The following is a 144,179-nucleotide window of genomic DNA, read 5'->3' as shown; positions in this document are numbered from 1 at the left end:
AATGATTAATAGTGTCCTTTTTCGCGCTTGAAAGTGTTCCAGTATGGGGGAAACTTTGTCCCCCAGTACAGGAAAGGCTCCAACCATACTGGGAAGGAAGACAAGCCCTTGTGAGATCACTATGCAACAGGCACTTTCTTAGCCCTTTGTATTCTCTGTGTAATCTTTGCCCCTGGTTCTGCAAGGTAAGTATCACTAGCGACTTTTATAGATGAAGAAACTGGCTCAGAGAGGTTGGGAGACTTGCCCAAGGCCAAACAGCCAAGTATTGAATCCAGATCCAGGTTTACGTGGCCTCCAAAGTTGGAGTATCCTACCTCATGCTTCCTTCTCAAAATAAATAGATTATATTAAATAAGTATATAAGAGATACTATCACTGCCACGAAGGAGCTCATAATCTATGGGGTTGAAAATATTACAAGACATAACTAAGCAATAAAATAGAGAGGAGATTGAAGGCGGCTCATAAGGCTCAGAGGGAAGCTGATAAAATGATCAAAGTTGGGTGGAGATTATCAGAGCCTCCCTGCAGGAGACAGATTTTGAAGTGCTGGGGCCAGGATCACTGTGTGTGTGTGTCAAGAAAGATGAACAATCTGGGGCGCCTGGGTGGCACAGCGGTTAAGCATCTGCCTTCGGCTCAGGGCGTGATCCCGGCGTTATGGGATCGAGCCCCACATCAGGCTCCTCTGCTATGAGCCTGCTTCTTCCTCTCCCACTCCCCCTGCTTGTGTTCCCTCTCTTGTTGGCTGTCTCTACCTCTGTCGAATAAATAAATAAAATCTTTAAAAAAAAAAGAAAGAAAGAAAGGAAAGGAAAGGAAAGGAAAGGAAAGGAAAGAAAGAAAGAGAAAGAAGGAAGGAAGGAAGGAAGAAAGGAAGAAAGAAAGAAAAGAGAGAGAGAAAGAGAGAGAGAGAGAAAGAGAGAAAGAAAGGAAGGAAGGAAGGAAGAAAGAAAGAAAGAAAGAAAGAAAGAAAGAAAGAAAGAAAGAAAGAAAGATAGATGAACAATCTAAGGGCATCAGACCAGGCACCCAGAGCTAGGCAGGCTGGAATCTCCAGTTGTGAAAAGATCTCTCTAAACCCAAAGTCACTGGCTGTGCCCACTCACCTTTCAGCCTTCCACCTGCCTCAGTGGTTTTCTCTTTCTTACTGAAGCAGAGGCTCCCAGCAGGCAGCCGCACTCATTCCACTCTATACTGAAGGTCTCTGCTGTCGGCATTTGCCACAGACTTCTTGACGTTAACTGGGATGTCAGCTTCTCCCTTCCCCACCCATCTCTGAAGATTTGGTAGATAAAAAATTGTGACTTTTCAAAACCAAAGGGCCTGAGCAAGTATTAGGAACCAACAGGCTCAATGGGAATGGGGAGGCCGAGTCAGGAGAGAAAGATGAGAAAGGAGTACAACCAAGTGGCTTGGTCACTTCGCTAACATCTGCTCCCTTCTGCTCTGTACCAGGCCCAGGGCTGGGCTCTGTGATCTGGGCACACCAGGAATGAGTCCGGGGCCCTTTATGTGAAACACACAGCTGAGCAGCTGGTGTACCCAGTGTGCTTGGTTGAGGAGTCTGAAGCTGAAAGCATACACAATAAACAGCGTGCGCGAAACATTATTCCAGTAGGCTAGGTAGGGGAAAGGAAAAACGTAGGTCAGAAAGGTGTGGCAGAGGCTATGGGAATTTGAGCCAAAGGTGGAACCTATGGGGGTAGAGAGGAAAAGGCGAATAAGAAAAATAAGAAACAGGGGCACCTGGGTGGCTCAGCTGTTAAGCGTCTGCCTTTGGCTCAGGGGGTGATCCCAGCGTTATGGGATCGAGCCCCACATCAGGCTCCTCCGCTGGGAGCCTGCTTCTTCCTCTCTCACTCCCCCTGCTTGTGTTCCCTCTCTAGCTGGCTGTCTCTCTCTCTGTTAAATAAATAAATAAAATCTTTAAAAAAAAAAAAGGAAACAATACGTCTTGTAATAAAAGTAACAAAGGGAGGAATTTGGTAGTTGATCAGGTATACGATGGTGAAGGAGAGAAAATAGTTAAAAATTAACCCACCTTCCTGGCGAGTTTGGGGAATGGGAGAGTCACAGTGGGCAATGAAGAAGAGCTGATGTGAGCAACGTGAGGACGAGTTCAGTCAGTTCCAGGTCATGTGAGGGCAAGTGTCCCTTAGGTGACTGAACTTGGAGATAGGGAAGTCCAGAAGGGCAGTGGGCTGCCTTGTGAGAGTGTCCTTGTCACCGCAGGTATGCAAACAGCTTCAGAAAAATGACTGACCTGGGATATCATGGACAGATTTCATACATCGGGTAGAAGGTTGGAGTTGATGACAGTTGAGCTACCTCCTGGCTGGGAGATTCGGTGAGCGCTGGCTGGGTGAGCACACATATGGGAAAAATGACTATCTGTGTGGGAAGGGGGTCCATGGCCCAGGCCTGCATTGGCATCCATCTCCTCAGAGGATGCCAGAGATGCCATCAGATGGCCCAGGGGCCTGAGGCCCAGGTGAGGCACTTCAGCTGCCCGGGGTCCCACCCCCAGCCCCACCCTCTAAGGCCCTGGAGCCCAGGCCTGTCCTGGCTGCCAGGGCCTTTCCTGGAACTCAGCAGAGGACAGAGCCCCTCCCTGCCAGCCCTGGCACACTCCAGGCACAGCGTGTCCCCTGGGGCACCTAGCAGACACCCCAGGAGGCTAGGGTGTGGGACAGGTCTCCGCCTCCAGGAAGAGTCCTGCCCTGGGCTGCCATCTGAGCTCCCTACCCTGGGCTGTCATCCTCGCAGTGGCCGCACCAGGACAGCTGGCACAGAGGAGGAAGGAGAAGTCTTGTGGCTGGGTGGCAGGATTCATGGGTCTTTGTTGTGGCTTTGGGTGGGAGGGTGGGTAAGGCAGAGAAGCAGGGTCTCAGGCTTCAAAGCACCTCCCCACCTGCTTCTCCCTCCCTCTGAGGAAATCTTCAGGGGCCTAGTGGTTTTGAGGGGAGGGGACAGGAAGAGACTCTAAACTCTGGGTCAGCCAAGGACGGAGGTGGGGAGATCTTGCCCTATATCCCATTTCTCTCAGCATCCTCTTCCTGTGCTCCCCACCACCCTAGAACAAATTTCTACCCCCATCTGCAGCGATGAGTTGCATCCTCCACACCAAGACCTCCAGAGGCCTCCCAGAGTGGTGGGCTTTGGGGGGAAACGGGAAGCAGCAGGCCGGGCCACACCTGCCGGAGGGCAGGAGGAGAGCGCCCCTCCCGGGTGGACCGAGCCTGCTCCGCTGGGCTGGGGGCCGTGCGACTCTGGAAACGCAGGGGCGAGAAGGCAGAAGGAAGCGCAAACGGGCCACGTGGAGGTCCCGCGCGGCAGGCAGGGGCGGGAGCCCAGGAGCCGGCCGGTGNCCGCCCCCCCCCCCCCCCCCCCCCCCCGCTCGAGGGAGCCTCCGAGAGTCGGGTCTTCGCTGACCGCAGGCTGCAAGAGCGGTTGATCTGGTGAGCGAGCACACCCACTTACCCAGCTGCTGAGTCAGGCTGTTCTCGCTCCCCGCTCGCCCGCCCGCTCGGGACATTGTGTTCCAGCCCCGGCGCGCTGGCACCGGGCCCAGGCGCTCACACCAGCCTCCTCGCCCTGTTTGTGCTCGCGGCTTGCGCTCGGCGCGCAGCCTCCCCGCCGCCGCAGCCCTGCGAGTGCGCGCTGGGGCCCGGCCAGGGGCAGCCGGGGGGCCGGTGCGGACCCGGAGACGTGCGCCCGGCCTGGGTGGGGCGGGGGGCCCCGCCGCCCAGCCCGGGCTCCAACCTGACAGCACTCAGACCTCTCCATCCCCCACCTGCACCCCATTGTGGAAGCCCAGGCGTGTGCGGGGCCCGAGTGGCACAGCTGGGGGAGGGGGGCAGGTGTTGGTAGCTTCCCACGGGAGAAGGAGCCGCCAAGGCTGCCGCCCGAGCCCCACTAGCGCTCGGTCCAGTCTGGAGGATAGCTGCGAACGTGCCAGGCCCACACTTGGAAGACCTGGGATGCAGTCACGTGACAACGGAAGCCCGCTGGAGGGGGCCGATGCGAGCGATCCCCCGGAGGAGCCTGCTGGTGCCTCGGACCCCGTTCCCCGACCACTCTTCACACCAGTCTGCAGACTGCAGGGATTCCCAGGGGCTGGCGAACCAAGCCCAGCCCTCTGAGATAGCTTGGGAAACCCCTGGCGGGGCGCCAGGAGTTCGAAGAGCCCGGGAGTGGAAGGCGGGGTGGAGGAGACGACCCCAAACTGGGACCTGACTCCTCCCTTTGTTCCAGCCCCAAACCCGGATTTATTCAGAGCCACGTTTTCTCTTTACCCATCCGTCTACAGAAAGACGTCACTGAGTGCAGTTCCTGAAGGTTCCACCGTCTCCAAACCGAGGAGGGGACAAAGAACTGCTCTCCTGAGCACCTACCATATGGAAGGCTCTTTTGGGTCCTGCTAAGGACGTCATTAGAAAGTTGAAGACCCAGCTCCTATGAGCCCTTTCATCTCCCACCTTCCAGCCTCCACAGTGTGCTGTGCCCGTTTCTCCTGCCCCCAGTGCCCATCCTCCCAGTCCACCCGTCTCTCAAGCTCCAACTCATAAAGCCTGCTTGAGACAGTGCCAGCCAAATCTGATTCCTCTCCCCCGAATGCCCAGCACATTCAGTCTGTACCTTTCTCACGGCCCAGCGTGTGGCCTGTCTCATATTCTAGTGATGTGTTTACTAATCCTGTTCTCCTAACCAGATTAAAAAGTCCTTGAGGCAGAAACAAAGTCGGCCTCTTGGAGGCCTCCCCCCATCACTTGAGCTCATCCCCCACAGGCCAAGCTTGGCACTGGAGTTGATGTCCAGTAAATGTTGGGTGTATTGAAATGATTTCCTGCCCTTGGGCAGATTGCAGACCAGCTGAAGAGACAAACACACAGCTCGTGAGGTTAAATAATAACCCAAGACAGCAGGTGGTGAGTACCAAAAGTTAAGAACTATAGGGACTCAAGAAGGAGGTGGTGATATGGGAGAAAGATCCCAGGAGGTTCTAGGCCTTGAGCTATGTGTGTGGAGGAGGAGAGACGAGGCGTGGAGGTGACTCATCCTGGTTGACATCACCACGAGCCAGCCTCTGTGCTAGCCACTTTCCATGCATTATCTCTAATATTCAGATGGAGGAGGAGGGTAGGTTTGGAAGGAGCGGAGGGCCTGATGCCCAAGCCAGACCTGCCCAGAGCTAACCAGAGCATAGAGGCAGCCTTGGATCTGGGCTCCCCACCCTCTGTTCCCCGGCACTGCCTGTTCCCTGGCCTGCCACGCCTGCACAGTACACCCAAGAGAGCTGCCCAGCGCTGCCCAGCTCTGGAGGCACTCTGGTCCCACCCTGGTGAACTGGCTGTGTGATCTTGGGCAAGGCACTTCCTTCCCCACACCTCACTGCCATCTGGACCTTCCTTGCAGCGCTTACAGGCTGGGACTCTGAGTGAGTGTCCCAGGGGATGCTTGCCACCTCCCTCATGTTACCTGGGCTGCTGTGGCTGCCTACATTCCCCACTCCCCCCCCAGCCCTCTCTCCCTCCCCCACTCACTGCTCCCTCCCAGTCTGGAGCTGCTGAGAGGAACACTGGGTACAGAGTGTGAGCAGGGATAGTAGGTTTCCTGTGGTTGCAAAAGGAACATCGGGACTTTCCCTGTGGTGCCCGAGCTGTGGGAGAAGTGGGGGAGGAGGAGGCAGGGCCAACCTCCAAGGAACCTCTGCTCTCTTCCCTCCCCTCCACAGTGCTCCCAGCTCTCCAAAAGGCTGGTACAGTTTGTTACGCTGGGGCCGGAATGTACCGTGTGTTTCATATGGCCTCTGTCCAGTCCTACACTGGCCGCTTTATATTTATACTTCCTTCTTCAGCTGTGGCATCCTGCTGTCAGTCAGTCACCCCTGCTCCCATCTGCCCACCTCCCACCTGGGCCCTGCACCCCACCATGAGTCAGTCCTTGGGTTCTAAACTCTTGTGGCGAGGATGGTGTGGGGTGCAGAGAACACCGTGGAGGAGAGAAGTTGGGCTCCAAAAGGGTAAAACCCTCAGTCCCCTTTCTCTTTCCCATCACCCAGCCCTGCAACAGCCTCCAAGGTCACGGACCCTCCAATTTGGGTCTAATGGCTCTCTGGGCCCTTGAGGTCGATTCACCACTCCTTGCCACTCTTGTCTCAGCAAGCACTTCAGAAATATTCTTGAGCCCGGCTGGACAAATGAGCTGAAGGCTCTATTTATGCTGCCTCCCCAAAAGCTTGGCAGACCTGTTAATCTGTGATCCTCCCCCATCAGTCACAGAGAACACGGCAGAGGTGGGGTGGGTGGGGGAATCAGATCCCCCCCCTCAGGAATCACACATTCCTAATAGAAGCTGCAAAATGAAATTTGACACTTGGTGACTTAATGATTTTCTGAGTCACGACCAGTTTAACTTCTTCAAAGTGGCTTCAGTGTTCAGAGATTGATCTGCCCTTCCTTCCCTAGGAGCCTGTGATATTATTATTATTCACAATAATAGCGAGTATCGATTGCTACCGTGGACCAAGCGTTGGGCTTAGGGCTTTATATACACAATTCATTTATTCTTTGCAACAACTCCAGGAGGTGGGCGCTACTGTTAGCCTCCTTTGACACTTAAGGAAACTGAGGCTCAGAGAAGTGACTGAGCTGGGATTCACAATTAACTCTACCATCAATACCAGCATTTCTAAATGTTCTGCCAGATGCCTAGTTCGTGTACCTCAAACTGTAAATCCTCCATTTCTCAGGCCTCCGTTTCTCAGAGTCTTATTGCCTCTGTCCTCACATGATTCCAGGAACTCTGCGTTCTTGGAGTACATGCATGACCTGAGGTATAATCTGACAGCCAGAAAACTGTTTTCAGCCCATTGGACAGGCTGAAGTGTAGAGGTCCGGAGGACTTCAGTGGTGGGGCTGGATGGTCAGGTTTGCTGGCCGAGGGGATCTTCAGTTGTCTCTCAGCCAGTTGGCATGCCTGCTGCCACTCACCCCCCACCTGGGAATAAACTTTGCCTTGTTGTATTGATCTGGCATCAAATCCAAAAACCAGAGGCTGGGGCTCTGAACTCGGGTCCATCTGTGGCACTCAGTGACATGGGGGCATGTGAGCTTAGGGTCCTCTCTTAGGGCCCATGCAGAGCAGGACGCTGGGAGTATCAGCACCGTTATGTCCCTGGCATTTATATCAGGCCGTGTACATTTCACTGACAGGTCCTAACTCAGTGTGATCTTAACATTTTTCTAAAGTAAGGAGATCAGTACTCGCTTCCCTGATGGGAAAACTGAGGCAAGAGCAGCTCAGTTGCTCACCCAAGGGCCAGAAGCTAGGTTTGTGACTGTGATATCTTGGGTGCTGTGTTTCATAACACAGGGCCTCTTCTGAGCTAAGAGAGGAAGAGTTTCTCAAGATGTCCCAAAAATCTCGTGACATGTGTCCTTTCACCCAGCCTACCACCCTAGGAAGGGACCACAGCACCACATTGCCCACACCACCCTTATCTACCCCCGGAGGCTGAAGCAAGGGCACCAGACATCCTGTAGTGAGTCGGCCTGTCCCAGTCTCTGGCTTCCTGTCTTCTGTGGCTCTCATGGGCACATTTTGTCCCCTCTGAGCCCAGTTCTTCCTCTTTCATCCTTCTGTCTTTGCTCACTGAGAGCCCTGTTTATATGCCTCCATCCGTGTTTGCTTTTCATTTTTGCTGTTTCCGTGTTCCTTCTCCCAGGAAGTGTCCTAGGGTCCCCTCTGACACCGACTTTCTTCCAAGGAAGCGTCTTCCATTCCTAACCCCACCTGCGCACCTCATCCCTTACCTCCAGCTTCTGCCAGTGTCAGATGGCCGAGGTTCATGCATTCAGTGGGTACTCAATGAGCACCTGCTGTGTGCTCCAGGAATTGTGTTAATTTCTGGGGACCCAAAGTCTAAAAACTGTGCCAGAGCATCTATTAACCACCTACTGTATGCACCAGGCGCTGTGCTTCATCCAGGAGGACACCAAAGCTGGTCATTGCCCTCAGGAGATCTCTGGGCTACTTGGGAACCTGCACAAAAATAGATCATGACAGTACTCTGGGAAGTGGGGGTACTGGGTGTGGCCAGAGGGGTCAGGGAGGACTCCTGGGAGGAGGCTTGTCTTCAAGTCTGACAGGCGCTAGCCAGGCAGAGCCAGGGTGCAGGGCGTTCCAGGTAGAAGGAGCAGTGTCTATAAAGGCACGCCGGCGTGAAGCAGCCTGTGTCCTCCACTGGGCACTTTGAGTTGTTTGGTCTGGCTGGACATGGAGCACAGGTTGGGGAACCCAGGGAGATGAGGCCAGAGACAGACAGGCCCAGATGGTGCGGAACCTCACGTTCCAGCAAAAGGGTTGACCTTTATCCTGGAGCGGCCGGAAGCCCAAGCAGCCTCGTGGCTCCCTGCAGCCTGGAAGCTTTAGGGCTGGGCCTGGGCCAGGCCCAAAGCCCTCTCTCGAGCCCTCATTAACCCACATTTACTGCCCTTTGGCTTAGTGAGGGCTGTGAGAGAGTTAGACACTGGAAAATAATGCTGTTTTTAAAGCACGATCATTCATTCATTCATAAATATTTAGAAAGCTCTGATGTTTGCCAGGTGCTGCTTTGAGCATTGGGAATGGGTCCTTAAACCCTACAGAGATCCCAGCTCTCAAGAAATTTACATCCTTGGCAGTTGGAGAGGGAGGACAGGCCATAAACAAATAAACAAATAAATTAGCAAGATACTTTCAGATTATAAAAACAGAGTGTTGCAGTTGGGGGTAATGGGGTAGTCTGGGTAGTCAGGGAAGGCTGCGCTAAAGAAAGTTACATTTGAGCTGAGACCGAGATGACAAGAACAAACCAGTACATGAACGTCTGGGGCTGAAGATTCCAGACACAGGAAACAGCACGTGCAAAGGCCCTGAGGCAGTAAGGAGCTTGGAGTTTTCCAAGGTTTAGAAAAAATTCTGGATTCGAATTCATTACTCTACAGCAATTCTATGCAAGGATTATTGTACTCATTTTGTAGAGATAGACTGAGGCTCAGAATGGTCAAGTTTCTTGGCCAAAATCATAACTGATAGTAAAAATTTGTCTCTAAAGTCAGTTATTTTTTTCTTTCTATGAAAGTATCAAGTACAGCAACCATGTGTCCTAAATTATTTGGGAAGGTTCAATTTCCAAAAATTTGTCTCATTGTTCTCTGGACATTCATCTTGGACATTCTCTGTTCCAAATCATGACTTTCAGCCCTGTCTCTGCCATGTACTACCAGTGGGATCCTAGGACGAGCACTTTATCACCGTAAGCCTCAATGTCATCATCTGTAAATAGGCAGAGTAACAATTCCAATGACACAGGCTTGCTGAGAGGATTAAATAAGATAATCCATGTAAGACAGTACAATGCCTGGAACACAACACACATTCATTTCATTCCATTCATGTTTTTATTGTTACCTTGGGAAACTGAGGTCACCTGCCGAATGGTCCTGTTGCCATGTGAAGCCTCTGATGCAGGAGACAGCCAGGGGAGCTGTGGGAAGAGAGAGAGCAGGAGAGGGCAGCCAGGGGTGCCTCTTGCCTGTGCTCAGCCGCTTACTCCTTGAGCTGGGATCCCACACTGACACATCTTGTACTTCCCGTTTCCAGGGAAATTCCTTGCCACTGGACCGCACCCGCCCTTGAGGACCTCCCCATCTCTTTGGGCAGAGCAGAAGCCAGAAAGAGTGGGGGGCTGTGAAGTGACAGTCTTCAGCCCTGTGTGTGCCAGGAGCCCCCAAGGGGCAGGCGCCACCCAGCAGGAGGACAGGAGGCCCCAGAGCGGAGAAGGGTGTGGGCTGCTGGGACAGAGCTCTTCTGGGGGGGAGGGCGGAGGGACCCCGTGGAGTACGTGACGCCTGCCCTTCTTCCTACATGCTCCAGTTAGCAGGACAAAGACCCCTCCCCACCCATCTCCAACCTTCCCCAGCTTCCTGCTGTGCTGGGAGGCCCTGTCACCACACATAGACACACACACACATGCACACACACTCATGTTCACACTCATACTCACACCCCCCTCCCAGGCACCCCTGAGAGGACCAGCTGCAGCTGGGAGGTGGGGGTGGGGAGAGTACTGCCAGGGTTCTCAGATCCCCAGCCTCCCTCTCCCACCCCTCCCTTGCCCCCAACTGCTGAGCTGCTTCTAGGTTTAAAGCAAAACATGATTCTGTCCTTCCTGCCGCTCAGTGGCAGCAGCACCGCCTGGGATTATTTTTAGCATGGATGCAGGGAAGGCACATTTCTCCTTGACTTTCACTGGGGACATCCCCCACCCCCCAGCCAACACTTGGCCTGGGGAGGCCAGTACGGAAACCCCCCTCCCAGAAAGGGGAAATGGGTGTGTTTTCTGTTCCTTCAGCTCACCAGAACAGGAGCTGTAGTCAAGCTTGGGGTTGCACTGATGGGAAATTTTAGGTTCCAAAGCCCATGGGTTCCACCCCGTCTCTGTCTGTGTCCCCATACATCTGGGGAGCAGGAAGTGCATGGTGTCTGCAGCCAAGATGCCCAGTCTGTGGGTGTTGCGGCCCAAGGGGAGACACTTGGTTCCAGACAGCACTGTGGACTACATGGGGGAGCCAGGCATTCTGGGTGGTGTTTACACGGGTGCTTGCTTTATTAATTCATTAAACTGAGCATGTCTGTTCTATATATTTCTCTGTACATGTGTCTTTTAATTAAAAAAAAAAAATTTAAGTAGGCTCCACGCCCAACGTGGAGCTTGAACTCACCACCCTGAGATCAAGAGTCCCATGATCCACTAAGCCAGCCAGGCACCTCAAGTACGTATGTCTTTTAGATGCTAGCATTACTTTATTGAGGTATGACCTACATACGTAAGAGCACAGAGCTTAAGTTTACAGACTGATGAATTCTGACATGTGTATAGACCTGTGCAACCGTCGCGTAAATCAAGATTTTGAACATTTTCCGCACCGTTGTATTCCCGAGTACCCCCCCAGCCAGTCCCCACCCCTGGGGGCAACCACTATCTGATTTCTACACCATAGGCTGGCTTTGTACATGTGTGCACATTTGTGTTTTACAAGGTTAAAAGAAATACAGCTGCTATCACAGAAGAGGGAAGTAAGCAATACAATCTTTACCATGAAAAGGGGGCCTCAAAATAGAAGAGGTTATTTCTATTTGAAAAAACTAAGGAATCACTGGCATGGGATTCCAGGGCCAGGCCAACCTCTCAGGATTGGAACAGGAGGTCTGGGGACACTTCTGCAGAGAGGCAGTGAGCAGGGAGAGCAGGAGTGAGGGAGAGGCCTGCCAGGGCTCCTCCTGGGTCCATCCACCCCCTTGTTCTTCGTGAGGTCCTTGCCCCTCCTCCAGCCCCCTCACCACAGCACTTTTCTGCAAGGCCAAGGCTGCAAGGAAGGGCACTCTCAAGGGCATCCCCCCAGACAGAGGGAGAAGTCAGGGCCTCCGTGCAGCTAGATTATTTATTTCTCCTGCCCTCCGTTTCATGGTCTTTTTGATTTGGGGCCTCCTTCACCTTATGTCCTGCCCAGGGAGAGACCGAGGCTCTCAAGGCAGGTGGTACCAGAGTCACAGAGCTCATCATTCCTTCTTTGTTTCATCTAAAAACACATATTTGAGCTTCTGCTCGGCGCTGAAGAAAGGAGGATGACTACTAAGACAAATGTCAGCTCACAAGGAGTGAAAGGTAGGATTCCCAGGTGAGGCAAGGCCTTCCACCCCCTTCACGTTGGAGGTGAAGGGCTCAGAGAGGCAAAGTGAGTTGTGCCAGATCACACAGCAAGCTGCTGACAGAGGGAGGTGAAGAACAGGGACCCTCCACTCAGGCCTCCCTCCTAGGAATGAGAAAGCGAAGGAAGCAAAACCAACAGCCTGACTCCCTGGCTTTCTTCCCCGCAGGCTTTCTGGAGGAGCAGAAAGAGCACTGACCTGGAAGTCAGGAGACCTCATTTCTGCTTCTAGGTCTTAGAAGCACTTCCTCTCTCTGGGCCCTGGGTTTTCTCCCATGTCCAGGAGGAAGGCTTTATATTTCCTTCAGCTCTTGTTTTCTCGCTTTCTCGAATGTACCCTGCATTTCCCCGCCTCGGTGCCTTCAGTCGGGTTGCTCTGCCTCCTGGAATGCCCCTTTCCCTCCCCCTCCCTTCCTCTGATATTCTCCTAGTCATCTCTGACCTAATTCACATGCTGCCCCCTGAGGCCCTCACAGCATTTGGGATCTATGGAGTGGCGTTCCCTATGTCTCTGCTACCAGAACAGACAGAGCCTCCCTCACGCTGCAACCCTCCCGTCCTAGGGCAGGGCCTGCGCCACACCCCTGGAGGAGTCGGGTGAATTCTTGCTCCCCGCAACCCCACTTCCATCTGCCCCTTTCAACTTTCCGAGATGGAGCTCTTCCTTCCTCAGGGCCTCTAAGGGATTGTGCCTTCCTGCTAGGCAGATCAGCCCAACTTGGGGCGCTTCGGGGAAGGGTAGCCACCCTGGAGGTGACCCCAGGAAGAATGAGGACAGCCGGGGCCTCTGCCGGAAGAATGGCTGCCCCACCTCATCTGTCCTGTCCTCCTTCACAAACACCTGGGAAGACATCCTCCCTCACAACAAACCTACGCTCCTGTTCCCACAGCCACACCCAAACCCACTCCTACCTACCTGCCCACAGACAAACGACTTTACAAAGTTGAACCCCTCTGCTCCCTCTGCTCCCAGGCCCCTTCCCTGGGCGGCACGGCGCAGGCGTGTACATTCATGGCGCATGCGCACACGCAGACAGCCCCTCCCACGGGGTGAATACGAGGGTAATATGAGTGAATGCGTGGGCAGGCGGCGCAGGCGTGTACATTCGTTGCGCATGCACACACACGCGCGCACACACACGTCCCCGTGCCTACACATGGGTGTATACATGGGTAATGTGAGTGAACGCGTGGGCAGGCAGTGGTGCCCACATGCGCCTCAGGTGCACACACTCTCCCATGATGTGGGGCTCCGCTCCACCTTCAGCTCTCCGGTGAGCCCGCTCATACTTGCCAGCCGAGGATCCTCCAGGGCAATGTGGGGTGAGGACAGTGCTCCATTGTTGACTTCTGGCTGCCTCTGGATTGATCTCAAACTAGGTTCTTTTGTCTTAATTTCTCTTACTAATGAATGACCCTATGGGTAGCAGAGGTGTGGTGGGTTCGCTCTGGGCAGCACCTTGCTTAGCTGGCTGACAGGAATGGGGGTCGGGGGGTGAGGTTTCCATCACTTCTGTGAACAGATGTCTCCAAGGAGCTGTCGTTTTGCCGGGCCAGTCGATGTGAGGCTGATGTCATTGCTTTCACTGTCAGGCTCTTGCTTCCATTCCACCCATTCTTCCCGTTGCTGCAGGGGCCTTGGGCTCTCTGCCTGCAGAGAGGTAGGCGGGCTTTGAAGAGGGTGCAGTCCCGAGGTTGATGTGGCAGCTCTGGGGCTGACAGCAGGGTCCCAGGCAGGCTGGCCCCCTTCAAGTGTGTGTGTGGGGGGCTTCTCTTGGCCGCCTCCAGGGCAGCACAGCGGTAATCCAGAGAGTGGTGAGGTAGCGTGGTTGCGTTTGACACAATTACCCAATCTAGGGGTTGGGCAGGGAGCAAGCTTGGATTCCGTGAAACCCAATTCAGCTGCAGTCACTGAGCACACAACTTGGGCCTGGCGCCCTGCTGGGGTGGCTGGGTAGGGTGAGGGGGTGGATACAGAAATGAGTAAGACATAGCAACTGTCTTCTAAGAGTGCGTGTGTGCCTGGATCTCGTGGAACCACCACATGGGCAGAGCAACCTGGAGGGTGGAACTGGGGGGGCCGCCCCCGGTCTGTCCTCTCCTACCCCATCCAGTCAGTCACCCGTTCCCTGTTCCCTGGGTGATTCTTGTTCCATCATTCTCATGCATTCTCTCCTTTCAGGGCTCCCAACCACGCCTTCAGCATCTCTTACCACCTCCCTCCCAGCGCCTCTAATTGGGGGAGGAGGTCCCACCTCCAGCCTTATATTATCCTTCACTCTGCTGCCAGAACCAGCTGCCTCAAACACACAGCTGATTTGTAACTGAGAGCCCTTCACTGGCTCACGGTCACTATCAGAATGAAGGTCCAAATGCATGACGTTCGTGCATAGCATGCATGACCTCTGCCTCTCTTAGCCTGCCCTGCTCTACACACTAGGTCCCAGCCTCCCTGTTTCCCTAACTTGCCATGCTGGTGTACACATCTGAGCCTTCGTCTGTGCTGTTCCTGTTGCCTGGAATCCCCATCCCCTCCTTGACCTAGAAAGGACCTCCTTATCTTCCTAGACTGAGGGGGTCTTTCTTGTTCTCTATTAGAACACATTTTAGGGGTGCCTGGGTGGCTCAGTTGGTTAAGTGTCCGACTCTTGATTTCGGCTCAGGTCATGATCTCAAGGTCGTGGGATCAAGCCCTGCATCAGGCTCCCCATTAGGCATGGAGCCTGCTTGAGATTCTCTCTCCCTCTCCCTCTGCCCCTCGCCCCCCTCTCTAAAAAAAAAATAACACATTTTAACATAATGCTGACAATAATGATTTAAAAGCCAACATTTCTACATAGCAGGCACAATTCTGACTACTTTACATATTACATATAAATAGATAATTATATTTATTAATATACATTAGTTCATTTAATCCTCACAACCTTGATAGGTACTGTAATTATCATTACCATCTTATAGGTGGGAAAACTGATACACAGAGAGTTTAAGTGACTTCTTTACCTAAAGTGGCATGCCTGGGTGGCTGTCGGTTAAGTGTGGGCCTTCGGCTCAGGTCATGATCCAGGGGTCTTGGGTTGGAGTCCCAAGTTGGGGTCTCTGCTTATTGTGGAGCCTGCTTCTCCCTCTGCCTCTCTCCCCTCACTTGTGCACATGTGTGCAAAAATAAATAAATAAATAAATTTTAAAAAGATTTTTATTTATTTATTTGACAGAGACAGCAAGAGATGGAACACAAGCAAGGGGAGTGGGAAAGGGAGAAATAGGCTTCCCACCAAGCAGGGAGCCCGATGTGGGGCTCGATCCCAGGATCCTGGGATCATGACCTGAGCCGAAGGCAGATGCTTAATGGCTGAGCCACCCAGGTGCCCCTAAATAAAATCTTTTAAAAATTTTAAAAAAAGCTAAAGTGGCTTGCCTAATAAGTGGTAGAGTGGGATTTACACACAGCCAGTTCAGCCTGAATCCATACAGTTCAGCCCCGCACTGCACTGCCTCACTCACCGTCTTAAATATTTGTCAACTTAGTAGCCTTTGAGCAACCAGATTCAGTTAATGTTTGATGAATGAATGAATGAATGAATGAGTGAATGAACTCATTAAAATTTAATGAAACGAAGTAGGGCTCATCTTCATTCATGTACGATGTCTGCTATGCCAAAGCTATTTTATTTCATAGAACATAGAAAAAATTTTTCAAAATAGATTTTGAAAGTAAAATCCCATACACCCTATTTTCATTTTATCTTCTTGTTTTTTTACATGGAATTTATATGAATCTCCAAGCCTAAGTTTTTTCAAGTCAGTGAGGAGAGAGGTCCTCAAGACCTTCTAGTGACCTGCTTAGCATGACCTCCTGCCCATGACACAGGCAGGTGGCAGCCCCATACTGACGATCTCTGTGCTTCTGCCGCCAGGGAGACAGCTCCCCTGAGAGGTGACCTAATGCCAAGTGAATTATGGCCGATGCTGAAAGAACATCCTATCTCAGCACCCGGGCCAGGGACAGAGTTGTTCCAACCAGGGATGTCTGTGAGGGCTTTCTGGAAGAGGTGAGATTTGGACTGAGTCTTGAAAGATGTTGATAATCGGAGAGAAGGGAGAAGGGCATGGAAGTCCAGAGAATGTTTGGACCCCCAGGTTTGGTGGTAGGAAGAGTCAGGCAGCAAAGTAGGAGGCAAAAGAGGATGTGGTGGGTGGTGAGACCACCAGGCAGGTAGGTAACCTTCACTTCATGGGGTGGCAAGAGGCTGAAATTGCCTTCATGTCCACCCTGGTTGAGTGTACATTTTTGGACAAGTGGTTGATTTTTTTATTTTCATTTTCTGTCCTACGTGTGAATTAAGCATTTAAACCTGGGGGGAAAGCTCAAACGAGAATCCCCAGGGCAGGAGAATGTGCTTATGCTACAATCTAGCACAGTAGGCTCGCCACCCAACCAGCCAACCTCTTCAGTCTCGCGACACTCACTTCTGGAAGGTGGCGGAGCTTAGAGGAAGAGCCACAGCTCTGGCACTTCCTGGCTTGGTGGATATAGAACTTCTCTGTGCTACAATTGCCTTAGGTTGTTTCTGAAGATTAAGTTAGTGAAGACATGTGAAGGATCTAGAACATGGCCCAAGTTCCAATAAGTGCATGGCAGACATTAGCTAATGTGAATACTGTAGCCAAGGTCTTCCTAACAATGCAAATTTCACTGGGTTAGGCCTCTATTAGGCCACAGGATTTGGCCTTCAGTGCCGCCTCTCTCTAGTCCCAGAGTTCTCCCACAGATGTGGTTCCTGCTGACCTAAGCAATACCCTCCTCACCCACAAATGCCCGAGTCAGTCCCCCCCTCTTTTTGCCCCTGCCCACGTAGGCCCACTAGGCTGATACACTGGCTTCTTGGGATACGATTAATTCTGATCTGTGCCCATTAGGCCTGGACAGGAAAGCAAAGCTGCAAAGAAACCTGAGTAAATGCTTTCTGGGAGTTCACAGGGCACAAGGCCAATTTCAGCTTGAGGGTCAGCCAGGTTCCAGGCATCAGAGCTAGGTCCCCAGAGGGTAGGCATTGGTGCCTCTGTATCTCCTCAGGGGCAGCCGGCTCCTAGTCCTGCATGTACCCAGGCTTTGGAAATACCTTTGGCTGTTTGCATGACAGGGTCAGAGCAGCATCCAGCTATGCAGCGACAGCCCGAAGATCTCTGAGAACTAGGTTGGGATAGGATACAAATCTGGCTCTTCCCAGCAAAGGGGCAGGTAGAGAGGGGATTAGCTTATAAAACAGAACCTGGGCCCTTTCCCCATGCCAGGCCCAACTGGTTGCAAACTGAGAGGGCCTTGACAGTTCTCTTTGAACTCTCTGGTTCACCTTCCCCCATATCTTGCCCTTCTCACCCACTTCTGGGACTTTCTGCCAACACCTCCCACCCTGCAAAAGCTTTGTCTTAAATCCCAGGAACCAAGAGTTTCTCTCAATCACTGTGTGTTTGTTTTCTTGGCTTTCGTTTTTTAACAAGTTGTGCTTTGGTGAGATTTCTCGTGTGTTTATCCTGCGTGTGGTGCCTTCATCAAATTTGGAACAGTTTCAGCCATAGCTTATTCTAAATGGTTTCAGTATTTCTTCTGTCCCAGCCACCATTTCTCAAAGATGGTCTGCGCTGGACCACCTGGGGGTTTGCTAACAACGCCCCACCCAAATAAGAATCTCCCAGCAACTCAGGGTCTATGTTTCTAGCAAGCTGCAGGCTGTCTTAGGCCCACTGTACCAAGACCACTCAGCCAGGACTGTGGGTGCTTTAGGGGGTTAGGGCCTGGATGTCACTCACTTCTGTATCCCCAGTCTCCATGGGGCCTGTTTGTTGAATGGAACATTCACTGGGGGCTGAAGCCAGCAAAACTGAGGCCCCCTCCCTTCCCAGGGTCCTAAAGTCCCAATGCCAAAAGGAGGACACTCAGACCATGAATTTCAGGCATCAGCCGGCAGAGGAAAGAAACTCTTTGGGGGCTTTGAGGGACTCCCCCAAATTCACCAAAGAGGCCTTCAGGGAAAGCACTCGTGCTGACTTAACCACACTGGACCTCTGTTCTCTGTAAAATGCAGATGAACATTTCTGTGGTGAGGGCTGAGGTGATGAAGTCAGCCTCAAAAGTTCGAAGTTCTGGGTGTCACACTTCTCTTTGGGGTTAGGGGTAGGGGAAAAACAAGTGAGCAGGCGAGAAATTATTACTTGCAAGCTACTTCCTAGAAAATACAGAGAGAAAGAGACAGATAATGTACCAGGGTAATAAATAAGCACACAGCTTGTGTGTGGGGGCTAGATCAGCTTTACTGAGGTGGAATTTACATACACTACAGTGTAAACATGGAGGTGCATCCTTTGATGACTTTTGACAAATGTGTTTACTTGTGTAACCTCTATCACAATATAGATCCTTTCCATCACTCTAAAAGTTTCCTTCTTCCTTTTTGCAATCGATCTATCCCTACCTGGCTCAAGGTGCCCCTAACCTACCTTCTGCTGCTTTGGATTAGATTGGCATTTCCTAGAATTTCAGATACAAGGAACCACACAGTATGGACTCTTTCCTTCCAGCTTCTTTTCCTCCACGTAATGTTTGTGAGATTTATCTGTGTTTTCACTCCTATTAGTTCTCTGTTCCTTTTCACTGCTGCATTGTGTTCTGTTGTATGACTGCCTCACAATTTGTTCACCCATTCTCCTGTTGACAAAGATTATGGTTGTTTGTAGTTCGGGGCTATTGCAAAAAAGTTGCCATGAATATTCTACAACTCTTATTGTGAGCATGTTTATATTTCTCTTGGGAGCAGAATTGGTGAGTTATATGGTAAGTTTATGTTTATATTTTTGTTTTTCATTTAAGTAGGCCCCACACCCACCCACCATGGAGCCCAACACAGAGCATGAACTCAGAACCCTGAGATCAGGACCTGGGCTGAGATCAAGAGTCGGCCGCTTAACCCACTGAGCCACCCAGGCGCCCCAGTAAGTGTAGGTTTACCTTCAAAAGAAACCGCCAAATTGTGTTTCAGAGTGGAAGTGTATGTTCCTGCCAGCAAAGTGTGAGAATTCCCATTCTTCTGCACCTTTGCCAGCTCTTGGTGTTGTTGGTCTTTTTTAATTTGAGCAATTCTGGTTAGGCATGTAATGGTCTCTCACACATACGCCCACCCCTTGGAGCCCTTCTGGAACCATTCCTCCTGCCCGCACACTTCTCCCCAGCGGCTCCAACCATTTCTCTGTTTCCCCCATGCTCTAGGCCCCTTCTCTGGAACTCTCATCCTCTTGTAATTTTTATAACTGACCCCTTCTCATCATTCAGGTCTCAGCACAAATGTCACCTCCTCAAAGCCTTTCATCCCCCTCTCCCCCTCTCTAACGGTGTCCTCAATACTTTTTATCTCTTTTACCCTGTTTTGTGTTCTTTGTAGCAGTGAGCCCTATCTGAAAGAATCTGATTTGTCTACTTCTTCTCTGCCCCATGAGAACCTTAACTCCATGAACAAAGGTGTCTTGTCTGTTTTATTTACCTAGAACAGTGCCTGATAGATAGCAGATGTTCAATATATGGCTTTGCTGTCCAAAGTATGCATTCAGCATATTGGCCTTTGAGGTCCTGGGAACTAAAGGGTACACACATCAACAAAATACAAATATTTAAATCATAAATTATTTGTATTGTCTGGGGCATATTTTGCATGTAAAAATGCTTAGAAATCTAAATATAGAGAAAAATAGGAAGAAAATTGACCATAGTTTCACCAAATTACTGTGATTTAAAAGTGTAAAATTGGGGCGCCTGGGTAGCGCAGTCGTTAAGTGTCTGCCTTCGGCTCAGGGTGTGATCCTGGCATTCCGGGATCGAGTCCCACGTCAGGCTCCTCTGCTGGGAGCCTGCTTCTTCCTCTCCCACTCCCCTGCTGTGTTCTCTTTCTCACTGGCTGTCTCTCTCTGTCACATAAATAAATAAAATCTTAAAAAAAAATAAAAGTGTAAAACGTTTCATATTATTAACTAGTTTTAGATTTCTTATTTTTTTAAAGTTAGCTTTTGAATAAGCAATATTTGCACATAGAAAAAATTCAAACAGTATATCCTTCCAGAAAAGGCTGCTCATATACAAACATAGATATATCTATTTGCATTTTTCCCCCAAAATAGCACCATACTGCATACCTTGCTCTGCACCTTGCTTTTTTCACTTAGCAATTTATCTTAGGAATCATTCCACATCAATAGGTGTATCATTTAAGACTAGATTTAGCTGTGAGTGACAGAAAATTCCAAATATCAGTGCCTTGTAAGATTAGACATTGTTTTCTCTCTCATTAATAAAATCTAGAAGTAAGTAGCCAGGCAACACTAGGACCCGACAATGATCGGATTCCTTCTGCCCTTTGCTGTGCCATCCTCGGCATGGGGCTTTACTTCATGGTCCAAAATGGCTGTCTGAGCTCCACTCTTTACGGCAGAAAGAGAAAAGGAAAGAGAGGGATATGCTTCCTTCTATTAAGGATACTTCCTATGACATTTCTGCTCAACTCTCATTGGCTGGAACATAGGGACACACCGAGCTCGAAGGGAGGCTGGGAAACATTTTTTTTTTTAAGTTGGCTCCATGCCCAATATGGGGCTTGAACTCATGACCCTGAGATCAAGACTCACATACTCCACCAACTGAGCCAGCCAGGTGCCCCTGGGAAACATTCTTTATTCCATGTAGCCATGTACCCTGTTGAAAATCAGGAGATGAGGGGAATAGATATTTTTTTATAAAGATTTTATTTATTTAAGAGGGAGGGAGAGGGAGAGAGAGCATGAGCTGGGGGAAGGGGCAGAGAGAGGGAGAGGTATAAGCAGACTCCCCACTGAGCAGAGAGCCCGATATGGGGCTCAATCCCAGGACCCTGAGATCACAACCTGAGCCAAAGGCAGATGCTTAACCAACTGAGCCACCCAGGTGCCCTGAGGAGAATGGATATTGGGGTTGTTCAAAAAAATTGAATTTTTTATAGCCAGCTGTCCAACAAAAAGTGGGAGCCCTTCACCAAGCCTCATGTTTTGCACTTCCAAATTGAAGTCTCCCTTGGGTGTGTGATTGGTAGAGTTGGGTCAAATGTCTATGTTCTAGTTGCCAGGGAGGCTGGGCATTTGAGTTCTGACTTCCAGGTTAAGGACAAAACTCATAATAGGGGAATTTTCCCAAATATAGAAAAGCCACTTAGAATATGGACCAATCCTCCTATCAAAGACAACTACATATGCTAGATTTTTAAATATTAAAATATTTTTTAAAAATTTTTTAAAAGATTTTATTTGTCAGATAGAAAGAGAGAGAGAGAGCACAAGCCGGGGGAGGAGCAGGCAGAGGGAGAAGCAGACTCCCCGCTGAGCAGGGAGCCCGATGTGGGACTCGATCCCAGGACCCTGGGATCATGACCTGAGATGAAGGCAGACACTTAACTGACTGAGTGACCCAGGTGTCCCTGGGTGGCACAGTGGTTAAGCGTCTGCCTTCGGCTCAGGGCGTGATCCCGGCGTTATGGGATCGAGCCCCACGTCAGACTCCTCCGCTATGAGCCTGCTTCTTCCTCTCCCACTCCCCCTGCTTGTGTTCCCTCTCTCACTGGCTGTCTCTATCTCTGTCAAATAAATAAATAAAATCTTTAAAAAAAAAAAAAGATACATGAAAAGATAGGAATCCAGAGAGATCAGAGTTGCCAGATAAAATACAGGACTTCCAGTTATATTTGAATTTCAGATAAGCAACAAATATTTTTTTTTAGTGTATGTCCCAGTCAAATTTGAATTTCATATAAACAACAAATTGTTTTTTAGTGTAAGTGTGCCCATGCCATACTTGTGAAATACTCATACTAAAAAGTGGTTTATTGTTTATTTGAAATTCAAATTTAACTGGATGTCCTGTATTTTTATTTATTAAAGCTGGGCAACCCAACCAGAGAAGTGAGTCCAGCCCTTGGGGCTGCTTTTGTCCACGGGTGTTTGCCAATTTGAGTCATCAGGTTGAGCTGTGGTTTTGAAAGCTTATTAGGATTAGGGGTACAAAATTGGAATGCAGGGCCTACGAAGGTTGGAGACTCTGATAAACCACCCCTGTGGTAGACTATTACTTTGATAATCCCCCGTGAACCATGGCGATGGGTGTTCACGCTCCGTGTACTCCCCTTGACCCTGGGCTGGCTCTGTGACCCATTTTACCCAATAGAATGTGATGGAAGCAATGTTGCACCTGGTCCGATTGAAGCCTTAAGAAGGCGTCTTCCATATTTGACTCTGGGGGAAGCCACTTACCATGGAGTAAGTCCAACTACCATAACAAATGGGAGTTAACTAAGGAATTGGTGATGTGTACCCAGCTGGATTTCAGAATTGCTATGGACTTGTGGCTGCTACGGTCTGTCAGTTCCTCCTTTTTGAATAGGAATATATTTTGGGGTTTTCCTTTCTCTGCCTCAGTGTTCCTGTGGGGGGCAGGTAACTTGTCTCTTTAGTTCAAAGGTTGTCAGATCCAGAAGAGGATAACTTGAGAAATCTCAGTCATACCTAGGCTTGATTTAGGTGATGAAATTATGGACCTCAAACCCAATCCTAGTAGAGCAATGGGGTGAGATTTTGGGGGGTCTTAAGAGGTGGTGAGTATATTTTGCATGGGGGAGGAGTGAAACATTAGGGGACAGAGGGAAGACAGATAGATAGATATTTTGGTGGCCCCCAGTAAACCATATATCTGTATTCACATCATTATTAGTTCCCTCCCCTTGAATCTGGACTGGACTCTGACCTGCTTTCACCAAAAGAACATAGTGGAAATGACACTGTTGTTTCCAGATCTAAACCTTAGGAGGCCTGGCGGCTTCCACATTTGCCCTTTAGAGGAAACCATTCACCATGTAAAAGTCCAATTATCTTGAGACAACCATACTGTGACAAACCCAACCTATCCTCGTGGAGAGACCATGTGGAGAATCAAGGACCCTCGCCAACATCCTAGCTGAGGTCCCACTTGCTCTCCATGTGAGTAAGGCCATCTTGGAAGTAGATCATTCAGGACTGGTCAAGCTGCCCCAGCTGATGCCACATAGAGACCAGTTGTCCCTGCTCTAAACTGCAGAATCGTGAGCAACTAAATAGAATAGTTTTTAAATTTTTTTTAATTTTAATTTTATTTTTTAAAAAATATTTATTTTGGGGGGGGAGGGGCAGAGGGAGAGGGAGAAAAAGTCCCAAGTGGACTTCATACTAAGCACAGAGCCTGATGTGGGGCTTAATCTCATGACCCTAAGATCATGACCTGAGCTGGAACCAAGAGTCAGTTGCTTAACTGACTGAGCCACCCAGGTGCCCCTAGAATAATTATTGTTTTAAGTCAGGAGTAAGCAAACTATAGCCCATAGATGACTGCTTTTTGTTTTTCTTTCTTTTTCTTTCTTTCTTTTTTTCTCTCACAGCTTTATTGAAATACAATTAATTCACATACCAATTTACCCATTAAAAAAAGATTTTATTTATTTATTTGAGAGAGAGAGATAGCAAGAGAGAGCACAAGCAGGGGGAGGGACAGAGAGAGAAGGAGAAGCAGACTTCCTGCTGAGCAAAGAGCCCAATGTGAGGCTCGATCCCAGGACCCTGGGATCATGACCTGAGCTGAAGGCAGATGCTCAACTGACTGAGCCACCCAGGCACCCCCAATTTACCCATTTTAAGTATGCAACTCAGTGGTCTTTAGTACATTCACAGATATATGCAACTATCACACAGTCAACCTTAGAATATTTTAATCACCTCAAAAAGAAACCCTGTACACTTTCCCTATGATCTTCATATCCTTCCTTCCCCTACACTTCCCCAGCCCCTAGTAGGCACCAATCTACTTCCAGTCTTCTGTCTTTTCTGTTCTGGACATCTCATATGAATGGAATCATATAATATGTAGTCTTTTGTGATTAGCTTGTTCATCTTAGCATGATGTTTTTGGGCATCATCCATATTGTAGCTTCTATCAGTACTTTGTTTTTTTTAGTATCAAAATAATATTGTATTTTATGGATATACCACATTTTGTTTATCTGTTCATCTGCTGATAGACATTTGGGCTGTTTTGACTATCAGTTGCTAGACCTTTTGGCTGTTATGAATGATGCTAATATATACATTGCTGTACAAGTATCTTTTTGAGTCCCTGTTTTCAGTTCTTTTGGGTATATATCCAGGGATTGAATTGCTGGGTCATATACTAATTAGATGTTTAACATTTTAGGAAGTGCCAAACTACCTTCCATAGAACCTGTGCTATTTTACACTCCCACTGGCAATGCACGAGGCTTCCAATTTCTCCATCTACTCACCAGTGCTTAGTACCCTTGTTGAAAATCGTTGACCACAGATGTGTGGGTTTATTTCTGGACTCTCAACTCTATTTCATTGATCTATATGTCTATCCTTGTACCAGTACCAAGTATTAGTTACTGTTCCTTTGTAATACATTTTGAAATAAGGAAATGTGAGTCCTTTAAATTTGTTTTTCTTTTCTTTTTTTTTTTTTTAAATATTTTATTTATTTACTTGACAGAGATAGAGACAGCCAGAGAGAGAGGGAACACAAGCAGGGAGAGTGGGAGAGGAAGAAGCAGGCTCATAGCAGAGGAGCCTGATGTGGGGCTCGATCCCATAACGCCGGGATTACATCCTGAGCCGAAGGCAGACGCCCAACCGCTGTGCCACCCAGGCGCCCCTAAATTTGTTTTTCTATTTACTTATTTATTCATTTTTTTAAAGATTTTTTAAAAATTTATTTATTTGACAGAGAGAGAGACAGCCAGCGAGAGAGGGAACACAAGCAGGGGGAGTGGGAGAGGAAGAAGCAGGCTCCCAGCAGAGGAGCCTGATGTGGGGCTCTCCCAGAACGCCGGGATCACGCCCTGAGCCGAAGGCAGACACTTAATGACTGGGCCACTCAGGCGCTCTTATTTATTCATTTTTTAAGTAAGCTCCGTACCCAATGTGGGGCTTGAACTCACAACCCCAAGATCAAGAGTCACATGCTCTACTGACTGAACCAGCCAGGTGCCCCTTGTTTTTCTTTTTATTTATTTGTTCATTATATATTTATTTTTAAATATTTAATTTTAAAATAATCTCTATACCCAGCATGGGGCTCAAACTCAAAACCCTGAAATCAAGAGTTGCATGCTCTACTGATTGAGTCAGCCAGGCACCCCTTGTTTTTCTTTTTCTTTTTTAAAAAAATATTTATCTATTTATTTAAGAGAGAGTGAGAGAGAGAGAGAAAGGATGCATGTGGAGGGGTACAGGGAGCAGGAGAGAGAAACAGTCTCCCAGCTGAGTGGGGGAGCCTGACTCAGGGCTTGATCCCACAACCCCGAGATCACAACTGGAACTGAAATCAAGAGTAGGATGCTCAACTGACTGAGCCACCCAGGCGCCCCATTTTTCTTTTTAAATACTATTTTGGCTATTCTGGGTCCCTTGCAATTCTATATGAATTTTAGAATGAACTTGTTGATTTTTTTTTTTTTAAGATTTTATTTATCCATTTGACAGAGAGATCGCCAGTGAGAGGGAACACAGCAGGGGAGTGGGAGGGGAAGAAGCAGGCTCCCAGCGGAGGAGCCCGATGTGGGACTCGATCGCGGAACGCCGGGATCACGCCCTGAGCAGACGCTTAACGACTGCGCTACCCAGGCGCCCCGAACTTGTTGATTTCTATAAAGAGGTCAACTGGAACTCTGATGGGATTGCATTGAATTTGTAGATAATTTGGGAAGTTTTCCCATCTTAACAATGTTAAGTCTTTTGATGCATGGACATAGAATGTTTTTCCAATTATACAGGTCTTCTTTAATTTCTTTCAGTAATGTTTTGTAGTTTTCAGAGTATAAGTTTGGCACTACTTTTGTTAAATTTATTCCTAAGTATTTTATTATTATTATTATTACTTAAGATTTTATTCTTTATTTATTTTAAAGATTTTTAAAAAACTTATCTATTTGAGAGAAAGAGAGAGAGAGAGAGAGCATGAGCAGGGGGAGGGAGAAGCAGACTCCCTGCCAAGTAGGGAGCCCAATGGGACTCAATGCCAGGACTCCAAAATCATGACCTGAGCCAAAGGCAGATTCCAAACTGACTGAGCCACCCAGGCTCCCCAAGATTTTATTTTTAAGTAATCTCTGTACCCAACATGGGGCTCAAACCCACAACCCTGAGATCAAGAGTCTCATGCTACACCAGCTGAATCAGCCAGGTTCCCCTATTATAATTCTTTAAAGTAAGCTCTACTCCCAATGTGGGTCTTGAACTAAAAACCCCAAGATCAAGAGTCTCATGCTCTATTGACTGAGTCAGCCAGGTGCCCCAGTATTTTATTCTTTTTTATGCTATTATAAATGAAATTTTTTCTTTATTTCATTTTTGCATTGTTCACTGGAAATGTATATAAATATAATTGATTTTCATTACTGACCTTGTTTCCTACAAACTTGCTGAATTCACTTATTATTTTTTTAAGTAAGCGCTACACCCAATGTGGGGCTCAAACTCATGACCCCAAGATTGAGAGTCACATATTCTACGGACTGAGCCAGCCAGGTGCCCCTGAATTCACTTATTATTTTTAACAGGTTTTAAGTGGATTCCTTAGTATTTTCCTTTTTTTTAAGTTTTTATTTTTAAAAAAGATTATTTATTTATTTATTTGAGAGAGAGAAAGCACGCACGCGCGAGCCTGAGCCGGGCAGAGGAAGAGGGAGAGAACCTCAAGCTGAATCCGTGCTGAGCCCAGAGCCAGACACAGAGCTAGATCATCCTGAGATCATGACCTGAGCCAAAATCAAGAGTCAGATGCTCAACCAACTGAGTCACCCAGATGCCCCTCCTTAGTATTTCCTTCCTTCCTCCCTTACTCCCTCTCTTCTTTCCTTCTTTCTTTCTTTTTCTTTCTTTTCTTTCTTTCTTTCTTTCTTTCTTTCTTTCTTTCTTTTCTTTCTTTCTCTTTCTTTCTTTCTTTTTCTATCTCTCTCTCTCTCTTCTTTTTCTTTCTCTCTCTTCTTTCTTTCTTCCTTTCTTTCTTCCTTCCTGACTTATTTATTTGAGAGAGAGAGTGAGTGGGGGCAGGGGCAGTGGGAGAGGGAGAGAAGCAGACTCCCCACTGAGCACGGTGCCCAAAACAGGGCTCTATCTCAGGACCTTGAGACCATGACCTGAGCTGAAATCAAGAGTCGGACGCCTAACCAACTGAGCCACCCAGGCACCCCTCTTTAGTATTTTCTATACACAAGATCATGTCATCTGTGAGTAGAGATAGTTTTATTTCTTCCTTTCCAATCTGGATGCCTTTTAATTTCTATTTCTTGCTTAATCATCGGGCTAAAACCTTCAGTGCAATATTCAATAGAAGTGGCAAGAGTGGACATCCTTGTCTTGTTCCTTGTCTTTTTCTTGGAGAAGGTATCTAGTTTTTCACCATTAAGCATGGTATTAGTTGCGGGTTTTTCACCGATGCTTTTTATCTCTTGGGAATGGCTGCCTGGCTTTGTAAATAAAGTTTTATTGGAACACAGCCATTCCATTCATTCATGTATGGTCTATGGCTAATTTGAACTATAATGACAGAGTTGAGTAGTGGTAACAGAGACCATATGGCCTGCAAATCTAAAATATTTACCACACGGCCCTTTAAGAAAAAGTCCACTGACGTCTGGTTTAAACTGCTAAATTTTGGGATAGTTTGCTGTGAAACAATATATAACTAAAACAACTCCCAATCTTTGACTGGAACCTCAAACAACTGCAACACTGGGTAAGGAGGAACCATAAATAAACAAACCCTCGCACAGACTGTTGTCCAGCTTCAAATCATCAGGGAAACTCAGAAAATCAGAAGCTCTGAAATTGAGTTAAGGTGATTCCAGCTTGCTAGTGTCCCCAAATGCCTGCAGAAACCAATGGAAATCCTTTTGGGAGGAAGATATTATTATTGTTGCCTCAAATGATTTTTTATTTATTTTATTTATTTTTTTATTTTTTAAAGATTTTTATTTATTTGACAGAGATAGAGACAGCTAGCGAGAGAGGGAACACAAGCAGGGGGAGTGGGAGAGGAAGAAGCAGGCTCTTTAGTGGAGGAGCCTGATGTGGGGCTCGATCCCATAACGCCGGGATCATGCCCTGAGCCGAAGGCAGACGCCTAACCGCTGTGCCACTCAGGTGCCCCTCAAATNGATCCCATAACGCCGGGATCATGCCCTGAGCCGAAGGCAGACGCCTAACCGCTGTGCCACCCAGGTGCCCCTCAAACGATTTTTTAAATACAATGTCCAAAATATAACCAGGTACTGGGGAGATAAAACAACATAAGGAAGAACCAGTAGTAAAAACTGACAACAGAAGCAGACCCACAGGGACTGTAGATTGAAATTAACAGACACAAGCCATAAAACAACTACACTTTCCCTGTTTAAGGAGAGAAGATTATAACAAGTCACAAAGAGATATAAGAAGTGACATAGCAGATCTGAAAGAGACCCAAATAGAAATTTTGGAACTAAAAAAAAAAAAAAAACCAAACAAACCAAAAAACAAATAAAGAGTTTGATGGACGGGTTTAAAAGGAGAATTTTTTTTTTTTTTAAGTAGACTCCACGCCCAATGTGGGGCTTGAACTCATGACTCTGAGATGAAGAGTTGCATGTCAGATGCCCAAGAGGAGAATTTTTTAAAAAGCTGAAGACAGAATTAGTGAAGTGAAGAATAGTCACAAGAAACTTTTAGAACAAAGCATCAAAAGACAAAAGATAGATGGGGCGCCTGGGTGGCACAGCGGTTAAGCGCCTGCCTTCGGCTCAGGGCGTGATCCTGGCGTTGTGGGATCGAGCCCCACATCAGGCTCCTCCGCTATGAGCCTGCTTCTTCCTCTCCCACTCCCCCTGCTTGTGTTCCCTCTCTCACTGGCTGTCTCTATCTCTGTCGAATAAATAAATAAAATCTTAAAAAAAAAAAAAGACAAAAGATAGAAAAAAATAAAAGAAAGGGATATAGTGAGAAGGTCTAATAGGTATTTCAACTGGGGGCCCAGAAGGAAAGAGGTACAGAAACAGTATTTGAACATACAATGGATGATTTTTTTTCAAAATTAATGAAAAATTATGCAGATGTTATAAGCAGCCATGAAATGACACATATTCACTCCACCATGTGTTCTGACTCTTAAAACAGTGCATCCTCGGGGTGCCTGGCTGGCTCAGTTGGTAGAGCATGCGATTCTTGAACTTGGGGTCGTGAGTTCAAGCCCCATCTGGGGTGTAGAGATTACTTAAAACAAAAACAAAAACAACCCAGTACATCCTTCCTGTACAAATCTGCCTTTGAAAGGATTCTGAAACCAACATAAAGGTAGCTCCATAGCAGATGGAATAGGGCTTGTGTGGGCTGAGTTCAAATACAAGCTTTGCCATTCCCTGCTGCGCTACCTGGAGAAGGTTGCCAAACTTCAGTTTTCTAGGCTAATAAATTGGACTAGTAATACAGGCCTACCCCACATCGCCAGTGTAAGAATCAAGTGATACAGTGCACGTGAATAAACCTAGTCAATGCCAAGTACTTTAAAAATGAGACATGGTTTGAGCAGGATCACAACATTCCCAGGGGCACCAACAGTGACAGGTAGGACTGGCTATGAAATATGCAGGTCCCAGCGCAAAATGAAAATGCAATGCTGAAAATTTATTAAGAATTTCAAGATGGTGACAGCAGAGCATGAAACCAAGCGCAGGTCACACACCCCTGAAGCTAGCCTTGGTAACAGGCCCTGCAAAGAACCACTCTGTGCATTAGGAAAGGGCTGTCCGTCCCACACCCAGGTGTCTGCAGCATAGCCCACGTTATCTTTGAGTTCTGAAGGGCAGCAGTGTTTGGGGAAATTGCAAGCACACGTGTTTCCAAATGCCAAGGAGGGCAAGTGCAGTGACCGGAGTGGTTTTCTGAGAGAGTGGGTGGGGCCAGCCAGGCTGCCATCAGAACTGTGGAACTGACTGTTCCCCACAGACTCTGGCCTAGAAAAAAAAGCCTACAGCTGTATCTACAGGGCCTGTTGTTGTTTGCTGCGGTGTGTTACAACACAGCCTGGCAGCCTCCGGGGCCTTTCTGTCTTCCTCCTGGAAGAGCCTGGTCCTAGAGCATGTGACATGACCACACAGCCCTGTAGATTTGCCCATATTGCTCCTCACTGTTCCCTCAATTACCAGGCTTTTCCAGGTCTGTGTGTTTTTTGCTCACGCTATCCTCCACAGTCCAGGAATCCCCTTCCTTCCTCTTCCGCATCCCTCCATCTGGCAAACACCATCTTCGAAGACTCCATCTTCTAGGACTCAGCTCTAGTGTCACCTCTTCAATGAAGACTTCCCTGCCTTTCCCAGGAAAAGCTAATTGCTCCTTCCTTGGAGCTGTCCACTGTAAGATACGTGGTACTGCCAGGTAATGTGGATGGTACTATCTCTTTAGCTACAGCCTTCAAGGACTGGGATAGTGTCTTCTCACCTGTGTACACTGTGCACACAGCACCTGCTATTAGTAGATTCTTTTTTTTTTAATTAATTAATTTGAGAGAGCGCATGCACATGAGCAGGGAGAGGAGCAGAGGGAGAGGGACAAGCTGACTGGGTGCTGAGCCCAGAGCCCCCAAGAGGGGGCTCGATCTCACAACCCTGAGATCATGACCTGAACTGAAACCAAGAGTCCCACGCTTAACCAACAGAGCCACCCAAGCGCCCCTCTTAGCTTTTAGAACAAATCATTGAAGGATAAAAGGTTGGGTTTGGATTTAATCACCAATGTCTTGTTGAATTAATGCATGAATAAATTGTTTCAGTGGCATCTGGTAAAAAGGGAAACTTCTAGGCATTAGGTCAGGGCCGTTGCCCTTGAGGAGGTTTCATTTGGTTCTAGTTGTTCCTTCTAGAGGCACCACCTCCTGAAGGCCAGATGGTGATTTGTTGGAAGCTCTTCATAAATACCTAAATGACCCACATGACATAACACAGAGAGCAGATTTGGAGCTAAGAGATGTGGCTTCTGATCTGGTTATGAGATATCAGGTTTCCATAGGTGACTATTAAGTTCCATAGCTATGGAACTTTAGGTTTCTGTTTCCTCAAAAATGAGAGGATTGACTAAGTTATCCCCTAAAGCCTAGGTGCAGCCAGCTCGGGCCCCTCATCTGAATCTCTATGGGGAACTACTCGGAGGCAGCCAGTCTTCTGGCTGGAGGAGCTTGGCCCCTCCTGAAGCGTTGTTTGCTCAGCAGCTGTGCCCTTTGCTGATGGCAGGGGTGGGATGGGAAAGGGGGATCAGAGAATACACACACTTTTTAAGGCCCTGCGCCGTATCAATCTCCTCGTATCTCATGCTTGAAAGGCAGAAAGCCAAGGCCAAGCACGGTCTTCACAGTCACTTAGTGTCCACGGGGAAATGCTACGTGCTAAACTCGTTTTCAAGATGGGATTTCCCCAGGCTCAACTGGGCATCTTTGACTTCCTGGCGCTAACCTAGCCTGCTTACCTGACACAAACAGCCCGGCCTACCCTCTCCATCCCCTGACGGTCAGGCCGGGTAAACAGGAGGACAGAGCTTTCAGAGATACGATTCAGATGTGAAGTCAACTAGCTTGTTTAGGCATGAGTTTCTCTGAAGGTAAGAAATGGTGTGAGGGGGCGTCGGTCAGTTTCCTCCATCCCTTCCCTCCGGCCCCACAAAGGCCAAGGGCCAGACACGTGGGCTGGCGTGGAGAGGCGGAGTTTACACTAAGGCGGAGGTGCAAATGGACGGGGGCGGGGTCTCATTTGCATGGACGGCGCGCGGCCACCAATCCGGACAGGCGGAGCAACAGCCCGCGCGCCTTTTGGGGGCGGACTGACAGCCCCGGGGCCCTATGGAAGGCGGGTCCTGCGGCCGGCGGGGGCGGGACCGCGCCGGGCGCTGCCCGGGGGATTCGGGCCGGTTCGCGGGCGCTGCCAGTCTCGGGCGGCGGCGTCCAGCGCGCGGACGGCCTGCTGGGCGGGCTGGGGGCCGAACGGCGCGCGGGTGAGGCAGAGAGAGACGGGGCCGAGGAGCAACCACGGCGACAGGTACCGGCGCCATGGCCGCAGGGATGGGGCGGGCGGCTGTGGCGCCCCGGGAACCGAATTCCCTCCTTCGCGGGCCGCCGCGCCGCTTCGGCGTCCCCTCACGCACGGTTTTCCAGCCCCCGAAGCGGCGCTTCGGGGCGAGCTGTGCCGGGGAAGCCTCGAGGCGAGCGCGCCGGATGCCCCTAGCCCAACAGCGGGGCCCCTCTGCGCCCCGCCGGCCCGCGGGGCCGGTGCTCCCTCCGGGAGGCGCGGAGTCGGGCGGCCGCGAGAGCCGCTCCCCGCCCCCGCCGCGCTCCCCCTCGCGGAGGCGAGGCCGGTCGCGCCCGCTCGTCCTCACCCGGCTTTTGTTTCCCGCCCGAGGTGATAGGTCCCGGCTCCGGCTCCCGTCGGCGGCCCCCGACTCGCCCGAGGCCCGGCGCCTGTGACCGCGACCGCCCGGAGCAGGCTGCGGGACTCGCCGAGAGCCGGGCGGCGCGTGAGCAGCAGCCGCCGCTGGCGGGAGAGAAACTTCGCCTTCTGCGGCCCGGGCGGCGGGCGAAGTCGAGCCGGGGTGAGCCGTGCGCCGGGACGCCGCGGGCGCGATGGAGCCGCGCACACCTGGCGGGGCCAGCGGCGGGCGAGGATAACGGAGTGTCCCGCTACTGCGCTCCTCGCTTTCGGTTTGCGCTCCCCGGGCGGTGGGTGTGGATGCGTGTTCTTCGCCTTCACCTGCCGCCATGGGACAAGTGACTGGGATACAGCATCCCGGTTCTCGGCCGCTCTTGGAGGGTGCCAGTGCAGCGCCGTTCTAACAGGTGATTATTCTCGTGCCAGGTGAAAGCCAGTTAAAACTTGTCGTAGGGCTCCTTATTCGGCTCAGTCCTAGAACGTTAGAACTCCTTCCACTGATGTCTGAAAAGGTGTGCTGGCGACAGTATAAGAGTCAAACCCAGTATTGATTAAAAAAAAAAAATTCGAGGGGTCAGCGTGAAGGTTGATTGCCTTCTTTCCATGGACGAGCCTGGAGGAACATTGTAGTTTTACATAAAAAATCGGTTTCTGCAGTGGTGGCGAAAGCATAGTAAGGTACAAAGTTAGTAAATGGAGAATGCAGAACTCTAGATATCCTTCAGTGTGGTTCGGGACAGTGTGTACAACGTTTGGCCGCCATTCAGTAAATTCTGCATGAAGTAGTTTGAGCTCGTGGTTTTGGATTTACTTTTCAGGAGTATGTTTTTCAGTGGAATAAGGCTTAGCATTGAATGGGAGCTTTCTTTGCCTCGCTGAGGGTAGACAGAAGTGTTTATTTTCATTGTCTTAACCATTTTGTTAGATTGTGGACAAAGGAAAAGTTAAGGCATATTTCGGTTAAGTATTTTTAATAGTCTGTGGAATTCTGCCCCCTCCCCCCCGGGGGGTTTACTAGAGAATTATAGTAGCTTTTTTCTCTTGGTGTTTCAATCAAAATTCAAGGATAGACTTGAAAAATTTTTTATTCTTGTTTGGAAATCTTTGTCATACTTTCACTTACCATTTTCTCTTCCTCTCTCTCCCAGCTGACCTCCACTTAATCTACAGTTACGGCCCTGACCAATGTAGGGCATCTACAGAAAAAATACATTTAAAAATAATATATAACAATTATTTTTGAAATGTAGTTTATACATATTTTAATATGTATTTAATATGTATTTGATATTTAATCTATTTGTAACGCTTGATTTGATTTAATTTTTTTTCTAATGTGTCTTTTATATCTATTGGGGATGATTTATATTTAGCAGAAGTGTAACTTCTTAAGAACAAAGTTATAATTTTAACTATGCTAATTTATTAGTATTTCACTGAATTGTAATTTTACTATTTACCTAGCTAATTAGTAACACCATTTAAAGCTGACCGCTTTAACAAATAGGCTAGCTGTGACTGGGATTTTTAAAAACAAAATCAAAGATGGTCTTTATAAAATGTTTTGTATCTCTAAAGCAACAGGCTTAAATGTTATAAGGTCTTTGTCTTTCCAACATTTAACAAAACAAACATTTTCCTGAATCTTTAATTTTTTTAGTTATGGTAATTTTAGGTGAATTTTAACCAGTTCAACATGAAAAACTTAAAATACTGTATTGGGCTACTAATTAAATCTTCAGTTTTCTGTTTGTTCTTGGATTGGAAAAGAACACGTATTTTGGGTTATTTAGTTTCCTAAAGGTTTCTTAGCTTAGAATGAATCAGTCTAGTGAACAAAGAACATCCTCTTTCTGTAGCTGTAGAAGAAGTTATTGCTATTAAAGCTGAGTTGTCTTTTTGATGCCTAGGGTAGATTGGTCAAGCAGTGACTCGTCCTGTAGAGTGGGTTTTATTCTGTATAAATAGTTGTAAGGAATCTTATAAGTCTGGGGGTCCTCATTGTTTTGGATGATTTAGGTAATTGTTCTTTAAAGTGTATAGGAATATATTAGTTTTAACTACTATGTGTAATTTATTATGTATAATAAGTATTATAATCTTTATCCTATGGTGATGTTTAAATATACCACATATAAATTAAGCATTTTATAGTTTTATTTACGTAAAAGCATATTTTAGGAACTTTATAAAAATGGCTTTTAATTAAAAACCCATTTTCAAATTCAGTTTTTAGATAATTTACTGGGTTTTTTGTCCATTTTAACTTGTGGTAGACCATATCATAAAATTATCAACCACATTTCAGTTTCAAAATTAAGCATAAATTGAATTCTCACATCTACATGATAAACATTGTGAGTGTGTTTAAGTCATAATCCTCATGTGTGGTTCCTTTTGAGTTTGGGGGTGGACAAATATTTTTGAATGAATAAAGCCACAAAAAACAAGGGCATTTATTAAAATAGCTAATTTGAGGATAAATCAGATGACACTGTTAGACATGAACATGGCTTTGACAGTACTATGCATGTTATACCTTAAGAATATCTCTGTACAGGCCTTTACTATAATTTTTCATAATTCCTAAAGAAAAAACATTTATACATATATTTTTTTAAAGGTTTTATTTATTTATACATGAGAGAGACGCAGAGGGAGAAACGGGCTCCCAGCGGAACAGGGAGCCTGACCAGACTCGATCCCAGGACCCTGGGATCATGACCTGAGCTGAAGGCAGACACTTAACCTATTGAGCCACCTAGGCACCCCAAGAAAAAAATCTGTATTGTACATATTTTGGCACACCAAATTCCATAATTATTTAATACTGAACAACTAAATATGGACATTTTATAATTCTGAAACTATTTGAACTTTTATTTTTTTAAGATCTTTTTTAAGTTTTTTGTTTGTTTGTTTTTGTTCTTGTTTTTTAAGTAATCTGTACACCCAGTGTAGTGCTCTAACCTGCAACCTGGAGATCGAGTCGCATGCTCCACTGACAGAGCCAGCCAGGCACTCTGAAACTATTTGAACTTTTTAAACCTAGCTGATTAATAATTAGATTTTGTTTTATTGTACATTTCTGAATTTTCTACAGTGCATTTTTTTTTTTTTCCAAACGTTCTCTGGGGGCGCCTGGGTGGCACAGCGGTTAAGCATCTGCCTTCGGCTCAGGGCGTGATCCCAGCGTTATGGGATTGAGCCCTACGTCAGGCTCTTCTGCTATGAGCCTGCTTCTTCCTCCCACTCCCCCTGCTTGTGTTCCCTCTCTCGCTGGCTGTCTCTACCTCTGTCGAATAAATAAATAAAATTAAAAAAAAATGCTCTCTGGCCAGTTTTATTAAAGAAAAATTTTGCACGATTTACTTTTTACCAGTTTTTTCTGGCATGCTCCTAATGATGTCAGAATCGCCTGGATCAGTGATAACCAGTGTGCATAGTCTGTCGTATTTTCCACATGCCGTGCCCAATTCAATATTATTGCCACTTTAGTGATGGACACCAGTTTTGGCCAATGTGATGTAGTACTCTATTTCAGATTTCTTCAAGGCAGGCAATTGTTGGCTAGCTTGACCAGTTTTGCTTGGCCACGTCTGATCATTTTGTGTGCTTGTACCCCATCATGTACTGTCCACTTACATTGAGTTGGAGCCTAGAGGTAATCGACTCCAGTGACTTTTTCTTCTGTGCAGCCACCACCTTCTTGCCTTAGGTGCGGGACAGCCCCCAACCAAGAGCAGTCGCCAAGATGGCCAAGGAGGGAGAAAGGATCTATTGTGCATTTTTAAGTTCTAATAATATATCCCCAGAGTGTAAAGAAAATTAAATCTGTACACATAGGAGACTGAGTGGTTGTTGGTATGAAAGTAACTTGATTTAAAAACATTAGCCACTTAAGTGTGATTTAATTTGCAAAAAAGATACATACCAAGTAAAAGACTCTTCTGTCCAAAGAGACAGCTTAAAATTAATTATAGTAGGTCCTTATGCACCCTTGTAACTAATCTGTGTAACAGGTTACTACGGATATTTTAGCAATATTTGAAACACTAAAATTCAAGCACTCAAAATAATTATATCTCACAGTTTGTTATGAAAAGAATTGGCTTGTACTCAGCTGAAACTTAAACATGTAAGACTATAATCCCTAAATGGAGCAAGTTCATTTTATGCTTCATTTAGTATTTACTTCTAGTCTTTTGGAAAACATCTAGTTAATGAGAGTGAAGGACCACCAGAGGGAGTATGGGGTCTACACATTTGCTCTGTTTTCTACTCTTGGTCTGGAAGAAAAACACTTTAAAAATAAGAATAAGATTGTAATTCTCTAAAACAGGAAAAAGATAATGAAAGTTGGGGGTTGTAGCTGTTTAGAGCTGCATTTGCTTTTGTAACAGTTAATCGAGGCTGTTTTCCTTGTTCTTTTAGAAAATGGTACAATTATTGGAAAAATGAAAATGATGTGTTTTCAGAGTGAATAATGGGTTAAGTAAATAATTACACATCTGTGAAAGTTAGGGAACATTCAAATGCTAAGAATGTTTTTTAAGATTAAAAATGCAGTACGTTAGAATTGTGTGTTCTTGAAGTTGCTTATTTTGACGGAGGAGAAATAAAAGAACAAAATCAAGCACCTTTAGAAGAGGGTTGTTTCCTCCTTTTATAGCTGCAGACCCTTCCTAAAGCAAGCAATGGTAAATTTCTAGATCCATTTGTAGCATTCTGCCTCCATCTTGGCAATTTATAAGTGATGTTAAATGAGGAGCCACTTCTAGTCCCCTGAAAATGATCATCTGATTATCAAAAGCAGAGTTGGGAATTTCGAATTGATCTCTTCAAAAATCAGATTTGTGTGTATGTTCCTTAATGTTACTACCTCTGCAAATTAAAGAACCTCCTCTACTTTCAGCTGAAAATTACACAGTGGAATTTCAAAGTCAAAATGTGTTCGTTGTAGACTTACTGCTGCAGTAAATTACTTTTTGGGATGGAGAAAACATCCTAGAGATTGAATCCTTTCCAGCATAAATTCTCAATGAAGATGGAATGGTCTTTACCCATGTTAAGTGTTAGCCAATGGATTATTTCCCTGTTTAACTTTTTTAAAAAGAAAGACAATAGGGGCGCCTGGGTGGCACAGCGGTTAAGCATCTGCCTTCGGCTCAGGGCGTGATCCCGGTGTTGTGGGATCGAGCCCCACATCAGGCTCCTCCGCTATGAGCCTGCTTCTTCCTCTCCCACTCCCCCTGCTTGTGTTCCCTCTCTCGCTGGCTGTCTCTATCTCTGTTGAATAAATAAATAAAATCTTTAAAGAAATAAAAAATAAAAAGGAAGACAATAAGATAAAACTTGTAATTTTAAATATTTTGGGTTTTCCCCCTCTCATAAAAAATTATTATGTAGTGGAGGTAATATTTAATGTTTTGAAGTTCTAGTTTGGGGAGGGGATTTGTTATGAGAATGTATTTCATTGAAGCAGAACAGGGTAACTTACATGGAAAGAAATCTTTTTCTCTTTTGAATTATTCTTAGGTTAAAACATAATACTTAGAAAAATTAAACAGATAGCTTTCCCATCTTATATTTATTTTCACTATGAACTTTATATGTTTTTTAAAAATATCTCTGTTGGTTCCAGGCGGACCTCTCAGAATCTATTCATTTATATATATATACACACACGTAGATAAAATATCTATATTTGTTGTATTTTATGTAACTATTTTTGCTATATGTTTATGTGCAATCAGTCCATCTATCTATACTATATGACTTTACAAGCTTATTTATATATGGGAACCCTCCCTTTTTTAAATGAAATCTTATTGCATTAAGTGGAATAAAGTATATGTTCACAAAAAGCTTGATGTAAAATGTTCATAGCAGCTTTTTTTCACAATAGGAATGAACTACTGATTCACACAACTTAAATGAATCTCAGAAATATTTGGAGCAAGAGAAGCCAGGCACAAGTATGTACCAAATGATGCCATTTGTGAAAAATATAAGAACAGGCAAAACTTTAGGTGTGTTGATAGAAATCAGGACAGTGGTTTCTGGGTAAGGGTTGTGGTTGACTGGAAAGGGGCAAAAGGGAACTTTCTGGGGAGATAGACGTATTCTGTAGCTTGATTTGGGTAATGCTAATTCAAGTATACACTTGTTGGGTAACTTTTTATTTTCATATAATTTTTAACTTACAGAAAAGTTGCAAGACCTAATACAAGGAACATCCAGATTCACCAGTTGTTGGTGTATGCGCTTGTTCAAACTTACTGAGCTGGCTACTTAAGATCTGGGCATTTTACGGTATGTAATTTTTACTTTAATGAGGAAAAGAGCTACAACAATTTGTTGAAGAAGACAATGATCTTGCTGTCTGCAAAAAGTGAAACACCTCAGTTCAGACTTCATCAGTGCTTTCGTAATGATGGAGAAAAAGAGAATCACTGACAGTCTCTTTTGTCTTTACATGTATGTATTTATGCTGCTTCTCTCTCAAGCGTCCTGATGACATATTTCATTAGAAGAAATAAGGTTCTGAAAATGATTCAAGGCAGAACTGCCAGCAGGGAAACCCTGCTTGATTTTGTTTTTCTATGCACATCATCTAGGGAATGAGACTGATAGCTAGCAATAGCTTTCTGGGAATTGAAGGTGGTGATTATTCCTGTTAGAAGAGTTGTACACCTATAGTGTGCTAGGTTTTGCACAGACATGTATAGTTTTTATTGTCTTGGAACTTACAGATGAAGAGGAGGCAAACAAATCTAATTGTCATTTTTGGGTGGTGCTATTTGTCATAGGGAGGAAAGATACGTGCTTGTAAACCATATATACTATTCTTGCTTATCAGTAAGTGGTGAATCTAAGCGGTCAATTTGTTTTCTATTAGTTGCAGTACTGTCGTAGTCTCAGTAGAGTGATGTGATTTAAATTATATTCATTTAAATTGTAACTTAAACTATGATCATTGTTAAAAATGTTCAACTTTTCCCCTCTACTTATTCGTTTATGTAATTTTAAATGTGTTTTTAATTTATGGATATCGGTTCTTTTTTTTTTTTTTATCTTTTCCTTTACTTAAAGAAGTTGTTTATTTGATTATTTACTAGAGTGGAAGATGTTTGAAATAATATGACAGCTAACCAGCATGTTCAACAAATTAATCATTGATATTGGGGATAAATGTTTATTTTGCCTTTACTAACCAAAACTGTTATATAGACTTTACATTTTCTTCAACAAAATTGTAAGTTCTTTGAAGAGAAAAATAACAAATGTCCAATGTCAACCAACATGGATAAAAGGATTTTTTCCATTTAATGAACATATTTATATTCCTCTGAAATGACACAGGATCTTTTCTCCCTTTCATACACATTAAATTTCGTTGGTCTATTGAAAATGAATAAAACATTATTTGATAAGTTTTTGTGTGTTAGAATTTTGTTTTGAGTTGTCAAGCCGAAATTACAGATAGAATTTTTAAGATATCTGGGGTGCCTTGGTGGCTCAGTTGGTCTTGATTTTTGGCTCAGGTCATGATCTCAGGGTGATGAGATCAAACTCCACCTTGGTCTCCTGCTGGGGGGGGAGCCTGCTTGGGATTCTCTCTCCCTTTCCCCGCCCCTCCCCCTCTCGTGCTCATGCTCTCTCAAAAAAATTTTTTTTAATTAAAATATTTTTTAAATATCTGTAGGTAGGCTTTTTAAATATTTTTTATTATGAAAGTTTTAAACTGCACACAACTGGGGAGAATAGCATTATGAACTTTCGTATACCTATTCTCCAGATTTATTAATTATCAGCATTTTGGTTAATGTACTTTTAAGTTCTCACCACAATTGTAAAATGGTAGTATTGGTGCATCAGATTTTTTTCTCTCAGTTTTTTCCAGAAGTTTTTTTTTTTTACAAATAGAGAAACTTCAGAAGCACTGTGTTTTAGTTCAGAGACTTGACTTTGGACAAATAGTAATTATAAAACTGTTTTAATCCTTACCTTTTTCCTGTCAATTCATAGCCTGAGGAAAAAAATTAATGTTTTAGCTTTTCTGTTAGAACAAAGCAGTCCAAATATTCTGTATCTGTATGATAAGCATTATTCATCTGGAAGGTTAGGTTATCTTTAAAGTGTATTATCTGAGGAATGCTGTTGTTTTAAATGTTTTTCCATAACCTTCTCTTTCTCTAAAAACTTAATTGTTGCTCTGCTTTCTAGACCCCAAGTCTGTATCTTCTGTCTAAACTTGAGGCCCAAATTTTCACCTATGTCTTGAAACTAAATATGTTTAAATACCATCTCTGTAGCAGCTGCTCGCCAACACTCCCTCCCCTCACCCCGAGCGAAAAAGCTCTTCCTAGTTTTCCTCTTCAGCTGTTAATAACTTGATTATTCTCGTTGGTCACTTTTACTCTTCCTAAGCTCATTGAGTCACTAAAACAGTTTGTTTCTAACCTTATAATGACTTTTTATCTTTTTGTCCTTTTCATTTTCAGTACAATAATCCTAATTTGTTTAACATGTTAAAGCAGGAGATTATCCCTAATCTATAATGAAGTTCATATATCTGAAAAGTAAGCTATGTTCCTAAAGTAAACTAAGGCATTTTCTTCCTTTCCAGAGAAGGCTTCAGTCAGCCTTCTATAGGCAAAGACATCATTTTTAAGGCCTAGGTGTTCACTGTATTTAAACTAAGTTTCTATATAAGACTTCAGAATTACTCAGCTCATATAACCTGCAGTATGATGGCTGGCAGAGCCTACAGTGTATCATGGATGGGCAGGGTGTAAGCAGCAGACTTCATTAGACCACAGAAATGGCCCAGGATGAGTTTCTTCCAGCCCAGGATATCTCGAAGTGCTTTGCTGTGGAGGAAATTCTCAGTGTACTTAACACGTTTTCAGGACTTCCTGGTGTTTTTAAGGCTAAAAGTACCATTCTATGGTTTACCTTAAGACTTATCCCTCATACCATATTTCCTGGCCAAGATAGTTCCCGTCTAAAAGCCACCTTTGCTGAAAGTGACATGATACTCTCATCATTTCTTTTCTTTACAAGCTCTTGGAATTGGCGTTTGTCAGAAATATAGGAGCCTGTGCTTAGTTAGGAGTATATAAAATAGAAATGGGAAAATAAGTTATATCCATTATGTTTCCCACTAGCTGTCATCCAGCCTCCAGGGGTCTTGGGCCTAATTCCTTTCCGGATGGATTGTAGTTTATCAACTTGGCTTGCTTTCGGTGAGCTTCCGGAGATCTTTTTTCTTTCTGCTCTTCTGGGAAATGTTTGACTCTCCTGGTAAGAACCAGGACCCAATTTGAGATTACTGACTTTGGGAATAAAAGAATAAAATACCATATTGCTTTACATAATCCAGAATATCTGGTTATTTTCTTCTAAGGGAATTAGGAATAATATGTGGATTCTGAGATGCTTATGCAGAAACTAATTTAATAGTTATTACGAGTGGAAAATGGAGGAGTAAAATACATTTCTAGAAAGCCTAGTCTGGTAGGAGTAGACATTGGGGTGAGATTCAGTAGCTATATGATCTTCGGCAAATTAAAATCAACCTTTCCGAGCCTTATTTTAATTGTAACATGAGTAGGTTGGATTAGGTAGTATTTTAAAATTTCTTTGCAGCTCTGAAATTCTAAAATGAATGGTTTGTCGGAAAAAAACTCCTAATTTATATTCTGTTTCTAGTAAATGGTTTTTCAGTTGTTTTATATTTTTTTTCTATTTCCTTTAGAGGTTAGGAAAAGGAATAAAGGAGTCAGATTTCCTAAAATTGATTAGATTTTAGTGTTATTTATCTATGTATCTTCACTGAATTTATGCTGGACTCCTTTATGCCTTCTATTTGTGTCCATTTTCTTGCTTTTATTGCTTTTTTCCCCCGTAACAGTATGACTTTCATACCCCTCTTTTCACTGCTTTTTGCTACTGCTTTTTTTCTAGCTGTTCTTCCCTGCTTATATTTCATTATGGGCATGGACTTTATCAATATACCCTTGAGTCTGAGCTATCACTAAATTAAATTTAGATATCCTAATGGTTGTTAGGATTAACAGGACCCTTCTACTCTATAATATAAAAGCTTAGAGAGAGGAGTCTGAGCATAAAGGGAGTGAGGGAGCCTGAAGGGAGAATGAGTGGTGTGGAAGAGAGTTTCCCAGGATTAATCTGGTATTTTGATTTAAAATATAAGTTAAAGTATTTAAGTCGGTGATGGTGACTCTGCCAGTGATAGTTTGGTCCCGAAGTCCTGCTGAACTGCAAGTTTCCTGAGGGCGGCAGCTGCACCTCTGGTACTGATTCCTGAGTGTTCAGGGTCATGCTGCAGGGTGAGCACAGGCTGAACTCAGTTGAGGTTAGGACTGATTCTTCAAGGCGTTCTGTGGTAGACTGCAGATTAAGAGTGTGGTACAGACTCTTAAGTAAGACCGTCACTACCACTATGTGACATTGAACCACATATATAGCTTCTCTGAGCCTCGTTTCCTCACTGGCAGTATTGAGGAGGGGCAGCTGTGAGGATTAAATGAGACTACATATAAAGGCACTTAGCCCAGAGCCTGGTACAGGTCTCCAGAAATACTAAATGTCATTATAGTTTCATTAATAAGCACTTTTATGTTTTAGATACTAGGTTCTCTTAGGTTCTAAGTAGTGTTGTTACAAAATAAATGAGACAAGAGCCTGTTCTTAGAAAAGATAGAATATGTGCACAGAAGAGTAATAACAACCTAGGTCCAATGGTAAGTGGTAAATGAGTGGTTTACTTAAGGACCCAAGAGGCAGGAATAATTGCTAAGCAGCTGAGAACTTCAGAAAGGTGACAGAACTTGATCTGAACTTTGAAGGACTCGTTAGCAAGTTAAGAAGACAGGCTCCTTAGAGCCAGACTGCCTGTGTCAGAATCCTAGCTCTGCTGCTGTGTAATCTTAAGCAAGTTACTTGACTTCCCTCCTAGGATTGTTGAGAGAATTAAATGAGCTGATACATGTCAAGTACTGAGAATGTGCTTCAAACATGGTTAGAGCATGATAAATTATTAGTATAAGTTGAGAGAAGAGAGAATGCCTTTCAGAAAGAGCATTGAGTGGGGCGCCTGGGTGGCTCAGCCGTTAAGCATCTGCCTTCGGCTTAGGTCATGATCCCAGGGTCCTGGGATCGAGCCCCGCATTGGGCTCCCTGCTCGGCCGGAAGCCTGCTTCTCCCGCTCACACTCCCCTTGCTTGTGTTCCCTCTCTCGGTGTCTCTGTCTGTCAAATAAATAAATAAAATCTGAAAAAAAAAAAAGAAAAAAAGAAAGAGCATTGAGTGATAATGAAAGGGAAATATTCTCGGGTATTTGAAATGATGAACCCAGATTGGCTGAGGGGAATAACCTGTGGGAAAATAGTTGGGTGATTATGTCGGCGCAGAATTATGAATGATCAAGCCAGGTATTATGAGATCTTTTCTGTATGTACTGAGGGAATGTGGGGAGGATTTCTTGGGTTATTTGTGAGGCATTCTTGTGTGTTATAGATAATGTTTCTAAGTCTGTATCTCTGGCATTTCTCACTTTCTTTTCTCATTTTAATATAACTGAAACTTGTATTCAAACTGACTTTGACAATAAAACTCATGATCTTCTATCCTGAACTATTTGTCCATTTCTTTTTATAAATGTGAGTTTTTGATTTCTTTTCTCTCCATATTCTGGTTGTTTACATTCTCCTTATTCCTTTTCTCCAGATTTTTCTCTCTGTCCTCAGAAACCCCAGGCTAGCTCCTAAATCGCTAAAGCCATCAAGTGAAAGAGCCAGGGAGACAGAGAGAGGAAGGGGGAAGTAACCTCTAGTCCAGCCATCTTGCTTACAGATGAAGACGTTGAGGTCCAGAGGAAATAAAGTTGTTATGTTTGAGATCCACAGCTAATGAGTGAGCAGGCCTGCACCTTTTTAGAGCTAAACTAGGGCTGTTTTTTACTGTCATGCCTACTGTGATTCTCAGCCATCTGGGTGGAAATTACAGTAGTACTACTGATAATTTTTCTACTATTGCTATTAAAAACCAAGATAAAAAATAATTTTACCACCAGGAAAAATGTCATAGTAATTCACACTTTTAAATGACAAGCCCATGATTACATTTCTTGGATGAGCATTACTATTCTTTTTTTTTTTTTTTTTTAACCATTGCTATTCTTAAAGTACTTTTTGAAACCAAGACTCCAAAATCTGCCTTAAGAAGAAAAGGGTTTCTTTCTTTCACTTTTAGAGTTGTAAATTATAAATATAATAGTGTTATAATCATAAATACCATTCTCCAGAAAAAGTGGGCTTTTTTGTTTGTTGCACTGATAAGATTAGCGTGAAGAGGCGGGAGCTTTTGTACTTTCACCTCACAGCCTCCAACCCTCTACTTCTATTACAGTAGTCTCTTAAGTTTACATCTTCTCTAGCCTCTTACATTTTATTTTGGTATATGCTTCACGTCATGATGAGAAACTCATTTAAACATTGTTTCCTTTTACACTGTTATCCTTTGTAGATGCAGTGTGGTGAAAGATCTGTAAAGCCCTAAGCTTAGTTTCTGATCACTCTAGATGCTCAATAAATACTCCCTTTTTACAGAGTAGATAATTTTTTCTCATATATAAATAATGTCTGTTTCTAGCTATCAAATCAATCATTATATTACTGTTGTTGTTTTTTTTTCCCCTGAAAATGTATTGTTTTAACTTTGGCAAGATGGCCTTCCTGCATTTGGAAAATTTGCATGGTGTACAAATACTTTTTAGTCACGTTAAGCATAATTTTATCATGAAATCATTTTGCACCTGGTAATAATGTTCTATATACTTTCCCATGATTACGGAAAGAAAAAGGCATGGGTTACATAAAGATACCCCAGACCTCTGCTTATCCTGCTGTTTTCCTTCAAAGAAAGTAGGCTTCTGGACTAGATTCATTTTTACCAAAATACTAATTTTTCTTTATCATTTTCAAATGCTGTGAAGTTGAATTGTATAATCCACAAGGGTATACAAAAGTTTTTTTCCATGTCCTCAAAGTTTTGTATCAGATCACTTTTTTTTTTTAAATATTTTATTTATTTATTCGACAGAGAGAGAGACAGCCAGTGAGAGAGGGAACACAAGCAGGAGGAGTGGGAGAGGAAGAAGCAGGCTTCATAGCAAAAGAGCCTGATGTGGGGCTCGATCCCATAACGCCGGGATCACGCCCTGAGCTGAAGGCAGACGCTTAACCGCTGTGCCAGCCAGGCGCCCCTGTATCAGATCACTTTCTTATATTTCCCATGGCTTGGTTTCTTTTTTCCTGTCTTCATTTTTTTGAAGGGAGAAGGGATTTTTTTTTCTCTGTCTTGTGATCTGCAACTTGTTTTGTATTTGGAGGATTCTTTAGGTAGAAGCCCTGCAATTCTTAATACATTGAGAAAGAGAGAGACTGTTGGTTATGTAACTTTCATTCTTATATCAGTAATATGATTTGTATTTCCATTTTTATAAATTATTAAATTCCTGTTATTGCTGTGTTAACTGTCATGTACCACTTATACGCACTGTAGTTATGTTTGGTCATATTAAGTTCATCCACTGTTGTCAAAAGTGGAAATACCATGGCTGGGGTGTGTTTATGTATTGCCTCTAGAGTTGTAGCCATTTACGAACAGGAAACTGAAAGCTAAAAGTTCAGGAAATGTATTGAGACTTCGTGGAAAAAATATATATGATACTTAACTGCTGAAATCCATGGACATTTGAAGACTAAAACATTTATATATGAGTTTAGTTAGAGATGAATATTGTGGATTCTTATAACAATGCTGTCAGATGCTTAAATATGGTAATAAATGCAGTATGTGCATTGTAGGCCAGGAAAGTTGTGCAATGCTAGAGAAAAATGCAACAGATTACTATATGTATTCAACTATACGCTTTCAAGAAATAAAACAGCTGGCACATTCGTCAGATTCTCCAAGGATGTCATATTTTCAGAGACTTGCAGTTTTGGTTTTAGTTTAGTTTTTGGTAAGGGGAGGTCTCTGTGTTATAAGGTACCCCATTTTACTCTTAGGAAGTTCTGATGGCTTAAGTTTTATTTTCTCATTTTGAATTGAACTTTGCGTATAATTTATTAATATATTCTGTAGTTTTCTTAGTGTTGAAAATAAAATTAATTGATCAAAATTACTTAAAAAGTTATATGTATGCAAGGTTTTTTTTCTTCAGGTATTGCGGCATTTTAGGTGCCTCATAAAATACTATGCATAGGCACCTTTATTTTTGAACTTATTTTTTAAATTTTTGTCAGAGGAGATGTGATCAATGTATATGTCTGGTAACCTGAATTTTCTCTTACTATACTTACCTATTTTAACAAGATGTGATTTATATGGATTCAACATTCTTACTCTTTGAGACAAGTAGGAAGTTTTAAATCTTAGAAATGGGAATTTTTCGAATGTTGTATTTTTGTTGCTGTTCTGTTGTATATTTCAACAAAAGAGGTGACTAATGACTATTTCACTGCCACATTAAGCGAGAATTCTATTTATTACAATGTTCTTTTTAGGAATTTTAGCTGCACTATATGTCTATGATTGTGGTCATTTTAACAATCTCATTAAAATTAGCCTCTTTTCAGGATTGATTTTAGTTTGTATCTGTTAGGGTCATATTTTTACCTCTGAACTATTGTGGCAGCCAAGGGGATAGAAAGCAATGACTTGGCAAAGATTGGGGATTATTGGTTCCACTCCAGGAGGTGAGCAGTGGCTTCCCAGTGGAAAGTCCCAGAATTCCGTTTCTAGCAGAAGAGGGGGGGATATGGACTTGGGGCTGACAAAACAAGGAGTTTCAAGAAGGCCAGACCACAAAGGGGCTGGGATGGAAAGATAAAAAGTTGAACTTCGTGCGGTAGCTGCTCTGTTGTTGCAGTAGATGGTTTTTTCAAGAACAAAAACTTAACTATTATTATACTTCTTGTATATATTATACAACTTCTTATGTATTATATGTTCATTGTACAAAAATTTAGTGAACATGTATAAATTAGTGAAGAAAATTAGTATTTCCTATGACTTTTTTTTCCCTCAGATGTTCTTCATTTCCCTTAAACTTAATTTAGCGTCTAGGTTACTTCTTATTTATTTGAAAGTGTGCTTCTTAAACTGTTCTCTACAAATTGTGCGTCTGATAACTTTTAAAATTAATTATGATGGGAATAGGAGTCCCTTTTTTAAAGCTTTTGTTTTTGTTTGATATAATTAATATATTAATTTGTATCTATTTTATGGGGAACCGTAGGCATAATGAGAACAGATACCTGGAAGTTAGAGTGGCTTTTACTGGGGAAATGGGAAAAATGGAGACCAAAAGTCCTTTGTTAGCTCTTTGAGAGCATGATCTAGGTTTTTCTTGTTCACCATTATGTCAGTATCATCAGGCACAGTGCTTGCCACATATTAAATGTTCCATTAATGATTGTTGAATAAATGGATGAGTTTTTCATTAAGCATTTTGAGTAGCTCATATTTCCTGCACTGTGGATGGTCAAGATCAGTTATATTCATCCAAAATTAAAGAGCCTTTGCTGTGTACAGCATTTTCTTTCTTTTTAAAATTTATTTATTATTAAAGTATAATTCACATGAAATGTTATATTAGTTTCAGGTGTACTGTATATATTTTTTAAGATTTTCTTTATTAGAGCACGCATGGGAGAGCATGTGTGCGGGGAGCAGAGGGACTCTCAAGCGGACTTGGCACTGAGTCCATGACCAGAGGTGAAGTCGTGAGTTGACCACCTAACTGACTGAGCTGCCCAGGTGCCCCTCAGGTGTACAATATGTTGATTCAACAATTCATTGCATTACTCAGTGCTCTCCGTGTTAAGTGTAGTCACCATCTGTCACCATACAAAGTAATTGCAGTACTGTTGACTATATTCTCTATGCTGTACTTTTCATCTTCATGCCTAATTTATCTCATAACTGAAATTTTGTACCTCTTAATCCCTTTCATCTATTTCACTGATCCACCCACCCACCCACCTCCCCTCCGGCAACCACCAGTTTGTTCCCTGTATTTTAGAGTCTGTTTTTTGGGGGCACCTGGGTGACTCGGTTGGTTAGGTGTCCAACTCTTGATTTCAACCAGGTCATGATCTCAGGGTTCTGAGATCAAGCACTATGTCAGGCTCCATGCTGGGCATGTAGTCTGCTTAAGCTTCTCTTCCTCCCCTGCCCCTCCGTGCCACCCAAGCTCACATGCTTGTGTTTTCTCTCTCTCTCAAATAAATAAATTAAAAAAAAAAAAGAGTTGGGTCTTTTGTTTCTTTTTTTCTTTCTTTTTTGGGGGGGCGCACGGGGAAGGGTCAGAAGGAGAGGGAGAGAAAGAATCTTAGGCAGGCTCCTTGCCCAGCATGAAGCCAGATGCGGGGCTCAGTCTTACGATGCTGAGATCATGACCTGAGCCAAAATCAAGAGTTGGAGGCTTAACAGATTGAGCCACCCAGGCACCCCTTTTTCTCTTCTTAAGTAAAAATTTAATACTGATTTTTTTAAAAGATATGTATGATTCGAAAAGATACATGCACCCTGCGTTCATTGAAGCATTATTTACAATAGCCAAAATGTGGAAGCAACCTAAGTGTCCGTCGATAGGTGAATGGATAAAGAAGGCATGATACACATGGATATTACTCAGCCATAAAAAAGAATGAAATCTTGCCATTTGCAACAACATGGATGGACCTGGGGGTTTATGTGAAGTTAGAGAAAGACATATACCTTTGATTTCACTTGGGTGGAATCTGTAAACAAAACAGAAAGACTCATAAATACAGAGAACAAACTGGTAGTTACCAGAAGGGAGAGGGTGGGAGGGTGAATGAAATAGTTGAAGGGGGTTAAGAGGTACAAACTTATAGTTATAAAATAAATCAGGGATGTACAGCATAGGGAATATAGTCAATAACATTGTAGTAACTTTGTATAGTGACAGGTGGTAACTACTCATTATGGTGAGCGTAATGATAAGTGTAGTCACCATCTGTCACCAAAGTAATTGCAGTACTGCTGACTATATTCTCTATGCTGTACTTTTCATCTTCATGACTTACATGTAATGTATATAAATATCAAATCACTGATGGTACACTGGACCTAATATTGTATGTCCAACCATACTTCAATTAAAAAAAGGTTGTATATGTATGTACCTCACACACATATACACCCCAAAAAATGAAAATCTCTTGTTTCTTCCCCTGAATCCCATTTCAGAATTAGCTATTAGTGGTTTGTTACTATTTCTTTTTAGATGTTTTCTTGCGTTTACAAATATATGAATTTCCTTTACACAAATAGAATAATAATGTACATTCTATTTTGTGACTTGCTTTTTTCCCCTCCCTTCAGGTAATTCTTAAACATCTTTCCATATCAAATTCATATATAGCTACTGCTTTATTTTTAGTTGCTGCATAATATTCCATTGTGGAGGTGTATAATAGTAGTCCAGTAAGGGGCGCCTGAGTGGCTCAGTCTGCTGAGCATCCAACTCTTGATCAGTTCAGGTGTTGATCTTGAGGTCTGTGGAGCCTACTTAAAAAAAAAAAAGGTCCAGGAAAGAAGTTTACTACTTTGTACTTTCTCTAAGGATATAAGGTGTTATTTTCTGATAACTGTACACACTTCCATTTTGCTGATTAAAGGAGTTCAACTTTTGAAAATGAATCCTTCCCATAGTAATTTGAGATATTTAGAAGATAGATTAATGTATTAAGATAAACATTTGTTAATGATGTTCTGAAGGGGTAGAGGGCCCTGAGTGCTGGTTTGAGAAGTTTGGATTTGTTGTGCTGGGGAACTATTTAAAATCCTTGAATTGGGAATGTACTGTGTGACAGAGGCTTTACTGGCAGTATGTATAGAATGAGTGGAAGTGAGTGAATAGGCTGCAAGTAGAGTACCACTGGAGAACTGTGGTAATTCAGGAAGGCAATGAAGAAAACCCTGAGCATGGTAATAGATACGAATTTGGAAAGTAAGGTGGTAGGAAACACAGTGAACAGTTGGCAGGTCCTGTTGATAAAATGGAGAAAAAAACATGTTATAAACCTAGAAGAATAGCCAGATAATACAGATTAATGGAATAAATAGAGAATGGGCCAATTTTGAAAAAGTTGATTTTCTTTAAAAAGGTAGGGATGTAAAAAGGGGTACCGAAGTATCTATGGTTAGGCAGTTAGAGATCAAAAACTGCAAAAGGGAAGCAAGAGGAATTATAACTAGATTTGGTTATAATAGAAGTAGTGGCTGGAATTAAGAGTGGTAAATTCTGCTCTGAAGTAGTTGACAGAAAACGGTGTTGATTGAGAACTACGTTTTGGGAAGGGGTACTCTCAATAATGGGAGATGGGTTGAAAGAATCAGGGAAAGAAGAAATTAGTAATCTGAGGAGTAGGGAAAGAATCTGGATATGTATCTGCATATGATATAATATTTACTTGATATTTTCCAGGTAGATACTGTGTTCTTCCTTTGGTAGCGATACCTCAAAATTATAATAGTCTTCTTAAAGATGGAGTTGATTTTATTTAATATTTAGTTAATATTCTACTTGAAAAAGGGTCTTGGAAAAGTAATTTTGGTGTCATATGCTATGTTCTTTCAGTTTCATAAAATGTTTTCATCTTGTTTTACTATCTCTGGGTCCTAAAAAAGAAAAAAATACAGCTTATTGCTGGAGAAAGTCCAGATACCTTGTGCAGCTTAATTGATCATTTAAAAAAATGTTCCCTGGCTTTTGAAGCGTGGCTAATAGCCGATGGTAAGAATCCATATCTTTTTAGGACAGTGTGTGAATTCAGAGTTTTTACTGTCATAGTACTTCTCAGGACGGAGCACAGGAAATGATCTAGTGTCAAAGTCAGGACCTCTGACACTATGTGAAATGGTTAGAGTTGCAAGCTCAGGATCATTCTACCTGGTTCCCCTGTTCACTAGCAATTTTGTGCCTCTTAATTTCACCATCTGGAAATGGCAATAACAGTTCCTATAGCATAGGGTTATTGAGAGAGGCTCCATCGTGGAACTTACATTCTAGTAAGGAGAGACAAGAAATAGACAAGTAAATATATGTGCCAGGTGGTAAGTGGAAGGGAAAAAAATGGTAGAGCTGATTGCTGTTGTTTCTTGTTCTTTTTTATATTGGGTAATAGAAAGTATTTGAACAGAGACCTGAAAGAAGTGAGGGAGCAAACTGTGTGTCTCGGGGATGGGGGGGGGAAGAGTTCCAGGCTGAGGGGACAGCAAGTGCAAAAGCCCTGGGGAGAGGCATGTTGGAGGGGGTATAACAAGAAGGCTGGTGTGGCAGAAACAGAGTAAGCGAGAAGAGAAGCAATAGGAAGATAATTTCAGAGATAGCCAGTGACCAGCATGTAGGGTGTTAAGTATAAGAAGGACTTTGGATTTTATTCTGTGTGAGCTGGAAAGCTGTTGGAGGGTTGCCAGAGTAATTTTTTTTGAGCTAGTCTGATTGTCACTTCTTTCCTTAAGAATGCTTCAGTTCTCTCTTTCCTTTGGAGTAAAGTTCAGATGCTTTATTCTGGCACACAGTCCTTCACAGTCAGCTTCTGCCTATTTATTCAACATCATCTGCATCCTTTCCACATGTACCCTCCACTTTAGCCAAATTGGATTACATGTGGTTCCTTGGAGGGGTCATGATGATTCACATCTTTTTGTCTTTCTGCATGCTCTTTGCCCTGTGAGAAACCCTCCCTCTCAGCTCATGGAGTCATTGGCTGTGTTTTAGAGTGTCCTTTTTGTGCTCCTCGAGCACCCTGTGCCTTGTCCTCACCCCAGTCTCCCCTCTAGTAACTTTCTACTCAAGCCGCAGTCCTGGAATGTGCTGTGTGCTGTGTTCTTTTACCAGCCTTGATTTTACTCTTGCCACACCCTTGCCAGTTGAAATTAATGTCCATCCTTCAAGAACTGGCAGGAACACTGCCCTCTTTTCCCTGCTTTATGAACCGCCATCTTTTCCCTACCCTTACAAATACTTCGTAGCTCTCTCATACTTAATCACAGTTCTCTTGAATTGAAATGTTTCTTTGCTTTGCCTCACACAGAATCCTTGGCCTTACTCATACTAGTTTCCATTGTGGCTCCCGGTGTAGGGTCTTGTGCAGATTTCGCCTTTGGTAGGTACTCTTGGTATGCAGGATCCACGGGATTACTAGAAAACTGTTGGGTTTCAAGATGGTCAGGACCACAATCAAAGTTAAGACATCTGTTAAATTAACAAAAATTTACTGTAACAATGTTGATGATGGCATGGCTACCTTGGTTCTCTCCTATATTCACTATTGGCACCAAAAATTAGAGCACCCCCTTTGAAATGTAGTTTGGCAAGATGTATTCAGACACATAAATGTTTCATGGGTTTTGACCCAGTGACACCACTTCCAGAAATCATTTTAAAAAAATAATACAGTGCTTGCTTTGGGAGCACATGTACTAGAGTTGGAATGACACAGAAAAGGTTAGCGTGGCCCCCATGCAAGGATGAAACACAAACTCGTGAAGTGTCCCATATTTCTTGTAAGTAATATCTCAATTAAAAAAGAAAAACCTTAAAAAGAAAATAATACAAACCAGACTAACAGTTATAACTGCTAATGTTGAAAGTTTACTAGGTGACAGACACCATCTAAATCCTTTACTTAATTTAATCAAAATTCCAAGAGGTGTGACTACTGTTACTTCATATGATAGGTGAAGAAATTGCACAAAGTAGTTGAGCGACTTGCCCAAGCAGCACTCATAGCTGCTATGTTGTCAAGCCGAGATTCTCACTGAAGCAGAGTGTTTAAGAATCCATATGCCTGGGTGGCTCAATTGGTTAAGCGTCCAACTTGATTTTGGCTTGGGTCATGATCTCAGGGTCGTGGCATCCAGCCCTGTGTCCGGCTCCATGCTCAGCAGGAAGTCTGCTTGAGATTCTCTCCCTGTCCCTCTGCTCCTCCTGCGTGTGTGTGTGTGTGTGTGCGTGTATGTGCGCTCCTCTCTCTTTAAAATAAATAAATCTTTCAAGAATCCATACTCTCTTTTTTTTTTTTTTTAAGATTGTATCTTTAAGTAATCTCTACACCCAACATGGGGTTTGAACCCACAACCCTGAGATCCAGAGTTGCACACTTCACCAACTGAGCCCTCCAAGCACCCCGAGAATCCATACTCTTAATTGTATAATAAAAGCTTAAGCACGAAAATGTTCACAGCAGTGTTAAGCAGAATAGATACATTGGAAGCAATGTATGTTAGGAATTAATGTCCATCTATTCAATAGGGTAATTTTTCTAATAGCTTTATTGACATAAAATTCACATAGCATGGTATTCACCTCTTTAAGGTGTATAACTCAGTGGTTTCCAATATATTTACAGAATTGTGCAATTATTACCATTATCCCACTTAAGAGCATTTTATTACCCCCAAAAGAAATTGCACACCCATTAACAGTCACTCCTACTTCCACCATTACCCTAGGTAACCACCAGTCTACTTTCTGTCTCTGTGGATTTATGGACATTTCATATAAATGGAATCATACAATATATGGTATTTTGTGTCTCTCGTTGAGCATAATATTTTCAAGGTTCATTCATGTAGCATGTTATCAGTACTTCATTGCTTTTCATTGCTGAATAATACTGTTTTGTATGGATATACTACATTTTATTTACCTATTCAACAGTTAATGGACGTTTGGATTGTTTCTACTCTTCAGCTATTATGAATAATGCTGTTAGGAACGTTGATGCACAAGTTTTTGTGAGGATGTATGTTTTCATTTTTCTTGGAATTGATCAAATGATAACTTTAACTTTTAGAGGAACTGCCACACTATATTCCAAAGCAGCTGCACCATTTTACACTCCTACTAGCAATGTGTGAAGGTTCTACTTTTTCCACATCTTTGTCAATACTTGTTATGATCTGTCCTTTTCCTAATAGCCATTCTGGTGGGTATGGAGTGGTATCTCACTGTGGCTTTGATTTACATTGATGACTAGTGATGTTCAGCATTTTTTCATGTGATTATTTGCTATTTGTATATCTTCTTTGGAGTAGTATCTATTTGAATACTTTGCTCATTTTTTAAAGATTTATTTATTTGAAAGATTTATTTTAGAGCAAGTGGGGCGGGGGTGGAGAGGCAGAGGGAAAGAGAGAGAATCTCAAGCAGACTCCTCACGGAGCATGGAGCCCACGACACTGCCATCACGACCTGAGCCGAAATCAAGAGTTGGATGCTTAACTGACAGAGCAACCCTTAACGGCGCCCCTTAAGATTTCATTTTTTAAGTAATCTCTGTGCCCAATGTGGAGCTTGAACTCACAACCCTGAGATCAAGAGTCGCACACTCCACTGACTGAGCCAGCCAGGCGCCCCTGCCCATTTTCTTTTTTTTTTTTTTTTTAAAGATTTTATTTATTTATTTGACAGAGATAGAGACAGCCAGCGAGAGAGGGAACACAAGCAGGGGAAGTGGGAGAGGAAGAAGCAGGCTCATAGCAGAGGAGCCTGATGTGGGGCTCGATCCCATAACGCCGGGATCACGCCCTGAGCCGAAGGCAGAGGCCCAACCGCTGTGCCACCCAGGCGCCCCTGCCCATTTTCTAATTGGGTTATTTATTTTCTTTATTTCTGAGTTGTAGATTTTTTTATTCAAGTATTATTGATATTAGTTTCAGGTGTACAATATGGTGATTTGACAGTTAACTACATTATGAAATGCTCACCACGATAAGTGTAGTTATCTATCACAATATAAAGTTATAGTATTATTGACTGTATTCCCTATGCTACAATTTTCATCCCTCTGACTGATTTGTAACTGGAAGTTTGCTCCTCTTAATTCCCTTAACCTATTTCACCTCTCTCCGGCCCCCTCCCCTCTCATAGCTATCAGGTTTCTTTTCTCTATATTTATTTATTTTTAAAGATTTTATTTATTTATTTGACAGAGATACATACAGCCAGCGAGAGAGGGAACACAAGCAGGGGGAGTGGGAGAGGAAGAAGCAGGCTCATAGCGGAGGAGCCTGATGTGGGGCTCGATCCCACAACACCAGGATCACGCCCTGAGCCGAAGGCAGACGCTCAACCGCTGTGCCACCCGGGCACCCCTCTCTATATTTATGAATCTGTTTCTACTTGTTTTGTTTTTTAGATTCTATGTATGTAAAAACTTGTGGTATTTAGCATAATACCCTCTAGGTCCATACATGTTGTTGCGAATGTATGATTTCACTCTTTTTTATGGCTGAGTAATATTCCACTGTATATATATACCACATTCTCTTTAGTCGTTCATCTAATAGACACTCAGGTTGTTTCCATATCTTGCCTATTATAAATAATGCTGCAATAAACATACGGGTGCCTGTATGTTTTTGAATTAGTGTTTTTGTTTTCTTCGCATAAGTACCCAGAAGTGGAATTACTGGGTCATATGGTATTTCTAACTTTCAGTTTTTTGAGGAACCTCCATACTGTCTTCTGTAGTGGCTGCACCAATTTACATTCCCAACAACTAATGCAAGGAGGCTCCCTTTCTCCACATCATTGCCAACACTTGTTATTTTTTGTCTTTTTGATAGTGGCCATTCTAACAGGTGTTAGGTGATATCTCACTGTGGTTTTGATTTGACTTTTCCTGATAAGTGATGTTGTGCATCTTTTCATGTACCTGTTGGCCACTTATATGTCATCTTTGGAAAAATATCTATTCAGGTCCTCTGCCCAGATTTTAATCAGTTTGGTTTTTTGGTGTTGAGTTGTAGGAGTTCTTTATATATTTTGCATATTAACCCCTTATTGGATATATTATCTGCACATGTCTTCTCCCATTCAGCGGGTTGCCTTTTTGTTTTGTTGGTGGTTTCCTACACCATGTAAAAGCTTTTTAGTTTGATGTCTCAGTTGTTTTTGCCTTTGTTTTCCTTTCCTGGGGAGACATATACAAAAAATATTGCAAAGGCTGAGGTCCAAGAGTTTATTGCCTGTGTTTTCTTTTAGAAGTTTTATGGTTTCAGGTCTTATATTTAGGTCTTTGATACATTTTGAGTTTATTTTTGTGTGTGGCGTAAAAAAGTGGTCCATTTTCATTTTTTTTGCATGTAGTTCTCCAGTTTTCTCAACACCATTTTTTGAAGATACTGTCTTTTCTCCATTGTATATTTTTGCCTCTTTTGTCATAGATTAATTTCACCATATAACCTTGGGTTTATTTCTGGGCTTTCTATCCTGTTCCATTGTTCTATGTGTTTCTTTTTGTGCCAGTACCATACTGTTTTGATTACTGTAGCTTTGTAGTATAGTTTGAAATCTGGGATTGTGATACCTTCAGATTTGTTCCTTTCTCAAGATTTCTTTGGCTATTTGGGGTCTCTTGTGGTTACATAACATTTTAGGATTATTCTATTTTTTTTTTTGGAAATGCTATTGGTATTTTGATGGGGATTGTATTGAATCTGTGGATTGCTTTGGGTAGTATGGACATTTTATTTTATTTATTTTAAGGTTTTATTTATTTGAGAGAGAGAGAGAGAGGGAGAAATAGAGCAAGCAAGGGGAGGGACGGGGGCAAGCAGACTCTGCACTGAGCACAGAGCCTGATGCAGGGTTTGATCTCAGGACCCTGAGATCATGACCTGAGCCAAAATCAAGAGTCAGACACTTAATCAACTGAACCACCCAGGTGCCCCTGGATATTTTAACAATATCAATTTTTCAAATCTAGGAGCATGGTATATCTTTTTATTTTTTTGTGTGTCATCTTTAATTTCCTTCATCATTGTCTTATAGTTTTCAGAGCACAGATCTCCCACCTCCTTGGTTAAATTTATTCCTAGGTATATTATTATTTTTGATGCATTTATTTTCTTACTTTCTTTTTCTGATAGTTATTAGTGTATAGAAACACAATAGATTTTCATATGTTGATTTTTGTATCTTGCAATTTTACTGAATTCATTTATTCTAATAGTTTTTTTGGTGGAGTCTTTAGGGTTTTCTTTGTATAGTATCATGTCATCTGCAAATAGTGACAGTGTAACGTCTTTCTTACCAATTTGGATGCTTTTTATTTCTTTTTCTTGTCTAATTACTGTGGCTAGGACTTCCAGTACTACAGTGAATAAAAGTGGTGAGATGGGCATCCCTGTCTTGTTCTGACCTTAGAGGAAATTGAGTATGATGTTAGCTGTGGGTTTATATGGCCTTTATTATTTTGAGATATAGTTCTTCTGTACCCACATTGTTGAGAGTTTCTATCATGAATGGATGTTGAATTTTGTCAAATACTTCTTCTGCATCTATTGAGATTATCTTAATTTTTATTCTTCATTTTGTTAACATGGCGTACCACGATGATTGATTTGCAAATATCTAACCATCCTGCATTGCTAGATTAAATTCCACTTGATAGTGGTGAATGATCCTTTTAATATGTTTTCAAGTTCAGTTTGCTAATATTTTGTTGAGAATTTTTACATTTATGTTCATCAGGGATATTAGTCTGTAAGTTTTTTGGGGGTGGGGTAGTGTCTTTGTCTTGTTTGGCATCAGGGAATGTTGGCTTCGTAGAATGAATCTGAAAGCATTCCTTCCTCTTCTGTTTTTTTGGAATAGTTTGAGGATAGATACTGTAACCCATATGTGTTTGTTAGAGTTTACTTGTGAAGCCATCTGGTCCTGGACTTTTGTTTGTGGGGAGTTTTTTGATTATTGATTGAATTTTGTTCCTAATGATTGGTCTGTTCAGATTTTCTGTTTCTTCTTGACTCAGTCTTGGAAGATTGTATGTTTCTAGGAATTTATCCATTTCTTCTAGGTTGTTCAGTTTGTTGGCCTATTAATTTTTCATTGTAATGTCTTATAATCCTTCGTATTTTTGTGGTCTCATTTGTAACATCTCTTTCATTTCTGATTTTATTTATTTGGGTTCTCATTTTTTCTTCAAGAATCTGACTAAAGGTTTGTCAATTTTGTTTATCTTTTCAATGAACCAGCTTAGTTTCATTGATCTTTTCTGTTTTTTTATTCTATATTTCATTTATTTCCACTCTGATCTTTATTGTTTTCTTCCTTCTACTAACTTTTGGTCTTTGTTCTTTTTTTCGTTCATTTTGGTGTAAGGTTAGATTGTATATTTGAGATTTTTCTTGTTCTTGAGGTAGGCCTGTATCACTAATAAACTTCCCTCTAAGAACTGCTTTTGCTGTATCCCAAAGATTTTGAACCATTGTGTTTCCATTTTCATTTGTTTCCAGGTATTTTTTATTTTTCCTCCTTGATTTCATTTGATCCATTGGTTGATTGTATCATGCTTTTGAGTCTCCACATGTTTGTGTTTTTTTTCCAGTTTTCTTCTTGTAATTGATTTCTAGTTTCATACTGTTGTGGTCGAGAAAGATGCTTATATGATTTCAGTCTTCTTAAATTTATTGAGACTTGTTTTGTGGCCTAACATGTGATCTACCCTGGAAATGTTCCATGTATGCTTGAAAAGAATGTGTATTCTGCTGGTTTTGGATGGAATATTCAGTATATATGTTAAGTCCATCTGGTGTAATGTGTTGTTCAAAGCCACTGTTTACTTACTGATTTTTTTGTCTGGGTGATCTGTCTATCTATTGATATAAGTGGGGTGTTAAAGTCTCCTACTGTTATTGTATTCCTGTCACTTTCTCCCTTTATATCTGTTAATATTTGTCTCATATACTTAGGTGCTCCTATGTGTGGTACATAGATATTTACAATTGTTATATCCTCTTGTTGGATTGACCCCTTTATCATTAGGTAATGCCCTTCTTTGTCTCTTGTTACAGTCTTTGTTTCGAAGTCTATTTTGTCTGATATAAATTTTGCTATCTGAGCCTTTTTTTCCACTTCCATTTGCATGGAATATCTTTATATCACTTTCACTTCTATATGTTCTTTTTTAGGTCTGAAGTGAGTCTCTTTTAGGCAGCGTATAGATGGATCTTGTTTATCCATTCTGTCACCCTGTTTCTTTTGATTGGAACATTTAGTCCATTTACATTTCAAGTTACTGATAGGTGTTATGTACTTACTTATTGCCATTTTTGTCCATTGTTTTTTGGTTGTATAGTTCTCTGTTCATTTCTTTTTTTGGTTTCTTCTTTTGCGATTTGGTGACTTTCTTTGGTGTTATGTTTGGATTTCTTTCTCTTTATTTTTTATGTATATATTCCAGGTTTTTGGTTTGTGGTTACCATGAGGTTCATCGATAACAATCTATGTATATGGCAGTGTTTATTAAGTTAGTGGTCACTTAAGTTTGAACAGATTCTAAAAGCACTACATTTTTTCTTCCTCCTCCAAGTTTTGTGTATGTAATGTCTTATTTTACATCTTTTTATGATTTTACTAATTTTCTCTTTTAACCTTCATACTGTTTTTATAAATCTACCTTTTTTATGGACTTTAAAATTTTTTTATTTTATTTAAATTCAATTAATTAACCTATAGTGTATTATTAGTTTCAGAGGTAGAGTTCACTGATTCATCAGTTGCATATAACACCCAGTGCTCATTACATCACATGCTCTCCTTACTGCCCATCACCCAGTTTCCCATCACTCCATCCAGATCTACTTCTACATTTTAATGCATGTTTGCTTTTACCAGTGAAATTTTTTTCCTTTCATAATTTTATTTATGACCTTTTCTTTTCCACTTAAAGAATTCTCTTTAATATTTCTTGTAAGGTTGATTTAGTGGTGATGAACACCTTTAACTTTTGTTGTCTAGGAAACTATTTCTCCTTCAATTCTGAATGATAACCTTGCCAGGTAGAGTATTTATGGTTAAGCTTTTTTACTTTCTGCACTTTGAAAAATCATGCCCCACCCCCTTCTGGCCTGCAAATTTTGTGCTGGGAAGTCAGCTGACAGCCTTATGGAGTTTCTCTTGTATGTAACTGTTTGCTTTTCTCTTGCTGCTTTTAAGATTTTCTTTAACTTTTGCCATTTTAATTATTATGTGTCTTGGTGTGGATCTCTTTGGGTTCATCTTTTTTGGGGTGCTCTTTCATTCCTGGACTTGGATGTCTATTTCTTTTCCCAGGTTAGGGAAGTTCTTAGCTCTCATGTGTTCGAGTAAATTTTCTACTCCTTTCTCATTGTCTTCTTCTTGGATCCCTATAGTGTGAATACTGATATGCTTGACATTTTCACAGAATTCCCTTAACTAACCCTCATTTTTTAAAAAATTCTCTTCCCTTTTCACTGTTAAGCTTTATTGTTTTCCACTTTTCTGTCTTCCAGATCTCTGATCCATTCTTCTGCATCTTTTAATCTGTCAATTCCTTCTAGTATATTTTTTCATTTCAGTTATTGTATTCTTCAGCTCTGACTGGTTCTTTTTTATATTTTCTATTTTGTTGTTGAAGTTCTCACTTACTTCATTCAGTCTTCTCCCAAGCCTGGTGAGTCTCTTTATGACCATTACTTTGAGCTCTTTATCAGCAGATTGCTTATCTCTGTTTTGTTTGATTTTGGTTTTGTCTGTTCTCTCATTTTAAACATATTCCTCTGTGCTTTCATTTTGTCTGACTCCGTCTCTCTCTGTATTAGGTAGGACAGCTACATCTTCTGGTCTGAAAGTAGTGTTTTATGTAGAAGATATCCTGTGGTATCCAGTGGTGTGGTCCCCCGTGGTCACCATAACCAGGTGTTCCAAGGATGTCCCCTGTGTTGGCTGCATGTGCTCTCCTGTATGCCGTGCTGGTGTTGCAGGATTTTTTCTCCATTGGCCTGCAGTTCGTGGTCATGCCACTTCAAAGAATGAAGAGGTGGACCAGACAGAGTGGTGGGCAGCAAAGCAAGGTTTATTGAGCAATTTATTGAGCGATAGCAAAGTGATAGTACAAAGCTCCCAAGGAGTGTTGCCTCTGGAGTTTCTTGGTCTAGGGGGTTTTATGGCCTTGTTGGCGAGTTGTTTCAGTCTGATTAACCCTCCCTGCACCTGTCATCCAGTCAGATTTTTTTCACCTATCTATCATATGGGAAAGGGTGGAGGGCTCCTTCCAGGGCAGTTTAAAATTCTTTCAAGGGTGGTTTCCTCTTGGGGGGGGGGGCGCGCTTATCCCTGCCTGCCTGCTTTCCAATTATCCTTTATCATTGGTGGACACGGTTGACCCTCAGCCTAGCTGTCAGCAATGATGGGCTGCACCCTCTGGCGGGGGGCACTGGTGAGCAGGGTTTGCCCCTTGCGTAGCTGCTGAGTGGCCCAGCTGTAGCTTTGGGGGACATGCTAGTGGGTGGGGCCAGCCCTCAGCCCTGTTATCTGGAAAGACTGGCTTCTGCCTCTGGGTACATTGGTGCGCAGAGCTTGCCCCCCCCCCTTTATTCCCATGGTTAGCCAAGAGACCCCACTGTGGCTAGTGTGGGCATGCTGGTGGGCGAAGCTAGCTCCCTAGCTCTTCAGGACAGGGTCTGGAGGTGTGCTTGGAGGGGTAACTCCCAGCTGGAGCTGCCAGCCAGGTATGACAAAACAGTAGTTGCCCCAGGGGAATTCTGGTTGCACCTGAGACTGCCCTCCAGGTATGGTGGGGTGGGAGCCAACAGGGAGGGGTGCCTGCCGTGTGGGGCAGGTCCACAGGGGAATGCTGGGGCTGGGCTAGCATGCTTGCAAGGTAGGTAGAGAGTGCCAGAACAGGCTCCCTCAAGTGTCTGGCCAGCTAGGTTGAAGAAGGGCAAGGAAAGTGGCACCCTCCAGCACTATCATTTTCCAAGAAAGTTCTTGCAGATTCCTGTCCCTTCCAACACACATTCCAAAATTAGTAAATCTCCTTCACTTAATACGCAGGTACTAGGCACTTTCCAAACCCTGCTTCTGTGTTGGGTCTTGGACTGGGCGATAGTAGTGCCCTGGCCCTTTAACAGTTGGAGTCTCAGTTTCCTATAGACTTGTGGTTCTCCCAGAAATAAGCCCCCCTGATTTTCAGAACCCGATGTTATGGGGTCTCTCGTCTTTCTGGTGCAGGTCCCAGGGCCAGGGGTGCCCATTGTGGGGCTTGATCTCCCGGCTCCTCCATGCCTGTGATATCTATCCCTCCTGCTGTGGGTTGCAGCCTTGGGGGTTTGGTTCACCGACTGTGTCTCTGCCCTTTCTCCCCTTCTTCCCTTCTCTCTCTTTTTTTTTTTAAGATTATTTATTTGAGAGAGCGTACACACACACACACACACACACACACACACACGGGTGGAGGAGGGGCAGAGGGAGAAGGACAGACAGACCCCCTGCTGAGCAGGGAGCTGAGGATGCAGGGCTCTGTCCCAGGACCCTGGGATCATGACCTGAGCCAGAGGCAGATGCTTAACTGACTGAGCATCCCAGGTACCTCTTCCCCCTCCCCATTTTGATATGGTCTTCTCCATATATCTTTAGCTATGAAAGATCTGTTCTGCCAGTCTTTAGGTCGTTTTCAGAGTGAGTTTTATCACAAGTGGTTGTTGTCGCTGTATGTCCTTGATAGGAGGTGAGCTCAGGATCCTCCTATTCTTTCTTTCCCCTCTCTCCTAGACTCCAAGTTATTAATATATACTAGATAACAATGCTGTTACCAGATACATGATTTGCAAAATTTTCATTCCCACCCTTTGTGATTATCTTTTCACTTTCTTCATAGTGTTCTTGGAAGCAGGGACGTTTTTAATTTTCATGAGGTCTCACTTACCAATTTTTTTGTTATTGCTTGTACTTTGTTTTGCATAAGAAACCATTACCTAATCAAAGGTCAATGAAGATTTACAATCCCTATGCTTTCCTCTAGGAGGTAGATAGTTTTAGCTCTTACACTGCAGTCATTGCTCCAATTTGAGTTACTTTTTGTATACGGTGTGAGGTAGGGTATCACACTTTGCAGTCTTTTGCTTGTGGAAATCCAGTTGTCCCAGCACCATTTGTTGAAAAGACTATTATTTCCCCCATTGATCTGTCATAGCAACCATTTTGAGTATCAGTTAAACATAAATATAAAAGTTTATTTCTCAGCTCTCAGTTCTATTCCATTGATCTGTGTCTCCTTATCCTAGTACCACACAGTCTTGATTATTGTAGCTTTGTAGTAAGTTTTGGAACCGTGAAGTGTGAGTTCTCTCAGCTTTGTTCTTTTCAAGGTTGTTTTGGCTATTTTACTCAGTTTTGCTGTGAACCTACAACTGTTCTAAAAAATAATGTCCATAAAAGAAAAACAAAAAAACTACCCTTATGTTGTAATATTGGGATCGTGGTAAATTCTTTTTTCCTTTCTTTATTCCTCACACTTTCTGTAATATATAACTATGTTAAATCTTATACTTTTAACAAAGTTTTGGCTAATAGAATAAGTTTTTAACTCAAGAGGCAACTTTTAGCTCTGTAGATAAAAACTCAAGTTACCCAACTTTCCAGGAAGAGTGTGTGAAGGTGAGGATATAAGATTATGGGTAGAAATGAGACAGTCTTAGAGTTAGTATTCAGCTTCTTGATTCTCCTTTATCTCTCCAGTTAGCTTCCTTCAGTTTATCCTCTGCCTTTTCCTTCTCCGTTAAAAGCCCTCCCTTACACTCCAGCTTAGGACTTTACTCAGAACCCTTTAGATGAAATTTTGGGAATCTGGCTAGTTTGTATAATTGCCATTGATAACTGGAATGAATGAAGCTGAGTAGCATGAGGGCAAGGAGCCAGATAATGCAATCTGAGCCACAGAAGCCACTTTGATGGAAAATAAGGGGGAAAAGGGAAGCCATACAATCAGCACTCTTTAATAGCTTTCTCTGCCCCTCTTGTGTTCTGTCAGTTTCTTTGCATCTGTATATGTTGTTTTCTTATGATACCATACGCTTTTTAAGGGCAGATATCTGCAGGTGGTGCTAGGGCTAGTTAGAAGTTTAAATAGATAGAGAATCAAGCCATGTGGCTTGGTGACAGACTGCTATTCGTATGTTGTTTGTAAGTGCTGCTACAGAGTGTGTGTGTGTGTGTGTTTGTGTGTGTGTGTGTTCTAAATAGTTTGGGGGTTTTCTTTCCAGTTTAAGCAGTATTGAAATCTCAGTATATTGAGATACTTTATAGGATTTGCATATAATAGGTGTTTGTTGTAAAACAAAAGCAAGTTTTACAGACACACTAAAGGTTAATGTCAATCACAAGCCAACTTTTGTGGCATTATGACTTTAAAGTATTAAGGTGATTTTTACTGTATAGTTTTTAGTTGAATTAATCAAAAGAAGGGGAAAAACAGTTCTTAATTTAGATTTTTTAAAATTGTGGTATATTAATGACCTTTAGAAATGTAAAGTCACACTTTTTTTCATTCTTGTAAGGTTTAAAACAATCATTTCTTATATAGATTAAAGGAAAAAAGACTATAGTTATCCAGATTTCCAGAAATAAACACAAAACCATAGTTTTGACAGCAATTTTTTAAAAAAGTACCTGCCATTTTTGGAGGTAGATTCATTATCAGTTGAGGGCTTTGACTTGTTTAATGTCATGGAAAACTTATACCCTTCAAATTTCAGACTCAAAATTTGTTTGAAACACTGTTTATTTTATTAAATACCTTTTCTCCCACTTAAAACTCCATTCATAATATTTGTGGGTTGTGTTTGTTTGTTTGTTTTTTTACTGTGTCTCTTTTTCTGGCTTGAAAATGTACTCATGGACTTGTGCTTCTGGCCAAGATGGATTAAGAGAGATTGATTTACTCTCTTGGCTGTAATCACATAACAAACAAAAACCCCAGAAAAAATATATGAAGTTTCAAACACTGAACAAGAGGCAGCACAAGACAATGATCACCAAGAAACCAGAAACAGATGAGCCCTACAATTATCCTAGCTTACTATCTGGGGAGAGTTTCCAGGCTGCAGTGTCCAAGAAGGGGAGAGCTCAGCTGTTGCCTTGAGTTGAGGAGACAGAGCTGGAGTCCAAGGAGGCCAGGGTGGCTACAGTTAGAAAAGGAAAGAGCTGCACAGAGAGAACTCCATAGGTCTGCAAAGTCCCTCTTAAGTCCGGATGAGTACTAATCAGTGCATGTATTTTATGGAAGCTACCCAAAACCAAGAAAGAACCACCCAAAAGGATTACAGGGAACAATCTCTGATTCTTTCTCAGTTTGTGTTCCCAACAGCCAGAGAGGAAAATATAAGTCATAGGATATTGGTTAGAATACTCAGAAAGGTATTGCCTCAGCAGTGGGGCAAATGCCTTAAACTAAAGACTGCTCTGGTCCCTTCTAACAAAGCATAAAAGCAGACCTCAGGAGGATCAAGCTATTTCCAAGTAGTTTAACTGCATCCCAGAACAAAGCTTAATATTTATAGTTATACAAAAATATTTAGTATTCACCAAGGTAAAATTCACATTTGGCTTCCAATAAAAAATATTAGACTTGGAATGAAGCAGGAAAATAACAGCCCCTGAGGAAGAAAATCAATAAGTCAAAACAGAGACATAGATGATGGAATTAGTGGACAAAGACATTAAAACGTTTATTATGACTGTATTCCATATGTTCAGGGTATTACAAGAAAGATTGAGAATATCAAATACAGGTATGTAATATATTTTAAAGACCCAAATTGAACATCTAAATATGAAAACTACAATGTGTGAGATGAAAAATACACTTCATGGGATTTACAACAAATTAGTGCAGGAGAAAAAGATTAGTAAACTTGAAGCCAAACAATATAAAACATCAAAAATAAAAGGAAAATAGGACTGGGAAAGAGATCAATAGAGTATCAGTGAGCTATAAGACGACTTCAGGAGGTCTAATATACATGTAATTGTAGTCTGGAGGAGAGGAGGCGTTGTAGAAAAAATTTTTGAAGAAACAATCGCCAGATTTTTCCAGATTGATAAAAACTGTAAGTTCAGAGATCTAAGAAAAAGAGGAAAAGGGGAACAAAAACAGATGTGACAAATAGAAAACAAATAGCAAAATGTTAAATTTACACCAATCTATATTAACAATCACATTAACTGTAAATGACTTAACCCAGTTAAAAGGCAGGACTTAGTAGGTTGGGTAAAAAACCAAGACTCAATGTATGCTGCCTACAAGAAACCTACTGTTCATATTAAGATCCAAATAGGCTAAACGTAGAAGGTTCACAAAGGATATTCCATGCTAATACTAGTCAGGAAAGTTGGAATAACTCTATCAATTTCGGACAAACTAGATTTTAGAGCAAAGAATATTACCAGGAATAAAGAAGATCATTTCGTAATGGTAAAGTGGTCAGTTCAAAAAGTGGAATTAATAGTCCTAAATATTTATACACCTAATAAACTTCAAAATATATGAATCATAAACTGACGGAACTACCTTTCAGTTGGTAGAACAAGAAGACAAAATATCAGTAATGATTTAGAAGAATTAAACACTATCAACCAATTGACCTAATAGACATTTATTTGACATCTACCCAGTTTACAGCAGAACACACATTTTGTTCAATTGCATAGAGAACATTTACTAGTATAGACACATTTTGGTCCCCAAAATAGTGTCAATAAATTTAAAATTACATCATAAAAAGTAAGTCATCTGACCAAAAGGGAGTTAAATTTAAAATTGATAACAAAAAAACTATCTGGAAAACCCCTAAATATTTATAAACTAATACATCTTTAAGAAATTTATGGGTCAAAGAAAAAAAATCAAAGGTGAATTTAGAAAGTTTTTTGTACTGAGTGGAAATGAAAACAGTATGTCAGAATTTGTGGGAGGTAGCTAATGCAAGGGCTCAGAGGAAAATTCTTTTTTTTTTTTTTTTAAAGATTTTATTTGTTTATTTGACAGAGATAGAGACCCAGCGAGAGAGGGAACACAAGCAGGGGGAGTGGGAGAGGAAGAAGCAGGCTCATAGCAGAGGAGCTTGATATGGGGCTCGATCCCATCACACCGGGATCACGCCCTGAGCTGAAGGCAGACGCTTAACCACTGTGCCACGAAGGCGCCCCTCAGAGGAAAATTCTTAACATCATATGCCTGTGTTAGAGAAAAAGTGAGGTTGCAAATCAGTGTGTTGAGCCTCCACCTTAAGAAACTAGGAAAAGGAGAGAAAATCAAACCCAAAGTAAACAGAAGAAATGAGTTAATGATAAAAGCTGGAACCAATGAAACAGCAGAGTCAATGAAATAAAAAGCTGGCTCTCTGAGAAGACCAGTAAAATTGATAAGCCTCAGCCTAATGTAAGTCAAGAAAAAGAGAAGACACAAGTCACCAATATCAGGAACAAAAGAGTTGTCAAAGCTACAGATCGCATAGGTATTAAAAGGATAAATAAGACAGTGATATTAATTACTTTATGCCAGTATATTAGACAGTTAGATGAAATGGGCAGATTCCTTAAAAGACACAAAATACAAACACTCAAGAAGAAACAACTTGACTAATTCTTTATCTATTAAAGACATAGTCCCCCAAGTAAAATCCTGGACCCAGATGACTTCCCTGATTAATTCTTCTGGACATTTTAAGAAGTCATAATGCCAGTTTTATACAAATTTCTCCATAAAATTGATGAGGAGGGAATACTTCTTAACTCACTCTATGTTACTGGTATTATTTTGATATTAAAACCAGGCAGTGGTGTCTGGCTAGCCCAATTGGTAGAGCATGTGACTCTTGATCTCAGGGTTGTAAGTTCAAGCCCCACGTTGGGTGTAGAGATTACTTAAAAAATAAAATAATAAATCCATCCATCCATCCATCCATCCAAATACATTGCAAGAAAAAAAGTTATAGACCAATATTCCTTAGGAGCACAGTCATAAAATTCTTAACAAAATTTTAGCAGATTGACCCCAACAACATATAAGATGGATAAAGTACAATGACCAAATAGGATTTGTCCCAGGAATGCAAACAGTAATCCCTCATTATTTGTGGTTTCGCTTCCCATGGTTTCAGTTACCTGTGGTCAACCGCAGTCCGGAAGCATATGATTCTTCCGATATATCCTTAAAAGGTCAATAGTAGCTTAACACTACATCACAATGCCTATATCATTCACTCCCCTTCTTCTCATTTTGTAGGCATCTTCACAAGAAGGGTAAGTACAGTTCAATTAAGATATTTTGAGAGAGATGACATTCATATAACTTTTATTATAGTATAATTGTTCTAGTTTATTATTATGTTGTTACTCTCTTACTGTGCTAATTTATAAATTAATCTTTATCACAGATATGTACGTATAGGGAAAAACATAGTAAATACAGGGTTTGCTACTATTCATAGTTTCAGGCATCCACTGGGGGTCTTAGGTTATATCTCTTGCAGATAAGGTGGAGGGCGGGATACTATGTACCACGTTAACAAAGAAAAAGGAGAAGAAAATTTTAAAAAGAATACCATTATAGTAAAATTTTAAAAATTCAATACCTAGGGATAAATTGTGTGAAAGATGTGTAAAATCTCTACACTGGAAGCTATAAAATGTTACTGAGAAAAAATAAAGAAAACCTAAGTAAATGAAGAACTATTATGTGCAAGGATTGGAAGACGCAGTATTGTCAGTTCTCTCTAAAGACATAGATTCAGTACAATCCCAATCACAATCCCAGCAGGCAATTTGTAGAAAGCGATAAACTGGTTTTAAAATCCATATGGAAATGAAGGTCCTAGAATAACCAAATCAATTTTGATGAAGAACAGGATTTAATACTATCTGACTTCTAATACTTATTGTAGCTGTAATAATCAAAACAATGGTATTGATGTAAAGATAAACAAATAGATCTGTGGAACTCAGAGAGTCTAGAAGAAAATATGGTCAGTTAATTTTTGAGTGTGGTGCCAAGGAAATTAAATGGGAAAAGAATAGTCTTTTCAATAAATGGAACAATTTGATACTCCTATACAAAAAAACTGAATCATACTTTAATCCATACTTTTCATCATATATGAAAGTTAATTCAAAATTGGGTAGCTGGGTGGCTCAGTTGGTTAAACATCTGATTGAGCTCAGATCATGATCTCAAGGCCTGGGTATCGAGTCTCTTGTTGGCTCTACATTCAGCAGGGAGTCTGTTTCTCCCTCTCCCTTTGCCCCTCCCCTGGCTCTCTCTCTCTCTCAAATAAATAAATAAAATCTTTAAAAAAAACAGAGTTACTTCAAAATTAAAAAGAGACGTGTTTCCACTTATATGAAATTCTGTAAAATACAAACTATTCAAAAAGCAGATCAGAGGTTGTCTGGAGACATGAGGTGGAGAGGAATGAATTGTAAAAGTACACAAGAGGGGCACCTGGGTGGCTCAGTTGGTTAAGCATCTGCCTTCAGCTCAGGTTGTGGTCCTGGTGTCCTGGGATCCGAGCCCCACATCGGGCTCCCTGCTCAGTGGGGAGCCTGCTTCTCCCTCTCCCTATATATAGCTCCCTCATGTTCTCACTGTCTTTCTCAAATAAATAAATAAAATCTTAGTGATAAAAGTACATAAGAAAAATTTTGGGGTGACAGGTATGTCCATTATCTTGATTGTAGTGATGGCTTTATAGATCTGTATACATATATCAAAACTTACCAAGTTGTATACTTTAAATATGTGTAATTTACTGTAAAGTAGATGTCACTACATCTGTTTTTAAAATGTACTTGAGTGTTTATATTTTGCTGCTCAAATTTCAGGATCACAGAAGCAGCTCAATAATTTTTTTTTTTTAAAGATTTTATTTATTTATGTGACAGAGAGACAGACAGCGAGAGAGGGAACACAGCAGGGGAAGTGGGAGAGGAAGAAGCAGGCTCCCAGCCGAGGAGCCCGATGTGGGACTCGATCGCGGAACGCCGGGATCACGCCCTGAGCCGAAGGCAGACGCTTAACGACTGCGCTACCCAGGCACCCCCTCAATAATTTTTAAATAATTTTTCAGTGATTAAGTTTGAGATGGGAAAACATGCATTGTGTATTATCAAGTTCACTTATAGTTTTAACTTATCATGAAACTGAAAAACTGTAATAAATGTTCCAAAGCGGGCTTTCTGAAATTCTAAAGGAATTTTCAGAATGATACATATCAAATGTTAGATTTAATTTTACTGTCAGAACATTGTTGTTCAACTGGATGATAAATAGAGAGGAAAGAAAGTTACAAGAACCCTAATTATAAAATGGAGGAAGTCAACAGAATTCTAGGCTCGGGAGAATTTCTTAAGATTTTGATTGGATGACTAGGTATCTATGTAAATAACGGCCCCTCAAATATGTCCACATCCTAATCTCTGGAATTTGTTAATGTTACCTTCCACAGTAGAAGGGACTTTGCAGATGTGATTAAAGACTTTTGAGATGGAGAGATTATCCTGGATTATACAGATGGGCCCAAAATAATCACAGGGGTTCTTAGGAAATTTAAGAAAGCAGAGAAACTTTCCTGGCTGTGGTCAGAGGGGAGATGTGACTGCAGAAGAATGATCAGAGACATACAGTATTGCTGTTTTGAAAATAGAGGAAGGAGCCATGAGCCACGGAATGTGGGCAGCCTCTAGAATCTGGGGGGGGAAAAAAAGCAAGAAAATAGATTTTCTCCTAGAGTCTCTAGAAGGAATGCAGCCCTGCTAACACCTCGATTTTTTTGCCTGGAGAGCTCTTATTTCTGACTCCATAACTATAAGATAATAAATGTGTATTACCTAAGTGGTTAAATTTGTGATAATTTGTTACTGCAGCTATAAAATACAAATCAGTATCTAAGGCAGTAAAGGTAAGAATTAATAGTGTTTTGCCAGAGTGTTACAATGGAAGGTGAACTCTGTAATACCAAAATATCTTTTTCCATTCCTTAGGAATTGTTTCCCTTCCACATTTCAAATCTTATTTTCCCATAAGTAAAATATGTATTTATTCATTAAAAAGTAATTCTAAATATAAAATATTAGAGTTGCCATAAATCTTAGATATCATTCTAGTGTGACCTGAAATTTACAGATGGAGAAACTGAGCAACAGCCAAAGATTCCATAGCAAGTTACCAATAGATTGGAGCTTAAATTCAGGCATCCTTCGGTGTTCTATCACATGTACCTTAGAAATTTGTTCTGGAATTGTGGAATATCTGAGTCACTTGTTGGAAGAGGGTGTTTACTTAGAGAGATAGACGAATCTTTGTCTCGTTGACAAGATTGATTGTGGGATTTGTCACCTTGGAAAGCCCTAAGAACCTGATCCTTCCTTAAGAGATGGAGTAAGTCACATTAACAAACTTCACTGGTCAGTAACTTGACATGTATATGGGGGAAGGTACCAACTCAAAATGGAGGGGTTTGGGAGATGGTGGGGGGACACATCAAAAATAAATTTTCCAGGATGCCTGGGTGGCTCAGTCGCCTTAAGTGTCTGCTTCCAGCTCAGGTCATGATCCCAGGGTCTTGGAATCCAGTACCACACCGGGTTCCCTGCTCAGCAGGGAGTCTGCTTCTCCCTCTGCCTGCTGCTCCCTCTGCTTGTGCATGCTCTTTCTCTGACAAATAAATAAAATCTTTACCAAAAAAAGTAATAAAATAACTTTTCCTTATTCTTCTCTGGGATCTGTTATAGTGTTATAGATTCTGTTTTTCTCCAGACTTCTCCACAATGGAAGATCCACTCGTTCTCAAAACTCAGTGCCCAGACAGAGGCCTCTAGACATCAAACCTGAGAGCGGCACTCTTTCCCTTCTCTGTCCTCAGTTGCAGTTCTTCCACACTTTTATGGTGGGGATTTAAGGTAGCCAAGGTTTTTGTTCCTTCTACTTAAGGTTTTATTCACAGACCAAAAATGCTGTTCTCATACAGTTTTTCTCTTGGACATAATAATGGAACTTTGGAAAGAATATGTTAAACCCATGTCTTAAATCTGCTAAATTTATATTGCAGTGCTTTAATAAGACAGTACTGTAAGAGGATACAATATGATACAGAACTTTTACCCTGGCTCTTCCCTCTGCATTCCAGCTCTCTAAACCATCTCTTCCTCCAGTTGTGATTTAATGTATCCTCAGAGATTGACAGCTGAGTGTAGTCTTCTGTTCTTGACTGCCCATGTTTAAGCCAAACTGGTATAACTAACAAGGTGAGTCTGCTGTGGGTATGTATGTGTAGCCATATACTTACAGTGCGCTTCAGAGATATGCTAATTTTGCCAGGGTTTTATTAGAACAGAATATTATTTTTACTTTTTTTATAGTTCAACACTCAGGTACAGTGTAATTCTCAAGATTTTTCAGAGTAGATTTGGAGAAAGAATGTAGTCAACTGGTAATGATATTTCAGCAATGATTCCTTACTCTAGTGTCTGATATTTTACCATTTTTATATTGACTACTGTTGAAAATCACAATTCACTTCAGTGTTTGTTGAGTGCCTCTTTTACTCCATTCACTTCCACTAGGTGATAGAGGTACAAAAATGAATAGGACACATTGTCTACTTTATAGACCTGCCTGTAGTGTTTATAGACCTTTGTCATGTGTTACCTCATTGGCTTGTTCTTAGAAATCATCAGACTTGGAAGCAAACTATTTGACCCTATGAGTCAACCCATGTTGATAATCTACCACTAGAAGTTTGATTTTGCTATCAAAAATATGAGCAAACGTGTTCAGAACATGAATAGAGGCTTACTCCTGTCTTTACCCTTACCAGAATGTAAGTTCTAAAGAAGATAGAAGTTGTTTTCTTTTGTTTACTGCTGTGCCTCCATTGCCTAGAACAGTGGCCCATAGTAGGTACTCAGGAGCTGTTTGCTGAGTGCCTCCTTATCTTTCAGCTTTTAACTCAGATGTGTGAATATGATGTTCTGGCTGCCTGTTCCTTTATGGATATATTTACCTTATCTCCCAGTGGCCTGAATGTAGTCACGTAGCCGTACTTAGCTGCAGGGTAGGACACTGAGGCTTTATTCTGGGAAGCTTTGTGTCCTGTTAAAAAATAGAGGTCTTATGAATAAGGAAGAGTAGAGAAAAAGAGACTAGAGGATTACTGGCGGTCTCTACCATAACTGTAACCAGTGATATCTGTCAGATGTACCTTTGAGCTAAGGGGTGTCACGACTTGGCGTAAAGCAGGCTACAGCTAGTGACAGCATAAGGCAATGTGTAAAGTCAAGAAAGTACCAGAGAAGGATTCAGATGTTTACCTGAGGAGGTAAAAGAGCAGTAAATAATTTTATTTGAACGATGGTACGGTATTAAAGGAATGAGAGGACCCGTGCTTTCAAAGTTTTGAGAGAGCTTTTTACTCTATCATTGGTAATATTGCTACCTGCTTTAGGGATGGTTTGCAGTTTTTAAACTGTTCAGCTGTATTGCTAAAAGTCCTAGTAATCAGAAGCGAGGCTTAGACATTAGAAGTTTGAGAACATGGTTTTTTGTTTTGTTTTGTTTTGTTTTTACTTAGTAGTAATTGCTGTATACTTTTATCTTAATTTCCACCTAGAGTCTGATAACTCCCCAGCGAACATCCAGACTTCTCTCCTGAGTTCAGGCCTTGTCTCTCTGACTGCCTTCTGGATATCTCATGAACGCTCTTTGCTCAACCAGAGTTCTCTTCCTCTACGTTGAAGGCACTCCAAAATGTTTAAATTAAATTGAACAGTAAAAATATAAAGTCCTGTTGAGGGGTGCCTGGGTGGCTCTGTCAGTTGAGCACCTGCCTTCCGCTCAAGTCATGATCCCGAAGTCCCCGGGATGGAGCCCCGCATCGGGCTCCCTGCTCAGTGGGGGGTCTGCTTCTCCCTCTCCCTCTGCCCCTCGCCCCACTCATGCACTCTCTCTCCCGCTTTCTCTCAAATAAATAAAAATATTTTTTAAAAATTAAAAAAAAAAGAAATTTCAGTGGTTTTAGATTAACCTTACCAATCTATTAAAAAAAAAAAAGTCCTGATGAGTGGAATCATGAAGTGTTTGATCTTTTTGTCCTAAATTTTAAAAAAATCATGAAAGTAATATATGTTTATTGTTAAACTATTTAAGTGACCTAAAATAAAATTTAAGAAGTGAAAATTTCTTCCTATCTCCCCCTCCTCTCAGATCTCATTCTCCAGGGTTATCTTTACTGGCTGTTTTGATGGTAGGTGTCTTTCCAGACTTTTTGTATGTCTGTCTGTCTGTCTGTCTATCTAATTATATGCAATATATACTATTTTCCTTCTAAAAATAAGATCATATTACAGATAGTTTTCAACTCCCCATTTGCTTAATATAGTACATCTTAAACATCTTTCCATCTTTTCATGTCATTATTAGAAGGTTATTATCTGGAATGGCTAAGACCTTACCTGTTCTGTATTAATATTTCCAGAGTTTAGCTATCTTAACTCTAAGAAAAAACAATAATAAAAAAATTAGACATGGGGGCGCCTGGGTGGCTCAGTCGTTAAGCATCTGCCTTTGGCTCAGGGTCCTGGGATTTAAGCCCCGCATCTGGCTCCCTGCTCCGCTGGAGCCTGCTTCTTCCTCTCCCACTCCCCCTGCTTGTGTTCCCTCTCTTAGGCTGTCTCTCTCTGTCAAATAAATAAATAAAATCTTTTAAAAAAAATTAGGCATGTAATATTTGCATAATTTGTAATCCAGTGCCGTAAAATGATTGTACACACCAGAATCTACAAACAGCTGGGAACCATGGTTGGTTGCTGCCTGTAATTACAATACAGCTCATTGTCACATGTATTACCCCCTGTGATATCATCAACTGACTTTTTTTTTTTTTTTTAACAGCCCAGAGGACCAAGTCATCACTGGGCACTGGGCACCGTAACAATGCACTTCATTTTTACAGTGGTGTTCTTTTTCAGTGGATGAGCATTTACAAAATCTTAATTCAGCTGTTTGGATGTTTTTGGTGTTTAGACTCTTAACTAAATGATTCTCTCTTGTGTAGATTTATCTCATCCTTTTCAAAGATTGCATTATATTTTTGTAGTATGAATTTGGCAAATTTTATCTGAATACGCCCATGACCATTCTATTGAGGAAAAACTTTAGCATATTTTTATTTAGCCCTATGGTTAACTTAGTAGTAACTTAAGCAGTCTGTAAGTGTTTAATGAACAAATCTACCGCTTGACTCTTTCCCCTATGTATTTAAGTCTTTCTGCTCCTTTCTTCTTTTTAAGCCTTTGCTCTCTATTTCCCTTTTACCTAAAGCATTTCACCTTTTCCATTTGTAAGCCTAGGGCAAGTATCAACAGCTTACCTGTCACTTTTGCATCTTTATGTATTCCTCTTCCACTTAACTTGTAACTCACAATATGCTGTCTTTCTCTCTCTCATTTCCGTTTTTTGACCTTTCAACCTTTATCACTGCTGCCTGTGCCCCTGGGAGATCCTAGGGGATATACATAATCAGCAATTCCCCCCACAAAATGAAAAAAAATTTTAGCCAAATACTTATTCATAGATGTCCCATTTTATTCTAAGTAGAATCCCTAAATATTTGAGAAGTAATTGTATCCACAGAATAAACACATGTAAGAAAAATGTGCAACAGGTAGTAAGAGGATACAAAAGTCAAAAACAATGCTTTAAAAGATCCTTTGAACAGAGTAAATGAAATAATGGACATAGCTGGTGATATAGAAATTCCATCAAAGAAAATCTCTTCAAATATAGAGCAAAAAGCCAATGATGGAATCAAAGAGAAAAGCCCAGCGTTTCTTAACCTTTTGTGCACATTAGAATCATCTGAGATACTTTTTAAAAACACTGATGCCGTTGGGGCGCCTGGGTCCCTCAGTCAGTTGAGCATCCAACTCTTGGTTTCAGCTCAGGTCATGATCTCAGGGCTGTGAGATAGAGCCCTGAGTTAGGCTCCACACTCAGCGTGGAGTTTGCTTGAGATTCTCTCCCTCTCCTTCTGCCCCTCCCACCTGTGCATGTGCACGCACTCTCTCTCAAATTAATAAATAAATCTTAAAAAACCCACTGAGGCCCTGGTGCCACCACAGACCAATTAAATACAGATTCCCTGGGAGTGGGAAGCAGGCATCAGTGGCTTTTTAAAAGCTTCCCAGGTGATTCCATGTTTAGAAACATGCTTAAGAGATCTGAAGGATAAAACCAAGATGTGTACCGTCTGTCTCGTAAGACTTTGCAGTAGAGGACAGACATCGAAGGAAAAGAAATAATAGTAAGAACTTCCCTGAGATCCCCAAAGACTCATCTTCAGCAATTAAAGACTAGGATATTCAAGGCCCCTGCAGGAATTAAGAAGACAAATACCACGATATATCCTGCTGGTAAGTCTGAACCCCAAGAATAAAGAAAATCCTTATATATCTATAAAGAATGGGAGCCACCTTGTGCTGTAGGGAGGGAAGGAAACCTACCTGGCCTAACTGATCCAAACACCGCTTCTGCTCTCTTCCCCAGACGTGGTTCTCTACTTAATTTCTCTGGAGCACTGCTGCTTTTGGTGATGCTGACCCCAGGCTCCCTTGGGAAGAGCTGCTCTTACAGTTGATGTTTAGAAGGCAGTTTGCACTTCTTTGTCCTCTCCTTCAGTCGGATCCCTTCTGCCTTCTAGTTCAGGGACACACCTTTGCTTGTTTTCCAGCTCAGTTAGAGCTTTACAAATTTTTCTGTAATTCCAGGGCCCTCTTGGAGAAAGTTGATAATTTAGTACTGTCTTTCAACCTTTGGCATTTGGATGGTCTAATATTTTCTAGATTTTTTTTGTTTTAATATGACTATAATATTTGAGAACAGTAATTCATCCAAGTAGTCAGTGACAGAAGTAATTATAAATTTGGTCTGTTAACCTTGCTTTCTTCAGTAACTACTTGAACTGAGAAAAGCGAGTGTAGCAAAGCATTGTATGTATCTAAGAGAATAAGGAGGAAGTAGTTTGTAGCTATAAAGTGGTAATTTCATCAGGATTCTCTTTCCTCTCCAGTCTTCTTGACTGGACATCTGAGCCTTCAGTCCCTGAAGAACAGATGCAGCAGTCCCGGCTGGAGGCTGGGCTCAGCACTTTGGATGTACACTGGAAATGAGCTAGGCAGCTTCAGTTAAAGGGAAAGTAGGAGGATTAAAGGGTGAAGTTAAGTCTGGCTGACTGTTCTATTAATTTCTGTCTGCTGTGGTCTCAGATTTCTTTCTTTTTTTAAAAGATTTTGTTTGTTTGTTTGAAAGAGCGCATGAGCAAGGGGAAGAGGGAGAGGAAGAAACAGTCTCCCAGCTGAGCAGGGAACCCCACACGGTCCTCCATTCCAGGATTCCGAGGTCATCCAGGACTCCAAGATCATGACCAGAGCTGAAGGCAGACTCTTAACCAGCTGAGCCACCCCGGCCCCTCTTTTTTCTTTTTTTAATTGTGCTTAAATATACGTAACAAAATTTACAGTTTTTACCGATATTAAATGTACAGTGCAGTGACAGTAAGCACATTCACACTATTGTACAATTATTACTTTTGTTCTCCAGAACTTTTTCACCTTCCCAAAAAGAAACTCTGCACCCATTAAACAACTGTCCATACCCCCTTCCTCCAGCCCCTACTAATCTCTATTCTACTTTTCTGTCTCTATGAATTTGCCTATTCTAGGTATCTCATATAAGTAGAGTCCTATAATATTTGCCCTTTTGTGTCTGGTTTATTTCACTTAGAATAATGTTTTTAAGGTTTGTCCATGTTGTAGCATGTGTCAGCATTTTATTTTTATGGCTGAATATTTTAATCATACATATATGCACACATACCATATTTTGTTTATGGACACTTGGATTGTTTGCACCTTTTGGCTATTGTGAGTAGTGCTGCTATGAAGATTGCTGTGCAAGTCTCTGCTTTCAGTTATTTTGGGTGTATATCCAGGAGTGGAATAGCTGGATCATAACGGTCATTCTGTGTGGAACATTTTGATGAGCCACAGGAGGTGTACCATTTTATATCCCCATCAGCAAGGCATGAGGGTTCCAGTTTCTCTACAGTCTCCCCAAACATTGTCATTTTCCATTTTTTGAAAATAGCTATTCTAATGGGTGTGAAGGTATCTAAGGGAGAGCAGAATAGGTGATCCCAAAATATGCCACTTTGGCATGTGGACTATTTTGAGCTCAAGGCAGTCAAGGTCTAACAGACTCAGGAAGAGATAGATAGATAGACAGACAGATAGATTTTTTCTTTTTACCTCTCCCTTAACTGCCTAAAAGAATTTAGTTGGAGGGCCTGTACCAGGATGAGAGCTAATACCAGAGATAACTTTTTATATAAAAAAGACTTACCTGCATGGCAGGGCAAACATTTGTTTACCAAACATATGCTCTTCCCATTGTCCTGTGAATTGTCTTCCTCCCCTTTAAAGTCCCCTTCTCCTTAGCTCGGGAAGGTTTATAAACCTCAGTTGCTTGAGTGTCTGGGGCCTTCATATCTTTGGGGGTTCCCATAGGTACAAAATTAGGGTTTTTTTTTTTCTTGTTAATCTGTCTTATGTCACTTTAATTATTAGACCAGTGGAAGAACCTAGAAGGGAGGAAGGGGAAAGTTTTCCTCCTTACATATCTCACTGCGATTTTGATTTGCATTTCCGTAAAAACTAATGATGTTGAGCATCTTTTCATGTGCTTATTGGCCATTTGTACATCTTTTCACAGTTTCCTTTTTTGAAGGAGAAAAAAATGTATGGGCATGTGTGGGAGTATTATGCATCACCTTCCCATTCCCCACCCAGGGTGGAGGAAGGAAGTTAACTGTGGCAGGAAAGTAGAGGGCTAAATGTAGTGTGCAGCTTCATACAGATGTGTAGGCTATCCTCATATGTGATCTTGTTTCCTCTGCTGAATATTTATCCTTTTTGTATGCATGTCTGTTCTACAAATAGATAACTCCTCTTGACACTCCCAGGTGTTACTGGACTTGAACTTTTTTTTTTTTTTTAAGATTTTATTTATTTATTTGACAGACAGCCAGTGAGAGAGGGAACACAGCAGGGGAGTGGGAGGGGAAGAAGCAGGCTCCCAGCAGAGGAGCCCGATGTGGGACTCGATCCCGGAACGTCGGGATCACACCCTGAGCCAAAGGCAGACGCTTTACAACTGCGCTACCCAGGCGCCCCTGGACTTGAGCGTTTTGATAGAGATGTGGGGTTGAAAGTCAACGAGGACTTTCTGGTTCATCCTTACATGAGTATTTTCAAAATTAAGAAAAATTATTGGATCTGGTTACAAGTCCTAGGGTATACCTCTTTCTTTGTGTGTTTTCTTTGTGTTTTAGTTTTAGGAGGCTGAAAGCCCTTATGGCCCAGGCATCCATGGTCCTTAGAATGCTACTGTCATTTTTCTGTGCCACTAACAAAGTATCCAGTTCCTATATTCTTTTTTTGTTGTCTTTCTGAAAACTCTCCTGTTAGAGAGGAGGACAATCTGATACAAGTTACCTCTATTTTAACAGAGAACAACACAGTGAATAATAAACATGGGGAATGAGTGGATAACGCTTTGAAAATGATTTGTTATTTGGGGGATCTGACAATTTAGTTACGTTAACTGAATTTTTCGGTACACTGTTGGTGACATTTTAAGCGTATTCTCATTTTTCTGTTATGTCTCAGGTGTTTGCTGACTTGCACTTTGGAGAGTGCCTGCTTATCTGGCACGTCCATAACAGAACTGTGTGTTCCCTCTCTGATGGACTGGCTAGCACTTCCTCCCTTTGGACAGTTCAGAACAGTGAGCTTTATCATAGATTAATATCCATAGCTACATAGTGATTTTAAATCCAGAATAAACCTAGAGTGGGGGAAAGAAGAGACTCCCTTATGAAAAAAGTGAAACTTTCTCAGTGTGTCTTGCAGGTTTTTAGGAGTTGTCTTATCTTACTGCCTTTTTTCATATAACACTAGGTCAAGGAAAAAGGTTTTTAAATATTTGTTTTGTTTGCTTATAAAAATCTATACCCCAAAAAACATAACTGGAATTAATGGAAGAAACTTGAAAAACTCAGTTTATTTCTTTACTCTTGCAGATTTATCTGCCTTTTAAAGTCGAAAAACATTTTATTGTTGTTTTTATCCTTGTGTTTTAATTACTCATGCTACCTGTTTTCATATACTCCATACTACTCGGAACCATTGTCTGAGATTACTTGTATCCCTTGAAGTGTTAGAACCAAATATGACGAGCAAATTCCTTTATCAAATGAGACTTAAAAAGTTAGCCAGTCAACTTTAAACAGGTTCTCTATTGAATTTTAGCAAGCTGTCATTTCCAAAGGGTAGGGTTAGAACCAAAGGAAATGGCTTTTTTTTTTTAAAGATTTATTTATTTGATAGAGCAATGCATGCAAGCAGCAGTGGCAGGGGTGGGGGTGGGGTGTAGGGGCAGAGAGAGGTGGGGGAGAGACTCTCAAGCAAACTCCCAGCTGAGCACAGAGCCTAATGTAGGGCTTGATCTCATGACCGAGACCATGATTTGAGCTGAGATCAAGAGTCAGATACTTAACCAGCTGAGCTGTTTTTTGATTGACAATATTTTCATTTAAAAATGTAGCTGATCCCCAATTGATAAGCATTAAAAAGAAAGGCAGTGTCTTTGGATGTGTGGTAGTCATGCTTTATCAAAACTTTTAGGCTGTTTTGTGGTATTTGTGCTTGCGCACACACACACACACACACACACACACACACTGTCATAAATGATTTGAAAGTAAGTAGCAGACATCATGTCACCTCACCCGTAAATAGTTCAGGATGTGTCTCCTAAGAATGAGGGTGTTTTTCACATAAGACCACAATACTGTATCACATTCTAGAAAGTTAACATTATAAAGTGATTATAATCTAATGTACAGTCTTATTTTTTTTTAAGTCTTTCTAATTCTCCCAAAAATGTGCTTTTATAACACTTTTGTCACCCTAATCCAGGATCCAGCCAAAGATGACACATCGCATTTGGTCGTTGTATCTCTTTAGTCTCCATTAAACTAGGACAGGCCCCTATCTTTTTTTGAGTGAGGGATCTTTCATAACATTAACATTTTGAGGCATCTAGGCCAGTGGTCTTATACGATATTCCACAACTGATTTTGTCTTTTCTTCTTGATTAGTTTCAGGTTAAATGCTTTTGGTGCCTGTATACTTCCCATTCCGTCACATCAGGCGCAGTGAGAGCAGTGTGTTTTAGTTTTGGTGACGCACAGTTTGGTCATGCTGCAGACCACTCGTGCTAAGGGCTATCTGTCGGATCACTTCACTGGAAAGCGCTTTTCCTTTATTAAGTAATCTGTAGGTTTACGCTTTGAGACTCTGTGGCTGTCCTACTCCCTAATAAACTTCCACCTGGTTATTTTAATTTGCTCATTGATTTAATTCAGGGTTTTGATGGGGGTCTATTGATGGATGTCAGTTTATCTATGAAGCACAGGAAATTTTTTTGTGTCAATGTATTTTTCTGGGAATACGATTCATGACTCCCTAAATATTTAAAAGATCTTTTCCCCTCTGTTTTGGAGGCGCCTTCTACAAGTCCTTATGCATTAGAGGAGTCTGTCATAAGCAGTTGCTTACTAGAAGCTGGGAACCAACCCTGTTCATGTAATTTTCCTAATTATCTAGCCTGGCATCACATACAGCTGGGGACTTAATTTCTGTTGTTGTTTGTTTGAGAATGCTTTGTTCTGGCCTCTCCCTTATCCTGAGCCAAGCATTTGGATCTTTTGTGTTTGGTATAAACTGTACTAGAAAATAAAGCAAAGGGGCTTAGCCCCTGGTCTTTGGTGTTCTCTTTGAAGATTTTTGGGCACAGCAGAATTTGATTTGTGTCTTTGTTGACACTGAAGTAAATTTAGGTCAATTGGAAATGAGGTAATACACTGCAGTATGTTATTATTATATATTGACTTTAGGGAGCTTTATCCATTATTATTAGCCTGATATGGAATAGCTGTAGAAGTGATTAGTTCTTGACTTTCCCTGCTCAAACAGGAGAGCAGTGTGGAATTAATCATGGCAGCAGCCTGTGAGGTGTGTTTTGTTGCATCTGTTGATTGGCCCGTTGGGTTGGTTTGCCTTGCATGAAAAAGTGTCTGTCAGGGGCACCTGGGTGGCACAGCGGTTAAGCGTCTGCCTTCGGCTCAGGGCGTGATCCCGGCGTTATGGGATCGAGCCCCCACATCAGGCTTCTCCGCTGTGAGCCTGCTTCTTCCTCTCCCACTCCCCCTGCTTGTGTTCCCTCTCTCGCTGGCTGTCTCTCTCTCTGTCGAATAAATAAATAAATAAATCTTAAAAAAAAAGTCTGTCATTTGGGTTACTGATAATAAGAGCTAACATTGGAATGTATGCTTCTAAAAATGCACATTTAATCCAGATAAAATCCAGAAGATCACTCTGTGAAAGTGGATGTTATTATTCCAATTACACAGGTGGGGAGAAAGGCTTAGAGAAGTAAAGATAGGCAACATCAAACAGCTTGTAAGGAGCTCCAAAATTCCTTGCTTGTTTTGCTTTAGCAGTCTGAAAGGTGGAGGCATTCCAGGGGATCTAAATATGAACGAAGCATGGCCCTTGCTCCCAAGGATCTTTTAAATCCAGCAAATGTGTCTTCTTATAAATATATGATAGCACATCAAGGGAAGAGCTCAGGAAGCACAGAGAAGTGCAGATGACTTCCAAGTATAGGGCCAAGATTGGTATGATGGAAGAAGAATTTGGGAGGGAAGAGTGTTTGGAGAGGAAGAAAAAGGGTGACCAAAAGCTTGGAGATGGGAAAGCAGAGGGCGTGTTATGGCTGAGGAATTGCTCTGGTTTGACTAGAGCATGAGCTGCATGAAAGAAAGTAAAAGAAAGTAGTGGAAGCTAGACCTGTGAAAGATAGGTTAGGATCAGATTGTGAAGGGCCTCGAATGCCATGCCAGAGAAGAACCTCATTCTGTAGATATTTTGAGCAGGAGATGAAAAATGTAGCCCTGAAGAGGACCCAATAATAAGCATGATAAATGCTTACATTTTTAAGTTACGATTCTGTGCTAATCTGTTCACATACATTATCTCATTAATGCCTCACAGGAACTCTGTGAACAGTGTCCTCTCTCCCTTTTACAGATGTGAAATTGAGGCTCAGCAAGATGAAGTTTGCAGGTGTCAGACAGATACTGCTGGAGCTGAGACTCAGACTGGGGTCCGTCAGCTTCTAACACCTTTCTATTTACCACTGATATATTGCAATTTTTAAAAAAATATTTATTTTAGAGAGAGGGAGGGAGCACAGGCGAACGAATGGGGTGAGTGTGCAAGAGTGGTGGGAGGGGCAGAGGGAGAGGATCTTCAAGGAGATTCCCCCTCTGAGTGCAGAGCCCAACTCGGGGCTCGATCCCAGGACCCATGAGATCACGACCTGAGCCGAAATCAAGAGTCAGAAGTTTAATGACTGAGCCACCCTGTATTGTCATTTTTAAAATCAGATCACCTGATAAGTTCTTAATTCTCTGTCAAGAATATCACTGTAGGAAAAAAAACCAAACATTTTCAAAGTTCTGAAAGTACTGCTTCTCAGTGTTTAATCATGTCAAGGAATATAATCACCACCAAACCTGACTTGTACTGCTCTCTAATTTGGGACCAACGCTGGATGGGAAATTGAAGAGTTGGGTGATGTTTTATGTACATGCCTCATGACATCAATACATGCTCATGGCAAATGTTTTTGTTTTCATGTTCACTGTTTAACCTTATTGGCCCTATGTAAATCTTAAATCAGGGAAAGCCTGTTCCTGGGGCATTTCTAGATGCTTAAAGCAATGATATTTTTCCTAGCTAAAATACGTTTCTTCTCAGCAGATTTTCTTACTTATAAATGACCATGACTACTGATGAAGGTGCCAAGAACAATGGAGAAAACCCAGCAGCAGCTGTGGCTGAACGTGGAGAGGATATCACCTCTAAAAAAGATAGAGGAGTATTAAAGGTGAGGTTACAAGGACGAATGACATGCAGGGAAATTTGCTATCTGGAAGGATTATTTATAAAAATCTTTCTTTGTTTCTTTTGGCTGGAGGTGGATAACGTTTATTGGGGCATACTAAGTGTTAAGCACTATAGCCACGTTCTCAGTTCCTCTTCATGACTTGAGGTTTATTTATTTATTTATTTTTTTAAGGATTTTATTTATTTATTCGACAGAGATAGAGACAGCCAGCGAGAGAGGGAACACAAGCAGGGGGAGTGGGAGAGGAAGAAGCAGGCTCACAGCAGAGGAGCCTGATGTGGGGCTCGATCCCACAACGCCGGGATCACGCCCTGAGCTGAAGGCAGACGCTTAACCGCTGTGCCACCCAGGCGCCCCATATTTTTAATCCCAGATTATAGATGGTGAAACTGAGGCCCAGCTGGGCAAATAAATGCAGGTCTGGGGTCCAGATGCAAGTTATGTGTGACTCTAAAAGGCTGTGTCTCCCAGTTCTCAGAGTGTACACATGGGTTATTATTTAACGTAGTATTTAAGTATATTAAGGCTAGCTAGTGACAAGTCAGTTTGAGACTTATTAGAGGATAAAGAAAAGCTGACTTGCAAAGTTCAGAAGGATTTGTTTTTACATACAAATTGTGCAGTGAAGATATTTTTTGAGGTTTCATCAAAGAATATATATTTTGAATTAGCTTTCCTCGTTAAAACACGCTGTATATTTTCCACTCTGTAATCATTTCTGCATGTGTGTTTTTGTGTCTCACAAAGGTCTTATGAGACAATCAGAGCACCTCTGGACCCTTCCATTTTATTTATGGAAGGTGTATATTGGTATTCCATGTAAGTAAATACACTGGAGCTGAGAAGGTTAAATGATTATAGTCATATTGTCATTATTTCTCCTACACTGTTGTTACTTATACAAGTTTTCTATAATTTTTTTCTTGCTGAAAAGATTATCTTACACATTCTAAATATTACCACTAAGCTGAATTTTAATATCTCCTTGTGTCAGCACAGCAAATGAGAATTTTTTAGTTTGTTTTGTCTAATCTTATATGAAAGCTTTTTTTTCTGTGCCTGGATCTTCTGAATGTTTTACTGGTAGCTCGCTACATGCCAAGCAAAATTTTGGAGAATTTCAACTCTAGAAAGGGGGCTTTATGCCCTAGATTGATATTATGCTGTATTTCAGTGGGCCTTTCAACCTGTAACTGTATGAATTACTTCTCCCAAACTCCAGGCTGCTTCTGGAGACAGTAGGTATTTTGCAGGCTGTCCTCAGCATCTCCCTGCTCTATTTGAGTACTTCTCTTTCATCTTTTCAGTGTACCCATATGGAGAACACAGGCCCCAACCTGCCTTCAGCCCTGCTTTGTTCCAGGGAGTAAATCTGATAAGATTTTTAGGCTTGTAAGAAACATTTTGAGGTCGTAAGCCCTTTAAATCATCTCACTTATCCCTGTCTAGAGCCTTGAGTTTTCACTGTGGGGCTTTTGGTTAAGATTAAATAGGTCCTCTAGCTGTGTGACGTAGGGCAATTTAACCTCTCTGTGATGAAATTTCCTCATTTGTAATATTGGAATACTACTACCTACTTCATACAGTTATTGGGATTATATAAAGCATTTAGCACAGTACTTATCTATAGTAATTTCCCTCTCTGTCTCTCTGTCTCTCTCTCTCTCTATATATATAGTTTACAGTGTTTAAGACCAAGGCACATCTGGGAAGTCAGTGACTAGCTCAGGAGAATAAAATTACATTGTGGAGCTTACGTTTGTAAAATGAATCTAGACTAGATTGTATCCTTAAAGTATCTCCTTAAGTAACTCTTCACATCTTTCCATTTCTTCCAATCCAGAGCCCCTAGCAACTAACATTCTACTCTCTGTTTTTGTGAGTTCAGCTTTTTTAGATTCCCCGTATAAGTGAGATTATACAGGATGGGTCTTTCTCTATCTGTCACGTAGCATAATGCTCTCAGGGTCCATCCATGTTGTCACAGATGGCAAGATTATATCCTTTTTTATGGCTGAATTAACATTTCCCTGTGTATATATGTACCACATTTTCTTTATCCACTCATCTATCTGTGGACGCTTGGGTTGTTGACATAGCTTAGGTGTTGTAAATAATGCTGCACTGAACGTGGGGATACATATATCTTTTTGAGCTAGTGTTTTCATTTTCCTTGGAGAAGTATCCAGTAGTGGACTTGCTGGATCATATGGTAGTTCTGTTTTTAATTTTTTGAGGAACCTTTACACTGGTTTCCACCGTGGCTGCACCAGTTTACATTCCCACCAATAATACACAAGTGTTCCCTTTTCTCCACAACCTTGCCAACACTTATTAGTTCTTGTCTTTTTGATTGTAGCCATTCTAACAGGTGAGGTGGTATCTTGTGGATTTCATTTGCATTTCTGGGTTTGTTTTCTTTATTCTTTTTCAGTTATTTCCTTGTTAGGAGTGTATAGAGACACAACTGATTTCTGTGTGTTGATTTTGTATCCTCCCACTTTACTGAAATCATTGATTAGTTCTAACAGGTTTTTGGTGGAGTTGCAGTAATGATTCTTTTCCTTTAAAGAATGCCTGGATTTTTGAACTAAGAAAGTTGTAGAATATAAGTTTACAGTGTTTATGTGGTAATATGAGGGTGGGGCTGGGAGGACACATCTTAAGGACTTTAGGAGTGAATAATTGAATTCTTTATATAAAAATTCAGACTCTTCCCCTGCAAAGATGTTTCTTGGAGATTAGCTAGCATCCTCTGTTATCTAATAAAAATGACTAATTTGGCATAGGTGATTGACAGAATAAATTATACCACCACATACCTGGATTTGATTGTCTTTTCCCAGAACTGACCAACTGCATTAGTGGTCTTCTCTGCCAAGAACAAAATAAATATACTGGATTTTATGACAGCTAACTGTTTTTCAGCCTGGAGCTTTTTGGCATTTGCTTTACTAGAAAACAAGTTATTCAGTATCATATCAAAACTATGCAGTGATACTGTTTTTTTTACACATTAAATATTCCTCACATAATAGGAAGTATAACCTGTTTTACCAGGAAATTGAGCTTTTTGAAATTAAACCAAACTAGTGGAATCTAGTCAAAAGGTAATGTTTTTAGCAAAGGAGGGAAGTAAATAAAGTCTCACCTTTGTAACTTTGCTTTAGACTTCTTTTTGAATGGTTTTGAAAGTCCACTAATCTTTTTGGTTTAATTCAGTTTGTGTATGAACTAGCTCTGTGTTTTGAGAGATTTTAGTGTCAAAGCATGAAGCAGGATCTCTTGGTTGTATTATTATGTTATTTTGAGGGAATAATTAAATATAGCATTAAAGATTGAGAGTAGTGCAGGACAGTTTTCTAACAGCGAGTGTTATTGAGAGAACTGGGAGAGAAGCCTTTAGAAAGGACGTAATTATGTGTAAATCTGCCTGGGTAACGTGGACTGGACTGTGCGACCTTTTTATTCTCTGATTAGAATAAAATCAGCTCCTTTTCCTTGATGTCTGTCTTTTCTAGATTGTCAAAAGAGTGGGGGATAGTGAGGAAACACCAATGATTGGAGACAAAGTTTATGTCCATTACAAAGGAAAATTGTCAAATGGAAAGAAGTTTGATTCCAGTCATGATAGAAATGAACCATTTGTCTTTAGTCTTGGCAAAGGTAAGAGCGTATTTTTGAGTTGTGTTTTGCTTGGATTTATTGCTGTTTATATCATACAGGAGCTAGTCTATCCCATATAAGAGCTATTGGATTTTTAGGGGGTCCATAATGTCAAACTGTTTTCTTAATAATACTAAGATGTTGTTTATCTCTTTACTGTGTTGACACTTGCATGGAAGGTACACAAACTGCGGTGGTAGAGGCCACTGGTGCCCTGGCACAAATCTAGGCAGCGGCACCAAACTCCGCCAGTGATCATTTATGCTTTGCTGCCCTCAGTCACTGTGTAAATGAGAAAAAGAAGGGAAGCCAGTTTCACTTAATGTCCTTGATAAAGTATAAAAATACTAATTTTATTAAATCATAATCCTTGAGTTTCACATTGTTTTGCTGTTTTGTGACAGATAGGGACACACATGTGGAGCACTTCTGCATACCCAAGTGTAGTGGTTATCTCATGGAGAAGCACTTGTGCGCTTGAGTACATTTTTTCATAAAAAGCAAACTGTTGTTATTTAGACTTGATTATTTAGTATTTGGCAGATACTTTCTTAAAAATGAATGAAGTGAGCCTGTCACTTCAAGGAAAACAACTGGCAATATTTCTTACGATCGAATTTTCAAATGAAAGTTACAGTTTTGGGAAATGTGTATCTGGCACTGTGAGCTTGGCAGCTTTCCAAAACTTGAAAGACTTCTGATGAGATAAATGGGTTTTAATGAATGTGATTTTAAAAATATTATATAATGAAATGTGTTAACATTTGGAAGATCTGTGTAACTCAGTGAACCAGTATTTTCCCAATACTAGATGTTACAAAATCATGCATGACTAAAAGACCCATTCATTGCGCAAGCTAGACCAGTGGATTTTAATGTAAGATGATACAAAAAGTTCATTGATAATGCTTTCAGATCCCACATTGCAGCTAACCTTTGTGAAACTACCACTTGTCCAGCTTTGATGTCAGATTAGATGATTATATTCATAATTACCTGAAAATGCTGTTAAAGTACTCCTACCTTTTCCAGCTATCTATCTTTGTGGGTTTGGATTTTTTCTGCAGACTTAAACCAAAATTGCGAGAGCTGAATGCAAAAGTAGGTATGAGAACCTGATTGTCTTTTATTAAGTTAAGACACATTTTACACATGTAAATTTATAAAACAATGCCATTTTCATTGATAAATTTTTATTTTATTTTATTTTATTTTTTAATTTTATTTATTTATTTGACAGAGATAGAGACAGCCAGCGAGAGAGGGAACACAAGCAGGGGAGTGGGGAGAGGAAGAAGCAGGCTCATAGCGGAGGAGCCTGATGTGGGGCTCGATCCCATAACACCGGGATCACGCCCTGAGCCGAAGGCAGACGCTTAAGCGCTGTGCCACCCAGGCGCCCCATTGATAAATTTTTAAAAATATAGTTACTTTTCATAAAAATAACTTGTGTTAACATATAATGAAGTTATTACTATTTTTCAATGAATTGGTAAGTAATTATCTTCTTTAATTTTTAATGTGGTAAATATCGATAGATAAATGGAAGTTCCTTGGGGTCCTCCATTTTTAAGATGTAAAGAGGGTCCTGAGGAAAAAAGTTTGAGAACCACTATTTTCAGGTCTTAAATGTGATTTGTACTAATTTATTTTCAAATGCTTTTAAATGTCTTTAGTTAATTTAGTGTTTTTTTGGGTTTGTTTGTTTGTTTGTTTTAGTCTTGTAAGGAGAATAATAGCCATCACATTGAACTTTGTGGGCCATGTAGCTTGTTGAAAGTTAGTGTCTGAATTACCAAGTTTGTTGTTTTTTTTTTAAAGATTTTATTTATTTATTTATTTGACAGAGAGACAGCCAGCGAGAGAGGGAACACAAGCAGGGGGAGTGGGGGAGAAGGAAGCAGGCTCCCAGCGGAAGAGCCCGATGTGGGGCTCGATCCCAGATCGCTGGGATCACGCCCTGAGCCGAAGGCAGACGCTTAACGACTGCGCTACCCAGGCACCCCCCAACAGTTTTTTTATTCTTATTTGCTTCAGATATAAGGGACTTCTAGTTCGTTCCCAGATTAAGTGTGGGAGAAAAGGTACCCCATTCACCACCACGGCTCAGTATTGACTCTAATCCCCTTCTTTTTCTGATTGTACCATCTTAGATGAATTGTTAACTAAGCATGGATTTGGGAAAGGAAACAGCAAATGAGGAACTATGGAGTTAAACTCTTCCTTCCTCTCTTCTACTCTCTCTTCCCTGGTACTCACAGACGTAGGTCACGGTGGCTTCTGCTTCCTGTCCAACTGTGGTGCTGGCTATGCCTCTGCTCCCTTCTCCTTTGGGTCTTCAGTGAGTTAGTGGTCACGTGAGATTAATCTTGTGTTTCAGTACGATATCAATCAAAATCAAATACAGATTCTCTTCCTTGATAAAGCAGATAATGATTGACAGTTAAATTAGAATTTGTCTCTTTTTTGTTGATTAAGGGGGATGTGAACCTTTAGGGCCACCAGCATGGCTGTGGCATCAGTATTTGAGATGACCTCAGAGTAAATGGCCTCATCAGACATCTTAGACATCTTTGTTCCCACTGCCCTGCCCCCCAAATTCTTACTCTACCCCTTGAATTTCTGTCTTAAAGAAGTTGAGGGATTTGAGATAACACATCTTCTCTGAGCAGCTATCTTTGCAAGTTGACTTAAGAATTGCTAAGAAAAAAAATTGCTAGGAACTTACACTACCATTTTCTCTACCCACATTTTCTTAATAAACTACCCTCTGATGAATGAGTCTTTTATGTTCCCTTGAATTTTGAGCCAAGATAAAATAGGCGACTTCCAGTTGACTTGGTATGCGTGACACACCTATCTAGAGACAGTGTGGTTAGATGGGGAGAAGAGCGTCTACCTGGGTGTTAGGAAGCCAGGGTTCCTGTTTTCACTCTTCCCTGTGTCATTTTAACATGAGTAAGCCACCTAACCTTCCCTCCTCCTCCTTTACAAACGAGACATCTATGGAAAAGCTTTTAATCCTGGCTATGATTCCATTCTTGTACCTTCTGTAGAGAGTACAGGAACAAAAACTGTGTAAAAAGACTAAAAACCACAGCAATGACAGAACCTTTAGAGGCCCGCTTCAGAAGATAATTAGAAATATGAGAATAGAGCAGTATAGTTGTGGTAACCTTCTGTAGCATGTGTTCAGTTGACTGTAAAGCAAGAAACATTGGTTAGGCAGTTTATGGTTTTATACCTATATGTTACAGCAGTAGCTACTTCATCAGAATGAAGAAAAATAATGTAAATGGACTATAGCATAAATATTGTATATTGAGCTCTCTTGATCCCTTAGAATTCGCCTCTCCCAAGGGAATAAACAGAAACCTTTCAGTGGAAAGTCACACTGATTTGGGGATTCTATTGTGACTTCAGTGTTTACAATAGAATTATGAGTGCTTATTTGTAAAAAATTGCCATAAACATACACATACCATATATATGTACGTATACACATCCACAATTGAGCTTTACCTACAGGTTGGGTGTATATGTGTCTATTGCTCTTTTTGTGCCATCTTTTAAACTCTGTGCCTTACTTCCCTCATTTGTAAAGTCAGGCTAATGATAATATATACCGTTGCATATTGAAGAGTAAATAAGATACTGTACACCATTTAGCACATAGTAGGCACTCACATGTTTATTACTGTTGTTAGTGTTAGGATTATTGGCTTTCTAGTGGAATGGCAAAAACTGTGCTATAGCAGTTTGGGTCCTAACTCTATTTACTATGCCTGCATACAAACTTTTTGAAATAATGCTTAACCATCTTTTTTAGCCCCAGGAAGTCTGGAAAGACAAATACTGAATCAGTCTAAGACAACTGATTATTACTACTTCAGAATATGTTATACAAATTAGAATGAAGAGATGGTGGTTTCCTCATTGGGTTTTCTTTTCTTTTTTATTTTTTATTTTTAGATTTTATTTATTTATTTGACAGAGAGTACAAGCAGGGGAAGTGGCAGGGAGAGGGAGAAGCAGGCTCCCTGCTGAGCAGAGTCCCCGACGTTGGGCTCAGTTCCAGGACCCTGGGACCACGACCTGAGCCAAAGGCAGATGTTTAACCGACTGAGCCACCCAGGCGCCCTGCTCATTGGGTTTTCTTGGAAGGCAGCTATGCTCACCACTATACCACCAACGCCTCATTGGGTTTTCCTAACTAAATCTTACATGTTCTGAATTTCTAGAACTGTGTTCATAACTCATTTTAAAAGAAGTTGAAATAAGGACTCAGGATTTCCCAATATACTTCCATGGTAGGGTTCTGGTTTTTCCCCTTCCCTCCCTCCAACAAATATATTATCACTAAAATTGGAAAGGGATAGATTTGGGGAATGAAAGAATTACTTCTTTCAGTTCTTCAAAGTGAATCCAGGCCCCTCCCCCCCTTACCCGTATCAAGGTCTGGTGGTTTCTTATAGAGGGCTGCTTCAGTGAAATTGCTTTTGGTGTTCTTGGTATGTGACAAGCATGGCTGGGAATTATGAAGGTGAAACTCCTATCTGTTATATTCTTCCCCAAGATTTGAGAAGAGAAACAAAGAAACCAGTCATTTTGGATTCTTCACATACCTATACTTCCCTCTTACTCTTGAGATTAAACTATAATGAAGTAATATCAGCAGTCTGCCTATAACATTAATATAATCTTTGCTGCATGATGATCCATGATCACTAGTAAAACCAACTGTTAATTTAGTCAGTCATTAACATATTATAGTAAGAGAAGAAAATATATGTTGAAAGACTACTAGGTAATACTCTTTAACTGTTTGCAATACCAGGCTAAGGGCCTTATGTGCATTATCTCATTTAATCCTCACAACAATCCTATTATTTGTTAGAGTCTTTGTACAATCTGTTTCGTATCAGTTAGGTGACAGTCATACTAATGTTTGCTCTAAGAGTTTTTGACTTTTTAATTGAGGTGGTATTTGCCTATAATAAAATTTACCCCTTTAAGAAAGGTACAACTTGATGAATTTTGGTAATAGTTGTGTAACTGCCACCACAATCAAAATATAGACCAATTTCCTCACCCTGAAAAGTTTTCTCATGTCCTTTTGCAGTCTCTGTCCTTCCCAGACTCTGGGCCCCATGTAATCCCCAATCTAGTTTCTGTTACTATACTTTTGCATTTTCCAGAATTTCATATAAATGGAATCATATGTCATTTTTGGTATTTTACCTCTTTCACTTATCATAATGATTTTGAGATTCATGAATGTTGAATTGCCGAGTAGTATTCCACAGTATGGAAATAGCACAATTTGTTTACCCATTCAGAAATTGGACATTGGATGGACGCCTGCCTGTCAGTTAAGCGTCTGCCTTTGGCTCAGGTCATGATCCCAGGGTCCTGGGTTGGAGCCCGCATCAGGCTCCTTGCTCAGTGGGAAGACTGCTTCTCCCTCTGCCTGCCGCTCCCCCTGCTGTGCGCGCTCCCTTTCTCTTTCTCTCCCTCTCTCTCACTGACAAATAAATAAGATCTTTAAAAAAAAAGAAGAAGAAATTGGACATTGGAGTTTGGGGCTATTATGAACAATGTTGTTATGAACATTCACATTCATATATTTTGGGTAAATGTGGACTGAGAGTGGACTTACTGGTCATACAGTAAGTGTATGTTTGTAAGATGTTGCCATACCAGGCGCCTGGGTGGCTCAGTTGTTAAGCGTCTGCCTTCAGCTCAGGGCGTGATCCCAGCGTTCTGGAATGTAGCCCCACATCAGGCTCCTCCACTGGAAGCCTGCTTCTTCCTCTCCCACTCCCCCTGCTTGTATTCCCTCTCTCACTGGCTGTCTCTCTCTCTGTCAAATGAATAAATAAAAAATCTTAAAAAAAAAAAAAAAGATGGAATATCTTTAAAAAAAAAAAAAAAGATGTTGCCATACCATTTTGCATTCGCTCCAGTAATGCATGAGAGTTTAAGTTTTCGTATCCTTGCCAGCCCATAGTATGGTCAATCTCTTTAACTGTAGCCATCCTAATGGGCGTGAAATGGTATCTTATTTTGGTCATCATTTGCATTTCCCCGTTAGCTAGTGATATTGAGGGTGTCTTTTCCTGTGCTTAGTGGGCATTTGTGTATTTTCTTTTGTGAAGTATTTGTTATTTTTGACAGTTTAAAAAAATCAGTTGTTTGTCTTTTTATTGAGCTGTGCTCAACACAAGCTCTTTATCACATTTTGCAAGTATGTTCTCACAGTGTTTGTCTTGCCTTTTCATTTTAATTGGCCTTTATAGGAGCAAAAGTTTTTAATTTTGATGAAATCCACTTTGCCATTCTTTTTTTTTTTATGGTTTAGTACCTACCATAATTTTGTTTTCATTTGATTCCATTTTTTTGTTTACATATGAAGAAACTATGGTACAGGGAGATGAAGAAATTAATTAACCCAAAGTTATACAATAAAGTGGTAGGGCCAGGATTCAAATCCAAGCAATCTCTTTCAAGTTATATTAGATCTTAAGGTTTAAAACTTCCTCAAACTAGGTACAACAATAAAGTAGATCCTGGTCCGGCAGAATTTACTGAGTGCCTGCTGTATACTAGACACTTTTCTTACAGGAATGGTAGAGTTAATGAGGTTTATCAAAAGCAAAATTTTTGCTAATCATGCTTGGTATTATGGGCTAAATTCCTATTTTGAAAAGTTTTTTTTTTTTTAATTGAAGTGTGTTTTTTTTCATGCAAGCCTTGACATTTTACAGCTAGTAAAGTACTACTAGTAATGGGTAACCATGCAACCAATTTCCTGTGGGTTGTGTGTGGTTTAGCCATGTGCTCCTTTTAAATTTCTACTGATACTCTTTCTCCTGCTTAAATATATTCTTATAATCTGTTTTGTTGTTGTTGTTGTTGTTGTTGTTTATGTGCAGTTTAGGAGCATTCAGGATTTGGAAAGAAGGCTTTTAGGCCAAAATAATTTTTCTAACCCTCTCCAAAAGTGTGAGCCAGGAAGATAGCAAACTTTGAGAAAGTACTTCCTTTGGCTTTACCTGGTATTTTGCAATAGAGGAGGAATGCTTTTGATTTCCATTGCTGAGTGCATATTAGGGAGAAGCTGATTTAGGCAGGGTAAGAGTAAACTGGGGGGAGCTAATAAATTTCTAACTCCACTTAAATTAGAATTACAGCATGGACCCTGTTCCTTTATTGAGTATAACAATACAGTGTTATAGTTCTTTGGGAAATAGAAAATAATCAAGACATGACTCCTGCCTTCAGGTATCTAACAGTTTAACCTGGCACAGTTGATATTAATCTTAATGAGGCTGTCCCAGGATGGATTATGCTGTTATATCCATTTTCTGTTTTTAAAAATATAAAGCCATGAGAATGGGGAGATATCATCCTTTGATCAGTTTTCTTAGTAATTAAATAGAGAAATGGCAAAAACGAATATAACAGAAGACATATGAACTCTTTAAAAGAATCTTAAAATGTAAATTAATTAGTTCAGTTCATAATCAGATAGTTTTGTTAGGGAGTAGAGATAAGAGCCCTTTTATAAGACATTTTTAAAAAGACCAAAACAATTTGTAAGAGGAAAAATATATAGGAAAGACTAATTTGAAAAAAGAAAACGTTCTCAATATTGTATTTTCTTTTTTTTAAAATAGAATATATTAGCAAAATATACATAGAGTTAAAATAGCGAGCGGACACTGCTACTAAGTCCTGGAAATCCTTCAATAAAGGTAAAGCAGGAATAATTCAGATGCATTTTTAATTATCTCAAACTTATTAGTGACTAGCCTTATATTTAAGTGTTTATCAACATTTATGTTTTGAAAGGAAAACCTTTTACAATGAAAACATTTTATCTTTTTTTTTGCCCTCCTTTTCTATTCCCATATGAAGAAGGGTTTTTCTGTATAATGTACATCTTTCATCCTGTAGTATTTTAAGTATGCTCATATTTCAAATGCATACATACATTTAAAAGTTATATGGACGAATCAATAGAGAAGGGACAGTCTTTTAAATAAATGATGTTGGGAAAGCTAGATATTCACATGCAAGAGAAAGAAGTTGTACCCTTTACACCATATACACAAATTAAAAAATGGATCAAAACACCAGACCTAAAACTATATTTTTTTAGAAGAAAACTTAGAGGAAAAGCTTCATGAAATTGTATTTGGCAATGATTTTTTGGATGTGACACCAAAAGCAACAGGCAACAAAAGTAAAAAATACATAAATTGGACATCAAAATTAAAAACTTTGCTTCAAAGGGTACAATAACAGAGTGAAAAGGCAACTTAAGGGATAGAAGACTGTCACATATCTGACAAGGGGTTAATATCCAGAATACATAATGAACTCCTGTAATTCCAAAACAGTGAAAAACCCCAAATAAACTGATCATAAAATGAGCAATGAACTTAGACAAATCTCCAAAGATATATGAATGGCCTACTAATATATAAAAAGATGCTTAACATCACCAGTCATTTGGGAAATGTAAATAAAAAGTGCAGTGAGGGGCCCCTGGTTGGCTCACTCGGTTAAGTGTCTGCCTTCAGCTCAGGTCATGATCTCGGAATCCTGGGATTGAGCCCCACATCTGGCTTCCTGCTCAGTGGGCGGTCTGTTTCTCCCCCTCCTTCTGCCCCTCCCCTTGTTCCTTCCCTTTCTCGCTCACTTTATCTCTATCAAGTAAATAAATAAAATCTAAAAAAGGAAAAAAAAAACCCTTATAAAAACTGCAGTGAGAAATCATGTCACCCTCACCAGGACAGCTACTATCAAAAAAGGTAAGAAAATAACAAGGGTTGGCAAGGTTATGGAGAAATTGAAATCCTTGTGCACTATTGGTGGGAATGTAAAATGGTGCAGCCAAGATGGAAAGCAGTATGGCAGTAGCTCAAAAAAATTGAAAATACAATTACCCTATGACCCAGCAATTTTACTTCTGGGTATGTTCCCAAAAGAACTGAGAGCAGTGTCTCAAAGAAATACTCGCATACTATGGGACACCTGGGTGGCTCAGTCAGTTAAGTGTCTGCCTTTGGCTCAGGTCATGATCCTGGGGTTCTGGGATCGAGCCCGCATCGGGCTCCTTGCTTAGTGAGGAAACTGCTTCTTCCTCTGCCTGCCGCTCCCCCTGCTTGTGCTCCCTGTCTCTCTCTCTGACAAATAAATAAATAAAATATTTTTTTAAAAGGAGATACTTGCATATTCATGTTTGTAGCAGCATTATTCATTATAGTCAAAAGATGGAAGCAACCCAAGTGTTTATCTCTAGATGAATGAATATTTTGTCATACACACACACACACACACACACACACACACAGAGGAATATTATTCAGCCTTTAAAAAAGAGGGAAATATGACACATGTGACAACACTGATGAAACGTGAGAATACACTAAGAGAAAAAAGCCAGTCATGAAAAAACAAATACTATATGGGTCTCCTGACTGGCTCAGTTGGTAGAGCATGTGACTCTTGATCTCTGGGTTGTTAATTCGACTAGTCCCATGTTGGGTGTAGAGATTACTTAAAAATAATATCTGAGAGAAAAAAGGCAAATGCTATATGATTCCACTTACATCTAGATGAATCTAGAGAAATCAGATTCATAGAAATGGTGGAATGAAAGTCTTGCAAGGGCTTGGGGCAGGAGGAAATGGGAAGTTATTTAATGGGTAGAGTTTTAGCGTTGCATTGCAAGATGAAAAAGTTGTAGAGACTGGTTGTATAACAATGAATATACTTAACAGTACTGATCTGCACACCTAAAAATGGTTGTGAGGGTAAATTTTGTATGTATTTTACCACAATTCTTAAAATGTTTTAAATCAATAAAGAAAAATGTTAGAATGTTCTAAAGTGGTCACTATAGTTTTTATTGTGGATGAAAGTATTCCATGATTAAATTAAAATGTTATATTTTAAAGTGTGTTATATGATTATTTTATAAATCTATTTAAATTCTAGTATAATTAACATACAGTGTTACATTAGTGTCAGGTGTACAATATAGTGATTCAACAATTCTCTACATTCAGTGCTCATCATGGTAAGTGTACTCTTAACCCTCTTCACCTATTTTACCCATCCCCCCACCTACCTTCCTTCTGGTACCTACCGGTTAGTTCTCTATATTCAAGAGTCTGGTTTTGGTTTTTTTTGTTTTGTCTGTTTTTATTGTCTTTTTTCTTTGTTCATTTGTTTTATTTCTTAAATTCCGCATATGAGTGAAATCATATGGTGTTTGTCTTTCTCTGACTGACTGACTTCTTTTCTTTCTTTAGAGATGGGAAGAGAAGGGGATGGGGCAGGGAGAGAGAAAATCTTAAGCAGGCTGCACACCCAGGGCAGAGCCCAACACGGGGCTTGATCCCATGACCCTGAGATCATGATCTCAGCCAAAATCAAGAGTTGGACGCTTAACCAATTGAGCCACCCTGGTGCCCCGCTGACAGACTTATTCCACTTGACATTATACCTTCTAGATTCATCCATATTGTTGCAAATCGCAAGATTGTATTCTTTTTTATGACTGAGTAATATTCCATTGTGTATATGTATATATATCTTATTCTGCATCTTTATCCATTCATCTATTGATGGACATTTGGGTTGCTTCCGTTAAAATGTGTTAATATGATTTTTTAATAGACTGTATTGTTAGAGCATTTTTAGGTTCACAGTAAAATTGAGCAGAAGGTACAGAGTTCCGTTATACGCCCCCTTCTCACACATGCATAGCCTCCCCTCCCCCCTAAACATACCCCACCGGAATGGTATGCTTGTTAAAATTGATGAACCTACATTGAAGCTATAAAATTTTATGAGTTTATTTTTATTTTATTTTATGTTATGTTGTGTTATTTTATTTAACAGAGCATGAGCAGGGGGAGTGGTAGGCAGAGGGAGAGGGAGAAGTAGGCTTCCAGTTGAGCAGGGAGCCTGATGTGGGGCTCGATCCCAGGACTCTGGGATATCATGACCTGGGCCAAAGACATACGCTTAACTCACTGAGCCACCCAGGTGCCCTAATTTTATGGGTTTTTTTTGTTTGTTTGGTTTTGTTTTTGTTTGTAGAGAGGGAGAAGGTGGGGATGGACAGAGAGAGACTCCAAAGCAGGCTCCACACCCAGCACAGAGCTTGACAAAGCCTGACAAGGGGCTCAGTCTCAACCCTAAGATGACGACGTGAGCCGAAATTAGGAGTTGGACGCTAACTTACTTGAGCCATCCAGGTGCCCCAAAATTTTGTATTTTAAAATGTATTCTTTGATTACACTTTGCAGAAGGAAGGAAAAAAGTACAGTTCATTGCTTTTATACTGGGCTTTTTGTATACTTTTAAACTTTTCCAGTTGCCTACAGTTAGTTATATATAGAAAGCATTTGAACTGAGAGATAGCTACATTATACATTTCTTTAAATATATATAATATATTTTTTTAAAGATTTTTTATTTATTTATTCGACAGAGATAGAGACAGCCAGCGAGAGAGGGAACACAAGCAGGGGGAGTGGGAGAGGAAGAAGCAGGCTCCCAGCAGAGGAGCCTGATGTGGGGCTCCATACCATAACGCCGGGATCACGCTCTGAGCCGAAGGCAGACGCTTAACCGCTGTGCCACCCAGGCGCCCCTAAATATATATATTTTTACTTCACATATTGTTATGAATGAAATAGGACTCCTGAAATTGATAAATTGCGTTTGAGCTAATAATTGAAGTCCAGATCAAGTGTAAGAACAAATTCTGTATTCTTGGTGTATTATAATTATGATCCTAAAGATCAAAATATCCTAAAGATTAAGAATCTTAAAAATGTTTATGCTTTGACCCCATAATTCTGCTCCTAAGAATTGAACCTAAGGAGGTATGGGAGAAGCGTGCTTAACCAACTGTGGACTAATTATGCTTTCCATTCTGTTTGCAAATATGTTGAGTGATACTGCTGTTTTCCTATTCTGTGGTGTGGTCCGTATTCTGCTTCAGCCAGTTTGAGTGGGCCTTGTCAATGCCCTCCAGCCACAGACCACTGGGGACACAGATGTCATTGAACAAGTTGGGTTCATTACTCATTGTAGGGAGGGAAAATGCATATGGGAAATGTGGGGTATTTCAGTAGGAGTGTTCAAAAGGATTTATTATAGAATTTGGGCTTGTATTAGGTGATTTGGGAAAAGGTTTAAGGAAAGAGGGTCTTTGCTCTGGATGGGATATTGTTAGGATGTGGGCAGATTCTTCGATATCTTAATAAGTCTTATCTAGGAGGCAGGCTGAATAGACAGAGACTAAAGCTATACCTGCTGGAGAAGCAGCAGTCACTCCTGTCAGCCAGGAGAGGGGGATGTTTGGTATTTTGTAGTTTGCATAATGACCTTATTTTTTGTCCAGACAAAATTTTGAAGTGTTTTTGTTTTGTCTCACTTTTTCATGGTCTCAGAGTGACCTTGTCTGATGTTGATGTTTTGTGAGATTGTTTATGTCCAACAGAAGAATAGCATGGCCTAGCTTCCCCCAGGCCCGCTGCAGACATCGTTAAGGCCTAGGTGTCAGTATCAGGCAGTTTCCAGATGTTAGGGGCTGCTTTTTTCTTCCTCTTAGTAAGAATCAGTTGAGACCTATTTATATCCATTGTGCTTTTTGTAATTATAGAATTTAATTAGATCGTATATAAAGCACTTAAATTAGTGTAGAAAGAAAGAGGGATTGTTTCAATGAAAACTTGAACATTTTTGGAAATACTTACTGAGGTGAATTGCTAAAAACATTTTTTAAATTGCTATTGAATTAGGGATGGGTAAAAGGCAAAAACAAGTAGGACGTTCAGAACATATTTTTACCAGAAGGGTTCTTTGTACTGATTGCTTTACAAGTATCTGGTCTTCAGTCTACTTTAAACCCACATTGTAAATTGAAATGATATATCGTAAGCATGATGTGTATAGTAAAGGAGACGTGGAACTGTTTATCACCAGAGCCACAATCAACAGACAAGAAGTTGACCTTGTCGCAAAGATCAGTGAATTAATATACTTTGACATGGTTTAAGGTAAAAAAAAAAAAAAATGTTTGAGGTACGTATATGTTCTTTTTTTGATTCCTCACTTGAGGCAACATTTTAAATTAACCTACCAGCTATAGTTCTGATTGTCAGGTAACAGGCTTTTACTACTAAAAAATAAAAAAAAAAAAGCTACATGAAGGTTTAGGTGCAAAATTGTTCGTTAAAACTTTATAATAGTAAAAAAAAAAAAAAAGGAAGAAGAACCTGAGTGTTTATTAATGGAAGTGATGAGATTATAATCAAAAGCTGAAATAGTATATAGTTATTAAAAGTCATTTTTTAGATACTGTCTTTTAACAAGAAAAATGCTTATACAGAATGAAATGTAAAGAGGAAATCACAAAACCAAATAAACTATGACGAGAATTTTAAGAATGAATATGTAAAAATTTTAAATGCAAACAAAATGTACATATATAATTTGGAAGGAAATGAACCAGGGAATTGACAGTTTACCCCAGATGCTGGCATTTCAGAGGTTTTAATATTCTCTATGCTCTTCTGTATTGTCCAGTTGTTCTGTGATGAGTATATATTATTATTTTTTGCGTGTTTTGTATTTTTTTTAATTGGGGAAGTACTTTTTTTTTAAGTTTTTATTTGAATTCCAGTTAGTTAACATACAGTGTAATATTAGTTTCAGGTGTATAATTTAGTGATTCAACACTTCCATACAATAGCTGGTACTTATCACAACAAAGGGAAATAATTTTTTTGAAGATTTTATTTACTTATTATTTTAGAGACAGAGAGAGATTGAGAGAATGAGTGGGAGGAGGGCAGAGGGAGAAGCAGGCTCCCCGATGAGCAGGGAGCCCGATGTGGGGCTTGATCCCAGGACCCTAGGATCATGACCTGAGCCGAAGGCAGATGCTTAACCGACTGAGCCACCCAGGTGCCCAAGGGGAAATACTTTTTAAGAAGAGTCTCTCAGTTGGCAATTTTAGAAATATATACCTGTGTTCATACCAGTGTGGCTCTTTGCTCAGTGTGTTTCATTCAGTAATGGGATCTCGATGTAAGAGAAGCTTTATGTTCCCAAATAAGAAAAAAAGCAAAGGCGCGGGCATGATTTTTTTTGGTTGAGGCTCCTATGCATTTCATTGACAGGCTAATGTTTCTGACTTCTAAGGCCTAGTGTAGACCTTATCTGTGAATTAAGCTTTTGCTGATTGCTTTAACACCCACCCAAAAGCAAAAGCCCCTTGTTTATACTCTGTGTTAGTGTTTACCATGATTTGTTTAAAGCAAAAACAGTGCATGTATCTTTCTCTTCCACTAGCCATACTACATTCCATGGTCCTTGGAAGGAAGATGGGAATGGCCATCTTTGTATTAATAGCTATACCTTTGTTCCTCAGTAATTGGCTAAATGTCTTGAACAAATGTACAGTAGTAACTTCCACAATATGAAGATTTCCTGAAGGAGTATGTCTTAAAGTATCAGAGTCGATAGTAAAAAAAGAAAAAAAAATGTTCTCGAGGGCCCTCTCTGAAACCTAGCAGTCTTTGAGGAGAATCCGTGACAGGAAAGCAAACCTATCAACGGGAGACTTTACATTTCGCCTGATGATTCTGGGCTGTTTTCACAGTAGAACCATGTGTGAGCATATAAATTGATGTAGCCATTTTGGAAGGGCATTTGGGCAATATGTCTGTCAAATTGAAAATGCACATCACCTTTGCATTTCCAGGAATTTACCCTCCAAATATATTTGCACAAAGTAGACAATCATATATAGACAAAATATGTTTCTCAATAGGAGAGTGACTGGAATATTATGCTGTCATTTAGAATGAGGTAGATCTGTTTGTATTTATGATAATGATGATGGCTGTCCTTTTATTATTTATTATTTTTATAAGTAGGCTCTACACCCAGCGTGGGGCTTGGACTCCGAACCCCAAGATCAAGAGTCGCATGCTCTACTGACTGAGCCTATATGCACCCCGATAATGATTGCTGTTCTTTATTAAGCCAGGCACCATGCTGTGCATTTGACATGTTTTATCTAGTAATTCTTATAACAACTATATGGCAGGCACTATTATTATCTACATTTTGCCAATGAGAAACTAAGGCACAGCCCTTAAATAATTTGTGCATCACTTGTAAGGGGCAGACCTGGTATTTTAATCCAGATAGTTTGAGGTTAAAACAGGCTGCACTTTTAATCTCTAAGATGCATATCGTCCCTTCTACTGACAAAGAAAGATCAAGGGGGGTGCAGAGAGAGAATCCCAAGCAGGCTCCATGCCCAGCATGGAGCCCGACTCGCGGCTCCATCTCACAACTCTGAGATCATGACCTGAGTTGAAACCAAGAGTTGGTCACCCAACTTACTGAGCCACACAGGTGCCTCAAGATATATATTAAATGAAAAGCCTAATTTAATATATAGCATGCTATCATTTGCATCTTAAATTTTTTAAAAAGTGACAGCACACACAGGAAGGATATAAAAGGAACAAGTGTCTTCTTACAAGGAGGGAATGGATACCCTTTCACTTTATATCTTTCTCTCTTGTGTGTGCTTTAATAATAAGCATATGTAACTTACAAATTTTTAACTAAAATAAGTATCTGATCTTTTGAAAAATTGTAATTCTTAATGAAGACAAGCTTAGTCATAAGTCACGAATGCTTAATGCGCCTCTACTTACCAACCTCAGTATAGAGTTCCCCTTATTCTAATATCCTATCACCTGCTCTCAGTTCAGGATAATAGCTTTCTTCAAAATTTACTTCCACTGGGATTCATAGTTTACCTGTATTCGCTGTCAGTCCTTAAGTTTTTGATTGACATCGTACCTCATTTTTGTGTTTTACCCCTTTAGATCACCTACATTTTTTATTGTTTCCCAAAGCATTTGAGACTGCTTATTGTAAGATATAATTACAATTACATAGGCTAGGGGCACCTGGGTGGCTCAGTCAGTTAAGTGTCTGCCTTTGGCTCAGGTCATGATCTCAGGGGCCTGGGATCGAGCCTGCTTCTCCCTCTCCCTCTGCCTTCCACTTTTCCCTGCTTGTGCCCTCTCTCTCTCTCTCTGTCTGTCAAATAAAACAGGAAAAAAAAAATTATATAGGCTAATAGACTTCTACAGTTGAGTAAAGTCAACATTTAGTTTCCTGGAAGTAGGAAAAAAAAAATCTGACTTCAGTAGTTCTTGTGATTTGACAAAAGAACACATAATTATTTGTTTAAAAAAAACAAAACTTTCTTTTTCTAAATTTTGAGAAGACATCTTTCATGGGCCCTTTTATGCAATTTATACTTTTCCAATTGTTTGTTGTTTTTGTCTACCCAACTAAATTATAAGCTTCCTTAGGACAAATTCCATTTCATTCCATACTCTTTTGGTTCTATCTATACCTAGAAAAATGCCCTTATTATTATAGTCGAAATTATAAATTAAGCAACAACTGCAGCCCAGATATATTTCAAAGATTATGTTATTGCCGCTTTTCAAAGATTCAGTCTTTGAGCAATTTAGAAATTGATACTACTTTCATCCTTCTCAGCAGGGAAGCTATTCTGATCACCTTCAAAAATCACAATTTATTTCTTAGTGGGTAGCTTTTTACCAGGTTCTTTTGTAACCCCTGCTTAGTGAGTGTGTAATGTAAAGAGAATAGGAAATTTGTTTGAACTTGTGTTTATGACAGTTAAATATTTTTAAGTATGGCCTGTAGCTTTCAACCACTTTTTTTTTTCTCTTAGGCCAAGTTATCAAGGCATGGGACATTGGGGTGGCTACCATGAAGAAAGGAGAGATCTGCCATTTACTTTGCAAACCAGAGTATGCATATGGCTCGGCTGGCAGTCTCCCCAAAATTCCCTCGAATGCATCTCTCTTTTTTGAGGTGAGTAAGAGAGTGTGTGTGTGTGTGTGTGTGTGACGTTGCCTTGTTAGCATCTGTTCTACTATAGTGCTGGCTGTAAAGCAACAGGCAGTGGAACAAGGAGCTAGGCTTGCTATTGAGAATCAGATCCAACTTATTTATTTTGGAGCTTGGCTTCTTGAATTGTTTCCCACAAACCCAAGGAGTGTGTGCCAGTGCTTTCTTAGAAACGTGTTTCTGGCACAGAAATGTCATATCCAAATAAACAAAAGACACCAGGCTTAAGAAATAAAGGTTCTGGTCAGTGGTGTGAGTATAACATACTCAAAATGGACCAGAAGACAAGTTGGAAATGTGGGAGACTAGTGTTGAAATGTACCTAAACCAAATTGTAAGATTTTTTCATATTATACAGGTTCACTATTTGTCACAGATGTCACTTCTTCATTAGAAGCAGTAGGTGGTGGTAATGTTATTCATCCTGTGTTGAATTACATATGTTTGTCCAAATCTGTTTAAAAAATTAAGGGAGGAAATGCCTGAAACATCATAACTAGGTAAAAAACCTAGTTTTTTAGTTGGTCGTAGCCCTGATTCATAAGATTTATTTTTACATTTAAAAAGGGAATTCCCGGGGCGCCTGGGTGGCACAGCGGTTAAGCATCTGCCTTCAGCTCAGGGCGTGATCCCGGAGTTGTGGGATCGAGCCCCACATCAGGCTCCTCCGCTATGGGCCTGCTTCTTCCTCTCCCACTCCCCCTGCTTGTGTTCCCTCTCTCGCTGGCTGTCTCTATCTCTGTTAAATAAATAAATAAAATCTTTAAAAAAAAATAAAAAATAAAAAAATAAATAAATAAAAAGGGAATTCCGTGAATCTGGGGTGGAAAGGTGGTGGCCTTTAGAGTCAGACAAAATAGTTCTGGGCCAGCACCTTGTAGCTCTGGCTTCTTGCCCACAAGGCAGCTTCCCTAGTATTTCCTGTCTGTCTTTGCACTGCAACCCCACAGGATGCAGTCCTAGACATTATCATTACGTGAAGGCTCTTTCCAGGTATTGAAAGTGCAGTGTTCCTTTCTTTCCTACTTTTCCAATAACTGAGATGCATAGATAAATATAAAAGAGTTTTATTTTGTAAAATGAAAGGAGAATTGGTTGCCCTTGTCTTTAAGTATGTTACATTGGCTCTGTTTGGTCTTTTCTCAGCCAAATTCTTTTTTCCTTTCTAGATTGAGCTCCTTGATTTCAAAGGAGAGGATTTATTTGAAGATGGAGGCATTATCCGAAGAATCAAACAGAAAGGAGAAGGATATTCAAACCCAAATGAAGGAGCAACAGTAGAAAGTAAGTATTGCTAAATAACAGCAATTAGTCCTTAGAAGTTGGGTTCCATTTACGGGGACAAAATGGAGATTTCTTTCTAAAAATCTGTTTATAGTAATAAACAATTGGATATAGCCCAAGAATAGTTTTAAATTCAACATTTATTTAATAGTGACTTTATTTGATAAATATTCATCCAACATGTCCATGCCAAGTACTGTGCCAGCTTCTGTAGACCCAGAAAGTGAATAAAAAGTCATCCCATCCATCAAGTCCAAGTCTGTGGACTCCTTCATGTGCCAGCAACTGTGTTAGCTGCCTTACGTATTTATTCATTTATTTCTCACAATAACCTTACGAGATAAGATTTATTATCCCCAGGTTGGAAAAGTGAGTTCCGGGAAGTTACATAAATTGCCCAAGGTTACGGAGTTTCTAAACAGAGCAGTTAGACTGTAGTGCACTTCAGAGCTCTCCGACCCATTTCACCGGCTTTCCTCAAGATGAAAAAGTTCATTTTAGTTAGATCAAAATTGGATAATAGTGTTCATTCTATTCTAGGAAAACTGGGTTCAACTTCTGCTTTGCCATTTATTGGGTGATTTAAAGCTATTCCATTTTTTCATTTGCTAAGTTGGGAATAAGGATACTACTGGGATACCTGATCATTCTTCCTCCCTCCCAGAGCACGTTCTCTATACCATCATGTACCCTGTTTGTCATCATGTACCTTATACTATAATCAGTGTTTGCCCTTTTCCCCAGTATACAGCGTGAGGACCAGAATCTTTCATTTTTTTTGTTTCCAGCATCACCGACAGTCCCTTACATGCATTTGGTGTTCGGTAGATGCTCTCTGCCTGGATAGATGTTTCAAAGATGCCATTCACTGAGCTGACGTACTTTAAAAAACAGAGTTGTGAGAAAATGTGGAAAGATACTTCCACTAAGAAAATAATCAAAGCACCAAACAAGGATGGCAATATGAACTATGGTAAAAGGCCTATTTAAAGAGTTCCTTTGGAACAATAAATTAGAACGGTTGATTTTCCTATCTTTACCGTTGTATATACTATTTGAGACCCATGTTTCATTTCCATGAGTGTGGCAAATTAGTTCAAATTGAGTTATTCATTTAGTTGGAAACAATTATAAATAGTATTATTGTACTATTGCAGTTGAAGTGTTTAGGTAGCTATCATTCGTGGTAAGTTTTGGAATACATGAAGTGGAGCTCAAATGTTGGAGAAATACCTAGACTAAGAGTCGGAGATAGGATTCTGGCTTCAGCTGACTCTAACTAGTCCTTGCCTCTCTGGGCGTTAGCTTCCTTCCTTTCCGGTGACACCGGGGTAGACATCTTGATTTCTAAGGTCCTACTACCTCTGAACATTCCATGACAGAATTCTAAATGTTTATGAAAGTTACAGGGGTGATAGAAAATTATCTTCAGCAAATATGTAAAAGATTATAACATACATTTTAATTTTTTATTATGAAAATTTTCAAACGTATACAAAAGCAGAGATTTTTTTTCCTATGATATAGTAACTCCCCAAATTCAACAATTTATAATGTATATTTTTAAACTGGAGGTTTTTGGCAACCTAAATAAAAGGAAAAACTTTTCCCAATTATAGACAATGCCACAAAGCCACCACTGTAGAGCTAACTTTGGGGCAGGCTAAATTAAATCAGATCTTGCTTTTAGTAGTATTTTCAGTGGGAGTCTTTATTTTTAGCTTTCTGTTTTAAAATAATTTTCAACTTATAGACAAACCGTGAAACTAGTACAGAGAATTCTCTTATATGCTTCACCCAACTTCCCCTAATGTTCACATCTTCCCTCACCACAGTACATCTATCAAAGTCAGGAAATTAACCTTGATGCAATACTATTAACTGTTCTGCAGATCTTATGTGAATTTCATCAGTTCCCAAACTGATGTCCTTTTTCTGGTCCATGGTCAGATTCAGGATTCACCATTGTATTTGGTCCCTCTGATAGTAGTCTCTCCAGTCAGTGACAGTTGATCAGTCTTTCTGTGATTTTCATGACTTTAACACTTTTGAAGACAGCTGGCTGGTTATAGAATATACTTCAGTTTGGGTTTGTCTGATTAGATTGAAGTTACACATTTTTTGAAAAATACCATGTAAGTGATGTTGTGCCCTTCTCAGTTCATCATTATCAGGAGGTACAGATAGTGATGATATTAACTTGGGTTCTTGGTTAAGGTGGGGTCAGCCATGTTTCTCCTTTGTTAAGTTCCTATTTTTACCTTACTGAGTATCTCGTTGGGAGAGAACTACTAAGAGACCATGCAGAGATCTTCTTTTACATCACACTTTCACATATTGATTTTAGCATCCATGAATGATTTTTTTTTCTACGAATGGTTTTTGTATGCAACAGTTATTACTGTAGTATTTGCCTAATGGTGATTTTTCTATTTCCATTGTTCTACAGTTTAATTAGAATTCTGCTATAAGGAAGAGCTCCCTCTCTTTCTCTATTTTTTCAGTTATTATAATAGGACTCATGGGAATTTATTTGATTCTGTAGGTTATTATTCATTGCTAATCTTATTTGTTGCTCAGATTGTCCCAGGTTTGGACATTAGAAGGTTGTTTTCAACATACCTGCTTTGGTTTTTAAACACTTCCTTCCTTTTTTTTTTTTAAGATTTTACTTATGGGGCACCTGGATGGCTCAGATCTTAAAACATCTGCCTTCAGCTCAGGTCATGATCTCAGGGTCCTGGGATTGAGCCCCATGTCAGGCTCCCTGCTCAGCAGGGAGTCTGCTTCTCCATCTGCCTCTTCTTCTCCCCCCGCTCGCTCTCTTGCCCTCTCTCTCTGTCTCTCAAGAGAATAAGTAAAATCCTTTTTAAAAATTATTTTTAAAAAGGATTTTACTTATTTATTTTAGAGACAGTGGGAGGGGAGAGGCAGAGGGAGAGAATCCCAAGCAGACTTCATGCTAAATGCAGAGTCCGACCAAGGGCTCAGTCCCACAACCCTGAGACCATGACCCTAGCTGAAACCAACAGTTGGATGCTTAACCAACTGAGCCACCCAGGCGTCCCAGTACTTCCTTACTTTTGGCATAAGATGCTCTAGGCTTATTTCATAACTTCCTTGCTGTTTCTCCAAGGAGCTCTGATTTCTTTTATTAGAGATATTCTAATATTTAGAATATTTAGAAACCAAGATACCTGGGTACTAGGTATACTCACACTATGGAATGTTATTGCTTCTAGAACCTCTTAAGTAGACAGAGCTAGGAAATACATGTGCCTCAATATGCATATATACACAACTATGTGTATTCTTTATTAGTCTGTATATGTATTGCAAACTATGAGTACATACTAACACTGCCAGTTCCAATCCAACACCACAGGTTCACTCTCACCTTCTCCCATTGCTTATCTAAAACTGCTTTCTCCAGCAGTGAGAAACCTTACTCTCATTATCCACAATATATTTATTTGCTTAATTGTAGTTTACACAGAAAGTAGTTTTAGAATTGCTAACCCACACCCTGTGAAAAACAAACTTCCTAAATATAGGAAATATTTGTGTATAGTTCCTTTAGTCATGAGCCTTAGAGCATACATTGAAAGCACTGTTTTCCAACTTAGGTTAGTTATTTTTTGTCACTCCCTTCAGTGTGGTTATGCTATTCCTTTATAATGCATTTATGTTCATTTGTTATGTTTGTGTCCCACACACACTGGTTGATGATGTTAACTACTTATTTGTGTTTGGGGTAGATGAAACATTACCATGATTCTAAACTACACAAAAAGATATACACAGAAGTGTTTTCCCCCCCTCATCTCTACTAACCTGTTCCCATTTCCCCATTATTTCCACCTTCCTTCCTACCTACCTCCATTGGTCACAAGTCACATTAGTTCCTGGTTTATATTTTTTGTATTTCTTCTGCAGAAATAAGCAGGTACCTGTATTTTTTCTCTTATATTTCCTTCCCTTAACATACTATCAGTGGATTTTTAAAATTTTTGAATAATTCTTTGTCTCATTTTACTTTTCTGTTTCCAAGTATCTTAAGAAAGGGTAATGACTGATTTTTGTCTCTCATCTTGTTAGGATTGTATTTTCTTGGGAAATTTTAGAGTAAGTGGTTTATTTTTACTTTTTCTCCCAAAAGTTCTTTTTGCTTTTCTGGAACAAATCAGGTTTATAAAAATGTATTTTCATTTATCAAGGGTAAGGTGTCCTGCTTTCCCTCTTTGAAACAAGTTTGCCGTGTATGGGAGGGGTACAGAAGGTTGACTTAAAAGTGGTCTCTGTCCGAAACCACAATCACCTTGTTCTTTTGGAAGTCTTCTCAGTCTTGACCAGTTTGCCTTTTCTGATAGCATCACCTTAGAGTCAAAGCCAGGAAGAAATTCCAGAACTAAAGCCAATTCTGCAGTGAAGGAGAAGAGGAGACAGTGATGATCCATCATATAATAAATCATTATAGACACATAAGAGTTACAGAGTGCCCGTCACTTTTGTGTAAAGGTACAGTGAGTAGTCAGGGGAGGGGCACACAGGCTTTGGAAGTGATAGATTTGAATACTGAATCTTGGAATCACTACTTGATATTCTTATGACTTTAGACAAGTTACTTGACTTCCTTGGGCAATCAGATTTGTCATCTGTAAAACAGGAATGATAATCTTTTACACCCACAGAGGTTGTTGTGACAGTTAAATGAAGAAAGGTGCCTAGTACAGGACATTTAATTTCTTCTTTCTACCCTCTATATTTTGCTTAATTTGCTTTGCTTCCTGAAAATAGATTTAAGGAAGGAAATCCTTGACTCCTCTTCATCTTATATCCTACATCCAGTTCATCAGCAAATCCTTTTGGCTCTACCAGGGTTGACCTAGAACCCATGATTAATTTGTCTTTGTTGCTAAGGACAGTCTTCAAATTAATTCTATAGCATCTTAATACTAATTGTACCTAAATACTATTTCTCCAGGATGTTTGTTTGGTTTTTGGAGAATAAAGTTATGGACTGAATCAAAAGGCTTTCACTGAATTGTGATCTTTTGCTTCCTTTTAATTATTTTGTATGTGGAAGAGGAGAGATCTTAACATTAGTTGACAGGATTTATTCTTCCTCAAAAAAAATTTAAGATTTTATTTATTTGAGAGAAAGAGAATGAGAGAGAGCACAAGCAGGGGGAGGGGCAGAGGGAAAAGACAAAGCACCGCTGAGCAGGGAGCCTGACGCAGGGCTCCATCCCAGGACCCTGGGATCATGACCTGAGCCGAAGGCAAACACTTAACCAACTGAGCCACCTGGACACCCCTCAAAGAAATTTTACCCTCTCTGTCAGGATCCTATTAATTGCAGATCAATTTTTAGATTCTGTTCCAGTGTGCTTTTTCTTATGTCAATTAAGATGACCGTCTTGTAATTTTTATTCAGTATTGTTCTTTTTCCATTAAAAAAAAAAGTCACAGTGTTCTAAGGTAGTCTAATTGACTTTGGGATGACGACTGATACTTTAGTCATCATACTTTAGTTGCCAGCAGTAGCTACATTGTTAACTTTTAGCTTTGCTTTCTTAGAAATCTAATCTGACTGGCACAAGGCTCTAAATAGCTACAACTCCTCCTTCCCCAAGTCCCCCATCTTTCACGTTTTTTGATTTGTTAACTTCGGTGCTTAGAGTAGACACATCAAATGCTGGCTGCCTGTGGCTCTCTTGCCTTACAGTGCTTTCCACTGCATTTGAATGCAAAAAATGCAGACAGTCGTCAGTGTTTTCAAACATGACCATTTCAGCAGAGCCATCTGCAGGATTCAGTTTGTTGGAATACCCTTCCTTCTCAGCGAGAGAGGGAACACAAGCAGGGGGAGTGGGAGAGGAAGAAGCAGGCTCATAGCGGAAGAGCCTGATGTGGGGCTCGATCCCAGAATGCCGGGATCACGCCCTGGGCCGAAGGCAGACGCTTAACCGCTGTGCCACCCAGGCGCCCCTGAAGAATGATTTTTAAAAAGAGTTAGAAATCCACAGTCGGGCTGGAAAATAGGGAGAATATAAGAAGTGGATTAGATATTAAGAAAAATTTCTGGACTATATAAAGTAGATAAAATTGGACTGATGGAAACTAGACTCAGGAAACCCAACTCAAAACAGGTGTAGAGAAGATCTCTGCAGAGGTACATACCATTCTTCTCAACAAACTTGGGCAGAACTCCAAGCTCACAGTCAGCTGGTGCAAGGGAGCCAAAGTAGGCTATGGGGCAATCATCAGGGTTGTTATAAAACAATATGGAACAGCTGGAGCAGTAAACTTTAGTAGCAGGACTCAACTTTGGCTGAATTTAGAATTACCTGGGGAGCTTTTAAAATCCTGATGCCCGACCAGTTAAATAAGAATCTTAAATCTCTGGTACAGCCACTCTGGAAAACAGTGTGGAGGTCCCTTAAAAAGTTAAAAATTGAGCTACCCTATGATCCAGCCATTGCACTACTGGGTATTTACCCCAAAGATACAGACATAGTGAAGAGAAGGGCCATATGCACCCCAATGTTCATAGCAACATTGTCCACAATAGCTAAATCGTGGAAGGAACCCGAGATGCCCTTCAACAGATGACTGGATTAAGAAGATGTGGTCCATATATACAATGGAATATTACTCAGCTATCAGAAAGAACGAGTTCTCAACATTTGCTGCAACATGGACGGCACTGGAGGAGATAATGCCAAGTGAAATAAGTCAAGCAGAGAAAGACAATTATCATATGATTTCTTTCATCTATGGAACATAAGAACTAGGAAGATCAGTAGGGGAGGGGAGGATAGGGAAGGGGGGGTGATCAGAAGGGAGAATGAAGCATGAGAGACTATGGACTCTGAGAAACAAAGTGAGGGCTTCAGAGGGGAGGGGGCTGGGGGAATGGCATAGGCTGGTGATAGGTGGTAAGGAGGGCACATATTGCATGGTGCACTGGGTGTTACACGCAACTAATGAATCATCGAACTTTACATCAGAAACCAGGGATGTACTGTATGGTGACTAACATAATATAATAAAAAAAATTTAAAAAAAAAAGAATCTTTAATCTCACAGGCTGGAACTCCAGGCACACATTTTTAAACTCCCTGGGTGATTCTAATTTGCAACCAAAGATTGAGAATTACTCTAGGGTCTGGCTGTGTCTTTGCTCCTGGGCTAAAGTCAGTAAGACCAGGATTTCTAAAATAAAATAGGGATCTGCCTCAGAAGACTCCATGTGTCAGGACTTGGACTAGAGAATGAGGATACAAAGTATCTTTGAAATTTTAAAGCAGATTTGAAGGGAACTAGCTCTGCACAATAGTAAATAGGCTCAAGTGTTTTGCTCCTGAAGTAAGGCTTTTTTATCACCACTGGGGAAAGGTATCCCCAGCCTTCATGGGCATATCATGCTCAGCTTATAGTAAATGCACAGTAAATATTTCTGGAATCTCCACCCATAGATTTCCACAATCAGCCCACCCCTTTGGGGAAAAGCCTACCATGGAAATGTATCTAACCACTTAGATAAACTGTGCCAGGTATTGACAATCATTTGATCTTTCTGAGTCCTTCCTTTATAATATGATCAGATAACAAAGAAACATCAGCAAGTACCCATGAGAAAAAGAAGCCCCAAGATGGACTAAGAAGAAATAGAAAAGAACTTCTAAAATATTTGTTATTACTGGGGCGCCTGGGTGGCTCAGTCAGTTAAGCATACAACTCTTGATTTCAGCTTAGGTCATGATCTCAGGGTCCTGGAATCAAGCCCCATGCTGGGCTCAGTGCTCAGCACAGAGGTCTGTTTGTCCCTCTCCCTCTGCTCCTCTGCCCCCCGACCCACATGCGAACACGCTCTTTCTTTCTCAAATAAATTAAAAATCTTTTTTAAAAAAATAAAATACTTAGTACTATCTTCAGAGATATTTAATAGGACATTAAACTCATAAGTCAAAAAACCAGCTTCTCTGAAAAAGGAAAACGAAGATAAAGTTTCTGGAAATTAAGAATATTGTCAAAATTGGAACTCAGAGGAAGGGTTGAAAGGCAAAACGGGCAGTCCCAGCATTCTGAATTGGTGATATAAAAAAGGTAGTCTAGGATCTCTCAGAACATAGATCGAGAAAACCCAAAGATATGGAAGGTGAAAGAAAAGAGATATCTTTGAAAAATCAAAGATAGACCGATTGAATCTAATCAAACGTGATAGAAGAAAATTTCCTAGAGAAGATAGAAGAACCTTAAGAGTTGAAAAGGCCAGTTGAGAGGGGCCTACAGCAGCAAAGAGTGCTTTTTCACCTAGATACATTCTGGTGAGATTTCTTAATTCCACAGCTTAAAAGAAAATTTTGAACTTTTCCATGGAGGAACAAGCTCTATGCAAACAAATGAGAATCAGAATGACATCAGACTTACTCATGACACTGAATACTACATGACAATGCTTTGAGCATTGCAGCTATGAGTATTTTGAACCTAGAGTTGTATACTCAGTCAATTCCTTTAAGTAGAAGAGCAAGATCAACTTTTTGGAATATGCAGACTCATGCCCTTTTTGAAAAAAAATACTGTAGGATATACTAAAATATCGCAAAAAATAAAGCCAAGAAGTGAAGACTTCAAGGCTTAAGCAACATTAGTGAGCAAAAAAGTAATTTCCATAACATGTCAGTGACGTTGGATGCATTTATCTTGACAGATCCCTGAAATTTCAGGCAAAACTATAATGTTAAAAGTAATAATAGGTTAACAATCCAGAACTAGGTCATTTTAACAAAATGCGATGTGGTGGGAAATGGAGCCAAAATTGTCGAAAATGATTTTCTTGGGGCACCTGGGTGGCTCACTCAGTTCAGTGTCCAACTCTTGATTTTGGCTCAGGTCGTGATCTCAGGGTGGTGTGCTTGAGCCCTGCATCGGGCCCATGCTGGGCGTGGAGCCTGCTTGAGATTCCCTCTCCCCCTCTCCCTCTGCCTCTCCATCACCATCCCCTCTCACTCACACACACGCTCTCTCTTTTTCTCTCAATAAATATCAAAAACCAAATGGTACCAAAAATTGGAAATAGAGGAATGATTTCATGTATGCCCATGTTGAGATCTGACAGAGCTAAGAGGTTTTTTTGGTTTTGTTTTTCACATGCTTTTGAAGTATTTGTGAATGTCCTGGTAAATTTTGTCCAGTAAGAGAGAGCAAATTCTCGAAACCACTTTATTATATGTTTTCACAAAATAATATAGTGTGGCACTTGGTCTAAAATGGACAGTGTTTATTCTTTCAAATATCTTGAATTTATGTAGTTCCTTCTAAAAAAGGCAGCTTCAAGTCTTCAGGTAGAGTAAAATCTTAGTAGAAAATAGGCCTTTTTGTTATTTAAAAAATCCAGCCAGTGGATCATTTATTTTAAAATAGTATTAAAGGGGGTGCCTGGGTAGCACAGTCGTTAAGCGTCTGCCTTCGGCTCAGGGCATGATCCTGGCGTTCTGGGATCGAGCCCCACATCGGGCTCCTCTGCTGGGAGCCTGCTTCTTCCTCTCGCCCTCCCCCTGCTTGTGTTCCCTCTCTCGCTGGCTGTCTCTGTCTGTCAGATTAATAAATAAAATCTTTTAAAAACATAAATAAATAAAATAAAATAAATAGTATTAAAAAACAGAAGCTCCATATCAGTAAAAATTTAAATAGCTCTTGGAATTTATTGAAAATAGTAGTACTGACTAATATGCAAAAAGGAAAATTCCCATAAGTGAGGGAAAATTACTACCATTTTCCTTAATGCCCTGTTTTCAAGTTAATTGTTAAATATTTACTTTCTGGCCTTGAACTGTGTGTTAGGCACTGTGAGGTACAAAAGAAGTGTAAAACATGGCCTTTGCCTCCCTACTTTGAGTTTTATTCATACTGCAGTAGTGCTCTCTGTGGAGCCAGTAAGCGGCTTCTTGAGCCGAAGTTCTAAAACATGTTTAATCTGGTATAATTTACCACTCATTGCAGGAAAATAATCATAACTAACTTCAATTGAGTTCATCTCTGTGTATCCACACGTAGCACAGTGTCCTCACACAGTAGATGCCCTGATATAAGAATGAACGAATGCCGGGTGCTGGGCTAAAAGCTTTCATACGGGGGGCACCTGGGTGGCTCAGTCAGTTAAGCATCTGCCTTCAGCTCAGGTCATGATCCTGGGGTCCTGGGATCAAGTCCCCCATCAGGCTCCCTGCTCCGTGGGCACCCTGCTTCTCCCTCTCCTTCTGCCTGCCACTCCCCCTGTTTGTGGTCACGTACTCTCTCTCTGTGTCAAATAAATAAGTAAAATCTTTAAAAAAAAAAAAAAAGCTTTCATTCGGGCCCTGATTTAATTCTCTCCACAATTACTAGTTAGCTGATCTTGTTTTCCCTATTTTGTGGATGAAGAAACCGAGCTTGAGATAATTTAGATGACCTTGCCCAAAGCCACAACTGTTAAGTGGCAGAATGGGACTGGAGTCCAGGTCTGACTAAAGTGCTTTCCCGGTGTGAAGAGAGGAGTGATGCGGATTCGTGTTGGTGGAGAATTTATGGCTGTGCATACGCTTCCTATTTAGACTAAGATCTATCATCTGTCATCCGTTTGCATGAATTCTTCTAGTCAGGTTGCCAGGGTGCATGCCTGCCCTCAGTTAGCGTCTACCCCTCAGTTCTGTCAGCAGTCATTGGTCATCTCTCACGGTATAAAGTGGTACAGAGTAGGAAGGAGACAGTTGGGGGAAATTTGACCACCATGCTTGATGGGGAACAGTTTCTCTTCTAATCAGTGATTAATATGGCTCTCCTGATTTTAGAAATCCATCTCTGTTTCCTTGTTTGTCTTTTCAGGGCGTCATTAAGAATCCACTGTCTCTTGGATGTTCTGCTCTATTAGGCAGGCAGAGAGAAACTCATTTGGCATGAATTAGGCAGCAGAAAAAACCCTTGCCATGTGGAAGTAACCTGTCAGAACCTGGTTTTCTCTGGCCAGATGACTGGTCTTGTCTAGTAGTAATGCCATTGCAACATTCCCATTCAGATCCCCATGACCCAGTAATTGTTTTGGGAATGAGTGCAAAGCTATCAGACACCAGCTACTATAATTAGAAAAGGGAAAAACAGACACTTACCAGAGCTAACGTCTTTAGGCTGGAGCATTTACGGCACTTTTTTTTTTTTTTTTTTTTTAAGGTTATGGAGCCTCCTTCTCAGTTTTGCTTCCTAAAATACAAATTCTAGTTTTTGGGTTCTTGCATTCCAGTTTTTGTTACTGCAGTACACTCTCTTTCCTTTCCCCCCCTATTTTAATCGGAGTACAAATTGCTGTCAGCACATCGAGTTCATGTGCCAGCCACGGATTCAGAACAGGGTGTTCTGTGCTCTTCAAAACAAAATTGCTCTAGGGCAGTAAGAGAACAATAAGTCAGAGCTCCAGTTTAAGTGATGTTTTGCAGCAGACCCGACTTACTTGATGTGGTTACACTCGGATTGCGCAGCAAAGCTCGGGTAATTTCATTTGGTTTGACTTCATGGGGTTTGGAGGACCTCCCCCCTCCAAGTTACATAGACTTTAAGTCAAGAGAAAATGTTGTTCCTTTTTGTGTATTTTTTTTTTCTCTACCAAAAAAGCCCTAAGTAGAAGCATCCTGTATGTACTTTTATTCTCTTTGGGCACGTCATAGATCATTTACTTCCCGTAAATCATGCTGGTTGGAATTAGCAACAGACCTCCTGAGCCCTAGAGGCCGAGCTCCCAGTGAGTCATGATGGTTATTATTAAATATTTATTAAGTGAGTATTTGCACTAAAAGATGCAAGGTCAAAAGGAACCACAGGTCTTCCTTAGCCAGAGTTGTCATGGTTTTCTTTGGTATCAATTGTTGAGACAATTAAAAAAAAACAAAAACAAAAACCGAGCACGGGCCCTGTAGGAGCCAGGCATGTTCGCGTCTGTCACCATGAAGGGGGCCCTGCTGTGGCGGTCCTTGGCGTTTCTGTGGCTCCAGGGTGGTATGCGAGTTCTTGTCAGCAGTCTTGTAGAACTTGTCGCACCAGTGTTCTGAGTTTAGAAACCAGTTAACAGAGAGCTAGCCCTTGCTACTTGCAGATGTAAAGAATCAATGGGCTGTATACTCCCTGAGGCCGTGTCACCTTCTCCTACTCTGACATTCCAGATGAAAAGGCTATGGTTTGATACGTACATATGAACTGGTGTGTATGTGTGTGTGCATGTATCAGTTTAAGATTTGATGGTACTGTAGGTAGTGTTCAGGTCCAACTTAGAAGAGTTAGGTTTACAAAAAAAAAAAAAATTAGCCCATACATAAAGTAGTAAGTATGAGAGTTATTGCAGATTTTTAAAAAAATTTTATATTGTTAGTCACCATACAGTACATCATTAGTTTTTGATGTAGTGTTCCATGATTCATTGTTTGCATATAACACCCAGTGCTCTATGCAATACGTGCCCTCCTTAACACCCATCACTGGCCTATCCCAGTCCCACACCCCCCTCCCCTCTGAAGCCCTCAATTTGTTTCCCAGATTCCATAGTCTCTCATGGTTCATTCCCCCTTCTGGTTACCCCCCCCCTTAGTTATTGCAGATTTTTACATTCCTACCAGGTAGCCATAAACATTGGTTCTGTCCTTTATTGTGTCTCTTATGCCAGCTGCTTTCATTATAGTTTGTTTGCCTTCCTTATAATTTGAACCCTTTTTTGGCTTGCTTGCTTCACTTATCTTTCCCAACACGTTAATTAGTAGCCAGTCTTTTCTTCCCCCCTAATATGATGGGTTGTCCCGTGTAAAGAGAACTTCTGGAATTATTTATGTAATTTTAACATCAAGTACATGCATCAAGCTGAAAACTAGCCTAGGAAAATGACACACAGGCAGGAATCCTTTGCAGAGACTCTGGATTTCCTGTTTTGAAAACACATTCAAACTTGATCAACCAAAAACCACAATGAATGTACTGATAGTTTCCTCCCCCACTAAATGTACTCTCCTTTAGGGAGGAAGATACTTCTAACAATAAATCTCAGAAAAATCTGTCAGCTGAGTTGTGAAGTACCAGAATAATAAGTTTCAGTACTTGAGAATATTCCTCAACTCATGAGCTGAAATTCACTTCACTCAGCAATTTTTTTTCCTGAAAAATATCATCACATTAGTCTACATCAAATTTCTCAGGCAGATTTTAAAATATGTAAGAGCATAAACTTTTCAGAACTCTCAATTCCTTTAGCAACATCAGCTTTTATTTATTTTAGTAAAAATATCTTAAGCCTTAGACACCCTGCAGAACCTCTCTAGATGTATCTGAAAATAATAAAGCTGAATTTATTTTGAAAATATTTTCCAATTCGAAAGAATTTTCAATGTGCTATCAGTTGACTGAATTTTATTTTATCTAGAGCATTCCAGAAGTGACTGTACTAGAGAGGATCATCTGCATTTATGACTGTGGGACATAGAGCAAAATTCCACCCTGAGAGCCAGTGTATTTCTTGCCCTTGTTTAGAGAATCACGCCTCTCTCTAATTTGGCCCGAGTTTCGTGGACTTCATCCTACGTCTTCGATGGAAGCACGTCAGGATGGTCTTAATCCTAGTAAATCAGAAAAGGATAGAGAGCTTTATTTTTTTTTTAAGATTTTATTTGTTTATTTGACAGAGAGAAAGATCACAAGTAGGCATAGTGGCAGGGAGAGGGAGAAGCAGACTCCCTGCTGAGCAGAGAGCCCCATGCAGGGCTCAAACCCAGGACCCTGGGATTATGACCTGAGCTGAAGGCAGATGCTTCACCGACTGAGCCACCCAGGCGCCCCAGGATAAAGAGCTTTAAAGCATAAATGCCCATGTGACGTTGTGGCTCTTGATGTCTATACCACTGCTGTGTACCTTTCAGGGTTTATCTAATTTTTCAGGCCTGGGCTTAAAGGTACCTGATCAAATAATTAACTGCAGGAATTGGCTTTGAAGCTGGCTTCTGGCCTGTAAGAACTGTATCACTGGGTCACAGAGTCATAGAGTTGTAGAGCCTCGGAGGACCTTTGAGATGTAGTTCAAAAGTAGAATTTGTGTTGGGAAACTAGTGAGTGTCTCGTGAAACAAGTATAACAGGAGGAGTAATTGTTAGTCTCTCTAAAGCATGTTAAAGTTAGAGAAACTGGTGTTAGAAAAGAAGCATTTTAGGAAATTGTTACATTTGAATCTAGGCCATTACATTACAGAAGTTAGAATAAAGAATTTTCTTAGGAAAGACCGATTATTACATTGCTTGGTGACTGCTGTGCCATTTCGTGAGCCATCCGTTTTTCTTACTGAGTCAAAGACCCAAATGGAAGAGAATTAATATCTTTCATATGAAAAGTAGTTGGAGGGGCGCCTGGGTGGCACAACGGTTAAGCGTTTGCCTTCGGCTCAGGGCGTGATCCCGGCGTTGTGGGATCGAGCCCCACATCAGGCTCCTCCGCTATGAGCCTGCTTCTTCCTCTCCCACTCCCCCTGCTTGTGTTCCCTCTCTNTGTGCCATTTCGTGAGCCCTCCGTTTTTCTTACTGAGTCAAAGACCCAAATGGAAGAGAATTAATATCTTTCATATGAAAAGTAGTTGGAAAGATTCAGAGAGTTGCTTATCTTAGAAAAAAAGTAATGGATCAAGAAAAATATACATATCTGTGTGCATTTTTCCTATTTTGTCTTGAAGAAACAAAAGCTCCTTCTCTAATATGAAATTACCCTAGGAATTAACTGAGTGAGTTTAAGTGGAATAGGAAATTAGGCCCCAAGAAATTGACCTCTTAACATTTCAGAAGAGATGGTTAAATAATTTGATTTGTGAAGTTATAGTAGACTAATGATTCCTTCACATTTTACAGTTATCACTCCACTAAGGGGTATAGCTATCATATAGTTATTGATGATGCTGACTTTGGGTTTTCTGTTTTTACTCAAATATATTTGTGGATGAGATTAACACTCTTAAGAAAAAAGAGCTTCTTTTTTCAGTTAACCTTTGTTTATCTTGGGGAAATAGTCATTTAGTTGTTTTTTTTCCAAGCATCTGAAGTCAAAGTGTAGTTATAAATGTTTAAGTCATTATAAATTTGATATTAAATTCATGGGCACCTTGATAATTATCTATTAAATATTCTAGCATTTCTTGATCCTGTGTTACAGGTGAGGAAATTCTGTCATATAGTAGGTATAAATTAAACCTGTGTTTCTGCTTTGTTTTATTATCCACTAAGCTATCTTTTTTTTTTTTTTAAGATTTATCTATTTATTTTAGAGAGAGTGTGAGTGGGAGGCACAGAGAGAGGGCGAGAGGGAATCCTCAAGCAGACTCTCCACTGAGCAGGGAGCCTGACATGGGGCTCTGTCCCAGGACCCTGAGATCACGAGTTGAGCCAAAATCAAGAGTTGGCCACTTAACCAACTGAGCCACCCAATTGCCCCTCAAGCTATCATATTGATAGAGTTGTTGGTAATCACAAGTTTAAACTTAGAAATAGGATTGCTCTTAAATTTTCAGACTGGGTAGATGAAGTGTCAATAGGACATACCCCTTGTGTGTCTAGATGAAATGAGAAAGGGGAAATAATCATTTATCATTTCCCTAAATTAGCCAGTCCTACAGAGCAGCTTTGATTGACCTGTCTCCTTTCCCTCAGTCCACCTGGAAGGCCGCTATGGTGGAAGGATGTTTGATTGCAGAGATGTGGTATTCATTGTTGGGGAAGGAGAAGACCATGACATTCCAATTGGAATTGACAAAGCCCTGGAGAAAATGCAACGGGAAGAACAGTGTATTTTATATCTTGGACCACGGTAAGCAGCATACCAGTTCAGTACACAGTGAAGTTATCTAAAGGACAGGTGTGTGTGTGTGTGTGTGTGTGTGTGTGTGTGTGTGTGTGTGTGTGAGATATAAGAAGGTGGTCTACTTTCATTATTTTGCATGTAGCTCTTCAGTTTTCCCTACACAATTTACTGAAGAGACCGTCTTTTCCCCATTATATAGTCCTGCCTCCTCTGGCACAGATTAATTGACCAAGTAAGTGTGGATTTATTTCTGGGCTTTCTATCTTGTTGCATTGATCTATGTGTCTATTTTGTGCCAGTATCACAGTGTTTGGATTACTGCAGTTTTGTAGTGTATCTTGAAGTCTGGGAGTGTGATACCTTCACCTTTGTTCTTCTTAAGATTGCTTTGGCTATGTAGGGTCTTGTGTGGTTCTTTATAAATTTTAGGATTATTTGTTCTAGTTCTGTGAAAAATTCTGTTGGTATCTTGATAGAGATTGCATTGAATCTGTAGATTGCCTTCGGTAGTATGGATATTTTAACAATATTAATACTTCCAATTCATAGCCATGGTATATCTTTCCATTTGTGTCCTCTTCAATTTCTTTCATTAGTGTTTTATATTTGTGACAACATGGACGGAGCTAGAGGGCATTATGCTAAGTGAGAGAAGTCAGACAAAAATACCATATGGGGGCGCTTGGGTAGCACTGTCGTTAAGCGTCTGCCTTTGGCTCAGGGCGTGATCCCGGCGTTCAGGGATCTAGTCCCACATCAGGCTTCTCTGCTGGGAGCCTGCTTCTTCCTCTCCCACTCCCCCTGCTGTGTTCCCTCTCTCGCTGGCTGTCTCTCTGTCACATAAATAAATAAAATATTTAAAAAAAAAGAAAAATACCATATGATTTCATTTATATGTGGAATCTAAAAAAAAACAAATGAACAAACAAAACAGAAACAATCATATATACAGAGAACAAACGTGATTGCAGAGGGTTTGGGGGGGTTTAGGTGAAATAAGCAAAGGGGGAATTAAGAGGTACAAACTTACGGTTATAAAATAAGTCACAAGGATAAAAGGTATAGCATAGGAAATACAGTAAATAATATTGTGCTAATATTTTATACTAATGGATGGTAACTGTATTTGTCATGGTGAGCATAGTGTAATATAGAATTGTCAGATCACTGTGCTGTACCCCTGAAACTGATGTAACATTGTACTCAACTATACTCTAATTAAAAAAAAAAAAAAAGAACAGGTATACACTTGCTTTTTCAATCAATGTTTTGGTGTTTTCAATGAAATTAATGGTAACAGTGGAAACAATTAAACCAGGCTACAGTTAGTCATGGAGTGAACTAATGGGCCATGTAATATCATAAAGATCTGCGAGCCTGTTTACTTGATTGTTGGGTGTCAAGGATAGGACTAACAGGCGAGTTTTGCTGTTTATTTGTTTTGCCTGCCATATTGTCAAGACAGGATGCTACTGGCCCGTCTCACATGGTTCTCCTGCCCCCCTCTTTCCTTTTCTCTAAATTAGGTGGGAGGCAGTAAAACATGGGAGGGTGGGAAGTAGAAGCAGCATTTGGATGATTTGTTACCGCTTGAATTTATGCCACCTGTTCTTATACAGAGTCCCTGGGGGGAAAAAGTGTTCTTCCTGGATCTAAAGGCAGCGGAGATGACTCATTTTTGCCTAAATTCTTCCCATCATAAGGATATCCATTAGCACTTCCCAGCTTAGAACTATCAGACGCTAACAGTCTCTCTTGTGAAAACATGTTTGGCATTATTTTTGGACCTAAAATTATACCATGAATCTAACCCTTCTATCTTGAGAAATGGACCCTTGAGAGAAAGCAGGGTGTTTTGATTGTTTGCATGAAAGTGCATCTGCTTATCTAGAGGCTCCTCCCTCTCTGGCTCCTTGGATTTCAGTCCAGGATTCTGAGTTCTTGAGAATGCGGACAGCCTGCACTTACCGATAGGTGCAGCCAGACTTTGGTACACTTGATGGCCTTTGTGGAGCCTCGGGAGTAACTCAGTGGCATATTCACCTTTGCCCTCATACCTGAGCCCTAATTCTGTTTCCCAAGTGAGGGTTTGGCCAGGCCTGCCAACGCTCTACACCTGGACCCCTTTTAGAGCCTTCGTGGAGGCACCTTTTATTTCACACCTTCTTTTTCTCTGCCATCCTTTTCCCACTACTATATTCCTGTTTTAGTGTGTTCTATTTACATTTACCCTATCATTGTAGTTCACCTTCAGGTGAACTTATTTCTCTCCTTCTAGAAGGAACTGTTTTTTACTCAAGTAGAGCATAGAGAAAGCTGTCTCCTCCATATCCAGGTAGTATCTAATTATTCTTAATCTAGCTTTCTAAAATTGTAGTTCTAGACTCATATGAAGAGAGTGGTGTTTATGTCCACTGCATGCTTTCAGATTTCAGCTTCTCGAGGATGGATAATTCTGCATACATGCAAGCATAGATTGTATGAATCAGTTTATTACATTTTGAGCTAGCTAACAAGACAGCTTGGGGGGCAGCTGGCTCAAGTTTAATGGCAAAGAGATACAGAAATCATCCTTCCATTTATTCATGCAAATAGTTCCTTGCACATTTAAATCGTTTGTTGTGTCATTAATAGTTAACCCCCCCGCTATTACCTTATCTGCTGTGTCCACTTGTGCAAGTCACTTAACTCTCCTCAGCCTCAGTTTCCCCTTCAGTAAAATGGGGATAACAGGATCTGCATAAAGTTGTGGAGGTCTGAGTGAGGTAATGCACGCAAAGAACTTTGCAGAGTGCCTGACACATATAAACTCTGTATATTAGCTGTTATTGCTACTGTGGTGACTATTTTTCTATTCCATTTTACCTTTAGACCACAAGAAAAAGGAAATCCAGTTTTAACATCGGGTAGATTTTTCAAATCTTTTCAGTCATAAAAGTAATAGTTTTCAAAAATTTCTGGGTATGAAAGTTTTTTCGGGGGCGCCTGGGTAGCGCAGTCGTTAAGCGTCTGCCTTCGGCTCGGCGTGATCCCGGCGTTATGGGATCGAGTCCCACACTGGGCTCCTCCACTGGGAGCCTGCTTCTTCCTCTCCCACTCCCCTGCTGTGTTCCCTCTCTCGCTGGCTGTCTCTCTGTCACATAAATAAATAAAATCTTAAAGAAAAAGTTTTTTCATACGTTTCATGGAAATAATTCAGCACAGTTAGAAAAAGATACTGGTTAGTGTGTCGAGGAGTTCTGTGAAGTGCATATTCTGCACGTGAGGCTGTCCGCACAGGCCGACCATCCCCTCACCAGGCGCGTGTGAGTGCTCACAGTGGGCTTGCTTGTCTTGCTCAGATCCCCACACACCACAGAACAGTGCAAATGAGCGTCGCTGTAGGTGTGGCTGCGCAAATTCACGCTGTGTAGTTCCCTCGCGTCATCTGCATTTCATTCTCTAGAAGATCTTCCGAGCGCACCTCTGCGACTCTGATAGACTCCTTGGTAGGATGTTTTCATAATAAATTCATAAAACACTTCCACAGAACCAATTTTCTTTCTTCTCAACAGAACAGTATCTTTTATATTGTGTTTAATACTATTTAATACTTTCATATTGTGCTTACTTTAGGTAAGATATGGCTAGTTATAATTTTTTTCCTCCCTTTCCTTATGTTTCTATCCTGCACCAACCCCAGACAAAAACACAGGCGGCCAAGAGCCAGAATGTTTAATTATGAGGCAGTGCAGGTTAAAAAATAAACAGTTTTCTGGGGACACAGAGAGTCTGAATTTAAATCCTGGCTCTGCTGCTGCCTCTTTGTGTGACTCTCCGGAAGCAGTTCTCTCTGAGCCTCAGTTTCTTCATCTGTAAAAATGAAGCAGTTGGTAAGCATTTGTGGTACAATACTTCTTGTATGCACATAAAGCCTTAATGGTCATTAATAGTCACATTTTATATCTCTGCTGTCTGCAGGCACCTGTTAATTCAAGAATATTAATACCAGATTCCTTCTGTTCTGTCTTTCAGTCAGATGAATTTGTGTGCCCTGGGTCCTTCCTTGCCCAGGCCGATCTAGCACAAGTCTGACAACTTTCTGTATAACTTGGAAGTCAGGCTAGATGCTCGCAAAGCAGCTTGGTGTGGGCTTACGCCTCCCCAGGATGGTGTGCTCCACATAAATCTTCACAGAGTCTCTTCACCCCCCCCACGTCCCCCAGCCCTAGCCTTGGGACTTTGATTCACAAGTTCCTCTAAGGCAGCTTCTCTTATCCTCAGCAGTGTCGACATTTGGGGCCAGATATTTCTTGATTGTGGGGGCTGTTCTATGCGTTGTAGGGTGCCCTGCCCACTAAATGCTGATAGCACGCCAGTAGTTGTGGCAAGCCCCAAATCTCTAGACATTACCAGATGTCCCTGTTGGGGGCTGGATTAAAATCACCCCCGTCGAGAGTCACTGGCCTAAGGCAAGTGTCAGGCCGTCTATTGGATTTGTACCTGTTTAGCACAAGGCTCCAAATACCACATGCTGTCAGTAAACATCAGCAAGGACTCACCTACCTATCTAGTTCCCAACAGTTAAGGAATGTTCCGTTATTTACCAGACGGTAGAAACCAAATAGGAGATATATAGGTCTAAGAGCTCAAAGTAGAAAACTAGTCATGACTGCCTAAAATCGGCCACTGGTAATTATGTCCTCTTTGATTTCTTTGCTGAAGATACCCTTTGCCCTGCTATTAAAACTACCACACCCCTTTCCTACCAACTGTCTTTGTATTTCTGTGCCTCTCTCTGGCTCGAGCTTTCCTTTTCTTGTGTAATAGTGGAGGTAAGCATTTTCTTCCTGAAAAATTCAGGCAAGGGGTAAAGAAAGTGATGTAAGCAGCAGGATAGGAGTGTTCCCTCTTCTAGTCGTTTTGCCCTGGAGAAAATGGGAGGTATTAGCATCTACCTGGTTTTGACATCCTTCAACCCATAGCCTGAAAGTTTGGGTTTACTAAGTTATTTTGCAGTACCATTCCATATATTCAAGAGTAGTTTGGCCTTGAAACAGATGGGAACAGAATATAGTCCAGTGAACACTTTCATAAGATGCTGGGCATTGTACTGAACGCTGGGAAACCATTGGACCAGACAGACAAACCACCTCCAGAACTTCCATTCTAGGGAGCCATGTGCTTCTTGAATGCTCTGGTTTTGTTTAAAGACCTGCAGTGATCTGAAAGAAAATAAAAACAGAAAAACAATGTATATACCCTCAGTCGTTTTCTTCAGGAAGTTTTGGCTAACAGGTCTACACCTGTTTACAGTGTGGTAGCCACAGAGCTCAAAGCATTTCTTTCCATGAGGTGTTAGAGCTTGCTAGGGCTGTTCTATTTGACTGTGTATTTGTTCTATCATTTGTGTGTTCCGGTGTGCTGCTTAAATGTCTTGCTTTCTGGGGCGCCTGGGTGGCACAGCGGTTAAGCGTCTGCCTTCGGCTCAGGGCGTGATCCCGGCGTTGTGGGATCGAGCCCCACATCAGGCTCCTCTGCTGTGAGCCTGCTTCTTCCTCTCCCACTCCCCCTGCTTGTGTTCCCTCTCTCTCTGGCTGTCTCTATCTCTGTCGAATAAATAAATAAAATCTTTAAAAAAAAAAAATGTCTTGCTTTCAAATGCCAGGAGGATGAATTTCCTTCCTGCTGTGTGAGCCTTCCCCCCCCCCCAATTTATCTGACTGGAAGTGGTACTACTGGAAGGAGACCACACTTTAAAGTTAAAAGCGTATTAAAACATAGCCGCCAATGAACAGCGCTGTAGCAATCACAGTGCCTGTTGTCTCTGTCCTGCTGATAAAGCTTCAGCGAAAAGTCCTGATAACCAAACAATGGCTATTTTATAAAAAGAACTAGATACTACATCAAGCAGAGAAAAAGGCAGTGACATATAAAATCACATCAAGCAAACTTTCTCAAGGAGTTACAGGTGTTAACGTTACATGTGATGGTGAAGGAGAAAAGAAAACTAAATCTAGCCGGGTTTCTTCAGACGCCTCAGCAGTGCTCCGTGGCACTGTATCTTCTGATCCACAGCCGGTTTGTCTTCAGGGTCCCCGATGTGTGGAGTGTGCAGATGAGAGCTCTGTGCTAACGTGCTGCCTCAAATATCAAAGGAAGTGCCTGGAAATAAATCAGTTCTTTTAAAGTTTTGTTTTCTTACTCTCCATTTCAGATATGGTTTTGGAGAGGCAGGGAAGCCTAAATTTGGCATTGAACCTAATGCTGAGCTTATATATGAAGTGACACTCAAGAGCTTCGAAAAGGTGAGAAAATAACAACTTCTCTGAAATCATGGTAGATTTCTTCTCTGTCCACTTCCTATAAATGACATCTTATATTATTGTCAGGTGGTGTGGATAGATGGCATTTATTCGTATGTTGTGCTTTTCATGGCGAGGCGGTCTCGTCTTTGACACTGCTCCGAGAGCAGGGGAGAACTGATACCGCACAGCTGATATACAGCTAAGGAGCTCAGTGTTCTTATTTTGTTCCTACGTGTCAGCCTTTTTTTTTTTTTTTAAACTTTTTTGGGTAGACTCCAAGACTTGTTCCCTTATTTGTTCCTAGACTTGTTCTTTCTGTACTTTTTTTCCTGGGTTGAAGACAAAAAGGTTCACATTCTGCCAAGCAGCTCCTTGGGGGAGTGGGGCGCAGTTTTCCGATGCCGAATGGATCGTTACCCTTCTCGAAGTCATGGAGAGGAAGTTATTATCCAAAATGCAAGGCTTCGTGGGCCACCAGGCTCCGTGACAAGAGACCCAAGAGACAAACCTGCTGACCCTCTGACCTTTTCTTTTCCTACCCATCCAAGCCTAAAAAAGAGTTTGTCAGTTGCCTTGGATTCCAGAAGCAGCATCCCTCCTGGAGCATGTTTCTGTCTCAGGCCTACCTCTGGAGGCTCCCAGCAGCAGCTTCACCAGACACACACAAAGCGGATGTCTGTGCTAGGCATGTCATCGCTTCCAGTGAAGGCCCCTCTACATCACCAAGGCCCCACTCTCCCTGGGGAGCTTCAAGAATTGCATTCTGTATGCCCTTTCTTATTCCCGCAGCTCTGCCTCCATGTTCTGTACATTAAGCTGTGAACTGGAAATGTGACTGTTTATATTTTATTAGACTTAGTAAGGAAATCATTGTCCTGTGGGGCTGTAACTTTGGGCCAAGAAAGTCAGGGGAAGACTGCTTTGGGATTCTTCCCCCAACAGTGATGTTCCTGATCATACCCCTCGCATCCCATGTTCCCCCAGACAAACACATGCTCTTGTCATGACCATCACGCATTGTCCCGTGACCTCTCCCGAAGGCCTGCCAGCTCAGCTCTGATCCTCCAAAGCCGCCTTCATAGTACAGTGGTTTTTATTATTAGAGAGAGAGAGAAAATAATCTTTAGCATGTGGTTATTTAGACCTTTGGCTTTCCTGTTTCTCTTTGAACCAGGTAAACCCACAGCCCGCTCCCCTCCACAGCACAGCGGACATTGCTTACGGAGGCTTGTGTGCGGTAACGAGCCCGTGTGCGCTCCTTGCTCTGAGAGCGTGTTCCAGGAAGCACTGCTCTGTATATTTGAAACCATGTGAAAGTGTGATGTTGTTGGAAGCAATATGATTGAATCCTCTGCCTTGTAGTATTAAGAAATATTTGTACTCCATAAAGACTGAACTCCGTATAAAAAATGCAGAGGGTCCCTGTTACTAGATTTTTAAATAATAGAGCTAAATTGTTAGAAGCCACATAGGGTTGCCAGAAAGACTGGTAACTCTCATTATTCACTTGGTGGGGCGGGTGGCAGCAGGAATACATCACTAATTGTTTTTTGAATAGGGAAAATTTTACAGTTAACCACTGAAGTTTCGTAATTCCTGTGGAGTAAGTAGCACTGACACAGCCACTGTCATTTTCCCTAAAGGATCCCAGATTGTTCTGTTGACTCCTGATGCTCCCTTTAAATCCAGCTGTTCATACCGAAAGTGCAGTCGTGTTTGGATTCCGGTCTCTAATGGTGGAGAGTAAGAACACACACGATACAGAATAGCAAATGGTCGTGAAATCCTTTGAAATATTTCTGCATCAGCTCTACCCTACCAATTATGTTTTACTAGAAATCCCCCAGGTCTCCACTGGCAAGTTGACACAGTTTGGAAGCCTTAGTTGTTTCAGTGGAGAGACGACAACGTGACCTGGCATTTAAAAAAGTCTTTGTGAATATACAACTGTGACTTGACTACAGTAGCCTTCCCATTTTAGAGTTTGAAACACTGAGGCTTGAGAGAAACAACTTGCTGAAACTGTAATGGCAGTTTACTGGTGAAGTTTGTGGGAGGGCGATGAGGGACACCGGGTTTTGTTGTGTGTCCTCCCCTCATAACTCCAAAGTTACGCTCTTTGACAGCACGCAGCAGCTTGGGTCCCTTACTGTATTTTTGCCTCTCTTCCTTCTCGGGTAGCACGGGTCAAACTGCGGCATGGTCATCGTGGAAGGTGAGTTCTAGCCTGGCAGTGAATGGGCATAGCGCACAGTTTCAAAAGCCCGTGCGTTTTGAAGCGTGGGTATCCTAGTAGCAGTGGCCATGTGTTCTTACAGGCATCAGCGGATACGTTTTCCCTCTGTGTTCATCTAACCGTTGTTACAAATTTACACAACAGGCCAAAGAATCCTGGGAGATGGACACCAAAGAAAAATTGGAGCAGGCTGCCATTGTCAAAGAGAAGGGAACGGTGTACTTCAAGGTGTGTGAGTCCTTGTACAGTCTTTTCCATCTCAAAGAATTTGTTCAAGTTGTCAGTGACTTGTGCTCATATTCCCTACTCTGAATTATATCAGCACCCTTTTGGGGAAGAGTAAGTCTGAATTTTTACAAGTCTGCCATTTCCAGTATTCGAAATGGTGAGAAAGAATGGATTAATGTTACAAAAAGAAGACAGATGCCTCTTTTACACACTCTAGTTTGTAACCCTCCCTAAAGGCAGGCCAGGTCTGGCTGCCCCACCACCACCACCACTGTATCACCCAAGACCTAAGGCATCTTGCTTGGTGCGTAGTTGGCACTCAACAAGTGTTTGTGGAATGAAACAAAGACTGAATAGGATAATTGTTAGCAAGTGAGAATTCGTGGAGGTAAGTTTTATGTCATTTTTCTTTCTGCTGTCTCGGTCAAGCTACTAAGGCACATGACAAAAGGAAAGAGAACATGCACAGATTCCAGAAGAAACCAACAGGAGGAGAATATTCATTTCCTCTAGTGGCCAAAATGATCCCAGCCACACTTGGTTTTGTGACGAATCTTGAGAAACTCGTGAATGATATTTGTTATCAATTGCTTCTCGAAAGCCCTTTTTTGTTATATCTAGGACTGTATTACTTCTTCACTTCAATCTTAAACCCCCAGATACAAGAGAAAAAGAAACAGCACTTTATTCAGTTCTAATCAGAATGCTCTGCCCATTACTTCCCCACCCGCAACCAAGTACCTTCTCCGTGTCCAGAAGGAAGGGCTTAGAGATGAAGAGAGCCAAAGAATGGAGTTTTGTCAAGGTTTCTTTTTTTTTTCTTCTTGCCACTGCTGTTCATGAACAAAATTGGATGATGTTTTCAACGGTCTAAAGCAGTGATGCATAAATGTCCTTCAGCAAGTCTTTATGGAATGTCTGCTGAGACTTGCTGTTGCACTGACAACCTTGTCTGGAGGGAGGGGAAGCAGTGTTAGCCCCCATGAAACAACTAGAGAATTATGTAAGACTATATAATCAAGACAGAATTCACACAGTCAGGGGGCAACATGTGTGGTTGTTGTTTTTCAGACTGTGAGAACAGACCCATTATTGGGTCATGATACCAATTTAGCGGAAATGTATTGCATTATGTAGTTAAGATAAATTTTGTTTCATAAAATTTGTTCAGTTGTGTGTGAGTGGGTACTGGATCATAATTGAAAACATATTTTTTGCTATGGGTTATAGCTAAACACATTTGAAATCTGTTGGTATAGATAATCATTTATATTTATTTATAGCTATTATATATACTAAAGTAATATGTATGGATCACCAGAAAGCTTTGGGGAATGGTGGAATGAGCTCCAAATTGGGAAAACCGGGCTTTATGGCTCCAAATGGTTTAAAACTGTTAAACGTCCAAAGAGGTTACTTTCGTGTGTGAAGGCTGATGGAGTTAGGGGCGCCCGGGTGGCTCAGTCGATTGGGTGTCCAACTTTTGATTTCAGCTCAGGTCAATCTCAGGGTCATGGGCTTGAGCTCCGCGTCGGGCTCCACATTCACCAGGGAGTCTGCTTATCCCTCTCCTTCTACTCGTCTCCCTGCTTGCTTTCTCTCTCTCTCTCAAATAAAAAAATAAAATCTTAAAAAAGTGATGATGGGATGCCTGGGTGGCTCAGTCAGTGAAGAGGCCGCCTTCAGCTCAGGTCATGATCCCAGGGTCCTGGGATGGAGCCCCACATCGGGCTCCTTGCTCAGTGGGGAGCCTACTTCTCCCTCTGACTGCCACTCCCCCTACTTGTGCTCTCTGACAAATAAATAAATAAAACCTTAAAAAAAAGGGATGGAGTTAGATTAGATGATCCCCAAGTTTCTTTCCAGCCCTAAAGTTCTGAGTTTCAAAACTCTTGAGAGCAAGTTTGGATTTTTTTTAATTCTGATTGAAATATATTGGATACTTCGGAGCTATTCAAGTAAGATTCCACATGCGTTATTTGTAGACTCAAAATACACAATATGCTAGAATAAAATATTTTTTGTAAAATCCCTTAGGACCATAGGTCCTAAATGGTGTTTCCTATATACCTGGAGTCTATAAAAGTCCTTACTGTGTTTTTTTTATTTCCCAAACTTCTAAATAAAGTATTAATAGTTTGGGGATGGGGGGAGTTGGGGTTTTTGGCATTTGACTAGAATTATATCGACTCTGTGTGTTAAAATAGCTCAGCTATTCAGAAGCTCTAATTGGTTGCTGATGACTCAGAACTTTAGGGCACATTATTGGTAATGAAGTAATGTGGCAAAGCCACGTGTCGTATAGCTGTGTCCTGAACACATATAGAGAGATGGCCAGAATTAGTGATCAGTAGCAGAAAGCCGTGCTGCCGTGTCCATACAGTTACTTAACTTTGTCACTTTTAAACATCACAATTGTAATAGTGATTTGTGTATTTCATAATATTATGAACCTCTTAAAATTACTGATCTTTGGATAAAATCTGGACCAGCAGTCGCACATATGGAACATATTATTTTTTTTTTGAGAAACCTCCATAGTGGAACATATTATTTTTAACATGCAATTTGATAGACAAAATCTGTCAAAACATTAGTCTGTTGGGGGAAAATTAATGGAAGGTTCAAAACCACTGACCTAAGACTTTTTTCCCAGAATGTCTCTGAACATTTTGTACTACTAGAGACTTCCCTGGAGGCACCTTCCTAATTATAGGTAAAAGATCCCAGCAATGATCCTAGTTTTAGATGTAAGACTTCAATATGGTTGGTAGATAGTTTCCTGTACACATTCCCTTTTAAAATTTCAGGGCACGTTTCAATCTGCCACTCTGCCCTCCCGGGCCTCGTCTTTCCAGAGTGTTTGACTTGGCACGTTGAGGACATGCACAGAGTCCAGATGTGTGGGTGAGAGCAGAAGATGGGGTGAAGTAAAAATCTCTACTTCATGCCATCTGGTACATTACAGCTCCATTTTCATCGACCTGCGGGTTTGGTTTACACACAAGTGGGTAAATTTCTCCCCTTAGTAAAGGGTTGAATCGCACTCAGTTTTAAAATGGGAATCATTTTGCTGTTTAGGTTGTAAACTCCTCATATCAACCTCTGAACACTAAAGAGAAGAAAGGCAAAAGACTCCCTTCACTTGGCTCTGAAAATAATTAACAGAGGACAACATGCCATTATGCCAGGCATTGTGCAAGCCAATTAAACAGACCTGATTTTTGCCCTCAGAGCTGATAGTATTCTGCAGGACAGGAGCATTAACTATCATACTTGGTTAGTGTCTCTTTTCTGACTTGGAGACGAAGTGTTAAGAAGTCTGAGGATGCTGCAGTGATACGGGGCTCTCGCGCCCCCTTGTGCTCCTTGGGAAAAAAACATTTCTCGAGCAAGCTGGTTAAGGACCATCTTTCCACCGCCAAACCCTTTTCAGACAAACCAGGCTTTGCTATGTTTTGACTTTGCTGAACCAAGAAACCAATGCTGTAATTTAGAAACAAGTCATCCATAACTCTAGGATTTTAGGTTTAAAAAAAAAAAAAACTCTTTAGGAAGTGTCCCGCTGCCCTCTTTCTCCTCCCTTCATTCATTTAGTACAGGATTTCTCAACCTTGGCACTATTGACATTTGGGGCTGTATATTCTGTTTTGGTGAGAGGCTGTCCTGTGCGTTATAGGATATGTAGTGGCAGCCCAGGCTTCTGGCCACTAGATGCCAGTAGCATGCACACTCCTTGCAGTTGTGACAACAAAAAGAGTCTTGAAACATTGCCAGATGCCCCCCCCCCCCCCCCCCGTGGGGAGCAGAATCACCCCCCGCTGAAAACTTGTTTTAGTACATTAGAAGCAGAAATACCACAAAACAGACTTTTGTTCGTTGGAAGTTGAGCTCTAAATAAAATTTAGATACAGATGAAAGAGCTTTCAAGAAGTTAAAATGCTGTATAAATATAAAGGAACTATTAGTTTTTTTGGTTTTGATTTTTTGGTTTGTTTTGTTTGCTTGTTTTTTGAAACCATAGCCCTTTAACATTCTGATTATTTAGAACCTACCATTATTTTTGTATTATTATTCATTTGAGAGAACAGGAGAGAGCACAAGCAAGGGAATGGGCAAAGGGAGAAGCAGGCTCCCGGCGGAGCAGGGAGCCCGACATGGGGCTCGATCCCAGGACCCCAGAATCACGACCAAAGGCAGATGCTTAACCAAGTAAGCCACCCAGGTGCCCCAGAACCTACCATTATGATAAGATCTGGGTCATTGTCCTCCCTGGCTTTTTTCTTTCCCTATAACAATATATTAGGAGATAGATAGAAAAGATAACAAGTACATCTGAGAAGAAAGAGGAAGAAGCAACTCAGCAGAACACAGAAAATACCTGTCCTTTTATCTGATCTAAGTAAAATGATACCTTTCGTTTCTACCCACTTCTCCATTTTTGATCCCAATGATAGAGGAAGTTTTGATTCCATAGTTACATCTTTGACCTTGATATTTCTTCAGCAAACCTTCGCTAAGGGCTTCTTTGTGCCAAGTATCTTTGGATATTCCAAGGGGGTAAGACATGATTCCTATCCTCAAATTGCTCACCATCCAGCAAGAGAAAAGACAGGGAAATAAAGAAATGACAAACCCTGAAACTCATGAGGACTTTATTTTTTGTAGTGCCCCAAAAAGGAGTAGTGGGCCTCAGGCTCTGACAAAGTATAAATGTTGTCTTCATTACCTTGGGCTGCCATAATAACATCTCCTAGACTGGGTGATGTAAACAATAGGAGTTTATTTCTCACAGTCCTGGAGACTGGAAGTCTAAGATCAAGGTGCCAGCAGGGTGGGTATTTTGTGAGAGTGCTCTCCTTGGGTTCCAGGTGGCTGCGTTCTCGCTGTGGCCTCAAATGAACTGTCCTAGGTAGGGGAGAGAGAGAGAGAAGGAAGTTCTCTGGTGTCCCTTACAAGGGGATTAAGTCCATCACGAGGGCCCCACCCGTAGGACCCCATCTAAACCTGATTATTTCCCAAAGGCCCCATCTCCAAATACCATCACATTGGAGACAAGCCTTCACCATATGAATTGGGGGCAGAGGGGACACAGTTCAGTCCATAGCATGCACAATATAACTTCCGCAAAAATTTCAGCATTTGTTATAAAAGGGCCCGGATTTCATATTCTTATAAATAACCGTATCACAAATTTCTGAGGCAGAGAGGATAATAGACTTTGATTTTAGTATGCTTTCCTTAAAAACACTTCAGAATTTTTTTGCACTGCTCTTCTGTCATAGAACCTATGAGTTCTGTAAGTCTTCTGTTCCCTGAACGAGTCACTTGTGAAGTGGGATGTTCAGTGGGGGAATGTAGCCTTCCTTTCATTCCGACTTAGGCCTTCCACCTGGAACCATCTGCCCCATCCTCATTACCAAAAACCAGCATCAGGGCTTCTTTCTACAAGTGGAGCTCCTTTCTTGCACCAGCCTGTTGAAGTCTTTTGCAACAGGAACATTCTGCTCTGGGTTTCTCTCTTCTTAGTCATTGGGTGACCTTTGGAGTGCACGTGGGGAGACACCTCTACATTGAGGTGTATACACTGCTTTGACTGTGGTAAGTCCTTGTGACATGATCTTAGCACTGATCATGGTCAGACACTGGATCTGATACCTTCAGGGATCTGGCTACAGTTCTGCCATCTGGAGGGTGTGTCCTCTGTTTGCAATCCTATAGTCAAATCCTTCAGAGATTCCTCACCTGTACTCCCATTTTATGTGTGTATTTACCAGCTGTCACTTCTTTCATCTTAAAATGGCAATAAACACATTGTCTCGGCCCCATAATTTCTTGTATAGAGCATCTGTACAATTAATTCACATGAATTAACTACACAGTTGTTATTCATAATTGTTAAAATTCTAATCAGGTAAGAGCAAAAATACAAGAGAAAGATTTTTCTCATGTAGTTAGCTGACATCTATGTGATAATTATTAAGTTTTATAGTAATTTCTGTTGTATGCTATTCAACTATGTATATTTCTATTGTCTGTAGCTCAGAGGTCAGCAAACCACACCCTGTTTTAGTGAGTAAGATTCTACCAGGACACAGCCACAGACATTTACAAGCAACCCTTGAACAACGTGGGTTTGAACGTCACCGGTCCAATTATATACAGACTTTTTTCAATAAATGCTGTACAATATCATAAATGTATTTTCTCTTATGGTTTTCTGAATAACATTTTCTTGTTTGAAGCTTACTTTATTGTAAGAATACCGTACATAATACAAATAACAGGTAAAATGTTTTGATCCCGTTATCTGTTATCAGTAAGACTTCCAGTCAATGGTAGACTATTAGTAGTTAAGTTTTGGGGGGTTGGAAGTTATACACACACTCATCATGAGGAAAGTGCAAATCAAAACCACAATCAGATATCACCTCACACCTGTCAGAATGGCTAAAATCAACAACACGAGAAACAACAAGTGTTGGCTAGGAGGTAGAGAAGGGGGACCCTCTTGCACTGTTGGTGGGAACGCAAACTGATGCAGCCACTCTGAAAAACAGGGTGGTGGTTCCTCAGAAAGTTAAAAGTAGAACTGCCCTAGGATCCAGTAATCACGCTAGTGAGTATTTACTCAAAAAATACAAAAACCCTAATTCAAAGGGATACATGCAGCCCTGTGTTTATAGCAGCAATATTTACAATAGCCGGGATATGGAAGCAACCCAAGTGTCCATCAATACGTGATGGATAAAGAAGATTTGGTGTAAATTTATAACAATATTATTCAGCCATAAAAAGAATGAAATCTTGTCATTTGCAATGACATGGATGGAGCTAGAGTGTATTATGCTAAGTGAAATAAGTCAGAGAAAGACAAATACCCTATGATCTCACTCGTGTGGAATTTAAGAAACAAAACAAAGGAGGGGGGAAGACAAACTAAGAAACAGACTTACCTATAGAGGACAAACTGACAGTTACTAGAGGGGAGGCTGGTGAGGGGACGGATGAAACAGGTGCTGGGGGTGAAAGAGTGCACTTGTCATGATGAGAAAAATGGATAAATAAAATAATAAGTAATTAAATCATTTAAAAATAAGTAATACGCAGATTTTCAACTACACGGGGAGTCACAGCCCCAACCCGTGTTGTTCAGGGATCGAGCGTATTTATATATTGTCTGTAGCTGCTTTTGCCCCACTGTTGACCGAGTTGCAACAGAGATGGTTTGGCCTGCAAAGCCTGAAATATTTATTACCTACCCCTTCACAGAAGAAGTTCGGCAGCTCCTGGTTTAGATCACTAAGGTTTGCTGTGTGTGACCGGCACTTGGCAGCACGTAGTCTCTCCTGTGCAGTGCTGATTGTCAGGAGGAAAGGGAAATTAACTTCCCCTTCAAGTAAACTAGTGATAGAGTCTAAAACTACTCACCAACCATTTGCAAGGCTGATAAATGCTAGCAGCAAAGCATGTAACCCAAAGCCTTGATGCCCTCCTGCTAGAAGAACCGTCCGCTCTGAAAAGGACGAGATGGTACATGCTGGAGAGCAGCGTGGCATAGCGCGCTGTCCTGAACCAGCTCGGAGGCCACTGGCACTGCAGAGAGAACGGAAGAGGGATGGCCTGGATGGCCGTCTCCTAAGAGCAAAAAGAAATGATCAAATGCCATGGTTAGTATGAGGGGATTGATTCATTTGGAGGATTTGGTTGTCTCAGGGAGGCCTGAGCTTACGTTTCTTTTGTACCTTCCTCCGGAGCCCATACAACAAGTAATTACTAGCTTTTTTTTCTCCCAGGGAGGCAAGTACCTGCAGGCCGTGATTCAGTATGGGAAGATCGTATCGTGGTTAGAGATGGAATATGGCTTATCAGAAAAGGAGTCTAAAGCTTCTGAGTCGTTTCTGCTTGCTGCCTTCCTGAACCTGGCCATGTGCTACCTGAAGCTTAGAGAATACACCAAAGCTGTGGAATGCTGTGATAAGGTAAAGGGTGTGTGCGTGTGGACTGGACTTTAGATATTCCAAATCTTTTTCTCCATCTTCATACTTGGTCGTCTTTTATTTCTTCTTAGCCCAGGGGTGGAGGGCTTGTCATTTTGCTCTGTTATATTCATTTGTTTACTTGGGATTATTTGTTTCTCGGGAAATTCAGAAAGATTGCGATTACAGTCAGACTTTTTTTTTTTAGGATTTATTTCTTTTAGAGGGAGAGAGTGTGCATAGGCACGCAAGAGAGTGGGGGAGGGCAGGGGCAGAGAGAGAATCTCCAGCCAACTCCCCACTGAGCAGGGATCCTGATGGGGCTGGATCCCACAACCCTGAGATCATGACCTGAGCCAAAATCAACAATCAGATGCTTAACTGACTGAGCCACCCAGGCGCCCCACAGTGAGGCTTTTCTGATGCGTAGACTATAATAATATGTTTTGAATACGTTTTGTTAAAATTGGGGCACCTGGGTGGCTCAGTGAGTTAAACGTCTAACTCTTAATCTCAGCTCAGGTCTTGATCTCAGGGTTGTGAGTTCAAGCCCCGAGTTGGGCTCCACACTGGGCATGAAGCTTACTTTAAAAAAAAAAAAAAGTTAAAATTCTTACCATCCATGACCTTCCTTAAATCTGTGGTATTTGGTATTGAATTAGACATCATAACTTCTCAGGTTCAATGTAATAAGAACAGACTTAACTTAAGCCTTTCAGGACTTAAGTATGATAGACTTGGAACTGCTTACATCTTCTGTAAGGCCACTTCTATATACTTCTGGGATTGTTTCTACAGGTGAAATTTCTAGGTATGGAAATACAGAATCAAAAAATAGGATTATTGAATGTTATCCATGTTTTTTTCTCATTATTGGCAACAAAAAATTCTTATTTTCATTTTTATTTCTTGGTTACTCATGAAATCATACATCTTTTCATTATTAGCCATTTGCATTTCCTCTGTGAATTGCCTGTTCACATCCTTCAACAAGATTATTTGTGTGATTTATACTGATTGAGGCAGTCTGTACATTATTACTGTTAACCCTTTGTCTGGCAGTAGAAACCTTGTTCTCCTCACTTGTAAGGAAAGTTTTAATATTTACTCCGTTGAATCTGTCTTTTACTTTCTAATTAGAAAGGTCTTCCCCACCCTAAGACAATAAAAATAATTCTGTTCAGTACTTGCAAAACCTAATGTAACGAGGTATGCTTTAAAAAACTAATTAAAAATAACCCTATTTTGATGGGGGAGGTTGCATGTAAGTATACTTGGCCTAGAATCTTTTGTGTTTTGATATGAGGTAAAAATGTAATTCTTATCTTCCATGTTCATAGCCGGTCTCGGCCCCAACTATTACAAAGTTAATCCTTTCCCTACTGATTTACCTTCACACCTTTGTCCCTGTTAAATCTTTTTATACACGACAGGAATCTGTTTCTGAATGCTTTGTTCTATTCCACTGAACTGTTTGCCCACAGACTAGCAATCAAACTTTTAATTTCAGTGGTTTCATAGTGTGTTTTGTTTTTTTTTCCTGTGGGAGGTCAAGTCCCCTCTCATTTTTTTTTCCCAAAATTTTCTCAGCCATTCTGAGCATTTACTTCTTCCACTGAATTTTAAAATGAACTTCTCAAGAGGCCCCTCCCAAGTCCCCTTGGGATCTTTATAGAAATTGGATCAAATACAGAAGTTCATTTGCGTGTAGTTAGTTGTATTTTGATAAATTACCTTGAGCCTCCTCTCTTCAATACACTTTTTCCAGTCCCCTTGGCCAGAAAGCTTTGGTAAGTTATTTACATACTGAATTTCTTTGAAACGTCCACAAGTTATATTCATGCTTTCTAAAATGTAGACCATCTGTCTCTAGGCCCTTGGACTAGACAGTGCCAATGAGAAGGGCTTGTACAGGAGGGGGGAAGCCCAGCTGCTCATGAACGAGTTTGAGTCGGCCAAGGGCGACTTTGAGAAAGTGCTGGAAGTTAATCCCCAGAATAAGGCTGCACGACTGCAGATCTCCATGTGCCAAAAAAAGGCTAAGGAGCACAACGAGCGGGACCGAAGGATATACGCCAACATGTTCAAGAAGTTTGCAGAGCAGGATGCAAAGGTATGTACAGAACCACCTGGCCTTCGGGTCCGTCACAAACTGACCTCGGCCCTTTAATTTGTGTTTCGAGGAGGTTAAGCATAGGCAACAAAGGCAGGTAGAGCACCCGAGAGGCCCAGGAATGGGCAGAATGACTTCTGATGCCATCTGAGGCTGGTTTGGATCCAGCAGTAGAATAGGCTCGTCTGCTCACCAGACGTAGAGTTATGAGGCACTGACGCGTCCATGGAAGAGAGGAGAAAAATAAGTTCCCTAGAGACGTACTGAAGTTTGCTAGTTTTTAAAAATCAAACACATCAAGTATTTTTTTCAGATGCTTCTTTGTTGAGACTTTCCAGGTCCCCGGGAAATGGGCCGCGATGGGGAAGCCCCACCATCATGCCCTTTACTTCATCAGCCTCCCTTCCAGCAAAGTTGTATTCTGGTCCTGAGTTCATCCTCCACTCCCCAGCCCTCTCGTGGCCCTCCCTGTGGCAAGCTAGTCATGTTCACCGAAGAAAAGTGAAAGCTCCCCACTCTTAACTGTTGGCAGCCCTGCCCTGACTTACCCAACCAGGGCAGCCCAGTGAAGTCCTCGTGATGCCCTCCTGTCTGAGACCCGACCAACAGTCAGGAGGAGGCAGGAATTATTTAAATGTTTCAGTTCTTTTTTACTCTAACCCTCTTGATTTCTTATTTTTTCTTCAGGAAGAGGCCAGTAAAGCCATGGGCAAGAAGACTTTAGGAGGGGTCACCAATGAAAAAGAAACAGAGAGTCAAGCGATGGACGAGAAAGCTGGAGGCCACGTATGACTCCACGCGAAGGAGGGAAGAGCTCTAATGAACTCGGCCCCCTCCTCCATGGGCTTTCACCCAACTCAGGACTCAACAGTGTTTAATGTAAAGTTTGTTAGAGTCTGTGTGAGTCTGGAAGCAAATGGCAAAACCAGTAGCTTCCCAGAAAGCAGCCACCCTGCTGCTGCCCCGTGCCCTCCTTGAGGGGGCGGCGTGGGACCGCTCCAGGTGGAACCGAACAGAGATGACTGTTGGTGTGGCGAGATCGAGCCGACAGCTAAGTCCCGCTCATTTCAGTTTCTGTCAACCTTCAGTATCTAATTCAGGGTCCCTTGAGATAATCCTAACAATGTGGGGCTATCTGTTAGGTTTTACATCTGATTGAACTTTAATAGCACTGCAGAAACCTAAAAATAAAGGCCTAGTGACTTTCTCCTTCCTTACAGTTGGGTGGGGGAGAGGAGGAGCAGGTTTTGTTTTTTAAATGACTGAAGTGCTAGCATTTTTAACCAACAGAACCCACGGGGAGAGAGGGGTCTGGAATCCCCTCAGGTCCTCAGCAGAGCCAGACTCGGAAAGCCAGAACCTCAGAGGTCACTTGCTTGCTGACTTAGCCAAACTCCTGCCTCACTAAGCCAGCCTGCTCGGGAGAGTGGGTCTCTCCTGCACCCAGCCTGGCCCTGGAGGAGGGCATCTGTCCTTCACAAAACATTCTTCAGCAAGGATAATGAGCAGAGGGAGCTGCTAGGTTAGCTTCCCCTGCTTTCGATTAAGTTCTGAGATGCTGAAATGTGAAAAGAGCAATCAGAATTGTGCTTTCTCCCCCCTCCTCCATCCCTTCTAGGAAGTAATGCTGGGTACAGTGCCGCCTGCTAGCGCCGCTGCTGTTCCGTTCTTACAATCTCTCTGACCTGGAGTGGATTCATTTACATACCCATTTAGGATCCACGTAGCTTTTTTTTTTGCTTTTTAAAAATTACTGGCTCATAAACATGTATACTGGGTTTATGAAACTTTATTTACACTCCTCTATCATGCAAAAAAAATTGACTTTTTACTACTAAGTAGCTTGATTTTTAAAAACAGTATCTGTGGAGTTGAAAAAATAAGGTATTGTTCTTGTACATTAAGGGTTTTCCTCACAGGTTTGGCACACGGTAGCTTTCTTCTCCTGCTGATGGCTTCTTCGTTCTGGTGTAAGTTGTGAAAAAGAATTGAAAACCGCTTCCTGTGCAGGCATATCTCGCCTAAAAGCTCCAGTCCTGGAGCACTGAATCAGGGCAAGTCTTAAAATACGTACACGTAGTGGAATCTTGGTCCTTACGGGTAACCGAAGACTGAGCACGGCTTTGTCTCCCTGCCGCCTGAGAAGCGATTGTGGGCACGCGTTTGCAGCCGAAGGAAACAGTAGCTGCAACCTGGAACATCTCACTTTGTAAAATCCTAAAGAACACTGGCAATTACTAGTTTTTACTTTTATGGTGGTTTTAGCAAAACACGTTCATTGTTAGGTTAGGACCCACATCAAAACCTAAAAATAAAATCCTTTCCATTTATACCAGTTTTCTTCTCCATGGAACGAAGGGAATTAAATCGTTTCTCCTTTGACGACTAGAATCCTTTTAATTTCTCATTTTTGTCTTTTTTCATGAAATTTCTTTAAAAAGCCCCAGTATCGCCTAGGAAACATGAAAAGCAGAAGTTGATTTTGCTTTGTTTGCTTGACTCTTGAGTATTTGTAGCCCTGTTGACTAGAGCATGACTCCAGTGAGGCAGAGACGGAGATTTGATCCTAAGAAGGCCAGTTAGCTTTTTGCAAGGTAACAAACAAAAAACGATTCCAAAACTTAGATTATCCCAGCCAGTTGTCTCCCGAGTGTGTGTTATGGGTCACCCCGTGGCGGGGGAGTGGGCAGGAGTGCGTGGAGGGGAGGGCTGGGCTGTGAGGGTGGTTCTGAGCAAACGATGGTGAGGTGCCCATCACCACTCGAGAAGAATAAACTTCATATATTCTCGTATCAAACTGAGTCATCTCAATTTGTCTAGAAACCAGCAGATGTCTTTGAACCACCTTTCAGACTGCATTTGGAGTGCTGAGGCAGCATATGAATAATTAAAAACTTGCTTTTTTAAAAAAAAAATCATCAGATGCACTTTTTTGTGTTCCTTAAATAAACTAGACAGCCCAATGATTTCCCATTATTCTTGGGTTTTGCTTAAATAGTCCTCAGGAAAGATTGTTTTGGTTGGAAAACTAGGGTGGGGGCCAAGCTGAAGAAGCGCGGCGTCAGGACACTGGCCGGAGACAGTACTGTCCTCCGCGCTCTGTGGCCCAGCTTGCGGTCAGCGTCGGGCTAACGGTGGTGGAATGAGGCATCTTCGTTCAGATGATCCAAATCATCAGAAAAACA

General features: G+C 41.2%; 1 protein-coding gene, 2 long non-coding RNA genes, 1 other non-coding gene and 1 pseudogene across 13 annotated transcripts; 3 read left to right on the top strand and 2 right to left on the bottom strand.

Moving 5' to 3' along the window:
• Positions 1 to 49: 49 nt before the first annotated feature.
• On the top strand, positions 50 to 3,199 carry LOC117802320. The gene is made up of 3 exons (XR_004625456.1): positions 50 to 185; positions 2,239 to 2,353; positions 3,084 to 3,199. It is a non-coding gene; the product is annotated as an uncharacterized LOC117802320 (long non-coding RNA).
• A 1,571-nt stretch (positions 3,200 to 4,770) lies between these two features.
• Positions 4,771 to 12,746, bottom strand: LOC109488870. The gene is made up of 3 exons (XR_002141721.2): positions 12,676 to 12,746; positions 9,460 to 9,535; positions 4,771 to 8,049 (listed from the first exon to the last, which is right to left on the bottom strand). It is a non-coding gene; the product is annotated as an uncharacterized LOC109488870 (long non-coding RNA).
• A 19,029-nt stretch (positions 12,747 to 31,775) lies between these two features.
• On the top strand, positions 31,776 to 143,791 carry FKBP5 (FKBP prolyl isomerase 5). Of its 10 annotated transcripts, none has more exons than XM_011218523.3 (14): positions 32,584 to 32,721; positions 38,223 to 38,292; positions 38,524 to 38,629; positions 72,380 to 72,497; positions 84,195 to 84,321; positions 87,864 to 88,008; positions 104,837 to 104,979; positions 106,185 to 106,299; positions 122,001 to 122,157; positions 128,348 to 128,438; positions 130,819 to 130,902; positions 138,699 to 138,884; positions 140,755 to 140,994; positions 141,682 to 143,791. In XM_011218523.3, the coding sequence occupies exons 5-14, from the start codon at positions 84,211 to 84,213 to the stop codon at positions 141,784 to 141,786; spliced, it is 1,377 nt and encodes a 458-aa protein (XP_011216825.1). In that variant the 5' UTR covers positions 32,584 to 32,721; positions 38,223 to 38,292; positions 38,524 to 38,629; positions 72,380 to 72,497; positions 84,195 to 84,210; the 3' UTR covers positions 141,787 to 143,791. The 10 variants fall into 10 exon arrangements, with proteins under 10 accessions (XP_034516496.1, XP_034516501.1, XP_034516500.1 ...); XM_034660606.1 differs by having other exon boundaries at positions 84,192 to 84,321; XM_034660605.1 differs by lacking the exons at positions 32,584 to 32,721; positions 72,380 to 72,497 and adding an exon at positions 31,776 to 31,927.
• On the bottom strand, positions 35,683 to 37,381 carry LOC100481565 (annotated as a pseudogene).
• LOC117802479 lies at positions 52,844 to 52,950 on the top strand. Its single transcript, XR_004625861.1, has one exon. It is a non-coding gene; the product is annotated as a U6 spliceosomal RNA (small nuclear RNA).
• Positions 143,792 to 144,179: the final 388 nt, after the last annotated feature.

Source organism: Ailuropoda melanoleuca, chromosome 5, assembly GCF_002007445.2.
Source record: "Ailuropoda melanoleuca isolate Jingjing chromosome 5, ASM200744v2, whole genome shotgun sequence".
In the NCBI taxonomy this organism is placed as follows: Eukaryota; Metazoa; Chordata; class Mammalia; order Carnivora; family Ursidae; genus Ailuropoda; species Ailuropoda melanoleuca.
The sequence above is the reverse complement of the archived record's forward strand: the minus strand, read 5'-3'. Positions and strand labels throughout refer to the sequence as shown.

Excerpts from the sequence above, each read along its gene's own strand:
- FKBP5 (XM_034660605.1), top strand. The coding sequence starts at position 84,211 with ATGACCATGACTACTGATGAAGGTGCCAAGAACAATGGAGAAAACCCA. Across the intron at positions 106,300-122,000 it reads TGAAGGAGCAACAGTAGAAA|TCCACCTGGAAGGCCGCTAT; the intron begins GTAAGTATTGCT and ends CCTTTCCCTCAG. Across the intron at positions 122,158-128,347 it reads ATTTTATATCTTGGACCACG|ATATGGTTTTGGAGAGGCAG; the intron begins GTAAGCAGCATA and ends TCTCCATTTCAG.